General features: G+C 34.7%; 5 protein-coding genes and 3 long non-coding RNA genes across 60 annotated transcripts; 3 read left to right on the top strand and 5 right to left on the bottom strand.

Moving 5' to 3' along the window:
- Positions 1–14,311: 14,311 nt before the first annotated feature.
- LOC18428786 (putative glucuronosyltransferase PGSIP8) lies at positions 14,312–28,740 on the top strand. 2 transcript variants are annotated; one of them, XM_011623058.3, is made up of 6 exons: positions 14,312–14,745; positions 18,289–18,547; positions 20,113–20,314; positions 21,364–21,511; positions 27,798–28,367; positions 28,477–28,740. In XM_011623058.3, exons 1-5 carry the CDS (start codon positions 14,450–14,452, stop codon positions 28,336–28,338), a joined length of 1,446 nt encoding a protein of 481 aa, XP_011621360.2. In that variant the 5' UTR covers positions 14,312–14,449; the 3' UTR covers positions 28,339–28,367; positions 28,477–28,740. The 2 variants fall into 2 exon arrangements, with proteins under 2 accessions (XP_011621360.2, XP_006838147.2); XM_006838084.4 differs by having other exon boundaries at positions 27,798–28,740.
- Positions 28,741–31,787: 3,047 nt separating this feature from the next.
- On the bottom strand, positions 31,788–32,669 carry LOC148778956 (uncharacterized). The gene is made up of 2 exons (XR_016048086.1): positions 32,536–32,669; positions 31,788–31,870 (listed from the first exon to the last, which is right to left on the bottom strand). It is a non-coding gene; the product is annotated as an uncharacterized LOC148778956 (long non-coding RNA).
- A 5,680-nt stretch (positions 32,670–38,349) lies between these two features.
- LOC18428787 (Ribosomal protein L31) lies at positions 38,350–49,897 on the bottom strand. 4 transcript variants are annotated; one of them, XR_016048084.1, is made up of 4 exons: positions 49,538–49,897; positions 48,622–48,743; positions 48,386–48,474; positions 38,350–38,906 (listed from the first exon to the last, which is right to left on the bottom strand). XR_016048084.1 is itself a non-coding variant. In XM_020664002.2 (3 exons), exon 3 carries the CDS (start codon positions 38,845–38,847, stop codon positions 38,641–38,643), a length of 207 nt encoding a protein of 68 aa, XP_020519661.1. In that variant the 5' UTR covers positions 38,848–38,906; positions 48,386–48,474; positions 48,622–48,654; the 3' UTR covers positions 38,350–38,640. The 4 variants fall into 4 exon arrangements, 1 of the variants encoding a protein (XP_020519661.1); XR_016048083.1 differs by having other exon boundaries at positions 48,622–48,722; positions 49,538–49,894; XR_016048085.1 differs by lacking the exon at positions 48,622–48,743 and having other exon boundaries at positions 49,538–49,894.
- Positions 49,898–62,075: 12,178 nt separating this feature from the next.
- LOC18428790 (uncharacterized) lies at positions 62,076–71,087 on the bottom strand. Of its 12 annotated transcripts, none has more exons than XR_016048081.1 (7): positions 70,822–71,087; positions 69,720–70,081; positions 65,130–65,189; positions 64,341–64,416; positions 63,392–63,460; positions 62,644–62,695; positions 62,076–62,537 (listed from the first exon to the last, which is right to left on the bottom strand). XR_016048081.1 is itself a non-coding variant. In XM_020663979.2 (7 exons), exons 2-7 carry the CDS (start codon positions 70,059–70,061, stop codon positions 62,373–62,375), a joined length of 810 nt encoding a protein of 269 aa, XP_020519638.1. In that variant the 5' UTR covers positions 70,062–70,081; positions 70,822–71,087; the 3' UTR covers positions 62,076–62,372. The 12 variants fall into 12 exon arrangements, 8 of the variants coding, with proteins under 8 accessions (XP_020519638.1, XP_088712564.1, XP_020519637.1 ...); XR_016048080.1 differs by having other exon boundaries at positions 70,840–71,087; XR_016048079.1 differs by having other exon boundaries at positions 70,861–71,087.
- Positions 71,088–79,849: 8,762 nt separating this feature from the next.
- On the top strand, positions 79,850–82,036 carry LOC110006790 (QWRF motif-containing protein 7-like). The gene is made up of 3 exons (XM_088856435.1): positions 79,850–79,962; positions 80,515–80,604; positions 81,786–82,036. Exons 1-3 carry the CDS (start codon positions 79,873–79,875, stop codon positions 82,020–82,022), a joined length of 417 nt encoding a protein of 138 aa, XP_088712561.1. The 5' UTR covers positions 79,850–79,872; the 3' UTR covers positions 82,023–82,036.
- A 1,152-nt stretch (positions 82,037–83,188) lies between these two features.
- LOC148778955 (uncharacterized) lies at positions 83,189–83,739 on the top strand. The gene is made up of 2 exons (XR_016048078.1): positions 83,189–83,262; positions 83,357–83,739. It is a non-coding gene; the product is annotated as an uncharacterized LOC148778955 (long non-coding RNA).
- Positions 83,740–86,591: 2,852 nt separating this feature from the next.
- LOC148778954 (uncharacterized) lies at positions 86,592–87,006 on the bottom strand. The gene is made up of 2 exons (XR_016048077.1): positions 86,888–87,006; positions 86,592–86,786 (listed from the first exon to the last, which is right to left on the bottom strand). It is a non-coding gene; the product is annotated as an uncharacterized LOC148778954 (long non-coding RNA).
- Positions 87,007–89,266: 2,260 nt separating this feature from the next.
- MEE44 (Nucleotidyltransferase family protein) lies at positions 89,267–109,832 on the bottom strand. Of its 38 annotated transcripts, none has more exons than XM_088856413.1 (20): positions 108,649–109,832; positions 105,539–106,054; positions 105,263–105,424; positions 103,281–105,143; positions 102,482–102,598; positions 100,543–100,725; positions 100,381–100,443; positions 99,884–99,955; positions 99,509–99,775; positions 96,153–96,272; positions 94,755–94,814; positions 94,423–94,463; positions 94,245–94,322; positions 94,028–94,112; positions 92,196–92,324; positions 91,859–92,015; positions 90,771–90,929; positions 90,421–90,601; positions 90,033–90,151; positions 89,267–89,528 (listed from the first exon to the last, which is right to left on the bottom strand). In XM_088856413.1, the coding sequence occupies exons 1-15, from the start codon at positions 109,519–109,521 to the stop codon at positions 92,280–92,282; spliced, it is 4,545 nt and encodes a 1,514-aa protein (XP_088712539.1). In that variant the 5' UTR covers positions 109,522–109,832; the 3' UTR covers positions 89,267–89,528; positions 90,033–90,151; positions 90,421–90,601; positions 90,771–90,929; positions 91,859–92,015; positions 92,196–92,279. The 38 variants fall into 38 exon arrangements, with proteins under 38 accessions (XP_088712539.1, XP_088712538.1, XP_088712536.1 ...); XM_088856412.1 differs by having other exon boundaries at positions 90,033–90,154; positions 90,775–90,929; XM_088856410.1 differs by having other exon boundaries at positions 90,775–90,929.
- Positions 109,833–123,261: the final 13,429 nt, after the last annotated feature.

The following is a 123,261-nucleotide window of genomic DNA, read 5'->3' as shown; positions in this document are numbered from 1 at the left end:
AAAATTTTTTAACTTTTGTTTTAAATTAATATTATTAATTTAATTTTTTGGATTGATTCTTGCACTGGAGAATTGGGTTGTTATGGCTGGAATAGGCGATCCAGATCAGTCCAACAGGTGACCAATCTGGCATCGTAATCTAGGATTTAAAAGAATGGTTTTATGCCCATCAGTTTTTTAAACATTGTTTGGGGACAATGGGATAGAAGAACTCATTTTGCTTTTATATTGTAGTTTTAGTCAAAAATTCAAAGGCTTGAGAATCAGAATCATCTGAGTTAGCTCGAACTTCGGGACTCTGATTCCAGTGGCTCAAAACCATGAAATCACCCACTGTTGTCTATAACCTGGTGGTTAGTTGTTGAGACTCTAGTAAATCCTGAACCCCATGCCATTTCTATCTTTTTTTCTTCTTTTTTATCAAAAATTATTGTTTCCTTTTTTTCGTGGATCAGTTTTTTAGAAATCCGATATCCAACTCAGGTCGCTAGGTGCTTATGTCGTTACCCGATCGCCTATCAAACTGGTGAAGAGTTTGGCCCAATCAATACTGATCATATCACTCGTCGAACCAGTTAAACTGGATTTGAGAAAGAAAAAAAAAACAACAAATACACATTATAGCTTCCAATACAAATGTCTTAGAACCACTTGCCCCATTGGTCAACCCGATTAAAGCCCAGATCTGACCTTGGCACAGACCGGCCAAGTTATCAGTCGTTGGTATGATCGGTTGATTTGGTCCCGCCAATAACTATGCTTGAAACATTGATTGGAGCAGGAAGAATAAGCATGGGCGGCCATCCAAAGTCCCCTTCTCAATTGGAAAATATAGGGTGTGGATTCCATAAGGTTGCAACCTTATACAATCCAATTAAGGTGCACTTTCAAATTTTATCATAACATATAATTTTGATGTAAAATATTCTTAGGATTATCTCATAAATCTATTTTTATATCTAATTATAAAATTTTAAATTTCAAAAATTGTTAAAATCAAGTAAATCTATAAACATATGAAAATCTTGAAAATGGACGGTGTAGATAATATGTTGTATGCACTATTTTTTAGATTCAAAATATTTTTATTTTTCATAGTCATACATCTCGATGTCGAGATGATCAATCACAACGTTTTTCAATATTAAAATAACCTTTTCCGATGGATTTTTGAGGTGCATCCGTGGTTCTACATTTTAAGGTTACAGCCTTATACAAACTTTTTCGTTAGAAAATATATACAATGAGATCATTCACTTTTGATACAAGAAGGTCACAATCATCATTGACCGTTAGATTTTAAATTAGGCGGTTGAGGATGTGTCATTGATCGAGCACAAGTTTCAAAATAAAATGCCTCAAATATTGTGACACACTTTCATCTATTGGATTTCACATCTAACGACTAAAAATAATTACGATCTCCTTATACCAAAAATAAATGTTCTTAGCCCTCATCATCATTGTTATCTCTTACATGTCCATGTTCTTATGGTTATTGACAGAGAAAGATACTCTATATATATATATATATATATATATATATATATATATATATATATATATATATATATATATATATATATATATATATATATATATATATATGCTTATCAACAATTCCACTTATTAAGGGGATGACTAGGTTAACTATTTATACCCGTAATATTAGTTCCTTTTTTAAAAAAATTTGTATTTTAAGTTAGGGTGCTTTCATTACCTTCCCTTCTGGACTTTCCACGATTCTTCAGTTACCAATCTAAGGTTCACCTTTTCTTCATTTTGGTTTGATGTTTTTGGTAGCTTCTTGTATTTGTGGAAGCTCTTTATTCGATTCGAATCAAGGTGCTCTTAACATTTTTAGGAAGGAAAAGCTTTATATAAGAGGTCAAAATTCATTGTGAAATGGACCAAATGATCTCAACTTACATTAGAAAGTTTGCTTTAAGATTTTATTCCACTCACATATCACCTCAAAAGATATTCGAGAAAGAAAAATATTTTGATATGGCTGTACCCCTATCAAAATAAGAAAAGCCTCACTCCATAACTCCCCGAAAATAATTGTTCTGGCATAGAAAGACCTTCAAATCGATCATTTTCGTATTGACCATTATGGTTATAAGAAAGTTTAGGCTTTAAAGGCCTCAAAATAGTGTAGATTGTAATACATTATCTAGAGCATCTATTTTGCTCTAAAAGTAAGTGTTCACAGATCCGCAAGATCTGTACCAATTTTGTAACTTCAAATTTCATAATCAGGTTTTGAACTTGATTTTAGAGCCATCATGAAGATTTTCAATGCCTAAAGTGCTTTTCAAACATGCATTCAAGGTGCGTCGTTACTTTAATTTCATAAAACCTAGGCCTTATGTAGAAATTGCATCATTTGATAAATGCATTTGTTGATAGTTGGGAACCCTAAACAAATATGGGCATTTTTAATAAGGGAAAAGTTTATATAAGGGTGAAGCCCTTAACAATCAAATAAAGTCGCATCTCAAAAATTCACTAAAAGATGTTGTTTCGATGCTCCACAATCCTCAAATCAATCATCTCGACTTCAAGATATATGGATATGAGAAAAATAGATTTTAAGTCTTGAAAATTGTGCATCATGCAATGCAATTTATAGGCTGTTAATTTTCAAGATTTTCAATTGTTCATAGATCTGCTCAATCTACACTATTTTTAAGCTTTAAATTTTATTATTAGATATAAAAATAAATTATCAGGCCCTCACAAAAGTTTCTAGTATTGAAACAACATTTTTCAACACTATTTAATTGTTTAGGGCCTATGCCTTATACAGACCACACCCTTTTAGTAATTAAACAAACGCTAAATAAATAAAGTACTCCGGATCATTTAGCTGGGTCCCTTAGGTAGGTCAAGTTACTATATTGTCTTTCAAGGTTCCAACCCTAAAAAGGGGTAATTTACATATGTTTTGGGATTTCTTTCAGGAGGCAATGGAAAGAAATCAAATTAAAAAATATATGTCCTATTTGATGATGATTTTATAAAGGGACATGAGTCATGACCCCTTAACTAATATTTGTTTTCGTTGTTAGGAATAATTTATCCTTGAAGCTTGTTCTTTCAGGCCACTTGCTTAGTTGCTTAAACTTGAGGGCTTCTTTTCTTTCTATTTTTTCTTTGTTTGTTTGCTTCCACTTTCCTTATTATGCATTCCAACACGTTCAGCCAGAGTAGCAAAGGCGAAGAAAATAAAGAAGAATATAGGTGAGGCAGAAAACATTTTGCAGTGGACTCGGACCCAACCTGGGACCCGAGGGGTAGGCCCGATCCAGATCTAGGTATGGGTCAAAAAATTAAATCCTGCGGGTCAGGTCCGGTTTCAAATCTTGAACTCGAATACTATTCGGGTGTGGGTTTGGGTTTGATAATATTTTTTGAGTCAAATATATTTAATTACAGTTAAATACATAAATATTTTAATTTTTGGGTCAATTTCGATTAGGTCTGAATCCAGGTCCAGTGAATTTGGGTCAGGATCCGGCTGGACCCGGACCCGAGCCGTTCCACCCCTAGGTCAAAACCAACATAAGAGGGAGACGTCGACTTTTTAGAAAATTTTAAAGAAAAACAAAGCGGCGTATCAAAGAAAGCACATTCTTGGATTGGCCCTCTTGGCTTGGTGGCAAAGGCATAAATAAAGGCTGGATTCCAAGGTTCCGACCCACTGTACCCACCTTACAACAATAGTTACACCTAACATAAATAATATCCATATAAATAAAGGATTGCACATGTGAACATAATTGCCCTTTATTTTTTTAAAATTTTTTGTTTCCACCACAGGGAACAATTTTAAAAAGGGAAAACAATGTCCAAACCATAAAAGGGGTATCATGCACATGTCCATATTTATGCAAATTTTACGTGGACATCCACCATGACTGATTTTTTTTCCTCATTTTTACCCCACGGTTCGATGTTCCAAAAATACGACCATTTTTTCATTTTATTAAAGTATAGAGATGTCTGTAGGGGGCCCCGGTGGTACTGTCATAGTAATTATCATTGTCCTTTTTTGTTTGGTTTAAAGTTAGAAATTTCGGATGGCTTATCATTGTGTTTTTGCGGTCCAATATTTGAAATATCGGACTACTCAACATCCATCCGCCTTCGGCCCCCTTGTGTTTTTGCGGTCCAATATTTGAAATATCGGACTACTCAACATCCATCCGCCTTCGGCCCCCTCCCCCCCCCCCCCCACCCACAAAGAATACGTCCATTCCTACATTTCAAAAAAATTAAAGAGATATAAATTAGAAAATCTATTAGATGTTTAGAACATCAAACCTTGAGGCAAAATTGAAAAAAAATTTAAAAGTTAGCATGCAATGTGGGCCTTTGAGTAAAATTTACATAAATATGGACCTGTGGGCAATACCCTTTTACTTATGGTACGGACGTAATTTTTTCTTTAGAAAACAAAGGGCGTTGCTATTTATACAGTTGCTTTTGCTATTCCCATCCATGTATTTGCCAATGTTTGCCTCGTTAATAGAACGCAGACAGAAAAAAAAGGAATAAATTTTGGTTGACAATGGTTAGAGTTTTAACAATTGTTTCAATTGGATATAAGGTTTCACCTTGAATAAGGGCTTTTTATGGCCTTGTGTTTTTCTCTATAGGGTTTTTCTCTCTCGAGGGTTAGGGTTTTGTGGTTAGAATTTCTAAGATGTGAGAGATAATGAGTTTGTCTCATTTTTTTTTATTTTATAAAATATAGTCCACGTATAAAATACGCTTCTGGATTTATCTCTAAAATTTCAGTTTGATCGTCACACTCATCTAGACACCATGGTGTCTGGCATAAGGACACATCTAGGTCAAAAGGACAAAAGGAAAATCTTATGTCATTTGGTACAAAACTGGTCTATTTGGCTTGAATGGCACATACCCTGGCGTATGGATTTTTTGCCAAAACACTGTATCTTTTGGCATCTGAACTTAAATGGCTTTTTCAATGAACAATTTTGCACTGAGCATTAGACTCGTGTCTAGGATTGGGACGATCCTTGACCATTGAAATCTCTTTATCTTCTGTACAATTTAGAAATAAATTTACTTTAATTTGGTTGAGTTTTGAGGGAATTACAACGTTAGGACTTTCCGGTATAGGTTTTTAGGTTTCCGGTGTCGAACTGATATTTGGGTTAGTCTCCTAGATTTATTTTGTTCCAAGATATCTAGGATGACTAGTTTAGTGGCTTGAACAATGATTTAGGGTGTTCAAAATACAAAAAATGATGTTCTAGGGTCTATTAGATTGTTGTGGTCCTTAGAGTTCAAGAACTTCGAAAAACTTTTGAATTTCAAAATTAGGTATCTACAAAACTATATATATTGAAAATATATGCAATAAGTCTGTTTATTTTTTTTTTAGAAAGAAGTCACGATTATTAATAATAACGGTAGATGTTAGATCGGGTGATAGTAGGTGTGTCATTAACCCGGCACAAAATCCAAAATATTATTTCTTTGAACTATATGACACACTGTATACACACAATCTCCTTCAAAAATCTATCCTACCGATGAATTTTGGATCTAAAATTTTAGAGGCCAATAATCTCAACTATACTAATTGTCATTAAGAGAGAAGTAAAAATACATTTTCAATCTAAAAAAATATACTATTTTAAATAATTTTTTGGACCAATATTCACTGCTCAGTTTAATTTTTCCCATATCATAAGATCTACATTATCTTTAAGCTATAAAATAATGGGTCATCCAAAGTTAGTTTCGTTTCCTTAATCCACCTCAAAAATAGATATTTTTAATGGGACTTCATCTCAATTGCACCTCATTTAAACCTTTCGCACCAGTAGATCCATGAATAAAAAAATAAATAGACAAATAATTCAAGCACTTTATTTGATACACGCGTACACATACATACATAAATGCCTTTTTTATGTGTCATCTAATCAACTATTTTCTCTCTCATCACATCTTATTTTTCTTGTGGTCTCATCCAATCAACTATTTTATCTCTCATCATCTTCTTTTGAAAACGCCGTCACGTCATCTTCTTTTGAAAACGCCGTCACGTCATCTTCTTTTGAAAACGCCGTCACTTTAGACAAAACGACACGGGACCACAATCCATGGTCATGTGATGGCGGCGAGGAACAACGGAAGAAACTAATGGTTTAAAAACCGGATCGGTGACCCGGATCTGGCTTTTCAATCGGCGAATCGGCGAATCATGATCGGCGAATCGGCGATCCGGATCGGCGAATCGGCGGTCCGGATCGAAATCGGGTGAATCGGTCAGAATAAAGCTTTAAAAAAATCCGAAAAAATTATTAAAATTCATTATAAATATTGTTTTTTAGGAATTCAATAAAAAATGAGGGTACTCCATTAAGAATTTTCATGTTTTTGGATGAATATGCGAATATTGATATGTTCTTTCCCTGCATGAACCGCCATTCAACATTTAATTTACATCACACAAAAGGATAAACATAGAATTATCATAGAATAAGTATATCAACATACATGGACTACAATAAAGCATAAAATTAATAACATACGATCTAAAAATAAAATGATAGACGACGTTGTTGTTCTTCTTGGTCATGCTGGTGCCATTGATTGAATTCGTTTGACAATTCATTGATTCGATCTAAAAACGAATCATCGATATTAGCGGGCGTCTGACTATTTTAAATTAACCTGACAGTTCAAAAAGAAAAATAATCACCATATGTAGGGATAATATGTTGCGGTAGTTCATGTAGTCATATTCGTTGTTATTTGTTATTGCAAAATACCTTTTTTGACAATAATATTTTCGTACATATCAATTACAAACATTTAGAATAATACAAAATGCAAGCTCCAAACATGGCTACAACTCAATTATCAAGAACATACATTTTTTGCATTAAAAAATTAATAATAAAAACAATTCTTCAAAGAGCCGGCTAACATCAGTCATTCCAACTAAAAAATCCATGAACAACAGATAAAAAAAATACAGTTTTGTATTGAAAATATAATAACATGCATTTTTTTGCATAAATAATCCATCTACATACAATTTTTTCAACAAAAACTTTAACAATAAAAATTTAAAATATGGTTTAATACCTCATGATAATTAAAACCTTGTCACGATTTTCACATCTTTTCGGAAAATCATCAATTTTCAAAAGAGTCGATCTTGAAAAATAAAAATAAAAAAATTACAGCAAACTCAAACAATAAAAATTAAAAATTGGGTTTAAATGTTTAATACATCATGATAATCAAAACTTTATCACGATTTTCACATCTTTTCGAAAAATCATCATTTTTCAAAAAATTCGATCATGGATAAAAAGAAATAAAAAAAAAAAAGTACAGCAAATTTTCAAAAAATTCGATCATGGATTAAAAAAAAAAATTAACAAATTTTCAAAAAGTTCGATCATGGATTAAAAAAAAAAAATCATAAATTTTCTAAAAATTCGATCATGGATTACAAAAAATTCGATCATGGATTACATAAAATTCGATCATGGATTACATAAAATTCGATCATGGATTACAAAAACATAAAAAAACAAAAAATTCGATCGTGGATTACAAGAATAGAAAAAAACAATTCGATCATGGATTACAAAAAATTCAATCATGGGTTACAAAAAAAAAAAAAACACAAAAAATTCGATCATGGATTACAAGTAAAAAAAAACAAACATTTCGATCATGGATTACAAAAAAGTCGATCATGGATTACAGAAAATTCTATCATGGATTACAAAAAATTCGATCATGGATTACAAAAAATTCGATCATAGATTACAAAAAAGTCGATCATGGATTACAGAAAATTCTATCATGGATTACAAAAAATTCGTTCATGGATTACATAAAATTCGATCATGCATTACAAAAAAAAAAAACAAAAAAAAACAAAAAATTCGATCGTGGATTACAAAAAAAGAAAAAAACAATTACATCATGGATAACAAAAAATTCAATCATAGATTACAAAAAACTCTATCATGGGTTACATAAAAAACAAAAAACAAAAAATTCGATCATGGATTACAAAAAAAAACAAACATTTCGATCATGGATTACAAAACATTCGATCATGGATTACAAAAAATTCTATCATGGGTTACAAAAATAAAAAATAAAAAATAAAATTCGATCATGGATTACAAGAAAAAAAAACAAACATTTTGATCATGGATTACAAAAAATTCGATCATAGATTACAAAAAATTCTATCATGGGCTACACAAAAAAAAAAAAAAATTGTTCTTCACAGAGTCGTTTTACATAAGCGATTTTAACTCAAAAATTCACCTCCAAGTGAATAAATTACATCCAATTGACTATATTTTCTGATAAACAACAATATAAGGAATCAAAAACCTAAATTTTTAACACATTATTTTTAATATATCATGAAAACAAATCAAAAGGCGGAAAAAAAAAAAAAAAACAGGGGAATTTGGTTCCGCAGACATCTCACTGTTCATATCAAATTTCTTGCTGTAATTGACCAGATTACGTAAAATTGAAAATTTTAAATCATACTAGACACAATAAAGATTAAAAACCCTATTTATTGAACTCATTTTGTTCAAAATATGCCGTGAAATAAATCAAATGGCGAAAAAAAAAAAAAACCCAAAGTTCTTACCTGTTTTTGTGAACCGAAGCCTTCAATCTCCAAACAACTCTGTTTTTCTCAACGATTATCACAAATTAGTAACAAAAGCTTTTGATTCACAGCTTTAAGATCAATATGCCTACAAATTTTGAAAGATTCATGCCCTATTTGGCATGAAATTTCAGAAATAGCGGAAACCCTAAACCCCAAATTTTTCTTGATCCAAAAACAACCAATTTTTCCACCATTTAATCCTTGAAAAAGCTGAATAAAGCTGTTTACAGCCTGCAAAACAGATCACATGCCGAAAAAAACAAAAAAAATGATCAAAAAATGACAAATTTGAAAAAATCCGTGAAGAATACTGTGCAACCCGTGTTCTTCACGGACTCGCCGATTCCGCACAGTGAATCGGCGAGTCACTGTGCGGAATCGTCCGGTTCTCTCTAGAACCGGACGATTCCCGGTTTTTGAACCGATCCGGTACCTTTTTCGTGAATTCCGAGTCGAACCGGGCGAGTCCGGTTCGACTCGACGATTTTTAAAACGCTGGAAGAAACAAACATATAACAAGCATTATGCTTACCCCACATCATATGCATCTTTCATTAAGATACGGTTTGGATAGGGGCGGCAACGGATCGGGTCGGGGTCGTGTCCGGCCGGAATCGAATTCACTAGAGTTTGACATGTTTGACCCGATCGAATCCAATTCAAAACTTAAGGTATGTATATATCTAACTGTATTTAAATATTATTTATATATTAGGATATGAAAGGTATTACCAAATCCGGAGCCCGATTTGAATAGTGTGAATTGGATCCGGACTCTAGTAGTATATGGGTCCAACATTTGGACCGGGACCAACTCATTCGGTCCAATTTTTTGACTCATTCCCGGACCCAAAATGGGTCTACCTCTTGGGTCCCAAGTCGGACCCAAGTCCATTGCCACTCCTAATGATTTATTATGTTATAACCTTATTTGTAGAATGAAGATCTATAGATAAAGTGGGAAAAGCATCTGCTCTATTATGGGCGACTATTTAGAAATTTTTAATGAGGTCTATTTTATTTTTTTCTTTTTGGTGGTAACTTTTAAAAATATTAAAGAAAAATTACATAAAAAAATCATTTACTATATCTCAATCGTTCTTAATAATAATAAGATTTATCGTAAAATTAATAAATACTCATGACCATTTTGGATGAAAACAAATTGTCTATTGGGGGTGGGGTAGAGTTTAGTTGGTTGAAAATGACAAAAATATCCTCTTTACGATAATTACGTGGCCATTTGCTAATGTGATCGGTATAAGCAATGTTTTAAAAAAACAAATGATGACAGGGATCGCCTATCCATAAAACCAGTATAGCATAGTGGACGGACGGTTCGGATCAGCAATTTGGCTGAGTGAATTGATCAATAAAAAAAACAAAAATTGACAATACGGTAAAAAATATGAGGTGCGGAGGTATTGGTCAGTTCTATGATAGAACCAACCAGTTTCTAAGAAGAACTAGCTATAACTGTTATATAATAGGAATCAGATCAGTCCTACTGATTCTTGATCTAGATCGAACGGTGTGTAAAACCCCAAGTATAAGTAATTAAAAAAACATTAATCCACCTCTGAGATCTTGAGTAGAAAGGGATTGGAAGACTAGTTATTTCGGCCAAAAAACCCAGAAACTGCTCGACTCTTCCTAGTCTTCTAATTTTGTTAACCTCAATCCAGTCTGATCCATAGCTAGCCCAAGTTAGACCGGGGGAATTGGAATTGATCCCCAGTCAAGTGGGAGCCCAATTCGATTTTTAAAATGTACTGCCTATTAAACTACTTCTAATTATTGAATTAAAATACTAATTGAGATAGCCGTACATGATAGATACTAGGCATTGTGCATATCAACTCATGCAGTGTTGTAGCTGCTATATTGTCGTTAATGTAAATACGTTTTATCCTCCCATTTTGTCTTGCCATTCAATTTAGATTTGAGTCACTGACCGTTTGATATCTCATAGTGTTTGATTTTTAATTTCTATACAAATTATATGAGTATGAAATTTGTTACGTGCATAATTTCATTGGGATGCACTTAAAAAATGTTTTCAAAAAAATAAAATGATCGCACTAAAAATTTAAGAGGTATTTTAATCATTTATTTTATCATGAATATTGTTTTTATATGTTTTTGCAGGTGTGAGTTCACGAGAGGAGTAGATGCCCAAAATTTGGTGTCAAAATGTTTTGAAGAAAAAATAAAAAAAAAACAGTTTAGAGGCGCGACATTGTGATTGGATCCATCTCAACCATCAATTCAAATAAGAAGGTTAGATAAAGGGAAGTATATAACTTTTATACAATAGGAGGAGTATATATATATAGGTGCGGTTTGTATAGATTTGAGGCTCGAAAAAAATCAAAGTAGAGCCCACCTTCAAATAGTGTCGAGAAATGTGGTTTCAATGCCGGATATCTTTGTGATAGCTTTAAAATACATTTTTATATTTAATTATAAATTTTAAAGCTTAAAAAATAGTGTAGATCGAGCAGATCTATTAAAGCTTGAAAATCTTGAAAATTGACTATTAAAAAGTACGTTACAAGATGCCTTATTTCCAAAAATTGAATTCTTTTTTTCTTTTATTTTTTATATCCATGCATCTTGATATCGAGATGATCAATTTGTGGATATTTGAGCATCAAAACAACATCTTCTAGTAAAATTGTTGAGGTGGGCTCTAGTATAATTGTTTGGAGCCTACGCTCTTTATAAACTTTTTCTTATATATATATATATATATATATATATATATATATATCTAAAGATAGAGAGAGTTGTGAAGTGTGGATTTATTTATTTTGTAGTCTATTTTTTTAAAAAAATTACTTTTGTGGGGCAATTTTGTAAATATTACTATAAGACAAATGATATTTTTATCATCTCCAGGAGGAGTAAAATTGAAATTTTAACTAAAAGATAAGGGCATGCTACAAATAAAGTTCCAACACTAACTTCCAAAATGCCATTGTATTTTTGTGAAATTTTCAAGTTTGCTCTTGTTTTATGATAAAGTTACCTATTTAAATAATTTTTTAATAAAAAAATAATCATTGTTATGATAAATACACCCATCATAACCCTTTTTAACTTGAACATTTGTATTTTGAGGGGGTGTTAACTCTAAACAAACCTATATATATTTTTATTAGGTGTGCCTTGATGAGAAGAATACATACGTAAAATTTCAAGTGATTTAGATTCGTAAAAAAAATAAATAAAATTATAACATTATCGGACATCTGTGATCTTCAAATCGACTCAGATTCAATCTGAACGGTTGAACTCATACATTCATATAAACTAGTGGACTAACCCAATTTTTTCTTCAATATATATTTATATATATATGTGCGCATGCGCACGCGTATAAATTTAATCAAGTGATAGTGTTAACCATTGAGAAATCCTCTCGAGAATCATGTAAACTTTTGACCATTGATCAAGAGAGAGACCTACCACCAGTGTCTTGTCAATTTTTGACCATTTATTTTTTATGGTCCCATGGATCACAGTTTACTTCCCTATAACTTTTAACGCCCATTAGTTTTCTTGTTGATTTCATAACGAAAAGGTCGAAGCCACCAAACAGTCCTTAGTTTTCAGAATGAGTAGAATCATAAAATTGGTCTAAATTGTAAAAGGAGAAAGAAAATTTGGAAAAAAAAAAGAGCCTTTTATTATAAAGATGAGCACTAGACCCTTCTTTTGCCAGAGCTTAAATGATGAATTCATGGGGCCAATAAAGGCCTCAACATGGAGTCAAGGTCTTTTTAATTCAATAAAAAAATGAAAGGGGCAAGGTTTTTCAAGGAACAAGTTGTTGAGTTTCAAGCCCTTGACCTTCCTCACACAATGTCTTACCATTGCAGAAATATTTCAATATTCTTGGTTTCCCCATTCTCTAAAAAGTAACAACACATGGAATGCACCAATATTTTTGGTTTCCCCATTCTTTAAAAAGTAAAACCAAATTTGACCCTCACATGAAACATCCAGAAAAATACAAAAAGTTAGGCTTGCATATTTAGGCTTTACAATAAAGCTTTAAGGGCTCGTTTGTCTCTATGTTATTATGGAAAACAAAGACGTTTGCCATTGTTTTTAGCCACAAAACCACATTTTGGATAAACCACAAAACGAAACAAAACGTGGGACCCCCAAATCAAGAAAAAACACATATTCAAACAAAACACTGATTTTACTTTTAACCACGCGCTCGTTGCTCGCGTCAAAACCCATTTGATAATATCTTTTTACAATGTGAACATTTTTTCTTTATGTATTTGTCGCATACCAAATGTGTGTAGCATAATTTTCACATGAAAATATTGTGTACGAAAATATTTTTATACCTACCAAACGTGTCCATAATAGTGTAAACCCACATTATACAAATAAATGATCCAAACATGGGATTTACATAACCCGAGCATTATCTACAAGCTATCCAAACAGTCATTTTTCAATAACGGGGCATAACCAAGATTTACATAACCTGATCCAAACCATGGTTTCCTACCTTAGGGTCCGAACGAGCCCTAAGAGATTTGGATCCTTGATATCCCTCACCAAAACGATCATTGGACTAGGCAGTGTTATGAGAGACTAATTTATGAACTGCCATAGAGAAGGCATAAGGGCACATATGTATTGTTAGGATAACTTAGACTACTGGTTAAGTCCCAATCTTGGTTAGAAACAAATTGAGGACACCGACGTAAATAAAAACTTAAAAATTTAGAATTGTTGTCAAGAATCGAGATTAGACTCGGTAACGTTTCGATTCTGATTCCCAAAATCCAACCCAAATGACTCTAGTGGGTCAAATCAATTCCTTCTTAGGCCAGGTGATAATTCCATCTCTAATAATTTGCTTTTTGGTTCTGATTCCAAGTCGGATCATCAATTTTTGAATTATGCCCCCAACTCGATTAATTAGGATCGGGCACATAAGGGTTTAGTCTAAAGCTAACATCTTATCAAGTGAGAGGCATATTCACTCAGGAATATTCATTTATTATCATTATTATTATTTTTCGAATGTAAAGATTTTTTTATTTTTATATTTTTTTTAACTCAAGACTTTGGCCACTTGGGGCCGTTCTGATATTTCTGCATAATCAATAGGCAATTTGTAATATTCTCTTTCAATATTAAGGCACGCATGCAATAAGGACAATTTAGTTGAGATTACTTTCGAATATATTAGCGAAGCCTATGGTACTTATGTCATTATTATAATAACAAATCGGAGTACTTTCGATATTTAAGCTAGAACACGGGGCAATCTCCTAGTTTCAATGCGATCTAGGGGTAATGTGGTCACTCGAAAGAAAAAGTGGGGTAGTTTAGATATTTAAGAGGGAACCAGGGCCAACGTTTACAGACAGGCGTCGACAGAGTCACATTGAGGGTATCCTCGATATTTCAAGAAACAGATCAGGGTATTTATATGAGTATCTCTCTAACGTAAAACGCTCCTACCTTTAGGGCTGGGCATTTAACCATCATCTATTCAGACAAGCGTTCTCACATCCAAATCCCTCTCTCTCTCTATAAATCTGTCTCCCGTTCTCTCTCTAACTTGGGATCCGTCGGACTCGTTCGCCGGAAAACAAGCAGAGGACTAAGTTCCGGCGATTCTGGGGCTCGAGATCCTTATTTTGGCCTGAAATTTCGTCGGAAAGAATAAAGCTTCCATAAATGCGATATTGAAATCAAGTAATGACAACTTCGGAGAAAAGTGGCTCTGTCTGGAGCCTGTTGCCATGGCGCGTAGGGTTTCGAATGATTCTAGGGTTTTGGATGGTGCTTTTTTGTGTGGCCATTGAGGAAGCGAGTGCAGAGGAGGTGAAGTACAGGAATGCTTATGCTTCGATGATGTATATGGGGACGCCAAGAGACTATGAGTTCTATGTGGCGCTTAGGGTTATGCTGAGGTCTCTGAAACAGCTCGAAGTGGAGGCGGATCTCGTGGTTATAGCGTCTAAAGATGTTCCTTTTCGATGGATCGATGACATGTAAGTGCCTGAACTTTGTGTTTTTTGTCTCTACTCTCGATTCTCTCTCTCGAAATTTGATGTGTTTGTTTTAGGGGTGAAAAGCTAATTTCTTTGCACGTATCTCTCTCTCTATGTTGCGTGAGCGGGTGAGTTCCACCTGTGTATGTACCGTGAGTGCGTGTGCTTTTTTGCAGTAGAGAGAGAAAGAGGGATTCCTGTGACTGCTTTTCCTGAAAGGTCGAAACTCGAAACGAGTCTCTGCACCCTCTCGCCCTTTCTGATTATTTGGATCGAAGCCGAAAGTCGCTTTTACGCGTGCCCCCTTTTCTTTTTTCTCTCTCTCTAGAAATCCGCACTTCCATTTCTCTCTCTGGAAACTGGAAAGGCTGGACCTGGTCTTTTTTTTTTTTGGCACTCTCTCTCTCTAAATTTCGTGTTTCCATTATTATTTGTAACAACATTGTTTTAAAATTTCATAGTTGGGTAGAATTTAGGAAGAGAGAAGCTGCGTTGACCACATGAGGAAAATACTAAAATGCCCTCATAATGAGGATTTCCGTTTCCAATGTCTTTTTTCTCTATTTGCCATGAGAAATTTCTTTTTAATTGTTTTTCTTCTTTGTCCTTGCATGTGTGATGATTACCGAAGTACCCTTAAGCTTTTCTTGGAATCGTCACACAGATACATTCGGTTGGGAGCTTGCTGAATATCTGTATTTGAAGTAGGATTTGTTCTAGATTAGAATGGACATTTTAATTTGCTTCTATTTTTTCTTTAAATCCAGGAAATATTGAACATTATGATATTCGTATACATGAGTAAATATGCAAACATATTGGATTGTTCCATTGTCTTTTGCTTATGTATCAATAAATGTACGCATATACTGTTGTATTCAAATTGCAAAATACTGATAATTGAGATAGAATTGTATTTATTTTGCACATATAAATTCATTCTAGAGTAGATATTATACATGGAAATGATTATATAGGTAGATGGCCCTTAATGATTCTAGTTGTTTGTTTTGCAGAGCCATTTAATACTTGTGATGAAACAGCTCCATCCATTTGACAGTCGCATTCACACTGTTGACATGTCGAATTTGGAAGGAGAACGACCCATTTTATTCTTTTTATTATGGGATATCATCTCACTAGATCAGGGTCCTACATCACATAAAATAAACAAATGAGAATTTCATACTTTTCATAAGAAAAATATGGATCAACTAAAACTTTCCGTGGGAAAATTGCGAAATGGAATAAATTACAAATTTTGACGCAAATATTTGAATATATGTACATTAGGATAGCAAATATTTTTAAAAATGCTATGATTTTCCACTGCAGGGCTAAAAATGGATGATTTTCCACTGCAGGGTGCCCGAGGATCTGGGCGCCCACCTAGGCACTGGGCGTTGGGCTCCAGGCTGGCCGCCTAGCGTTTTTTGACACCTTGTTGATATGGGCCCCACCCAATTTGTGTACCTTGTCCATCACCATGTGCAATTGGTCCAATCCATGTAACAAACTGTGATTGTGTCTGGTCAGTCATTTCCTGGGAACCATGGTGTGTCTGATTACTTGAGGGGGTTTAGAAGTCAAGCTAGACTCATGGTCCCCAGTAAAATAAAGTCAACTTGCAACTTAGTGAACTTCTTCCTTGCATCATTTTTTGGCTTAAAATGTTCAGAAAATATGGAAATACTTATTTGCTAAACAGTTTATATGTGCTTGTTATGAATTAATATGTTGTTAATAAACAGTCGATAACACAAGTCAACATTTCTCAAAAAAAGACAAGAAAAAAAAAGTATATGGTTTCAAACTGTGTCATTACAACTGTTGTGGTGACCTTCGTTATCTCATATTATTTTCTGTGTCCATTACGGTGCTACCTCAGCGTGTAATAGCCTTCGTTTTCTCATGTCAGTTTCTCTAATTAATGGCATAAAAAGATATAGAGCCTTCTTTCAAAATGATAGCTTTTTCTAATAAATAGCAGTTTTTAACAATTAAAATGTATGTTTCATAATAATTTCATAATTGTTGTCGATAAAAGACTCTTTTTGCCTTTTTGATTTTCTCTTTTTTTCCTCACCCCCTCCCTCCTCTTCATTTGTCTTCTTGTGTTCTTCCTTTATTCTCTGTTTTAATGATTGGTAGTGTTATGTAGCACTACCTCATGTCATCGCATTTTTCAAATCTTGGTATATACTTTCGGTTATTATATATTAACATTGAATTGCTACCATCTAAGTAAGTTATCTATCAAAAAACTATTACTAAAGTAACTTGGCGTAATATTTGTAATACATTACTTATGACATTAGTTGTTTAATTTTCTTCTATTACTGAGCACATGAATACTAAGTATTGTATTGGTAGATTAAATCCTACTATGATCCGGTGGAGAGTTGCCGTCTCAAAATGAAAAGAAGCCCACAAATGAAGCTACTTGAAGTCTTGAAACAATCTATGCTTGAACATTGCATTGGTAAAAGAAACTGTAGTTCAATGCTCTCAAAAACTCTCTCAAATATCCTCATGGACCATATCAAATAAATATTCTTAGGAGTTTGGATTTCTGCACAAGCCTCAGAGAGGGGGAATTACGAGTGTTTCATAGAACTTTAACGCATCTCAATGTGATTCCGGGGGCCTAAAAATTCACCTGTTTTGAGCTTTGTGTGAGTTGATGTCTCCCTAAAATAATCAGAAGTGAAAATCATGCAACATTTCATCCAAACTAGCAGCCAACTGGCTTTTGTGAGTTGGTTACATTGGGAACGTTGCCATGCCGAGCGAAACTTCTAGATGGTATTACTGTCTAGTTATAGGGTGTTCTGCTGTAGGACCCACCAACCATCTTTTATTAGTCCTTTAGGCAAACCTGATCAATCCCACTGAAACCTGAGACTCACCCATGCAGCCACCTCCTTGGTTATAAGGTGTTATGAGGTGGGATCCACCTTCTTTTAATCGGTTTGCTCCTTCAACTTGTCATGAGCTTACATCAGCTTATCCTTACCACACTCAATTGCACCATCATCACAACTGTTGCATCATCATATCCATGTGCTCACTTTTAGTTGTTTTCCTTTCTGTTGAACTCGTACCAAATTATTTTCTTCTCATGCAAGATCATAATTCTTTTTCCCAAATGTTGCTTTGGTTGTCATGAAGGAGCTGTTCATTCTTGCTAGCCAAAACCCTCTAAGGTATCCATCTAAAAAGCAGAATCAAAATTTATTGCATTTTAGGTCTCCTAGAGCCTCTTGAATTGTTCTGAGCTTACACTTGGGTTCTAACGCAATGCAAATGAACTTCAGTCTTAGTCATGGATTTCTGTTCTAGTTTACGTCAGCTTTTAAAAGCAGAATACATTTTTATCGGAAACCTTAACTGACATGCTTTAAAATGGTTCCTTTTCAATTCCAACATTTTTTAATCTTTTCAACTCCAACCATTTTTAATCTTTTCAACTCCAACCATTTTTAACTATGTCGTTTTTGATAAGAAAGAGTATTTGGCAATGAATGGTCCTTGAATTTTCAGGAGAGTAGAAGATGGAGCAAAGGTGGTAGTTGTTGAAAATGTTGATAATCCATACAAGTACCAGGCCAACTTCAATTGCCGGTTCATGCTGACCTTGAATAAGTTGTACGCTTGGAGCCTTATTGATTATGACCGTGTTGTCATGTTGGATTCTGACAATCTATTTCTCCAAAAGACCGATGAGCTTTTCCAGTGTGGTCAATTTTGTGCAGTTTTCATCAACCCATGCATCTTCCACACAGGTCTCTTCGTATTACAGGTTTGTGCATTCCTCTTGCATTGAAGAAGTTGAAATGTGTTTTATTACAGCTGTTTGGACTTATACCGAGATAATACTGAGATAACTGCAAGACCAACTTACCAAATGAAGTCCCCTTTTTGGGGCAAACAAACCCACCGTTTTTAGTGCCATAAACTTTGTGAAGAAAAATTATTTGCCATATCATCACGATAAGCAATCAAAACTTCGTTTTACTTTCTAGCATCGTCACATCTCTTTAAGTTTCTTGTCATATTTTGTACTGTTTATTATTATTGTTTTTTTTTTTTAATATAATGTTCACAATTGTATTGATGAAGAAAATAGATTCAGAGTATAGCATGTGTATATGAACATGTATACAAACTCAGGCATGCCTGCTTAGCAGGTGCCCCTTACAGACCCCAAAAAGGGGGAAGAGAGAAAAAACAAAAACAGCTCTATAGTGACACAATTAACAGGGAGAAAAAAGACTGCTAAGTGGCCAAAGGATTGAGGCTAGCACCATCCATTGCTAAGGTGTCAGCAGCAGCATTAGCTTCCCTAAAAACATGCCTCCAGGAAATTCTGATGGATCCAGTAATAAAACAAATTTCATCGAAAATTGGCTCACGTCTCCACAGACAAGGAGCGAACCCTGAAGCCCAGGTGATAACGTTACTAGAGTCTCCTTTAGCCACTAATTCCTGGTTCCAGTTGAAGGCCTTCGAGCAAAGCCTGAGCCTCTGCAAAGTGGAATCCGATGAGCCGATAGGTGAGGAGAAAAAGAGAATAGTGGATCCTGCAGAATTTCTGTAGGGGCCACCAATGCCAGAGGGCCCTGGGTTATTATTGTTCTCTTACGATTATAAAGTGCGTTACTATGTTGTAAGCTGTTGGTTTAATCTACATATATGAGTTTCTTGTTGTAAATGCATCTCGTCTTTACTGGAGGTTGGGAACCTTTGCTAAGTGCTACTAGTAAGAGTCAGGGTGTAGCATCTTTGGTTCCCATTTACTTTTTCTTCATAAGTTTGAGTTTGTTCCTCGTATCCATCTCTAGTGAGAACAATAACTTTTTTGATCTTTCCATGGTAAAACTTGACGAATGGAGAAAAGGTCGTGTATAGTGAACTACCAGAAGAGCAAATTGTACACTTGCTACCCTAGGCAAAACACCCTCTAAGGAGGATTTGTTTGATTCAAAATTTTGGGAATCACTTTAATATCGACAGATGATAATTAAAAAAAAAAAAAAAAAGATTTTGAGTTCTAAACACCTAGATCTGACTGTCAAAAAAATACTGTGAGACTGTCCAAACTTTGTGGTCTAGAAAATTGTCCTAGCTATGTTTTTTCCCAAGATGTTGTGTACATTTTGCTCCTGCAGGAGCATGTAATCCTTTCACAGGAAAAGAAAAAGGAAAAGCTTTTCACTTTGTAAAACCAGACATTGAAATATTTTCTGAAATAACAAAATACACTTCCATTTTTTTTATACAGTTGTTATACCCTATATCAAGTAACTCGTATTTCTTGCCTTTTCTTTCTTTTATCTTTTTTTTTGGTTATTGCCATATATGCAGCCATCAATGGAGGTGTTTAAAGACATGATGCATGAACTGGAGAATGGTCGAAAGAATTCAGATGGTGCAGATCAAGGTTTCCTCGTGAGCTACTTCCCGGACCTGCTTGACCGCCCCATGTTTCATCCACCAGCAAATGGCACCAAACTCAATGGCTACTACCGCCTGCCTTTGGGCTACCAGATGGATGCTTCCTACTACTGTATGTATTTGGATATTGTGATTATTCAATCATTGAGAAGTCATTATTATTCAAAAAGATAATGGGGAAATTGCTCAATTTTTTTAACCAAAAAAAGAAAATACTGCTCAAATTTTATTTTTTCAACTGATAAAAAGACAAACATGCTTAATTTGTCTCATTTAAATTTTGGAAAACACTACCAATTACTTTGATTGAGAAGAACATCCTTTTTGCTTACAAATGCCTAAAGCCTTTAAATTTTCACTTGTTTGGAAGGGACTCTGTCATGTTTCCATGTGCTCTGGTCATTGTTGTCACTATTGCAATCTTTTGGCATTTAGAGCGTAGATAGGAGTGTTTCTAGATACATATGAAGGGACTCCACCGTTGTAATCTATTTCCATTCTCAGTTTTCTAATTTTCTTTCATGGATGATTTTTTTTTTTAGGGCTTTATCCCAATACCCCCGAGAGATGAACTTTTTAACATTCTACCTATATCTTTTGATTGAATTTCAAAACACCCATCAGCAGACACATGATCATGAGTTGGAACAATTGTAAATTAATTTGGGCCTTTTTGGAACTTTGTGGCATCCCCTTCTTGGGGGAACCTGGAACTAAGGATCGATATAAAGAACTCTGTACGACTGAAGTATCTCATTCACAATTTTAAGCTCTTAAGATTGTGTGTTTTTGTCAACAACAAATGGATGGTCCAGAGTCATACTTTTAAGATGAGCTGGCATCCAACAAAGGCACGGTCTTTGGGAAGTCTGTTAATGCTATTGGAGTTGACTGCCCCATCTGTACACAATTTGCCCATACTAGATATTTTGGCAGTTCGCTATGGTCTTTAAATTGAAGAAAGCTTGATGCTTTCTTAACAAAAAAGAATTTCTATTGGCTTTATATTTCTTGTTTATATTAAGAAACTTCAATTTTTTAATTGCGAATAACAATTTTGGATTTTCTGAATCGAGTGGGATACCTGGCAATGGCATTTTATGTTTCCATTCTTTTTGGTCTTGGTTAAGAAATATCTTCTTGTCTTTTGTTCCCTTGCAGATCTGAAACTACGGTGGAGCATACCATGTGGGCCAAATAGTGTAATCACATTCCCAAGTGCACTTTGGTTAAAGCCGTGGTATTGGTGGTCATGGCCTGTACTGCCCTTGGGCCTTGCTTGGCATGAGCAACGCCGCCATACACTAGGGTAATTTCTTTCTTCTCGTTCTTGTTTGTTTCTTTCTAGAATCTTGTTTTATGGAATGGTTGACAGCCACAAGCATCTGTTTTTACTGTCCAGAAGGATATACACCTTAAAAAAATGTATCTTCTCAAGCCAATAGTGGGAATGGTTGTCAGCCACAAACATCTGTTTTTAACTGTCCAGAACGATATTCCTGAACAAAATGTATCTTTCGAAGCCAATAGTTGTTTACCTCAAGTCAGAATGAAAGAATGAAAGGCAAAATGGTTGATGGCTTTCAAATCTTGAGTTCCTCTTGATATTCATCCTATTTTTTGTCCTTAAAGTAAAGCACTCCATACATATCAAATCTTCACATCTCTTTTTTTTTCATTTTCTTTTCCCATTTTTATTCCCTTGATTTTCTTATCCCTTTCTTTATTTAGCATCTCTGTTGTGCCTCTTTTGAGTGGGTCAGTTGGGTTCAAATTAGCTAAGACCTTATAATCAATAATGAATTTGGGGAAATGAATATCTATTGCATTGCACAATGGATGACTTGCCTCATTATATGAATTATAGGTGGGTTAAAGCACCAAATAACCTTTGTCTTGCTTTTTTCTCTTAACCATATTTATGTGTTCATAAAGTACATGTATAACTGTGTACATAGATATGTATACGCATGTATATATGATAAAGGCAACATAATACTTAAGTAGAGAATGAAAGAGCAGCATAGTCCCCTAGAAAATTGATTGTCTATAGGGAAAGGGGCTGTTACATGGAGTCTTCTATATTTATAGGGAAGTCTACATTGCATAGATAACTGGCACATTATTGCTTAGTTTATTGACGAAGTCCTCTCTCATGGATGAAAGAGCCATCAAAACTGAAAGAAAGAAACATTTGCAATAGTTGAACAACTTAGCTATTGTAGGTGGTTTTTAAGCTGAGGTTACAGTAATATAACATGTGTAATTTGTCTGCAAGGATTTTCATCACCTAAAAATATTGATTTTATTGAGACTATGCTGGTTATATAGTCTCGTGAACTTGTGGCATCATGTCAGTTTTACTCGTTAAAAGTTATGACCTTTAACCAATTTGATGTCAAGATGACGTAAACATTATACTTCTTTTTTTGATTTATTTTTAAAAAAAGAAAGAAAAGAAATGGTGAACGCAGATCTGTTCTCTGAGAGATCGAATTTCTTGGGTTTATTTTCCTCCAAGATCATTGACCCTCTCTGTTTTCAAGTTTCTTGTTTGTGTGCTTATATCAAAGCTCTTCCAAAATTCAACCGATTCAGAGAGGTACTCTATGGGTTTCCCCTTGTTTCTCTTATTGAGAACCAATTCCTTCTCAAATCTCATCTTTGCTCTCGGATTTTTGAAGGTTTCTTGCGAGATTTCTCAATTTTGTTTTCACTCTCAAAATTCAAGGATTTCTCGTCAGGTATTCCCTTTTTGCCCTTCAATGTTGAAGATTTCTCTTCCGCTATTCGCCTATTCCCTTTTTGCTCTTTAGTTTTGAAGATTTCCCATCTGATATTTGTTTTCTCAGGTTTCAATTCTTTTAGGTTTCAAAGAATAAGAAGGATTTGTAATATCCACTTCATCTCAGGATTTTTATCTGTTTCTTTTGGTACATTTGTTTTCTTGATTATTGTCTTTTTCTTTCCTGCTTTCTTGTGCATTTGCGATATTGATGAGCATTTCTCTTAATTGTTGGGTTTCAGTCCATGACCTTTTTTTCTCCTTTTTGCTGCAAAATTCTTGACGAGATTTCATTTTCTTGGGTTATTTTCTTTCCTCAAAATTGCATTAAATTCCAAAATTTTATCATTTTATAAAATGGGTAATTTCGGGTTTTTTTTTTTTTTTTTTGGGGTGAGTTAGCGGGGAGAGGGCCCTTACCCTTGGTAGGAATTGAGCCTAGGACACAGCGTTGCAAATTGTCAAGCGCTAACCAATTAATCCCGGGCTCTTTTCCTAATTTTTCGGATTTCTTGCTTTGTATTTTAAGCATGTGTGGGCCTCTTTTAGAAGTCTCATGACATTTCTCCGCCAAATGTTCCCCAATCTTTTGCATGCCCCCAAGAGGCCCTAGTATTTATCAAACTGACTCAATACCCCACACCCACTGTGTATGATTTTCCATATAATATCCAAACTTTTCGTTCCTGAATGGACGATAGATGTTAACCATGTCAGATGAATTGATTGTCGGGACTCGGGAAATGTACCATCACCATACACCATGGGTCTATGGTCTACTTCCCCGTAGTGTATGCCATATATGGTAACAGCATCCTGTTATTTTAGATAATAAATAGTTATACATGTAATTCTATGGTCTTGTATGCATGCATGTATGTGTGCGCATTTGCATGTTTGCATATATCTGTAGATAAGCACTTATATAATTATATATGGTATGTTCCACGTTATATGTTTTATATGTTTATGAAAAGGAAAATTGTTTCATGCCGGGCTGGATCGCATTTTTACAATATGCGGTCCAGAGGTATAAAGCATCCATCTTAAAGATGGATGCAAATAGGTGGTCTATCTAAAAACAAGTGTAACTAACGGTCCAAATGTTTTTTTAATATAATTATTATTTTTAGTTTTCAATTTTTTTGTCTTTTCATAGTCATGATCTCCATGTTAAAGATTATATATTCTCTATAAATTAGAATTAAATTATATTTAAAAAATATATTTATTGCCGAGCCCGCATTTCTACAATATGCGGGCTGGCCGCATAGAAACCATGTCCTTATGAAAATATGCATGTGTATTTATAGATGTGCTTTTTCTAATATATATAATGGAATTGTATACAATGAGACCGTTTACCTTTGGTATAGAAAGGTCACAGTTACTTATCATCATCCGATGTAAAATTTGATTGCTTGGCTGTGTCACAAAGTCCGAGAAAATTTCTTTTGAACTTTGAGCTTGATAAATGAAATAAATGCAGCCGTCCAATTTCACATCCAATGGTCAAGATTAATTTTAACCACCTTGTACCAAAGGTAAATGGTCTCATTATATATATATATATATATATAGAAAAATTCTTCAGGCGAAAATGAACAGTGATTTCGCCTACCATCATCACTATCCAAACTTCATTGCACGGTCACAGTTGTTCGGTAGTGTTTTAATTTTCATTTTTTCTCAACTAATTCAAATTACTTGAAATTTGGAGCGTGTGTACATCTTATTGAGGCGCACTTAATAAAAATTTTAAAAAAAAAATCGAAAAATATAAATTAACCAAAATATCCCCAAAAATTTATGGGGGTATTTTGGTCAATTTATATTTTACAAATTATTTTTTTCATATTTTTATTAGGCGCGCCTCACTAAGATGTACATTCGCTCCAAATTTCTGATCATTCCGATTGGTAAAGAAAAAATGAAAAAAGAAACACTACCGGACAACTAATGACCGCGCGATGAAGTTTGGATGGTGATGAGGGTAGGCGAAATCACTGTTCATTTTCGTCTTTAGGCGTTTTGTAGTATCTTCCACACACACACACACACACATATATATATATATATATATATATATATATATATATATATATATATATATATATATATATATAGGGTGCAGTTTGTATAGAGCCGAGGCTCTAAACAATCAAATTAGAGCCCACCTTCAAATAGTGTCGAGAATTATGGTTTCAATATTGGAAAGTTTGGTGATAGCCTTAAATTATATTTTCATCTTCAGTTATAAAATTTAAAGCTTCCAAAATAATGTAGATCAAGCAGATCTATGAAAATTGGCGGTCCACAAATTCGTTACAAGATGCACTATTTTCAAAACTTGAAATCCATTTTTTTTCATTTCCATGCATCTTGATGTTGAGATGATCAATTTGATGATATTTGGGCATCACAACAACCTCTTCTAGTGAAAGTTTTGAGGTAGGCTGTAATTTGATTGTTTAGAGCCTAGGCTGCATATAAACTTTTACCATATATATATATATATATAGGGAAATGACCTTGTGAAACCCTTCCACATTCATGTATGTAGGACCCCAAAAGATCACCATTAAATTTGGAACAAATATCTAAAAAAGTCAAGTCTCACATCCTTGTGATAACTTTTCTATAGATATGTGCCAAATTTAATGGTGATCTTTTGGGGTCGTCCTACACACATGGATGTGGGAGGGTCTCATAGGATCATTACTCATATATATATATATATATATATATATATATATATATATATATATATATCTAGGGCAATGATTTCATACAACCGTTGTATAGTAATATGATGCAACAATATTAAAAAACCATCTTATGGCCATTTGTTTGATCCAAATTTTGAAATATACACTCTTTTCATTCTAATGAACAATCACAAAAAATGAAAACACAACCTAGAAAGTATTTTTTAGCCCAATTAACATAGACCGTTCATTTTGGTGAGATGCTTAGATCTAGGTCTTAGAAGAATTTTTTCATTTTCAATTTTTTTGGATGGTTTTATTATCATTAGATGAACAATGTTAAAAAAAAAAAAATTGATTTTGAGTTTATAAAGGCTAAGATCTTGGAATTCACAAAATGAATGATCGAGATTCGTTTTTGGAGGGGATTCATTTTGACCATATCTAGGGTTCAAATTTAACTTTTGTTTTTTTTGGGGGGATTGATTATTGAGATGAAAATAGTGTGTGCAAAATTTGAGGTCATACAAATACCACAAACATGGCTTTCTAGAAGTGTTATTGCATTATACTTTGATACAACCGTTGCATTGGATCATTACTCATATATATATATATATATATAGAGAGAGAGAGAGAGAGAGAGAGAGAGGAATGATTTCATGCAACCGTTGTATAATAGTATAATGCAACCATCTTCAAAATCCATGTTAGAGACGTTTGTTTGACACGAATTTTTAAATTTACATTCTTTTCATTCTAAAGAACAATCACAATTTTTTTTTTTTTTGAAAAAACGTCTTAGAAAGTATTTTTCTAGCCCAATTACTATAAGCCGTCATTTTTAGTGAGATGGTTAGATATAGGCGCCAGAAGGAATTCTTTTATTCCCAAAATTTTTGTATAGCATTTTATTATTAGATTAATAATGCTAAAAAAGAAAAAAGTGATTTTGAATTTGTTAAGGCTTAGATTTTGAAATTCACCAAGTGGACAGTCAAGATTCATTGTTGGAGTGTACTAATTTTGACCATATCTAGGGTGCAAATTGAATTTCTTTTTTCGTAAGATTGATTATGAGGATGAAGAGAATGTGTATGCAAAATTTGGGATCATACAAATGCCAGAAACATTGTTTTTTAGATGTGTGGTTGCATTATACTACTTACAACCATTGCATGAGATCATTCTCTCTCTCTCTATATATATATATATATACATGGAAAACTCTTAAAAAACGCCTATAGGCGATTTTGAATAGTGTTTCGCTCTGCTACGAACATGCTATGTTCGTGATGGTTTATTGAACGGAGCCGCAACAGACGATGCGTGGTCCATGGCGGTTTGCACGTGTTTTTTGATCGCCACGGACATGCTAGGTCCATAGGCGTTAGGTAGTAGCTTCCTATATATTTGTGTTGGTCCAAGATGAGGACTTAAAACTTTCCCTTAACTTATCCCAACCCGGGTAAAAAGGGTGGGTTGTGTTAGGTAGGCATTCAACATAAAACTAGTCATGAATCTAGAACATAGGAAATTTACTTATGATGATGTCAAGATCACGTAATGCAGTATTCCTCATAATCCGGTATTCATGTACATGCTTTCACAGAAACACTGTAAAGTCTATGAAACATCCATCTTTCTTATGGTGTGATAGGTTCGGCCTGGGTCCTGTCTCCCAGGTTGACTTATTGAAACTGACACCTTGTCTGTGGTTTGATTAGTCCTGCTTTCAATGGTCTGTCTACTCTCTGCTTCCTTTATACCCGTTTTGGGGTCTTCGCACTGGTGTCTTTTGTTTTGTTTGGCCACGCCTTGTTCCATTTTTTCATTTTGTAGTTATCCGAGGGATTCTTCTTTCTATTTTATAGATTTATTTTTTCGGTATTTTTTTGTTTGCAAGTAAAAAGTCAACATTATAAAGGTGTACATTTTGTTAAACAATGCCTAGGGGTGGTAGGAAATGCCTCAATCCAAACCATCCCCGGTAACAACCATATTGGCTTTTTTGTGTTTGTGGGGTGAGTGTACACGCATGACCGTGCATGCAAGAGAGAGAGAGAGAGCAAATCCATTACTGATAGTATCTACTACAACAGGTATGGAACTGAGGTGCCAGTGGTGCTGATCCAATCTGCCATGTATCTTCTTGCCATGTGGGTATCCCGCCTCGCCCGCCCCACCTTCTCAAAACTATGCTACCGACGCCCTGATAAGAATTTCTCTCTCCTCCATACTGGCCTCAAAACGGCAGCAATGTGGTCAGTTCTGGCCTCCTACATTGTGCCCTTCTTCTTGGCACCACGAACCATTCACCCAGCTCTAGGATGGTCCCTTTACTTGCTTGGCTCTTCCTCTCTCCTCATAGTGGTGGCCAATGCCTTCTTATTACCAGCCTTGGCCTTGCTCACTCCATGGCTTCTTGTCGTGGGAGCTCTTGGCGTGATGGCATTTCCATATTACCCTGATGGGGTGGTGAGGGCTTTGATGGTGTTTGGTTATGGGTGTTTTTGTGCTCCTTTTATTTGGATGTCGCTACTTAGGGTTGTGGCATCAGTGCAGACCTCACTCGACCGCGAGGCCCTGTTCCCGAAGCTTGGCGAGTCAGCACAGACACCGGAGTGCACAAAATTGTACTAAGGCCTTGTCATTTGGGTTGAGCATGAGCGGTATGGAAGTAGATCATTTTGTTGCAGAGAGAGAGAGAGAGCCCTCATCTTTATGAGTTGCATGCCTGTGTGGGTACTGGATTTTCATGTCGATGAGTTGCATGTGCAGGTACAAATGGGGTCTGTATGTGTGGGTGTGTTGGGTGGTGGGAGGGGAGAGAGAGGCTGGTTGTGCTTGTGAGGCTCATGCTTTCTCATGCGGATGAATTGCAGGCGAGAGATGAGGGCCTCAATTTTTTTGCTCAGTATAGGCACGCCATTTTTGAAAATCCAATGAAGTGATTAAAGTCATATTTGGGGATCATTGATGAATATTTGTTGTATAAATCAAATTATTGATCTCTAATGGCCGTTCCCGCAGATTTTCAGATAATGTGTCGAATTATTATGTACCACTGATGAATGATATTTCCATGGAGATTACCATTCTTAAGATGCAACAGATCGCGGTGATTCCCGTACATTAGTGGTAGTCATGAACGCTCTGCTCATTTCTTGGGTACAAGTGATCATAAAATTGACATTATAAGAGACAATGGTATGCCTTAAAAATAAAAAAAAATAAAAAAGTTAAGGGCATTAGCATATATTGAAATAGACACTGGAGATGGTCCTTACGTTATGTTAGAAACACAGTAAGGTAGTAGGGCATCGATTGTGATTGTGTGGGAGTTCAGTGTGCCAGGAGTTAGTGACATGTTGTTGGGGCTCACTTTAACCAGCGACATTCAAGCCGATAATGTGATGGACATGCTGTTTGTGACCTGTTTGTGATACTTCTATATAGGTAGTCCACTATGAGACTGTAGGGGTGACCAGACCCAGACCTAACCCAACCCAACCTGGCTATGTCTGGTGGGGCACAGGTTGTGCAGACTTATGTGTTGTTGGGCCAACCTAACCTGTTTCTTAGTCCTAGCGTTTAGGACAGATGAGATCAAATTGGGGGATGATATCAATTTGGTGTTCTCCATCCAGTAAGTAGTACTAAGAGCATCTTAAATTGCCTTTTCCTTTTTTTCAACATTAAATTAATAAGATTACTTCAAAATCTGTACGGTGAGGAGGATTTACACCAAAAAAAAAATAAATGAAAAGGAAAACATAAACAAAAGCTAAAGAAAAGGGAAGATACAAATCCATAAAAGATACCTCGTATTAATTGTCTAAGGATTGTATTATTTTTGCTATAAAGTCAATCATTTTTACCAATGGATTTGAAATTCAATTGAAGTATGCCATAACATTTGAAAAATTTTATTTCGGACATTGTGCCCAATAAATGATACATCCTATATCACTCGATTTCACATCCAACAATCAATAATATTTGTGACCTCAACATATAAAAAATAAATATAAAAGATAAATAGTTTCATTGTATATATTTCCTTCCAAAACTGGACAGGTTGTGGATGATAGTTGCTAGTTGCATGGGTTATTCCAAAAAGGTAAATATTCGGTTTTCACATTCTAAATTTTATCGCAGCACATAATCTATTTCAATTTTCTGATAATTCAGCTGCACATTGATATATTAGAGCCCTAACATAAAGAAAGGGAAAGAAAAATGAATGAAGAAATTCTGAATTTACTAGTAGCAATTTGTTAGTAAAAACACTTTGAGAAATCAACTTCTGTGAAGATAATACTCAGTTTTGAAAAATCAACTTCTGTGAAGATAATACTCAGTTTTGTCTATAGAATTACTATTACCATCTGAATGCAATTTTTAACTAGATATTATTGTTTGTTGATGGTATAATGAAAATAGTGTGTAAAGATTGAGCTAAAATGTATCTCAACAATCATTTTCTTTTCCTGTCCTTTTATCATGAAATGTGAGGAAGGTTTTCAACTAAATTTAGCCTACGCATTATATTGTGCAGCACTTTTAGAAGGCACCCCAACAATAAGCAATTATTCAATGAAAGGACACGTTTTTTTTTAAGGGATTGTATACTACGAGGTCATTTATCTTTGGTACAAGAAAGGCACAATAATTTGTACTCATTGGATATGAAATCCAATAGATTGAAGTGTATCACTACTTTCAACAAATTTTATTTTGAGCTTTGTGCCCAATCAATATCACATCCTCAACCAACCCATTTCACATCTAACTAATTGTAACCTCCTTGTATCAAGTAAAAGGTCTCATTGCATACATTTCCAAAAACTTAATTGATAATTATTTTTAAAAAAATGGAATTGTAATTTTTTAATGCTTTGATCTTGCGCTCAAAAATTGGACAGTCTTGGTTCAATTTTGAGGCTTTTTTATTTTTTAAGTTTATAGAGAGTGTCATTTGGAATTTTCCTTTTCTGAGGTTAGTCTGTGTTGTTGACTTTGCATTCCTAAATTTCTGTAGCCTAAAATTATTCGTAGATTAGATTTTATGCAAGGGAGTAAATGGACAATATGCTCCCTCTGGAGCATGAAATCTTTTAACACCCTATTCCATGCCTTTCAAGAAGAACAAATCTTTCATGCGGCCTGGACCGCATTTCTACAAAATGTTGTCCGGAGGTATAAAGCATCCATCTTAAAGATGGATGCAAATAAGTAGTCCATCTAAAAATAATTGTAACTAACGATCTAAATACTTTTTTAATATAATTATTACTTATGGTTTTCAATTTTTTTTTTCATATTCATGATCTCCATGTTAATAATTATATATTTTCTTAAAATTAGGATCAAATTATAATTAAAAAATATATTTATTGCCAAACGCCCAATTAATTGGGAAAAAATTATGATGATGATTTATTGCCAAGCCCGCGTTTCTACACATACAGACGTGGCCACATGCTAATTGCGTCCTTCCAAGAAAGCATGGGCCAAAAGAGATTAGTGCATGAGTTTTGGATGTGGAAGCCAAACAAAGGATAGATATGTTTAGCTATCTGTAAAGATCGAAAATGAACTTATGGATATTTATAGGGAAATGTGTAAAATCAGACCATTTATTTTTTTAGATAAGGAGGTCGCAATCATGTTAGATTTGTAACCGGGTGGTTAAGGATGTGTTATTGGTTAGATCTAAACTCCGAAACAAAATTTTTCGAATGTTGTGACACACTTTCATTTATTAAATTTCACATCCAAAGGTTAAAAATAACGGTGACCTTATAAATAAAATAAATACTCGTAGCATACAATCCCTATTTATAAACATACATGGTTTAATATTTTAGATTTTTGATAATTTTTCAATAAATTTCCATATAGAAAGGACTCACTCGATGATATCCCAATAAAACCCTGTAGATCCATCGACATGGAAAACACCAGGATACAAAGCTCTCTATCTTGATGTCATATCATTTTCGTAGAATACGCAACTCACCAGAAAAGATGAAAAAGGTCAATGATTAAAAAAAAAAAAAAGAGGAAAAAAACCTAGAAGTTAAAAGTTCTTCAATGACCTGATCTATATGCATATGGGTGTATTAGTTCCCAAGGGGAACCACATCGGTAGCAAAATTCATACATGCACCTGCCAAAAGTGAAACAAAGGAAAAACCAATAATATTAAAATAACGATCATGGAAATCATAATACAATTTATTAAATAAAAGGGTATGGTTTGTATGACGCTGACGCTCTAAACAATCAAAGTAAGATGCACCTTCAAATAGTATCGATAGATATCATTTTAGCATCGAAAATCTTTATAATGATCTAAAAATCTATTTTCATTTGTAACTCTAAATTTTAAAACTTCAAAAATAGTGTAGATCAAGTAGACCTATGTATACTTGGAAAATTGATGATCTGGATAATACATTACAAAATGCACTATTTCCAAAATTTAAAGTCGGTTTTTTTTTTTACTTCCATGCATCTAAAGGTCAAGATGACTGGATTTGAGGGTTTTTCAGCATCGAAACAATTTTTTCTAGTGAATTTTTTAGGAGCGCCTTAATTTTATTCTTTAGGGCCTCAACCTTATATAAATGTTTTCCTAAAGGAAAACCCCTACAAAAAAAAAAATTATTTATTTATTTTAAAAAATGGAAAAAACAAAAGAGAGAAACACATAAATGTTTTCCTAAAGGAAAACCCCTACAAAAAAAAAAATTATTTATTTATTTTAAAAAATGGAAAAAACAAAAGAGAGAAACACAAAAATGCTTGGTGAAAAAAAGCAAAAATCCATACCTGCAAGTTATATGATCACATCCAGACTTCCTATCCACATAAAACTCAACAGTTAGGGCAAGCTGTCCACTTATTCCTCATTGCAAGCTTAGTGAACAAAATGTCATCACCCTGAATGCCATGGCACCTTGCACTTAGCACAAAACAGCATCTTACTTACAATAAGGGCACTCACACTCCTTTATATTACAATCTTCATCCTCATCAAATTCCATTAGCCCAGAACAGTCCTCAAAGGGGCAATAGTACTTATTTCTCCCCAATATGGTGGCCTCTGAAAACACACCACTCCATCTCTCAAAAACTTCTTTTGGAACAAAGGGCATGCAACTTTCTATCTCTGAAACTCTCTTGTAATTTTGAGGCTATATGCTTAGTTGTGCACTCATTACAGTGGGTGTGAGAGAGCAAGAGGGTTTTGAAAATGTCACTTCTGATCCATGCAAATTTCACAGACCATGGCAGAGTAAGAGGGCTTAGTTTCCTGCTTCCTGCTCTTCGATGGTGGTCTTGGGTTCGGATTTAATTTTGATTTTAGGGTGCGAAAACGGGTTATGTTTGAGGATTTTAATGGGTTCGTTCCAGGCCTAGAGAGAGAAGTTGCAGAGGAGGAGGAGGACGGTTTGCTTTACAGGAGAGGTTATGGTTGGGTTTTGAAGAGACAGGAAGAGGGCTTGCTTCAAAGTGGGGGGGGGGGGGGGGGGTGGGCTTGTTACTAGAGAGAGAGAGAGAGAGAGAGAGAGAGAGAGAGAGAGAGGTGGAGTTTTTATTGGATTGGTTCTTTGTAGAGAGAAGTGGGTGAAGATGAGATGGTTGGGGGGGGGGGGATTATCCACCTCATAAATCTGTGTCGGATTATCGAATCCCAGATTTGGATCGGTCTAAATAGGCGATCTAGAAAAATATTAAACATTTGGTCCTAACCAATTTACGGTCCAAATTGGCAATTCTCAACTCAGATCCCAAGCTTTTTAAAAACTAATATAGAATGTAGGTCGTTTCTCAACTCGGATCCAAATTGGCAATTCTCAACTCAGATCCCAAGCTTTTTAAAAACTGATATAGAATGTAGGTCGTTTCTCAACTCGGAACACTAGTATAGAATATAAGCCTCTTCAAAAAGTACGGATCCATTAAAGGTCAAATTTTTCATAAATATAGATCAAGCAAATTAGAAAACAGAATAATAAAAAAAAAAGAACAATGTTCACTCACGTAAGGGATAAATATTCCCTAACTTGTTTAGGTAAAAACAATATTCATTTTATATTATTATGAATGGAACAAATTTATGAAATCACTCCCTTGTATATGGTGATTTCGCTGTAACATTTTTATTTATATATTATGCATGTTATATTATTAATCCAGAGTTAAGAGGTGGAGACGTGTACCAAAAATAAAAAAGGGTCTTAATTCTATAGAAATTGTAGGATATATTCTTATTTTTAAAGGATGAGAAAGATATAGAGTATGCACCTAATTTTAAAAACATCTATATTACATTACTAAAAAAAAAAAATAGAGATAATCACTTCCTAAAAAAAAAATGCATACAGAGATAAATGTATAGAAAGTGAAAGGGAGAGACCTTACGTAAAGAGAAACATTTCCTAATAATAATGTGTGTAGAGATAGACATGCTCTAATCTATCTTTGTCAAAATTTGAATATATAATCGATTTTCAAAGCTACTAACTCGTTACATATAAATTTTTGAAGTTCTAAGCTATCTTTAATGTTTTCCCAAATTTAGCCTTAAAAATGACATGATTATGAGATTTTTCAAAATTTAGTTTAAAAATCCTATTATTATTGTACATGATTTTTAATGGGATAATATAGGGGAGGCCCATAAGTTTTTTTATAGATTATAACAAATCACCATTGGCATCATTTTCTTGTTTTTTTATTTTATTTTTTTTCCAAATAGCTTCTTCTTGAAGCCTCTATGACACTGAATTCTAGGTCCTTTCTTTCTGTTGACTTGAGGCAAGTCGTAAAAACAAAACGTAAGATAAAAAGAAAGTAAAGTCATCAAAGGAAAGCGGGAAAAAAAAAGAGATTCGTAATGGGAATCTCCTAAAGTAAGATTTTTTTTTTAATATTAATATTTTTTTTTAATCAAAAGAGAAACAAAGGGGAACTAAAACATTTGCGTTAGACACAACATCAACTGTCCAAGCAAGCTCTTGAAATGTGAATTGATCTCTAATGTCTGTTTTACTCAATGGTGAAAACCCAACCCTAGGTAAGCACAATGACTATTAATTTTAAGGAAAAAGTTTATGTACAAGATTGCAACTTTAAAATGTAGAATTCAGATGCACCTCAAAAATCCATTGAAAAAGGTTGTTTTGATTTTGAAAAACATTCTAATTCTTCATCTCAATTTCATATGTATGAATATGTGAAAAAATAAGGATTCATTTCTCGAAAATAGTGCACGTTGCAACACATTATCAAGAGCGTCCATTTCAAGATTTTATATATTTATAGATCTAGTTGATTTGAATTGTTTTTGGAGTTAAAATTTCATAATTAAAAACAAAAATAGATTCTCAAGCCATCCTAAAAAAATTTGACACTAAAATTACGTCTAATAATAAAATTTTGAGGTGCATCTTAATTTTATTTTTTAAGGTTGTTACCTTCTACTTATAATATCATTGAGTTTTAGCTTATTAGTAGGTAAGAGAAGCCACATGTTCAAATTCTTAAAATTTGTCCGAGAACCTACATAAGGTTGACCTACTTTCTCTCTCTCTCTTCTTTTTTTTTCTTAAAAGAAAATAATCTTTTAGTTCGTAGAAACTCCAAATATTAGTTGAGAGTCTAAATATTAAAGGAAAAGAAATATAAGACACCAATAAATTTGACTTGAATTTCTAATTTATATCATCATCATTATTATCCACATTTTATCCCAACTATTTGAGAATTACCCATATTTTGCAATACTTAAATGTGTTCAAACTAACGGCAGTGACATTCTTAATTATGTAAATTAAATTGTATAATGGCATTTCATGTAGCAATGTACATTAAAGAAAGCAAAGGACAAAGCATCTATTAAAGAAAAAGTGTTTGGTGCGTCAACTGACTCTTTGACCTCCCCTGCAAAATTCATTTTTAAGATGGTTTGGCTCTGAAAATTTGGAATTTGTCTTGCCATAGTGAACATAAATCTAAAATATTTATTTTTTTAAAAAATAAAGATCATATATTTCAAATGTATTTTTTCATCAGTCATTTTCAGAATACTAGAGGCACCATTTTTTAAGTCCATGGTAGAGATGTACTGATGCATGCTACATTTCTTGGCAACTCAGTTTCTTTTGGTAAGGTTAGAAAGAGTTTCGGAATTTGATTAAAAAATGCTTCTTTCAGCCCGAAGTTACACGTATCGTTTTATTAAGGGCTATTCCTTGGAGGTACGGAATGGGAGTTGTCAATTGGAGTATCTAACTAGGAAAAGAAAAGAATACAAATTCACCGTTTATCTTTGATATAAAATGGTCACAATTAATCTTAATTATTGGATGTAAAATTAGATGGCTGCATTTATCTCGTTGAGCAAGCTCAAACTTCAAACGAAAACTTTCTCGAGCTTTATGACACACCAGAGCTCACACTTTAAAAGATTGCAATCAGACAGTTGTAAGTAATCGTGACTTTTTTGTATCAAAGGTAAATGATCTCATTGCATACAATTCCATCTAACTAAATGATCCAAATTTTTAGAGATCCATAATCTACACTATGATGATCATGGATATAAATAATAAAATAAAATAAAATTTTAATTTTCTTTTAAATATTTTATGTATCCATTGGAGAAGATTCCTTTGTTGTGAAGGTTCAACTTAAAGAAACGATTGTGAGTCAACAGGCTAATGAGTTTGTTGACTCTACTAGCCCACTGACTCACAAAACACTTCTCCCTAAATAAATGGCCATGACGGTAAATGGCCATGACAGTGATACATGCACGAGATAAAAAAGAAAAGGAAAAAGTTTATATAATGTTGAAGCTCTAACCAATCAATTTAGGGCACACCTCAAAAATATTACTGAAAGAGATTGTTTTGAAGCCCAAAAATCCTTAAATTGATCATCTCGACTTCAAAATAAATGGACATGAAACAAAATAGATTTCAAGTATTAAAAATAATGGATCTTGTGATGTAATTTGGATCGTTAATTTTTAATATTTTCAAGTGTTCATAGACCTGCTCGATCTATAATACTTTTGAAGTTTTAAATTTTATAATTAGAGATAAAATAAATTTTCAAGCCATCATAAAGATTTTCAATATTGAAAGAGCATCTTTCGACATTATTTGAAAGGAAGCTTTCTTTGTTATTGTTTAGAGATTCTGCCCTATACAAACTACACCCAAAAGAAAAAGATCGATAAATATTATAACTAAGGCTGGTTAGCCTATGAAATGAGGTACTAGGCTTTGGAAAATTTCTCTCCTAGATCTTTTAATTAAAAAAAAAGAAGATAAAAGATAAAAATTACAGGGTAAAAAAAGACCACAATTAATTTTCAAAAGGTACTAATGAGGTAACACAAAAGATTAGAAACAACATCCCGAAAACAATGCTAATCTACTAAAAATAAGGGTTTTGTATATAATAAGCCCATTTACCTTTGATAAAAAAGTAGTCACAGTTACTTACAAGCATCTCATGTGAAATTTGATAGCTTGAATGTGTCACAAAGTTCGAAAAAAATTCCTTTTGAAGTTTGAGTTTGATCAATGGAATAAATGCAACCATTCAATTTCACATCCAATAGTCAAAATTAATTGCAACCACCTTATACCAAATGTAAACAATCTCAAGGGGAGAGTGCGGCTTTCTTAAGTTTTGGTTTCTAGACTATTCATTTTAAAAAGGTGCAACATATTTTCATATGTTTTTATTTTTATTAGAAATCAGATTGAGATGTTATTTGAAGGATATAATGTGCCTCATCGGGGCACATTTGTAAAAAAAATAAAAATAAAAATAAATTAACGAAAAATACCTTTGATAGATTAGGCGGAGATGGCAATTGGATCAAGTTGACCATTCGACTCAACCGGTCCTAGCCTAGAACCAAATATTGGAACTAGTGGTTGAGTCTAGGTCCAAATGAGTGGACCTCACCATTTCCAACATGCTCTAAAAGGCCATTCTACTTTTTTTCAAAATATGTTTTTTATATTATTTATAGGATGGTATAGCATCCACTTCATGCATCCAATAGCCCAAAAAGCGCTTTACATTTTATTTTACATGTTACCGGGTTCAGCCTGAAATTTCAGATATAGATGTATTTTTATATGGCACAATAAAATAAAAAGAAACAAAAATATTTAAACAAAATATTTGACCAAAATACCCGTGAAGAGGGTATTTTGGTCAACTTTTTTGTTTCAAGATATTTGTTTTATATTCCCTATTTGGTTCATAAAAATACATCTATAACTTAAATTCCAAATAGATGTTATTTTTAAATAATAATAAATAAAAAAAATTCACCTCTTTTGTGGCACTTGGACGTGGTCATCTCTAATCAAAGCCATTACCATTGGCAGAGTGCTTGTGCACCCTTCCAAATAACGTGGATGGAAGACTTTCCCATTTTTTTACACCTGCATGAAGTTCAGAAGCATAGAAATCCAAAATTTTAGCGGAAAAATAAAATTTAAATACTATGAATTCTTTTAATGCATCAAAGTATTTTGTAAATGATCTGGACCATCCATTATGTTATATCTACCGTGGATGAGGTTCCCTACGATTTCAGAAACTCGTACATTTAACAAACATAGCCATCTTAAAACAAAACTTCAACAAAACAGTTAAAACTGACTTAAGTTTGAGATCTCCTTGTTTACAAAATTCTAGCTTTAAACTGTTTTCTCCTCACCATAACTGTTTTAAATTTCTCACGAAAATATTTTCCGTAAAAGGATATATCACAAGCTGTTAAATCCAGAAAGAACCTCATCTCCACCACATACAGCAATGTTGCCCACTTTAAGGGAAGTCGAGCGATTAATGGTGTCCCCTATTAGAGTTAAGAATTGGGGATTACTATTGTGCAACTCAATCTTCTTTCTGCTCTTCCGTCTTAGATCCGTACCGCTTCTTGAATTTTGCAATTTGGCCCATGCTTTGGGCCATCTGACGCCTTGCCCTCAAGTGGTAGACTTTACCAGTGTTATGTATCTTGGTCATCATAACTTGGATCAGCCTTCCACTTTGTGTGACATATGAAATCCATTGCATCTGTGGATGCAAGCCTTTCTTCATCTCATCGACAATGATGGTGCGCACAAGTAAATCACTTCACTAGACGAGAGAACCTGCCCCTGGTTGAGAGAGAGAGAGAAGCATGCAGTACAAGATTTGGTGAATCTGATGTAAAATTTCGAATAAGAACAGTATAATAATGCTTGCTCAGAGAAAGATGAGAGAGATGATAAAAAAAGAGATTTAGTTCATTACTACCCCATATTTAGGAGATTATAATGAGCAAAGAAAGGTTCCAAATGCTTGTAGAAAATTTCAATGAGGTCCATGCACAGGTACATGTAAGAATAGGGTCAGGCTTTGACCAAATCTTGAGAAAAGATCCACAATGATAGTGTTTTAATCTAGCAATTGCACAAAGTCAACCCAGAAAATGAAAAAACAGAAAGAACAAGGGGTAGGGAGAGGAGGGAGAACCGAATTTTAATTAACGAAACAAGAAAGAGGAACTTTCTTTGCAAACTCTTTTTTTTGGGTAGATCGGTGGGGAATACAACCGTTTTTAGAAATAATTAGCAGTTTTCAAATGCATAAGTGGGAATGAAAACCTAGACCGGTAGCTGGGGCTCAAGTGGTACTACCACCATGACCTCAACCCCATTACCGTCTCTCTTTGCAAACTCATGATTAACAAATAACAATATTGAAAAGCAAAGGTCTCTATGGCCATCCATTTCCAACCTTTCCTAATAGAATTAGCTACAAGGCCTTTCTGGACCCCTTTAGGACATCCCCAATTGTTACACAAGTAATCATGTACAACAAAGAGAACCATGTTGACACATACTTGCCTTCGAGGAAGCTTATTCAATCCAATGAAGGAATCTTCTCAATACTTCCTTTGGTTGTGCTTAGGATTCATAGCGCACAGGCCCCTCTGCCTTTGTCAATTCTTTACCCTCCCAGAAATTTCATTACTACTAGGATCAGTATCTAGTTTTCTACACATTATAACTGTATACTTGCTCCATTTCATTTAGGCATTTAGCTGGTCCATAATGGGAGGAACATTAGAGATTTTCTCATATTTCATTAGCCACAACTGATTCTTGCAACAGTAGATGTAGCCAGAGGATGAAAGCAACAATAGCCAGCATAAGTGCTTCCTCACACTTGATTGTTGGATGTCAGATATTGTTCAACATCATATACTGACATATACCAAATCAGTGATATATGTGTGGGTGCCAGGGAAAAAGAATTCCATGTCAACAGTTCTACTTGAGGGGGAAGGGGGCTCATAATCATCTTAATGGGGATAAGACCCTATTGCCCTCCATCCACATGAATAAAAAGGGAAATTATCAACATAACTATAAGCGATGACTAACATTAACCTTTATATTTTGAAGAGTTGTGAATTCTAGATTTTCCATAATATGATTCATAAGTACAAATCTTATACACAATGGATAAAAGCGAGTAACTCTTAAGAGCTTTTAGGTACATGTATGCTCGCCACAATACTAACTCAAAACTCTTAATGTGAGAGGAAAAGTCCTCATCTCTCATAGATAAAGTTCTCGCTCTCATTCTGTGGAATGGGGCTCATCATCATCTTAATGGGGATAAGACCCTATTGCCCTCCATCCACATAAATAAAAAAGGGAAATTATCAAAATAACTTTAAGCGATGAACAATTTAATATTCTACACATTTGCAACTAGTCCAACTCAAGATTATGTGTTTTAAATGGTTATTTTGAAATTAAATCAAAAGATATGGGTAAGTTGTTAAATTGTCCATCTCTTATGGGTAATTAGATAAATTTCCCAAATAAAAATGTCAATAAAATAGACACGCTCAAAAACACAAAAACAGACACACAAATGGATTTGCTAACCTTCAAACACGAAGGATGATGTACGAAATCCTTCACAATAAATTTTTCGAAACGAATTACATATGTTCCAAACGTATCAGATATAGATTTGAAATACCCTCCCAACTAAAGACAAAATGGTTTAATTTATTTATAGCACATATATACATGGATGGAGTGTCATAAAATGGCTAAACAATATTCCAAGGTATATTTTTTTGTCGAAAAGGCCTCAAGCAAGGGGTTTTATCATGAGCATCAAAAAGCATGACATGTTGTAGTCCCTACAAAAGAATGATGTTAAAATAAAGCAATTCCCTGAAACTCCGACTAAATGTACGGAACAGCCTCAACTTTGATGATTGTGCTTAAGGGAACGTGAGGCTCGCGGTTTCAGTAGTACAATTTATAATGGTTAAGGGTATATCATGAAATGTTCTATAGGACTGTTGTACTTCGACAACTGAACTCTGCAAGGATTAAAAATTAATATCATTTTAGTACAGGTCAGAATCTTGACCCATTTTGTTGACAGGAACTGATGTGATTATAATCAAATGGGCTTCATAAAAGTCCCTTCCTTGGAGTTTGGTGATAATTCTAGCATACTTGAGACTTGATATGGAGCTTTTGAATATTAACTGCCCTCATGTTTCAATAAAAGCCAACCCCAAATAGTTGGGTTAAGGCTCCGACGACGACGATGACGTCACAATACAGTTACAAAACACAAATTCAATGGTGGATATATATGGGTCAAGAAACAAACAGATAGAAGCTTTGAGATTTTGCCCAACATTGTTGTCTTCCCAAGGTCAAATTTATGTGCTCTTATTTTTGGTTGGATGAAATTGTTAGCAATAGTGGCCACAGTTCCTGTAACCTGGCCAGCCTTAATAGGTTGAAAGAAGAGGTTAGCTAATTGGATTGAATGCATAAACTCATGGTTGGGCGCATATCAGCTTAGGAAGCTTTTCCTTTTGCCTAGGTCTGTGGTTTAGATCCCATACTTGCCTCATAGTAAAGAATGAATACCCCAAGTTTCTTCATATCAATGACTAAATAATCATTCTTCGTTTTCTCTAATTTAAAGACTCCGATTTGGCCATGGCCAACATTTTTCTTTCTTGACAATCAACCATCCATGCAATAAACTAAATGCAACGAGCACATCAACTATAACAATGACCCATACAAAGAGTGGACAAAAAATAAACAAAATAAATCTAATGCAAAAGGGATTCTTAGGAAGCGAAAGGGAGTCTCCTAGTAAGAGGACAAAACAATCCCAACGACAGACAAACACCAAATAAAATTTCTCTTTGCCACATGAGCACAACTATCCTCCAAGTTGACAAAAACAAATGCTACAAAATACGTTATTTAGTGGTTGGACACTTTTGATTTGAATTGTATGGCAGCAAAATACTTCTCTTTGTTCAGCAATGCTAAATATATGTCCCTATTTTCCCACAAAATACCTAGGAATAGAAGGTTGTTGGGTGATTTAGGTTCAGACTTCCTCACTTAGATACATCAAAGCCTCAAAAATCCATTGGAGGGCTGATTGCCATTGAAGATTATAAGATTATCCAGAGGTCACAATAGAATAACCAAATGGATCCAAGCAGCAAGGGCTACATGATATTCATAATAGTGTCATTCTGTTAGAATGGGCAAACGTAATAAAGCAAAAGCAAATTTCCAAGCTATTCTTAAAGTAGAAAGAAATTTATTGGAGACAAAGATATGGAGTAAAATGGCTTAAAGAGGGGGACCTCAATAATAAATTTTTTTTTTGGGGTGAATCAATGGGGATTGGGGCCCCTACCTGCTTTCTCATTAATAGGATAGAGAATCAAACACCACAATAATGTTACAAATATGAAGTTGTAGAAATCAAAATAGCACTATTAGAAGCATCAAAGGTATTTAGGAGAACTTTTGAGGGGAAAGGAGGAGTTAAGGAAGCAGCAATACTCTTCTTCAAGAATCTTTACTCCAGAAAACACCACCCCTCCCCCGGGAGGCGATCAACTGCCTTTCCCTTTTAAAAATAAACCTTGACGGAGTTGGTTTATTAGAGACCCAAATGGCTTGGTAGGAATCCTCCATGGTTTTGTGGAAGTGGGCCGGTACAATATGCTGCGCACACCTTTATCTTCTGCAAACCTAATAAGCAGCTAGTAGATGATTAGTGGATCTTCCTCAGGTGTTGGAAGTTTGCCGCCAGGCTCCCCATTAACATGCAAGAAACTACTCCAATGGGTGTGGATGTAGACCCAGAGAGACTTTGAACAGCGGCAAATTGTATAGGATGCAAAGCCATTCTGCTACCATGTATAGAGAAGACATCATCATCTTAGGCCCAAACAGCAAGTTGAGTTCACAGCTAACTCGTTCTACAACAAGATTTCAGTACCTAATCAACAGCTCTCAGTAGCACTCTCAGTAGCACACAGCCTGGAAAATAAAGGCACCAGCTCGTGCACAAGTATTAATCTGGCTGACCGTTCTAGATAACCCACTGATTGTTGATCATCCGCAACATAGCATTCTGCAAATCCCCAACAGATGCAACATGTGCCAGAATCAGGAAGAGTATGTCAGCCATCTCCTCTTGCACTTTAACATGGCTAGAGATGCATGAGAAAATTTCTTGAACCTCTTTGGTCTCATATTGGTGAGACCAGCATCTATTCATATTCTGTTCTCTCCCTCCTCCCGCCGGCTAGTTCTCCACTCATGGTATGGTTTTCCCCACCTATTCTGCTTATTTGACTGTTACTATGGGGACACACTATGGCATCAATTCTACTAGTCCCTTTGAAGGAAGCATAATAGAAGAACCTTCAAAAATGCAGCAGGAATCTCAAGCATCAAGAGAGTATAAAGGCTCACATTTTATCAAGCAGTAATCATCAAAAACGATTTCTGGTTACCTCAAGGGGAGACTTTCTCAATCATTGGGATTCACTAGACCGGTCTCATAAACGAAGAAAGAACCAGATTTTGGTGGTAGTTAGGCAGGAAACCCAAGCCCAGCCGGTGTTTGGGGAGATTTACAAGGACACAATGGTGAAGTATTACTCTTTTTCTAAGAACAGCAGGGTTAACTGACTCGTGAAGCTGAGGCTGTAGGCTTGCTACCAGAAGTTTGTCTTTTAAACCCAAGGTGGACATCAGTAATCTTCAAATATTGCACGGACAAAGAGACAATCTCCTATCCCATGGAGATTTGGCTGATAGTTTTGATGAAATTCTTTGGCAATTCTATAGATATTCAAGTTAGCTTTGTGCATACTTGGAGAGAAGCAAACTAATTCACGAGCTAAAGAGTGAACAAATAGGCAAGAGTTGTTTATGACACATTCCCCTTGATAGGCCAATATTTGTTATTTTTTTGAGTTTTTTTTTTTTTTGAGTAAATTGACTATTGTATTATTAATTTGAGGAAGTACAAGGTATTGGTAGATATGAAAATAGACATTCCCCATTCCTGGGTGCCCCATGCAGAAAACCTTAAGGGTTCAGGAAAGCTGTACACCAATAAGATCACGAAAGAGGAGCGAGAACAGAATTGGCTTGAGTCCTCTAAGCGGGGTTGAGGCTAGCTCCCTCCTTGGCTAGCAAATCTGCATCGGCGTTACCCTCCCTCTGTGTGTATCTCTAAGAGACTTGGAGGGAAGTACATAGGTGATCAATCTTGGCAAAAATGGCATCTAATATCCATTGGATGGGAAAGAATCCAGATGCCCAGGAGATAGTGTTTTGAGAGTCGCCCTCAACCAATAACTGGGTTCTCCAATTTCAATCGAATCTTCTAAGACCCTCATGCAATGCCACGGCTTCTGCGTTGGTGAGTCTGACACTCCAATGGGCATTGCAATGATGACCAAATAAGGCCCTCAGAATTCTTGTAAAGGCCTCAGATGCCGGAGGGGCCTCGGTTGCCAAGGGAGCAACCATCGAAATTGAACTTGATCGTCCCTATTTCCAGCGGTCTCCAAAGGGATGCCCCAGATTTTCTCATGACCCTCAGATAAAATAAGGCCTGCACCTGGAGGTGAACGTCCGAGAAGGAGTAATTGGAGAAGATTTTATGGTTGAGAGCCCAGAAAGTAACGAGGGACCTACATTTCTCTATGAGGGTAGGAATAGAGGCTGTTTCCCCTCTAAACGTCCTACCATTCCTTTCAATCCAGATAACCCATAAGGTAACAGCAATGGAAGCTATCCATAAAAGTTTCCCTGACCCATTCCATGGGGTGCGAAAGTAAGACGAGAATAAGTGCGGAACTGACTGGGAGATTGTGTGCTCTCTGAAGATCTCTCTCTAGAGATTGTTTGCTCTTTGAAAATCTCTTCTAGAGATTGTTTGCTCCTTGAAGATCTATTTCTAACATATGGACAGGGAAGCCAATGGTTCGGCTAACCAACTTTTAATCACTTTTCATAAATGATTTATTATTCATAATTGAAACCCATAAATCCCAAATCAACTTTAATTCCCAAAAAAACAAAGCTGAATTCCCTGACAAATTTTCTTTCAAATTTCCAAATTTCTTACAAATTACCCATAAAATAAGCCCTTTCCAACTGTGTACTCTTGAAGCTACTTAAAAGTGCCCTAAATAACATGAGGTCGCAGGTTCCATTCCTGCCTACTACCCATCAACAAGTCCAAAAAAAATGATACGAGATGATTTCAACAACCAGCATTCCCGAAGCCTTTTGTATAAAGCCCAAACAGTTCCAGTTTTATATTCCAAGCATGTAAGCAAAAAGATTTAAACACTGCAAAATTCTGTCTCTTAAACACTACAATCTATTTGGATAGCTTTTAGAAGAACCCAATATATAACAAATCCCATGATTGGCTCTACTAAGTTGAAAACCAGGTTTTGGCAATTTGCTGTTAAACTTGTTAGCAGTCCATTTCATAAGTTAATGATTGCATATGGTATACGGACAATAAAAATGATTTCTTGGAAATAAGGCATCTACAATATGATAAACAAATTCGAAGGTTCAGATCTTATTTCTTAGAGATCGAATTTGGATACACACACATACACTGTCTCTCTCACACACACTCTCTACTGCACGTCCACACTATTGATTATACAGCAACATTGCACTATCCAACATTATTGCATTGTTTTCTATGTATCACTTCTTCTTTGATTGAAAAATATACAACATTATTGCAATATACAGCACATTGCAATATACAACAATATTGTTTTCAATAGAAAGAGCTTTAAAACTTACTACAGCGTATTATGCTTGTCTTCTACAGCGCCTTATGCAAAGAACATATTAAACATGAAAAAAAAAAAGCCATAAATAAAATATAAAAAAAAGTGGTAAAAGGAACATGGTGCAGATTCTAGAATCATTCGGATCCTATAAAGGAAAAGGTTCTAATACGTGATCAAGATTTCGACCAAGAATGCGGTTCATGACATGGACTTGCACCCTCTTAAAGCATACGAGTAACCACAACCATAATTCTCAAAAGCGGAAGGAAAAAAAAAACAGAATATACAATCAAATTTCAGTGAGCACACCGTGGAAGAAAAGGGACAATCACCATCTTTGAACACTGATTAAATTTCCGAGGTGACAATGTGCCAATAGAGAAGCAGCATTTTAATAGGCAATTCAAATGTAGAGGGAACACAAAACAAAGCAAATAGTACTTATTTTTCAGATTCTTTTATAATTTTTAGTTTAAACCTGTAAAAAATATTTTACTGCAGCTTTTACTAATTTTGCTACCAAAAACTTGGATTCCTTATGAGAATGACAGTGGTTAGGCCATGGGTTCTTGCAACTCAAGCCCAAGGTCATGTAAAAGAGTCAAGAATTGAAAATATAGGAGAAAATCAATGTTTTATTGGTTTTCATTTTCTCTCACTAAAACTATCTTCAAGAACTTGAATTGGCAGAGAAAAACTCAAAACCAGCCGAATGCTGCCAAAATAGCCACACAGTATCTTAATACAAGGTCTTGGTTGGCGCCATACCACAGGAATAATTTTTTTTTTTTTTGAGAAATATGTTGACTTTTTATATATAGTAAAAAACTAGATAGAGCTAGAATTAATAAATATTATCTGCATGAACCATGTACTGCTTATTTTTGTAAATATTAATAATTATTTTGTGCATATTTCTCACCACAATTTAGCAGGAACATATACAATGCTACATAGTATACGCTATTTAAGCTATCTGATGGGAACATCATCGGAAAGTTTGTCTTTCATATTTGCATCAGTTCCATTAATTGCATCAGTTTAACATGAAGACACATTGTTATTTTACATTTATTATATTTAACAAAATATTTAACAAATAACAAAAGGAAAGGAGAAAAAAGAGTTTTTTGCGAGGGTTATGTTTAGAGAATCACATGGTCTTTTTTACCTTTTCTCTTTTCGATCCCCTAGTGATCCTATAGATAAAAGATAAGAGAAACAAAATGTGATGTGCACATACACGACGGCATGATACGCTATTCAAGCTATCTGATGGGAGCATCATCGGAAAGTTTGTCTTTCATAGTTGCATGAGTTTCATTAACATAGAGACATATGTTATTTAATAAGAAGACACACTGTTCTTTGAGTTAAATTGGTATTTGATTGCCTTCAAAAGCCTAAAAACCTCTAGTAAACATTTGCTAAACAAGATATTATCTAAGATGGACTCCACCCTGCACTACGTGCAGATCCCTCTTTTCACTGCATCAGACAGTCCATAATATTTCCCACCCCTGGCTTTAATTGAGTATGGCATGATAGCAAGGAATAATAATTGAGCATGCTATATCATAGATGCAGTGTCCAGAGGCAAGCACAACAAAAATTCCAATCAAACCTTGAATGCATCATACAATAAAACCAGAACAATAGATTTGCATGAATCATACAATAAACCTCAAGGTGTTGCAGGCATCATACAATCAAACAATAACAATCAGATTTCAAACAATCAAACAAGGGCAATTAGATTTGCATGCATAAGCCCATCAACCTCAAGGTGTTTGCAAGCATCATACAATCAAACAAGAATAAATGATTTCATAAAATCAAACAACCATATTATCAAGAATAAAAAACAACTCCAGATTGAGAAAGGATAAAGCGAACAATGGAAAAAACTCAACCAAAAATATCAGTTTTCCAGAGTGAGAATGTCCAAAAAGATCCAAAATATAGAAATCCACAAAAATATATCAACAAAAATGCCACATTAATGCACACTGGCCATACTATCAGATTCAGGGAAATAAATGTCACAAAAAAAAACAAAACAAAAGTTGAAAACCCACAAACATGCGCATTTCCTCTCTCTCTCTCTCTCTCTCTCTCTCTCTCTCTCTCTCGTTAGCTAAAAATCGTGAAGAAGAGAAGGAGCCTGAGACGAATTATTTTCACACACACAAAATAAACACAGGAAAACAAGGGCTCATTCTATCTCTCTCTCTCATCATGGAGATGGAGCTTGAGACGAAGATTCAAGCTCCTAGATGGCCCAAAATCCCTTCTATTCAATCCCTTTCAAGTTTCAACATATATTTTTTAAATTAGGTTGTAAGAATCCATTAGGAGCAAAAACCAGGAAAAACCAACCCCCATTAGCAAGAATGGAAGAAATCTGAAAACAAAAGGTACTAGAGTAAAGAAAATGCAACGGAGAAATACCTGCTGAAATCACGAATGAATCAAGACACCTCTGCTGATATGGAGACCACAAGCCTCAAACCGTAATAATCAACAATAGAGTGCTTTACCTGCAGAGTACATAGTCAATACGATGTGCAAAATAAATATCAGAAAAACACGCTGATAGAGCTACAGACGAGGATGGGAACAATGGCGAAAATGGAAAAAGGGTTAGACATAGGACGAAAGATAGCGATTCAGGGTTAGGGCTTAACCCTCTCTTGCCACTGTGCTACTTCATTCAGCGTAATCCTTCTTCCTTCTTATTGGTTATGTCAGATGTCTTTGACGGGTGGCAACGGACGCAGACCCGGACCTGGAAAATATAGCGTGGGACCTAGACCCGATAAAAATTCAAAATATATTTAATTATATTTAAATATATTTCATACGACGCGAAAAATATTACTTTACCCAAAACCCGACCGGCCAAGTACAATTTTTGGATCCATATAGTGTTGAGAAAAGTTTGAATACCTTATTATAACACCTTAGGATGCATCCTCATCAATCTTCTAATAAATTAGCTGGTTGAGATGTTGATCTAAACTTTAAAAAAGTAATTCATTTTCGGCATTTCCTTTGTTTTCTTTTATTTTTTCTTTAGTTCCCACCATTTCTCTTTCTACAAACCATTTCCCTACAAAAATTTCGCATATGGAGTTCTCTCTCTTTACCCTCTCGTCCCTGTCTAATTTTTCATCTTGTGCTTGCTATTTTCACCATCGTCCTTCCCTCTCCCTCTCTGATAGGTACCCTATGCAAAAAGGAATGCCCAAAAAATGCTTGCTATGCCATGAAGAAAGTAGGGTGGAGGTTTTTGGATATATAACATAGTATATATGGAAAAAATTGTGCCTCAATTTCTACAAATTTTTCTATTAATCCGGAAAATGACTCTAAAGTTTTTCCTAAATAGATGAAATATGAACAATTTGAATCAATTATTAGATTGTTTGGTTCTGATTTGAAAGAGAAAATTAAAGAATGGCAGATGGGTGATTTAGGGTTCAATAACATTAAGTCTATATGCAAAAACCTCACTGAAATTGTTTTCTTTTTGTTTGAAATGGGCATCATGGTGGATCTACAAAGGATTGTCATGCTAAAACCAATTGGATGCATCCTTACCTGAAGATGATGCTCAAGAAATTTTGATGAAGGTTTTGAGAATCAATAACTTACAACTCAAGCTTATGACTCACTCCCTATAACCCCTAATTGAACTTCTTTTCCTCTTCTTTCTCTACTCAACCCAACTCTCCCCTATTTGTTTCTCTTAATTCCTCTTTCTCCCGTTGCTCCAAAGCCTCCAGTCTAAACTTCTCCTCCTCTTCTCTCTCTACTCATCCCAACTCTCTCCTTTTTCTCTCTCTAAATTCCTGAACATCTCTTTTTCTTCTCTCTTAATCCAACTGTCATCACTTTCTCTCTCTAACTTCCTCTTCCTCCTGTCTAGTCTCCAAGCCTAGTGTGGCAAAGGGAGGTAAGCAAAATTGGCTACCAGCGATCACCTATTTTATCATTTTCTTTACTACGCGATCAGGACCGTCGAAATGTATGGACGGTGTATATTAGTTAAACTGTATCTTTACCAGTGTTCGTAAAATCAAACAGGAACGGTTAACCGGACATGGGCCTTGAAGTGGTTTAACCAGCCTAAGTGACAAACCTGTCGGTTCGACCGCTCTAACCGGGCAAGTCCCGAGCGATCAAAAAAGTATTGAAAAAAATAATAATAATAAACTATGGAAAGCATATAAAGAATTATTAAAACAAAACACATTCAAATGAAGTTGAAAATTAATGAAAAAAATGGATTTTAACGCATTTTATATTTTACAAAGGCTATTTTTAAAATTTTCTAAAAAAGATTGCAAAATATAAAAGTGCGTATTAATGACCAAAACAATTTTAGTCTTTATCATAATGTAAAGTATATTTAAAAATGCATTACAAATCAAATTCCTTATTTTTGGAAATTTATATACATTTTTTGAATTTTTTTTTTTAAAAATACCTGTTGATCATCCTAACTGCCCAAAACTGGAACAGGCCACTGGCCGGTTCCGATAGTGTGTTCAAGATTTTGACCTAGACCCGACCCGCCATGTACAATTTTTGGACCAATACTTGGACCTGGATCGAGTCTACCCCTAAGTCCTGGTGCTCCTGACTTCTTAGCAATGAGGGGAACTTAAAAAATATGTATTTTAAATTATGTTAACTTTTTCCACTAATTTTAGAAAATAAACTATGCTATAAAATTTATGGACACAATTTCTATGAGTCCATGTAGAAATGAGTCACCTCTTAAAAATCTATTTTTGAGATGCATTTCTTAGCCTAATTTTGAAGGACATGTAATCTCTAACATGGAAATCATGAATATGAAAAAATAAATAAAATTTGAAAATTAAAATAAATAATTCTATTAAGAAAACATTTGGACCGTTAGTTTCAATTGTTTTTAGATGGACCACCTATTTGCGTCCATCTTTAAGATGAATGCTTTATAACTCGAGGACCAGAAATGTAGAAATGCGATCCCCACCGCATGAAACAATTTTCTAAAATTTATTAATAGAAAAAGTTTATATAAGGTTGACACTTAAAATATAAAACTAAATGTAGAATTAAGGTGTACCTTTAAAATCCTTTGAAAAAGTTTATTTTGATGTTGAAAAAATATCTAATTGATCATCTCAACATCAAGTTTATAGCTATGGACAAAAAACAAGAGATTTCAAATCCTAAAAATAGTACATCTTGCTGCACATTATTTGGACCATCTATTTTCAAGATTTTCACGTGTGTGTAGGTATGCATGATTTGAAACATTTTTTTAGTTTAAAATTTTATAATTAGATATAAAAATAGATTCTTGCACCAACTTAAAAATTTTCGATAACAAAATTGTATCTCATGACCGTTTGGAGATGCACTTTACTTTGATAGTTTAAGATTGCAATCTTATATAACCCACATCCTTTACTAATTCATTTTCCCATTTGTATTTTGTATGTATAATTTTGTAATATGAAATTTACATACTTTGTAATTTTGTATAGCCTAGTTTAGGAAAAAAATGGTTATGTTTGGCATAAGGAATGGAAGAACTAAGTCCAGAACTTTAGCTCAAATGTGTATGCACGATTTGGGACTAGGGGTGGCAATGGACCCGATCAGACTCGGGACCCAACGGGTAGACCATACCTTAGGTTCGTGTATGGGTCCAAATTTTGGATCCGAAAAAGTCAAGTCCGGGTCTAAAACTTGGACATGAATACCATTCGGGTTTGAATTCAGGTTCAACCCTAATGGGGACATGCAAAACCAGGATTTGGGGCCTCAAAATGCATCCAAATAGCCTAGCTTGTCATAGATCTTGCATATGTTAAAACAATTTTTGCATATCTAAGGGCCCAAACTACCCATTCAATTCTAAGATTATTTCTTTAAACCAAACAGAAGCAACTACATCCCCATGCTTTCCTAAATTTAGTTATACAAAATCTATGTAAACTTCATACTATAGAACTATACAAAAAATAAACATGAGAAAATGAATGAATAAATCTTATAGTATTGTATTTATGACCTAAGGTTAATGGAAGATGTTACATAATTTGATAGACAAAGTTTCTAAGTGCCCCACGGCACTGAGAAATCAGGAGGTCCGAAAAAATCTATTTTCTATAATATATATTTCTTGCAAAATAGATTTTCTAGAAAATAAAGTTTCAATTGTTAACCATCTAGATGCACCCTTCCATAAACTTAGATGCAATGGCCCTTCAAACTGATTGCAAATTGCACCTAAAATAGTGGTGAAAAGATCATCAAGCATAACCCTACTCAACTTAGTGAATCTAAGCTCCATGAATATGAGACTAGGGGTGGGAAATGGGTTTGACCTGTTACTCAACCGGTTGGCCCGACCAGGTCTAGGTCTAGACCTAGATAATGGACTCGGTAGGTCCGGTCTAGATCCGTTGAACTTTGACCGGTCTAGGGTCAAGTACAAGTCCGGCTCGGTTCCTATCGGATCGAGTCTAGGGCAAGGTCAACCTAACCCAACCCAATATATATAAGTATAGGATATATATAAATTAGGGAAAATTACAAAAGCCACCCCAAAATATACTTTTCACTCAACTTACCCCGTTCTAACTTTTCTCTCTCATCTTTTTCCCTTCAACGAGTTATCTTTGCAAAAACCCCTCCAACCAAAAAAAAAGTCAAAAAGAATCGAAAATACCCATTTATCTTCATACCCCTTCTCTACGCCTTCTGTGTTAATTTTTTTTCACCCGAACGCTTTGCTTTTCCCCCTCCTTCTCCCTCACGGCCCCAGCTCCTCTCCATCTCTCGCTTTCTCTCTGCGGCCCGAGCCCCCTCCTCTCACGCTTTCTCTCTCCGGCCCGAGCCCCCTCTTCTCACACTCGCTCTTGTGAGTTGAAGCTCTCTCCTTCTCTCTCTTCGAAGGAACGCCCAAACTAAGGCCCGAGCTCTCTCCGTCACTCTCTACGAAAGATATCATTGGGCTCTCAAAATCTCTGTCCCAGCCCAAACCCGATAGCTATATTTCGATTTTTACTTTACCCCAAATCAGCCCCATCTAAAGTAAATTTTTATTTATTTTATTTCATATAAAACATAATATATTTATTTAATAAAATCGCTCGAATATGTTGTTGGGTTATTGTTTTTTGAAATTTGTTGTATTTGATTTGGCATTGACAATGAATCTGTTGTATTTAATTGGCATTGAGTTATTTGATTTAACATTGACAATGAGTCTTATGTATTTGATTTGGGATTGACAATCTGTTGAATTTGATTTGGCATTGACAATGAATTTGTTGTTCTTCAAAATTTGTTTTATTTAATAAAATCGCTTGAATATGTTGTCGGGTTATTGTTCTTCGAAATTTTGTATCTGATTTGGCAGTGACAATGAATGCTTTGGTCTTCCATTGTTGGGGGCGTGCCAACTTGCTCTTTTACTATGCCTTCTCTTTTATCGTTGCACTTATTGCTTTCTCTCCTTGCATTTGGGTTTTCTTTGGTGTACTTGCATGTGAGTCTCTTTTATTGTTGCACTTGTCTCTCTACCATCCCTTGCATTTGGGTTTTCTTTGGTGTACTTTGTACATGAGTCTCTTTTACTATTGCACTTGTAGCCCTCTCTACCATCCTTACATTTGGGCTTTCCCTGGTGTACTTGCATGTGAGTTCTTAGTTGCCTTAGGTTCCATTATTTTTAGTAAAATTGGGAGCTTAGGATACTTCTTTGATTTTTTGGGATTGGTTGTTTGATTTTTTGGGATTGGTTGTTCCGAAGTATTATTTGTCACAAAATAGACTCCCATATGCAATATTGCTCAAACTTGAACAACAATCATGCTCTTGACAATTTTTAATGAAACTACGATATGAGTTTGAGTATGTGCGAGCTGATTGGCAGAGGAGACTCGTTTAAAGTGAGGATTAGGGTGAGATAGGATGAAGTTGACACTGAGAGTGATGATTAGGGTGAGATAGCTATTGTATAATGACTAGATGAGATACTAATTGGACTTTATTTCTGTTCAATTCTACCATTTTATAATTCTAATTGTATGCACATTGTGGAGTTAATTATATGTAAGTTCTCAAAAAAAAAAAATTGCATGCACATTGTGTAAAAATGCAAAAAGTGTTGAAAGCGAACTTACTAGAAGAGAACATGTGAATGAATTTACTGTTGTTCTTTGGAAATGGGTTTTAGATTATTTGACAATGATCGTCTATTAACTGAAGAATTGCTTGTGTGAACACCTATGCTCAATTATTTCCACGAAGCAATTCCTTTGCATCACAATTGCTTTTATTTCCTACTGCCATTGCAACAATTTTGATTTTAACTCATTTGCTTCACAATTGTGTTTATCTATATTGTTAGATTGAACTGTAGCTTAGAGATGGTATTGCTTATCTACAAGAACTTTAGGATTGGGTTTTAAATGCATTGGAATCATTTCTTAGCAGTATATGTTTATATCCATAAAGTCATTAGTGTTGTATTCAGGTAATCATTGGGTTTGTTTATTTGTGGGGTGTAAATTATTACAAATCTTGTGCAGGACAAAAGCAATTGAGTCATAGAAGATTGATTTATTGTATTTGTGGTGGAGAACTCCAATCAAATATCGATGGGACTTTGGATTATATTGGTGGTGATGCATGTACATTATGATTGAAAGTAGAATTAGGTTAGATGACCTACGAAAATACGTAGCAGAGCGTTTCTCGCTAGACATACACTTGATATCATTGAGGCATTTTGTCCCGAAATATAGAAGATTTATTGTGAATTTATTCATTGACAATGACATTGAGAGGATGTTGAATGCACATGAAGGCGAAAATAATATCTTGGTTTATGTATTTGATGGGAGTGAACAAAGGGTTGGAAGTACTTCACGTAACCCTAGGGCAATCGAAGAGGTCAGACCCCCTCCAATCCTCTAATGTTTTGGTCTCTAGTTTCGAACAAAACAATGCACCAAGCTTACTTAGTTCATGGGAGCATGCACTTACCGATATAGACCAACAATTTGAATCTATGGATGACTTCCGAGAAGCCCTTAGCAAATTTGCTATAGCACACCATTTCACTTACCGTCTTATTAAAAATGAGGGGTATCGTATAAGGGCGAAATGCAAGGGTGATGGATGCAAATGGGAGATATATGCTTCGAAGTTTGGCAGGACGAATGTCTTTAACATCAAAACATGGAAAAAATAGCACTTATGTAATATTGGGACAAGCAATGATGTACAGAGAAGAGCATCAAAAAAATTTATTACATCATTAATCACTGATAAATTAAGTGACACTGCGCAGTACAAGGCTAAAGAAATCATGAATGATTTGTCTTGAGATTATGGGTTAGAAATACCTTATTGCAAAGCTTGACGAGGGAAAGAAACGGTCATCAAAGACATACATAGTTTGTAAGATGAGGCATACAACCAGTTACCCGCATATGTAAACCGAGTGATGGAGAATAATCCTGGTAGTTATGCGACAGGACAAGTATGGCAAGATGGCAGATTTCGTCGAATGTTCTTAAGCTTTATGGCTCAATATGTGGCTTCAAAAGTAGATGTCGTCCACTAATATTTCTCGATGGGACATCACTGAAGGCACGATACCTTGGAACTTTACTTGCTGCCAATTCACTTGATGGGGAAGAACAAATGTTTCCTCTTGCATTAATTATTGTGGATGCCGAAAGTATCGACAACTAGTTGTGGTTTATAGAATCTCTAAATATTGTTATTAGGACAGATCGTGAAATCACTTTTTTGTCTGATAGACACCCTAGCCTAGTTGATATTGTCTGTCAAGTTTTTTAAAATGCTCATCATGCCTTCTGTGAGCGTCATTTAACGGAGAATTTCAAGAAGGAAGTAAAAGATGTACCTAATGATATTAAGAAGGCAGTTGTAAAATACTGTCAAAGCAGGTAGAGCATACATGCCACAAGAGTATTTTGACAATATGAGTGAAATTAAGTCAATTTCGAAGGTCACATTCAAGTGGTTCGTGAAAGCATCACCAAACCATTGGGCCACATCACTCTTCAGGGGTAAAGGATATAATCAAGTAACAACCAATGTGGCTGAGTCATATAACAAGTGGATTCTAGAAGCACGTGACATGCCAATTCTCAAGTGCGTTGACTTGATTAGAAGACAAATCATGAAACTAATGGCCACCTGCAGCTTTGAAGCTGAAACTTGGACCACAACACTTACCCCGCACGCACAAAAAGAACTAATAAATATCATAAAGCAATCTCTTTCTGTTGCGGTCACTATGTCAAGTGGAGCAATGTTTGAAACCAGGGGTGATTGCATGAATTATAAGGTAAATATAATTGCACGAGAATGTAAATGTCGGGGTTGGCAAATTACGGGCTTACCTTGCAAACATACTTGTAAAGCCCTTCAATGGATGAATAGGGATCCCTTCGACTATTGTGAAGATTATTTCACGGTTGCAAAGTTTCGTGAAACATATTCCGAATCTATCGTGCCAGTTATCTTGATTGATATATCTGGGCGTATGTGTGGACAACTTTCTCTAGATGTAATAAGAGTACTTCCACCTCACCCATGATAGCCCCTTGCCCGACCTAAAAAAAAAGGCATCGAGTCCTAAAAAGAAACGCATCGAGTCACAGGACGTATCAATGCGACCTATTCACTGTAGTAGGTACAAAGGAACTGGTCACAATATGGCAACATGTAAAACACTCACTTGAAGGCATTTTTTTTAATTAGTAAATATATTGAATATGCCATTTTTCTCTCTCTTTTTTAGTTATCTTCTTTGTTCAGTACAAATATTGTAAAGCACCCACTTGTGGGAAATTTTGAGTAGCCACTTTCTCTCCCTTTTTCTAGTTATCTTCTTTGTTTTGTCAGTACATATATTTTTGTCAGTACATATATTGGGTATATCACTTTTCTCTCTCTCTTTTATTGGATATGCTACTGTTCTCTTTTTTTTAATTGGATTGGATATGCCAATGTTCTATCTATTTTCTTATTGGATATGCTATTTGTGATTAACTTTTTATGCCAATTATGAAAATATAATTAGCAATGCAAGACCCAGAACAACGAAGAGCACATGGGAGCCATCCACTTTATCAGGTGAAAGGCATGAGGTACGATGGTCTATTTGTTTTAGTTAATGGTTTACATTAGTTAGGTATTTCTCATGTGACTAACTATTATAATTTCTTGTTAATTTTCATTTTAGGAGATAAACATACTTCGTATTGATGAATCAACTCAAGCCTTAACAAAATGGAAGCTCGATCAATGACAGGTACCTCTAATTCATTAGACTGTGTTGAGCCCATTAATGGATATTGGGGTCTCACATATTGATTGCAACCTAGTGAGGGCATTTATAGGGAAATGGTGCAAGGACACGAATACTGTACATTTAAGCATCGGTGAAATGGGTCCAACCTAATATGATGTATGGTAGATATTATTGATACATGTGATGGGTGAGCCTGTAACCGTCATCAGGCCTGAAAACTATATTTCTTTTGTCAAGGAGTATCTAAGAGATTGCCCTAAAGATGTCACCCCGGTGTGTCTAAATCATACATGATTGAGGAGTAGATTTAGTCAACTATCAAAAAAACGCACCAAATTATAACTCACGCAACGCACATGAGCATATCTCATTTATTTAGTTGGAACAACTATATTTGCCGACTCATCTAAAGGATCGACACTTTCAATATATCTGTAATTGTTTCGAGATTTTGATAAGGCATGGAAGTATGCATGGGGTGCTGCGACTCTTGCTTTCTTATATTGTTCATTGTCCAAGGTCGCAGGTGGGGAAAATAATCATTTTAGTGGGTAAGCGACCTTACTACAGGTATTTCTCACTATTTCTATTATATATATTTACAATCTTACAAATTCTGTGGCTACCAACTTTTTTTCTTTTCTTACAGTGTTGAATCTATGATCATGTTCGAGCTCTAGCTACCAAGCCTGCATTGGTCATCAACCTAGAGATGCTTAAGGCTTGCATGTGGAAGAAACAAGCATGTCACAAAAACATCTCATTTGATAATATCTCCTTCAATATGGTTAGTGATAGGCTTGTGTGCATATAATGTAGTAGATAATATCTCGTTCAATATAGATAATTTATTAAGAATATCTTTCCTTGTTGTTAATATCTCATGCTGTTTTGTAGGTGACCTGGCAACCGTATGAAGAGTCGCAGGAAATTGCAGAGTACGTCATGTGTCAATCATATCTCATTAGTTTCGACATTGCAGAGTATTACATGCCTAATCGCGTATTGCGACAATTTGAGAAGATGCAAGGTGTTCCTGTTACGCCACCCAAGTGGGATAGGAGGGAGAAGGTCGGTGTATACCCCATAAATTGGACTGTAGAATTGGGTAAGCAGATAAAAGATTGGAAACAACGATAACGTAACGTTGTTAAGGCAGCCTTAGATAAATCTGGTGGAGTACCTACAGAAGAGTACATGGCCTGGTACAATATGTTTATGCAAGGAAAAACACCATTTTGCCCCCCATAGCAGTCGCAATCCCATGTACAGCCTTCCGCAAGCCAATCGCATGTACAGCCATCCGTAGGCCAATCCCAAGATAATAGATTGGTATAATATTTATTATATGTATTTTTTTATTTTATCGTTTTAATATATCTTAAAATTATGAAATATATATCTAATGATCAATTTTGTTTGTTTTAACTATCTACTTGTAGTGACATATCTGTATAGAGTTGCTACAAGCTGCACTTAATAATGATGTATTAACCGGGGAATCCAGAGGTTATGTACAGGCGGCTCATGATCTGCTACTGAATAACACTTCTGTGGAGAGAGGTGTCGAGGATGATGACGGAAAAGATGATGATGATAGAGAAGAGGATGATGAAGAAGAAGATGACGATGAAGGAGGAGATGATGGAGAAGAGGATGATGATGAGGAGGAGATGATAGAGAACAAGTTGATGATGCTGGAGGAGATGATGGTGATAGTGAGCATGACGATGATAGAAGAACAAAGCAAAAAGCTTATCACTTTCAAGCGTCAGTGTTGCAAGAGGAATCGAGGTGGAATTTACGATAGAGAAATTGACTTTTTTTTTTTTTTTTTTGTCTTGGATATGTATATTTGAAACAAATATTAAGTAAAAAAATATGGTTGATATTGATCATCATTCATATGTATGTTTTGGATTTGATCGGTATGCTTGAAACAGATGTTAGGTAAATGATATGGTTGGTTATATTTTGATATTGAGCTTGATATGTATTTTTTTATTTTATATGAATGTTTGAAACAAATGTTCAATGAAGGGTATGTTACATAAATGAGAGATCTCTTGAATGAATGATTGAAGTTGCACTTTGACGAGGGGCATGCATCTCTTGGTTGGCATAACCAGCGAATATAGCGATGTAATCTTGAAAGGAAATGCAAAATACCAAAAAGTAGTTTGGCAAATACAATTACCATTCCAATAGGAAAATATCATAAGCCCATATTAATAAAGGTCAACCATGTGGTATTACATGATTTTTTCATGACTCATGACCCATTATTACAATGGATATCACTGAGAAGACTAGGGCACCATTACTAAACGCTCTGGTAGTGCAACTACACGCTTCGGCAGTGCAACTATACGCTCCATCAGTTAGCTTCTGCACTGAAGTCTCTAAAGCTGAAGCGATCCGGCAATGGAGGATTGCGCTCCGGCAGTAAAGACACTCGCTCCGACAGTACCAATGTACGCTCCGACAATGCTTTGACTGATCCACAGCACTCCGGCATTATGATAGCACACTCCAGCAGTGAAAGTATACACACCGGCAATGAAGCCTCTGGAGCCACAATGCTCCGGCAATGGAGAACAACGCTCCGGCATTAAAGACATGCGCTCCAACAGTGTTGTCTTCCTCACACGCTCCGACATATCGATACCTCACTCCGGCAGTGCTACTACACGCTCCAGCAATCCGCTCCGACAATGAAGCCTCTGGAACCACAACGATCCGAAAATGGAGGATTGCGCTCCGACAGTCCGAATCCATGCTTCGGCAGTCACAATGTGAGGCTCCGACAGTGCTTTGTGTGACCCGCATGGCTCCGGCATACTGAGAACTGCGCTCTGCTACTACATGCTCCGACAATGAAGCCTTTGGAGCCACAGCGCTCTGGCGATAAAGGAGTGGCTCCGGCATTCTAAATGAGCGGTACAACAGTACCAGTGTGTGCTCTGGTAATCGTTTGTCTGACCCACAACGCTCCGACAATCTGAGAAACGCACTCCGGCAATGAAAATCCGTGCTCCAACAATTCGCTTCGGCAATGAAGTCTCTAGAGCCACAACTCTCCGACAATGAAGTCTCTAGAGCCACAATGCTCTGCCAATGAAGTCTCTAGAGCCACAACGCTCTAGTAATGTAACACCTTGCTCCAGTAGTACTTCTTGACATTCCACTCCGACAGTAATATACTTCACTCCGGCACTATACTTGAGATCGCGAATTGATTTGGTTTGTACAGGAAAGGTATTTCCTTCCAAAAATTAAGAACTTTTTACCTTTGGGGGCTTTTACGAGCAAAGGTCGTTTGGGGAAAAAAAGTGTGAGAAAAAATTGGATGGAGATAAGTTCTATAAATAGTTCATTTTAAGGTGTATTTTGTAATTTTCTCTATAAATTAATATTTGTTACAAATTTTCATTTCAAGACCCAAACCTGGTCGGATTGAGTCTGGTTAGACGTCGTCGGGTTGGGTCTGAGTTAACAACCCCACTGTAGGAGGAGGGGGGCCGAGAGAGATAGAGAGAGAGTGTGTGTTTTAGGTAAGCAGGGCTTCAGCTTCGTGAAGGAAAATTGATGGGGAAAAAGACTTTAGTGAAGACATGAAAATACATTTATCTGATTTCCCATTTTGGCCTCAAAATAGAGAAAACGATTTTTTGTCTAAAAAAAACACAAATTCCATCCTAGATCACCGTCATAATAGCCTAGATCTTGGACCCAAATACCAAAAACAAACAATTTCACTACAATACCATTTCCTACAAATTTTTTTCCCAAAGAACCAAAGGTGTATGTTAGATGTCATATTTATTTCCATTGAGTTTTTGGATATTTCAAGTACGTTGTACCCTATTCTTCCAAAAAAGCTACATCTCATCAAGAAGCTATTGTTTGGCGTTCTCGTCCACCAGATTTTATCTGGTTTACTTTAACTCATGATCTACCACAGGTTCCCTACTTTAGGGTTGTAAAGTAAAGAGTTGTAAGCTTTCTATTTTTAGTTATTAATGGAAAACCGGTAAAAAGCTTTCTCCCCTACTAACTTACCCAAAAAAAAAAAAAAGTACATTGTACCTAATAAAATTATGGGATATGCCCCTAATTGTATTAGTGAGAGGCATGCATTAGGGTTCTAAATGGGGGCAAGCTTGGACCAAGCCATCCCTGGCCCTAGTCAATATAGTGCCAGCATAAGGCCCACCAAGCCCAAACATGGATGAAGAGGCCTTGGCCCAAGCTTGGCCCTAAACATTTAGGGAGAGGCTGAGGCAGCCCGGTCCAAATACAATAAAAATAAAAAGAAAGAAAAAAAAAAAAAAAGGCAAGCCATGCCAGCCCTGTTGTGGACCTAGCCCACACCCAACCTAGCCCTCTCCTCAAGCCATAATGGCCCAACAGTCATGCGACATTTTGCAGCCCAAGCCTTATTTTTTTTTGGGCCGAGCCTACGGGCCAGGCCAACCAACCCTCTATCAGCCCTAGCTTGTATATTATTATCTTCTTTCTCCGATGAGAGATGAGTTGAGACACTTGCCTCAATGTACACACACGCTCTCTCTCTCAATGTGGGCTTAAAATGATCAATATTTCTACAATTTTTTCTCATTGTGATCTCTCTTGTGAGACGAGATACTTGTCTCAAGTTCTCTCTTTATGTAGGGCTTCAAACGATCAAGATCTCCCTCAAGGATTCATAGAAAGACAGAGAGGATCCCCCCTCACATATTCATTAGAAAGAGAGGGGGTCCCATAAAACTCCGAGCCTAAGGTAATAAGCAATAATATACAACAAAGGTTTGCCACATCTCATCATGAATCCTAAACAGCGGAACCCAATTAATTGGGATAAAACTTAGATGATGATGATGATGATTCAACAAAAAAATTCTCAAATGAGGAAAAGAGTAGGGGATGGGGAACTCTCATAAGACTCCTTTCAAATGCATTTCAAATGCATCTGGGCTCTGCATCTCAATTACCAATTCACATTTGAGAGATCCCAACTGTCGATCCATAAACCACCGGCCTTTTTATAGCATATGTTGCATGGCATGGTTCCTTTCAATCATGGGAGAAATCATCAAATCTCGCACAAAATTCATCATCACCTAAGAAATCTAGGTCCTTAGGAGGCCCTCTCCTGAGCTTTTCTTGGAGTTCCAAACTCTTTGGAAGAACGAGCTCAACTTCACATCCTGAAGATGCAAAATATCTATGCAACACCATCTACTTCCACAAGACCCACATTCATATAATTAACATTAGTTATCAAATACAGATCTAAATTATCATCCAATCTCTTTAACAAATGTAGGAAGAATACAGTACATACCATTGCAGCATAGGCATCCACTCGATCCTTTCTATTGGACTTGTTTACCCCCCTGAAAACAAGGACTAAATAGTCAACATCATGATAACAACGATGATGATGAATGTGTGGCAGCCAAGCAATACAGATTACCAGACATTGATTACCAAACTATGAATTTCAGGCGAAACACAACAATAGAGAGAGAGAGAGATTCTACCCATTTGAGTGATGTATGTTAACAAAAGATGTCAATAGTCAGTATAAAGTAATTTAGTAACAAGCTAAGAGCCAATGTACTTATCATTTCTGGAACATGGGACGAACTTAAGACAACACAGACGGTAAGGACTGGCCAAAGTAAATTGCAAGAGATAGGAAAGAAGTTTCCAGAGAATGAAATCTGTGGAGAAATGCAAATTCATCCATGACTTGCTTAATTTAGAAATATGCTAATGTCTTTCGCATCCTCATCAGCAAAGCCTTATCCCAATTATTAAATAATTCCAATAAATATCCTATAAATGCTCTTATCAGAGCTTTTTTCTCAACTATTTGGGATCGGCTAAGGACTCATAGAAAGTTTTGGCAAAATTTTACGTTGGCTGCTACCTAACACAACCCACCTCTTTTTTCAGAGCTTGGGACGGGTTAAGGGAAAGTTTAAGGACCTCACCCTTCTTAGACCAATATATATTCTATAAATCTAAACCGTTAAGCTTTTTTAAACAAGGGAGAACAACATAATCTAATTACAAACAGTTATTACATATCAATCATCAAATCCAGAGCCTCCTGTGATGTCCCATGTTCATCTTGCAAATATACTCTCCAACCCCTGTGAACAAAGAGATAAAGTTATAACACATTTTCTGAACTAGTAGAGAGGCTACTAGCCGATAAAAGCACCAAAGGTGAATTTAACAAACATGGATACACAAACTCATAGATAAAAAACATGCAAGCATCTTCTGTTCTCATAAAATTCGTTCCCCTGATTGCATAACAAATAGAAATTGCACCTTCCAAAATAAAGATTCAAAGTTTTAAAACAAGGATAGGTTGCTTCCCACATTTGTTTATGACCTCATACACTACCAAACTTCACAAGCATTTAAAATTGTATGCCAAAAACCAGGATCAGGAGTAGAGCCAGAATTCAAATAGACTAATGTGTAGAGCTAAAACTCTTCTTTTCCATAAATTTGGGTAAAATAATAGCCAACAGCTTTTCAGGCCCTCTACGTAGAGGTTTGTAATATGGTCTTCCACATGTAGATGGCGACATCATCCATAGTGATCTGAAAGTGACATTTCTTAATAAAATCCTCATGTTGTTACGAACCCAGGACAATTCACCGTTTAAGTAAAAAGATCGTCACTGATTTAAAATAAGAATCTCAAGGAAGTATTTAATCCAAGTTATATAACGCAGTAGTAACCAACTTAGATTTTTTTTAAAAAAAAAACCATGGTTTCTCCTACAAAAGCTTGGAACGTAAACCACACAAAGAAACAATATAAACCAACATATCAAAAATCGGGAGAGTGAGGCCAAAGTGGCGCGCTAAAAATTGATTCAAAATGAGTAATTATCCTCTCTTGGCATGGAACAAGCATGAATGCTTCGCGGCATTATTCATATTACTTATGAAAGTTAAATAACAACCATTTGAGAGAACAAAAATTACTTCTTACGAATGAGGAAAGAAGATCACCTCTCTGCAGCCTGAATAGCAAGCCTTCCAACAATGCTACGAATTTTATTTGATTCTGATGTCTCCTTTCCATTTCCTGATATTGGAATCCCAATTATAAGCTCATCTGCCTCCTGAAATTTCTTCAAGCAGGAGGCAATAAAGGATCCATTGATCTCAGCACATTGCCAATACCACAAAACACTAAAACAACTTGCATGATCTTTTTGGCAAAGGACACATAAAGGTTGCCGACATTGTTAGACGAATGAAAGCGAGTCGTAATTCAAAGGCTACCCAAATGCGTGTGTGCCAGGGTAAGCTTGACTTATCCTTTACTTTGATAACTAGAGTAGAGTCAAGTTTTTCACATATGTTTACCACTATTCAATAATCCCTTGTCTATTTTGCATGTCATTTTTGTCTGTTACCAACAAATTAACTAAAAATCATATTACAAACTAAGCAATGAAAAAACGGAAACCGGTCTATTACAACATGAAGTAACCCACTGGGTAATGGTAAAGATAATCCATTGGGAGTCACTGTCCAGTGAAAGGATGGACAGTGAAACTATTACTTTAGTGGAATCAAGTGTTGACTTAAAATACCTCTATAATGTGTCACGACATAGAAATCATTTATAGATTAACCATTTATAGATTAACTTTATCGTGTTTGCAAACTTGTGTTGGCTCCCTCTTTCATGAAATACCACAGTTTCTTTCTATTGTGTGACATTAATTTTCATTGTCCACCATAAATAAACAACTGGAAATCGCAATCACAGTTATTCCAAAATATAAGAACCTCTTGTGCTGCAATCTCAAGAAGACGAGACTCCAGCTTGTGCCCGCGAAGCTCCAAAACCTGAAAAGTTCTAGCAAAGTCTAAAAGTCAGTCTCTAATGAAAAAAGATGAAGACTCGATACTACAAATTAAAGAAAGCAGCTTCCTAAACCAAGGAAAAGAACAAGCCCCTCCAAAAAGAATACACTGCAAGAACAAGTGAGGGTTATGGAATAGAAAAAACTACGATTGCACTTGAAAGACGAATGACTTTCCAAGTAGAAACATTAATACAGAGGGCCTAATAATGAGAATGAAGCATATCTATTTAGGAAAATATACTATGATCCAGTAAATTATGGAAAACCAGTCTAATGAGTTATCACGCCCCTGTAGTGATTCAAAAAGCGGACCGCCCAGCGCTTAGGGGTCCAGAAGGCCTGGGCGCATCACCCAGGCCTAGGCAGCCAATCTGAGCGGTCGATCCCCCGCCTAGGCAATATGGAACCCCTAGGCAGGCGCCCAGGGCCTGCGCCCCACCCATGGGCGGAAAAACCATTCGGTGAGGGTATTTTTTGTCTTTTTGTTTTGTTTTTAACGGCAAAAAATTAGGGTTTTACATTCATTTGAAACCTAAAACTTGTTGAAGCCAAATTTAGAGAGAGAAAACCCCCAAAAAAACTAGATTGTGGTGAATTTTTTAGAATCGAAGGGTCACTCAAAGTTAACAAAAATTGATCAAAACATCACCCATTGGTATTATATTTACTTTTTGATGTTTTGCAAAGTTATTAGGGTTTTTTTAGAAGATTTTGAGTATTTAGAAGTATCTTTGAGGTGAAAATTTGAAGATTGAGCAATCAAATTCAAAATAAGTGATTTTTTTTTATTGCTTTAGTAATTTGATATGGAATATGAACCGACTTATGGATTATGGCTATGCTTATGGAGTGTGTGCTAAATGCTAAATAATATGTAGTATAATTTGAATTATGTACTGCAATACATATAACTGATACTGACATAACTGCAGAATGCCAGAATCCTTATTTGGATTCAACTGGGCCGCCCAGGTTCTGGGTGACCTGGACCCCCAGGCCGCCCAAGACCTGCCAAGCTCTTTTTGAAACTATGCGCCCCACTATAATGATGGACAGCAACGGTGAGGAAATGAATCCCAACGATAGGTTCTACTCTCTCTGCTTCATCCACAATTTGAATAGACCGTGATGACCCAGACAAGTAGAGTTTTTCCACAGGCTATTGGACAATAGCATATCTACGTTTAATAAAGTCCACACCAGTCATGCTGGACTCATCCTAAAAGGCATGTGGAATACTAGAATGGTGTAACAATGTCTTCGAGAGCTCATTTTATTAGGAAAAATTATTCTTTTTTTTTTCTTTTGCATTATATAGCTAAGATAATGGAGAACAAAGTTCCATCGAAATTAAAGACAGTGGTGCAAATATCCCAACTTTTCCTTAACTCATGAATCCTACATTTCATTGCACATACAAATAATACATTGTCATTCCCCATAAGCTAATAGTGCCTCTGCATACATTCCTTGTCCTGAAATAATATCATTGGACATATCAAAATGAATGTTATATTGCTATTCTTTTCGTGGAATCTGTTGTGATTTCTCATCCTGCATTATTGTGTTAGACCAATTATTAACATGAGTTGTCCTTGGGCCAAATCTCTTTATGCAATTCTCTTCCCTTGTGAAGCTTACAGTATGCAATGGTTCATCAGAATATGAGATGATTGATGACAAGCTTGGGATTCTGCATTTATTTTTTTGGGTAGTGTTAGCATGAGGCGCTCTAACGCAACACCATAAAGCCCTCCTTATACCATCTTTATGATGAATTAAGAGCCCCAAAACTTATTCTAAACCTGGTAAATTCATTCCCACCCTAGAAAAATGGATTTGGAGCATCCTTTAAAAAAAAAGAATTTGGAGCTCCTAAAATGGTGCAAATCTGACTGATCTAGGGGCTTTTGACATGGACGGTCTAAATCACATGTTGAGATGGCAATCAAGACGAGCATTTTTTGGCTTCCAAATCCATTTTATTTAAGGATTTGGGTCAACAGGAATGGATTTGCAGATTTTGAAGTCCTCAATGATCCAAAGTATAGAGATATGAGGGGGTGCCATACTATCTGGGTGAGGCAGAGGCCTCACCAGTTACTTTTCCAACTTTTATGCCTCTCATATCCTTGAAGACATACTGCCTAGTACATTCTTGAACTACTTTTTCAACTTTTACTGAGTTCATATGTCTTCAAGTTTCGATAACATGGATATTCACAACACCTTGACCAATACAAATTGGATTGCTTTCGACCTGAATTTCATCAGGAGTTAGGCATCATGGATGGTTTTCTTAAACTTCCACATATACCCAGAGAACAAAAAAGTGTTGACTTATTCATTGCGGCTATGAACAAAAAAGTCTTCTAATTTTTCGATACTCTTTTTTTTTTTTTTTTAATCTGTTTACTTTTATTTTGCGAAGGATCTTTCTGGTACTCTTTTGCTATTATATTAGTTGTCCTGGAACACATGCTTGATCTGATATCTGTTGTGCATGTTCCCATATATGTTCCCATATATGTTTTGGACGGTTCCTTAGTTGAGTATTTTTATAGTTAAAAATTGCACTTGAGTATTATTCATCAGAGAGAGGATATGATGTTATTCCATTATCTAAATTTGAAATTAAGAGTTTCCATGTACAAAGGATGACCGGGGAAGATGCATTCACATAGTTGGGGGTACAAAGTCTTCTCATGTGGACCATATTTAACTGTTAATTATGAAATTCTGTCTAGAATAGTTCTCTATACATGAGGAGTCCTGTTCTACATTTAAGAGCACTTACAGTATGGCTATGAGGATGACCTTGGTTTCATTTGTGGTTATTATTCTTTTGATCTGTCACAATAATATGATTTTTATGTTACATATGTTCCTAAAATCTATAAGAATAAGGAAAGAAACTTGTTATTTTGACCACTGGATGCATTTTTCGGACGTGTAATTAATTCAGGGGTGTCTTGCCTGGTCAAAATCGGAAAATTTCAAAGCTGGTCTCTTACCCCTTTAGACATATAGGTGTTCAAAGTTGTAACAATCAAACAAATAAATAACAACTATTTTATCAGTGTTGTTCTTGTGCAGTTTGTCAAGAGCATTCATGGTAGGACGGTTAGCATAATGTACCAACAGTAATCCTTCATATTTGAAATGTATGATCAAAATCAAACTTATGGAAAAATGAAAGTTCACATATGGTTCAACAAATTCAAGGTAATCTCAAAATGCACTCTTGCCAAAATTTAAATGTGGATGTAGCCAAAAGAAAATTGCTAATCTGGAACCTTTTTTCTGATGGAATAAATGTGGAATTTTTTAACATAAGTTGTATTAGGCACACACTTCAGAAGAAATTTCCTTAAATTCTTCCAGCTTTAGAGCATAAGAAACCTAATATTGAATGGGAAATTCATCAATAGAGGATAACAACGTACCTAGGTGAAAAGGTCCCCATTAACATGAAAGCAATGAGATACTTTGCAAAAAGATGAGGTAAATGCTCGAGCTGCAAATTTTCATCTTTAGAAAAGTAAGCTTTATACACTATATCTATAGTGTGCAATTAATTGATCATCTCCACCACTTGAAAGTAAGAGGGAGATGACACGATACTGCAAACATAGTGTATAGCATATGATCTAATATTACGCAGTGTCTATTTCCCTTTGTATCTTCCTAGTAGCATACTACAATGGAGGGTACACCTCTTATCCATTTTCAATTGGATTCACTTCATCATAGTTTTTGCAAAAAAAATAACATGAAGATGACCAACCAAATTCAGGAATGATTAGACATAGGTAAAGGCATATATTTAGCAACCAATGAAATAAGTGTGTGCTGGATCAACAGGAACATTAGTTTGGTATTAAATAGTATCCCAATTCTAGGCATACAACAATCCTGCACAAGCTCTTCCTATTTCTTCGTACTAATAAACACACCTTAGTTGCTTTGGAGATCATATACTCTGAATTTTGGTTCACTGCATCTCTGGTTTCTGAACTGGTTCCTTTGTTACTTACAGGTTTGCAGCCATTGATGAATGTTTACAACAAAATTTAATTTTTTAACATAGTTCTCAACCTTTTCTTGCATTTTGGATGTTTTGCAAGCCTATTCACATCCAATGCAATCTATGCTAAACCCCAATTCAAGAAAAAACGAGGGTAAGAAACCAAAATTTCAAATTAGACAGGAAAAATAAACAGCTTGTCAGTCCAAAATCAAAATGGATGCAAGGAAGAATCAGATGCAATAACACAAATAAGCCAAAAAATTCCAAATGTCAAGCAATACAGCAATTTCAAACACAAGAAAGAACCCCCAATTCAATTCAAAGCTCAATGTTCTTTTTAACAAACAGTGAATAGAACCACTCATTGATTTAAACGAAAGGTAAGGTAATTCACCCACTCAGAAACCCCCACAATCAAAATGAAGCAAGAAGTGATTATAAATAACTCCCAATTAAGAGGAAAGAGAGAGAGATTCTTACAGTGAGAGGGCGAGGAACAAAGCCTTTGCTCACTGCCACGCCAGTTCTTGAGCCGCCAATGTCAACACCCAAGCTGAACCCACCTCTAAAATTAGGGTTTCTCCTCTTCTTAGTGGCATTTGGGAGCAACTCCTCATCTACAATTTTTACTCCAAATCTATCAGCCCCGACCTTTGCTTCATTAACTGGTAAATCACCATTAGAGACCCTAAAAAGTGATAGAACTGAAACCCCAAATTTTGGGGCAAAAACATGGATTTCTTTCAGGGTTTTGTGAGGACGAGGGAATGATAAAACAGTAAAGCTTCTACCAATAGGTTGGTGTATCATCACACACTGCATCTTCTTGCCTTTCTTCCTCTCTGTTGAGAGAGAAGGAGTGGGTAATCAGATTTTCAAATCAATCGGTAACAAGAATTTCTAATTATGTGAAGATTATGAAAACTACCGAGAATTGATTTATATTTTATTAGGTGTGCTTTGTATCATAGTTAGCAAATCGCTGTTTAGTTTTAAACAGTGACTTTTTGAAAAGGTCGGGAAAAAGTCGCGTAGTTTTCTTAAAAACGTCCGGCCAAAAAATCGCATCTTTTTTTACCTATAATTTTTTTTTAAAGATTTTTTTTTTCTCCCTGTTTTGTGCACTGCAGCCATTGCTACTTTAATGCTTTTGAAAAAAACAATGATTTCAAAAATAAAACCTAAAATATAAATTTTTATCCCCACTATGTTCTTCAAAGCCACAGTTGCAGATTGAAGGTATAAATTTTTTTTTCCTTTTTTAAAAAAAAACTTAAACAAATAGATGAAGATTTCAGCGTTATTATGGAAAATCATTATGTAAATGAAATACTGTTATAGCAAATCATTTTGTAAAGTAAATCATTGTGTAAAGAAAATCATATACATACAGATTTATGTGATTATTTGTGATAATTGTTTTTATGGAAATGCTGTTTATGGTACAAATTAGAGCTCAAAACATAGTATTTTACTGATGAATGAGAAGTAGAGAGTGTGACTACAGTACAAAGTATTCAATATTTTGTTTTTGATAATGTGATAACAAAGATAAACAATATAGTGTAAAATGTAAATTTACAGGAGCAAGCAATTGTACATATAGGATTACTCCCCAAACCTAATCCTTCAGCTCTGCTTGCTGTTTCCCCAATAAAATGAAAAAACCCTCCTCCTTTTCTCTCTCTAAAAATCAGTTAAGGCCCCTTGACAAATCAGTATAGTTAGGGCTTTCTCTCAAACAACATCCCAAATCAGAGAGAAAATCCCTCTTCAAACCATCCCAAATCAGCATCTTCTTTTTCTCTTTCTAAAAATCAGTTAGGGCCTCTTACATTAGGGTTTGTGAAGCCCATGATCTCTTCCTTCTTCTCTCTCTATAACCTAGCTATGAGCCCAGCCCTATTTTCATCTCTTCCTTCTTCCTGCTTCTCTCGCTAAACCGTAACATTCTTCTTTCTCTCTTTCTTCTTCCTCCTCTCTCGAAACCGTAAACACAGTTGTGAATACCAAATTTTTACGGGCCTCTTTTAAATTCATATTACTTCAACGAAAGTTATGGTGGACCATAGTCGCCATGCTATAGTTAAATCCTTGTAATGAGAAAACAAAAAATTGTGTATTTTTTTTTGTATCGGCAAAGTAAGTGTGATGTTTCAGTATTTAATGAATAAATTTATATAGTATAGTTAAAATATTCAATAAATAAATTTATATAGTATATTTGTTTTTTATATGTAATGGCTAGATTTATATGTTTTTAGTATATACTAGTTAATTATATATTTAATATTGGATGAATGCATTAGAGCCATGAGGCATTTAAATTAATTGACTAAATTATAGTAGTCTAGTAAAGTTTTTATAGATGATTTAGTTATTGATGGCTTTAACATAATTTTTATTTTTTAAAATTTCAAATTTTCTAATATTATAAATTTATTTGATTTTTTTACTCTGATTTTTTTTAGCCTAATATGATATATTAAAGATAGCATTTTTGCCGATCCGTTTTTTTTTACCTGATTTTTTTATTCAACTTTTTAAAATAAAAACGATTTGTTTTCGATTTTATGGTGAGCCGATTTATTGATAGTCCCCAACTTGCTAACTATGGTTTGTATAGAGTCGAGGCTCTAAACAACTAGAGCCCACCTTAATATAGTGTCGAGATATATAGTTTTAATACTGAAAATATTTGTGATAGCCTTAAAATATGTTTCATCTTCAATTATAAAATTTAAAGCTTCAAAAATAGGGTAGATCGAGTAGATCTATAAAAACTTGAAAATCTTTAAAATCGACGGTCCAAAAATGCGTTGCAAGATGCATTATTTCTAAAATTTGAAATTCTTTTTTTTTTTTCTCATGTCCATGTATCTTGATGTAGAGATGATCAATTTGAGAATATTTGGGCATCAAAATGACCTCTTTTAGTGAAATTTTTTATGTGGGCTCTAATTTGATTATTTAGAGCCTCGGCTCTATAAACGTTTTTCTATTTTATTTGATTTTAAACTTTTAAAGGATGAAGTTTGCATAAGCTTTATAAAAAAATAAAGGGAAAGCATTTTCAACAAAGAAAATATCCATGATGGCTCTAAAATCAATTTTCTACATCGACAATAAATTTAAAACTCAAAAAGTGGTACAAATCTTGATAACATGTGAACACTTATTTTTAGGGGGAAATGTACGGTCTACAAAATATTTGTTACAATATATACTATTTATAGATCTTGCAATCCTAATTCTTTTGCACGACCATAATATTATAAGCTGAGATGATCAATGTAAAAGTTTTTCAATAATTGAATTGCAACTTTCGATGAGTTATAAGGTGAGGCTTTATCTATTTTGACAGGGATGCAAATCAATCAAAACATTTTCTTTTTTTAAATACCTGTCAAAAGATGAGTGAATGGAATAGTTGAAAAAGTGTAGATCGTTAAATTTCCAAAAAATAGTGTATTTTACTATAGGAAATGTTTATATAAGTTTGTAATATTATTTGTAAAAATAAATTGCAATCATTCTACATCATCCACTTTATTTTGGCGGTGTAAATTGAACATTATCTTAAAAGACATGCTATGTATTGATATTGTCTTCAAAAAAATATCAAATCTATATCATCCAAATAAAATAAATAGTATAGAGTATCGAAACCTCATGCAACCTTGTATAAACCGCTTCCATTTCTAAAAAAATTAATGACATATACCAACTTTCCATAATATGCCACTTCAAAGTAAATTGTGCAACAAAAAAGATGAAGAAGGGATGAGAACTCAGATAAAAGAATTGAAAAAAAAGAGGTTAATTAGGCCATCTCTATATCAAAAAGAGATTGAGGCGTTAAGGAGGGAGAGGTTGAGGGGTTAGGAAAAGCTCCCCAGGCCTTGAGAGGAGAGAGAGTAAGAGAGAGCGGAGAGAGAAAAAGCAATAAGAGATAATAAAGAGGCAGCGAGAGACGAGGATTGGATAATCTTTAATTAACACGCCTTACTAAATACAATTAGAATAAATTAAAAAAGATAGTCAAAACGGTTTTGTGGCTTCCCAAACGAATTAATAGAGGGAAAGAGAAATAAACTAATAAAAGAGGGAAAGAACTCATTCTTCATTTTCTTCTTTTTTTTTCCCTTCGTTTTTTTTTAGATTTCAAATCATCTCTTCCTCTTCCTCTCCATCTAATGCTTTACTTGGTTGATATTTAAGACTTTTTTTCTTTTTCTCCAATACTGAGAGAGAAGGGGAGGTAAAGAGTGTGTGTTTGATTTACTGAGATTAGTTGCCCAACAAATTAGCAATTTTTATCTTCGGGGTTTTTGTCCCAACTTAATCGAAATCTTTAAAAGAAACGGCCAATTCCACAATTTATTTGCTGTAAATTCAATATAGTGGTCTCCAAAATAACTTCATTTTATAAATCAACCGTGCTTCGAAGAGAGAGGAGAGAGACTAAAGAAGAGAATGGAGAAAAAAGGGCAATATTAGGAGAATTGAGACTGTCAGGAATATCGTGACATAGGACACTAGGAATTTTCGGTTCTTTTGTTTTTTATTTGTGCTAAATCTACACCATCCACATACATACGGAATAACACATTAACAAAAACCTAACCCTAGAATATCGTGACATAGGACACTAGGAATTCTCGGTTCTTTTTTTTTTTATTTGTGCTAAATCTACACCATCCACATACATACGGAATAACACTATTAACAAAAACATAACCCTAGAGAAGGGAAGAAGAAGCCTTGATCCCAATAACTTTAAGAAACTTGTCCTAATAAACAAACCTAGTTGCTGACCTGCAGGAAAATACTGAACTCGCCCTTACTCAACATCCAATACGTCCTCTCCCCTCAACAACTTTTTGGATTACAACTTTGACCTCAAAACCAGATTTTATAGCGAAAACCACCAAGTTAAAAAATCATGTGTAAGGATAAAAATGCCCCTTTGAAAACATACATCATGGAGTCACATTCTCAGCAGGCGCTAAATCACCAAAAGACAGTTTGACACGTATTCTTGCCTGACTGAAACCCAAATCATACAATACCGGTCCGTCGCAAAACCAATGTCGGACTAGAAATGACCTAATAGGAAAACTTACTGGATTGGCGCACAAAAGTGTCAAACCTACCGGTGCCGGTTTGGCATCTAGAATTGCCCAACCGGTCACAAGTATTGCCGGACCGCATTACAAATTTTTTATTGATTTTTAGCGATCTGAAGTGGGATCAAGTTTGGGAGGTTTGATGGCGGGATTTGGCGCTGGTTTGGAGAGAGAGAGAGAAAGCTATGTTAGGGTTGGGCCTGGTATGGAGAGAGAGAGAGCTATGTTAGGGTTGGAAAGAAAGAGAAGCTATGTTAGTTAGGGTTGGGAAGAAGAGAGTAGGGTTTCGAGGGCATTAGGGATAAGAGAGAGGGCATGGACCTCTATACAAAACACAGTATTAGAGTTTATTGAGTGATCTAAAAAGCATTTTGGGAGGAAGTTGGTATGTTAAGTTACAATTTGGGGGTATGTAATTTTTCCTTTCAATTCTAGCTTTTTGCTTTTTGGGAAAAGTCCTTGTGATTGATTAGTCACAGCCTATTTTTTAAATCATTAGTGGTTTTTTAATTTGTTAGGTAAAAATAGAAGCATAGACTTTAGTTGGGGTACAACTAGTATTACCACCACGACCCCAACCCCAACCCCATTCTCAGTCCCTTTCAATTCTTTACACTTTGGGCTTGCATGACAGGTTAGGTTGTAAACATTGTTAGCAAAATCAAGTGATCTAACCGCTAATCGCTTGATTAGATCGGAACTATCCAGTGGTCGATTCCGGTTTTAGGCAGTTTTGGTGATCGACTGGTATTTAAAATATATATATATATATATATATATATTCAATATGGGCCGTTGGGCTCATATGTTCATATGAGCTAGTGGGCTAATCTCATATTTTCCCATATATATATATATTTCCAAAAATAAAGAATTTGGTTTGTAATGCATTTTTTAACATTCTTTATATTATGGTAAAGATTAAAAATTGTTTGTGTCATTAATACTCATTTTAATTCAAAAATCGATTCGTTAAAATCTATTTTTCATTAATTTTCAACTTCATTTGAATGTGTTTTGTTTTAATCATTCTTTATATGTTTTTTATATTTTGGTAGATTTTTTTTGTATCTTTTTTACTTGTTCAACACTTTTTTGCTGGGACATGTTCAGTTAGAATAGTTGAATCGGCTGGTTTACCGATTAGGCTGGCTAAACCGCTTTTGGGCCCATGTCTGGTTAAGTACTCCTGTTTGATTTTACGAACACTGGTAGTAAGATTCATTGTATGAAGTTTGACCCCAAAAAAATCAATTTACACCAAAAAAAGGCATTCAAGCAACTTAATCCTTTTTTTATGTACTATAATTTTTTATCTTAGAGAAATTTACTTATCAAAATTGAATAATAGTTGAAATTGGTCTTCGACGTCGTGGGTGGAGGTCTTCCCAAACATGCTCTCCATGTCTTATAACCAAAAACACACACTCAAAAGAAATTAATTTTTCATTTCCTAAACTGCCCTCATCTCAAGAAAAAAGGTCCAAAATACTCTTAATGTTTCTAAAAGCAAAATTATAAAATTTCAATTTAGGTTTGGCACCTATAGTTTCATTGTCAACCCGATTTCAGCGAAATTATGCTGCCAAAAACATTTGAACTAACCAAAAACTTCAGTTAACGGCACATAAGCAAATGTAAAAGTCAACCTTTTAATTATAAAAATCAATAAAAATGAAAACAAAAGTCAAAAATTTTAAAAATTGCAAGAAGGGCATATTCGTAATCCCCAAAATGATATAATGATACAACTAAGACTCCCCTTTGCTACATGCATTGTACATTTAGCAAAAATGGCCGGAAAACTCACTCCAATTGAAACCAATCGCCTGAACGTCACCAGAAAACCACTATCCCCACATTTCCCAAGGTCCCGAAGTGTGACGTCGGCCCCCGCCACGCCAGAAATACTGCCCCACTTGCCGGATTATGCCAAGACTTCCGGGCACCGCTCTTTGTCTACAAGCAAAATTAGACAAAAGCCCAATAGTGAGAATAGAATTCCCCATATAAATTTGCCCTCTCCGAACGTCGCCGGGAAAAAACCAGTGGCCTACAAGTTGGGTCCATTTTCTAGTGGGCCGACGAAGATAGAGAAAGCAAGGTCGGTTTCCAGGGCCTCTGCATGGGCTTTGTCTCCTGGTAGATCGCCAGAAAGTTGGAATTCTAGGCGGTCAAAGTCGTGTTCTGGCGGGAGAAACGCTAATTCGGGTGAGTCGAAGGGAAAACCGGGTCGGATTGCCCGAGTTTTGAGTCTTTTCCGGCCGAAAAAGGGAGGGTTAGTAAGAGATGGGGATATGCATACGCTAACGTGCATGCACACCAGGTTGCTTCAATGGAGATATGTGAATGCAAGAGCTGAGGCTTCCATGAAAAAAAGAAAGCACATCGCTGAGGCAAGTCAATAACTATTAATTTGAAATTTTCATGCTTCTTTTTCTTAAAAATGGAATCCAGTGCGCCAAAACTCGCCTCGGCTAGGGGACTCGTGCCCAAGCGGAGACGAGTTACTCGGCTGAGGCCAGCACAGGACCATTTGGCCTTAAAAAATTTTAGAAAAAGAAAATTTTGAAAAATAAAAAATTTGTAATAACAAAAAATTGAAACATGAAACAACTTTAAAAATTTAAGACAAGCTTTAAAAATGCAGAGAAGAAGTGGATTTAGAAAATACATTTTAAAAAATTTAGAAAAATAAAAATAATGATTATGGCAAAAATGCTCAATTATCTCTGCCAAATACATCTAAATCACATACAAAAAGATCACAAAACAATTCAACATTTAAAAAAAAATTAGAAATTTTTTTAGAACTTTTTTATATCCCCGAGTTGTACACCCAACTCAATAAAACTGAGCCTTGCCCTACTTGGCCGAGTCCAAGCAGACTCGGGTAAGTCACAGCACACAACTTGAAACGTAAATATTACATCCTTTAAAACTTGGATTTTTTTTTTCTCTTTTGGAAATTTTGTTGTTGTTTGAAGACATGAGATATCATAGTATAATCTAAGAAGAATGAACAAACTATAATCAATGGGATCATTGGGTTCATCCAAATGATGGACCCGAGATTGAAGTCACATACTGTAATGTTGGTAATGTTGGCGGGTCCCCCTCACTCCATCTAGCATTTTATTTGATGGTGATCATTGAGATTATAATTAATAGTATTCTGATTTCTAGCCCAAATAGTTGGGATGAGGTTCGGGTGATGATGACTATGATTTCTAATATCTATTTATGTTAGGGGTGGCAACGGCTCGGGTCGGGTCCGAACTCGATTGAACTCGACCTCTATATATATATATATATATATATATATATATATATATATATATATATATATATATGGAAGATATTACAAAACGCCTATAGGTGAAAAGAAACAGTGATTTCGTCTACTCTCATCACTATACAAAGTTCATCGCACGGTCACGATTGTCTGATAGTGTTTTATTTTTTATTTTTTTATACAAATCTGAATGATCTAAAATTTGGAGTGTGTGTTCATCAAAAATAGACGAATCTACAAAAAAATATCAAAAAAATATTTTATATGAAAAACATTGACCAAAAATACTCTCGAAAAGTTTCGGAGGTATTTTGGTCAACTAATTTTTTGTGAATTATTTTTTTATATATTTTTATTAAGTGCGCCTCACTAAGATGTACACAAGCTGTAAAGTTTAGATTATTCTGATTTATAAATAAAAAATAAAAAATAAAATACTACTGGACAAACATGACTGTACCATGAACTTTAGACGGTAATGAGGGTAGGCGAAATCACTGTTCATTTTTTCCTATAGGCATTGAGAAGAGTTTTCATTTATGGAATATATATATATATATAACATTGTTGTGCGCCCATACACGAATGGCCCAGATTAAATCTGGGCCATTCTGTGACCGATCTAACGCTCACGAATGTCCGATAGTGTTTGAATTTTAATATTTTTTTTATAAATCTAAATCACTTGAAATTTTAGACGTGTGTTCTTCTTATCAAGGCATACCTAATAAAAATATAAAACAAATTTGTGAAAACAAAAATGACCAAAATATCCCTGAAGCTTTTCGGGGGTATTTTGATCAATTTATTTCATGTAAATAATTTTTTTGCTATTTTTATAGATTTGCCTATTTTTTAATAACGCACGCCTAAAATTTCAAGTAATTTGAATTTGTAGAAAAAAATTAAAATTCAAACACTATCAGACATCCGTGATCGTCAAATCGCCCCATATTCAATCTAGGCCGTAGGCGTTTATTGTAGCAGTACGCCACTGGGGGCACATGATCTTTTCCCTATATATATATATATATATATAAAGGAAAATATATAATGAGACCATTTACTTGTTGCACAAGACATAATTAATCTTGACCATTGGATGTAAAATTGAGGGGCTGCATTTATTTCATTGACTAAGCTTAAAGTTTAATAGATTTTTTCTTGAACTTTGTGACACACCTAAGCTATCAATTTCACATCGGATGGTAGTAAGTAATAGTATACAATGAGACCATTACATTAAGTACAGGGAGGTCACAATTACTTACAACCATCCGATGTGAAATCTAATAGCTTATGTGTGTCACAAAGTTAAAAAAAAATTCTTTTGAACTTTGAGCTTAGTCAATGAAGGTACCCAATTTCACTTCCAATGGTCAAGATTAATTTTGACCATCATGTATCAAAGGTAAATGGTCTCATTATATACTTTTCCATTATTTAAATGTTATAACTAACTATATATAGTTATATTTATTTAAATATAATTAAAATATTATATATTAAATATTAATTATATTCAGGTTGGGTCTACATAGACTCGGACCTGTACGCGGACCCAACCTCTTAGGTCCAATTTTTGGACCCATACCCGGTCGGGTCCTAGGTCCATTGCCACCCCTAATTTCTGTTTTATTAAACATGATTTTTCCCTTTTACTAAACATGATTTTTCTCTGACTTTTGCTTTGTCTTCATTGCAGAAGCAGATCTTCAATGTGTGGATACGCATTTTGAATATGCGAAAGTCGGTGACAGAGTAGAAAATGGAGATGCAAATGTTGCTGAATGAGATTAAACTAATTAATGTTCTCAAATATCAAGTAAATTCAAATGATATTTTTTTTTTTTAATTTCAGCTTTTCTACTTAAATTACAGAATTTTCAGTGACTTTTCATTTTCTACAAATAAAAAAAGGGATTGTATACAATAACATCATTTACCTTTGGTACATGCAGATCACAATTACTTATAACCATCTGATATGAAATCGGATAGCTTGGATGCATTGCAAAATTCAAAAAAACTCCTTGAACGATGAGCTTGGTCAATACATTGAATGCAGCCACTAATTTCACATCCAATAGTTAATATTAATTGTAAACACCATGTACTAAAGATTAATGGTTTCATTGTAATTTTTTTGATTTGTTTTTTAAATTTTTTTTTTTCCAAGTAGATTAGGCAGCTTAAGGCATGGGAGAAAATGGAACGAAGATATTTTGAGGCTATTGCTAAAACGACCAGACTTTTTCAAGCATTGACAACCAGAGTCTACCTAATTGAAGGTGCAAAGGTACCCTCTCCCCTCTACCTCTACTCTCTTTCAATAATATAGCCTAAAATATCTAGAAAAATTTACACAAAATCCTATTCTATTTATGAAATTTTAAGACAACCCTGTATATTCATATTTTTTACAAGTACCACTTTTTGAGAGCACAAAGTATATTTTGAATTTACATATTTTCTATACATATAATTAAGCTCAAACTTGGTGTTTTCATACTTTCACCATCTCATACCTATAAAAAAATATTTAAAAATAATTCAAAAATAAATTATCAAAATAACTATACAACATTCATAGGTATTTAAGTAATTTGAAAAACTGTAAATTATTTTTAAAATATTTTTTATAAGTTTGTAATATTAATATCAAATTTGAGTTAAGCATGATATATAGATAAAAAGATAAAACTAAATTACACTTTATGCCTTAAAAAATATAACTTTAATTTTAAATATGTATATGAGAATGATTTCAAATTCTAAAAATAAAAACAAGATTTTTCTCTAAATTTTCCAAATACCTAAAAGCAAACTGCTTAATCAACTTATGTTGCAGGTGGATGCTAATTCCTTGGCTCAAACAATGAGAATCTCTCTAGGTGTCATGGAGGGAATTCAAGACACAATTGCTAGGTTTTTCAAGCAGGTATATTTCTCTATGTCAACTATGCTATGATCCAATTAACTATGGACAACGATGATCATGAAGGACTATGGTATTTCATAGTATTTTGTGTAGGGGTGGAAACAAGTCGGGTGGACATGGACCTAATTCGATCGATCCAAAAATTAAAATATCTATGTATTTAACTAAATGTAGATATATTTTATATATTGGGACTAAAAAATATTATCGGGCCCGGGCCCGACCCCGACACCTACCCGGACATAGATCCAAATAATGTTCATGTCCAAGATTTGGACCCAGACCAACCCGCCGGGTCCAATTAACCAGACCCAAATCAGATCTACTCCTCATGTCCTGGTCCATTGCACCCTAATATTGTGTTGTTGCATTCTTATTTTTCCAATGTAACACTGATATGCATGTTTTTTTCTGGTCAATACATCAAATCACATTACTTTTGTCTCACACATTAGAACTGTAAATGCTTTTTTATAATTTTATTTTAAAATCTTATTAATAAAATACTTAATACCATCTAAAATCTCATCTCCGCTTTTTTAGAATGTACAGACACTAATATTTAGGTCAAACTCTGATAAACATGCTCTACCTACATAAAAATAGCTTTCTTTTATAACTTGGAGAGGACAGATGTTAATTGAAAACCCATGAGCAAGTTATAAGTTTTGAATGACCAAATTACTGTTAAATTAGATAATGAATAAGAAAATTTTCCATAACTCAGAACCACATACAAAAGCTGAAAGGGATATAAAAAAGGTATTGTCTACAAAGACACTACCTAGAGGTCCCAACTATTCACACTCCATTCGATTTCAAAACGGGTGGTTGTAAGAATGTCATTGATTAGACGCTGAGTTTTAAGAAAAAAAAAAGTCTCAGACTTTGTGACTCACCCAAACCATCCAATTTGACATCTAATGAGTAGAAATAGTTGTGACCTCCTTATACAAAAAGTAAATAGTATATGTAGACAATCCCTATAAAAAAAAAAGCTAATATTGGGGAAGTTCAAAATTCAATGTATTACTGTTTTTGTTTTATCATAAATAATTATACAAAAAATTTAGGGGCATCGTCAAGCTCAAATATTGAACCAAATTTCTTGAACTTGAATTTTAAAGAATCAATGTTACTTAAAATGAAATTTACTTATGATAACATTTTGATTGAGGCAGGCAGAGAAGATGAGTTGCATGATGCTTGAGCTTGTGCAAACAATAAGGCAAGAAGAAGCAGCCATGGAAGAACTTATGCAGCTTGTAGCTACACTAGCTTCATTGGAGGTGGGACTTTTAATCATTTTTTACAAGTTGTGTCGGGAATATTTCTTAATAAATATGACCAAACGAGGTGTTAATATGAATTTTTTAAGCTTTATTAACACAAAGCTTCCTTATGAGAAATTACAATGATATAATTACAATATCCATCTTTCATGAACAGACAATTAGGAATCGTGTTTGGGCTTGAGTGGTTAGTTGTTTACGATTGTAACACTACATCATAAGTTAGATTTCAACAGCCCCTTAAATAAATAAATCAATATATGGGATTATCTACAGAGAGAGACCGTTTATCTTTAGACACGATTTGTATCAGTCCAAGTAGAAATGAGTCACCTCTTAAAAAACCTATTTTTGAGACGGATTTTTTTGACTTAATTTTTAAGGACATGCAATCTCTAACTTGGAGATCATTAATATAAATAAATAATTTTTAAAAATTAGAAATAATAATTTTATTAAGAAAGCATTTGGACTGTTAGTTTCAATTGTTTTTAGATGGACCACATGTTTGCATGCATCTTTGAGATGGATGCTTTATACCTCAGGGACCACATATGTAGAAATGCGGTCCCCTAAACAATTTTCGTTTATCTTTGGTTCAAGGAGATCACAATCATTCTCACTCATTAGATATCAAATTGGATGGCTTAGGATGAATCACGATACCCAAGTTTTTTTTGTTTTTAGAACTTCATGTCTATTAAATGACACTTTTACAACCACCCATTTTGAAATTTAAGGGCCAAAAATTATTGTGACATCCATCTACAAAAGATAAATAATTGCAACCACCCATCTTGTAATGCATTTTTTGACCATCAATTTATAAGAATTTCAAGTTTTCATCTATCTGCTCAATCTACACTATTTTTTAAGCTTAAAATTTATAATTAGAAATGAAAATATATATTTTAAGGCTATCACAAAGATTTACAGTATTAAAACCATATTTCTCGACACTATTTGAAGGTGCGCTCTACTTTGATTGTTTAGAACCTCGGCTCTATACAAACCGCACCCTATATGCAAGATGCATTATTTTTTAAACTTAAAATCCATTTTTTTCACATTTATATATCTCAAGGTTGAGATGATTGATTTGAGGGTTTTTAGACATAAAAAACGACCTCTACTAGTGAATTTTTAAGGTACATTTTAATTTGATTGTTTATGGTCTCAACCTTATATAAACTTTTCCTTACCTAGCAGTTATTAATTTATTATATATCTCATATTTCCAGTGCATATGAACTTTCTGGAAATCACAAAAGCATGCATATAAGAGGGTTTCCCCAAACATACAGTGAACCCCAACAAGAGTAAAGTAGCCATAAATGGATAGATGGAGTGCCATGGTCCTTTTACCGTAAGACTGAGGATTCAGCATAAAAATCATTTTGCTCAACAGAAAATTACAGGTTCGTTTCCAATATCGATGAACTAACACTATATATGAACAGGTTGAGGAGAGAAGCCTTAGAGTCCATCACATTCAAGCCTCAAAAGAGAGAGAAAATGCAGCTCAGCGACGTAATTTCGACCTTTTCTGGTTACAGTTGCCTGAAAATCTAAGTTTCTGGCGAAAAGTAACGTTTTCTTGATGAGCACCCCATGATATAGGGATATGACAGTAGAGCCTTTGTGGATGCAAAATTGCATAATAGGAATTGATAATGGGAAAGAGATTGTATTGATAATGAAAATGTTATGAGCACAAACACCCTAAGCTGTCATATGTAAAATAAACAGTTTGGGTGTGTTATTTTTCTGTATAAAATGCTCCAAAGTTTTTAGCGAGCTTCAAGCATGGTTAATAATACTTCCCCAACCATCCGTTCCATATTCATCCAGAGTGATTGTCATTTTTGTACCAAGAGCAACAATTTTATCCAATGCTTTTCCATTGTATAATGTTTGAATGCGAAATGAAGTCGATGGACTCTAACCTAGCAATCCAACAAGACCACATAAGGTTACAACCTTGTCTTTCGTTATATAAATGGCACTGTATACAATGCAACCATTTACTTTTTCATTTACCTTTGATGCAACACGTTTATTTATAACCTTCCGATATGAAATCTAATAGCTTGGGTGTGTTACAAAGTTCGAAAAAATTTATTTTAAAGTTTGAGCTTAGTCAATAGAATAAATGCAGCCACCCCATTTTACATACAATGATAAAAATTACATGTGACCATCTTGAACCAAAGGTAAATGGTCTCCTTGCTTTTCCTATATAAATTTTGTGATGTTCCTCACTCATTATTTTCTTTTAAAATGTAAGACTTTGTTGGTTTCTCAAGTTTGAGAATCCTTTTCAAACAGTCTGCCAATGTTTTCGGCTGACTAATAAGTCTCACTAGTGTCTCAAAAGCAAATCAAGTTGGGCAAGTCATTTCTTTGTTATATGGCTAATAAGTAAGAGTGAGAGAGTGTGTCCCTAGATTTTCTACTATATGCGGTTGGCCTAGGCCAGGCAAGGCCCGGCCCAGAAGATTTCACCCCTGAAACTCCAAGCCCTAGTCTTATAGTCGGCCCAGGTCTGGGTCCTATTTAGGTAAGAAACCACCTATGTATTCCTTTGACATTTATGAACCACCACCCAAATGATTACTCGGGCGTTTAGGTATCATCCCATTTAGGACTGTAGAGGAATTGGTGCTTATTGAAAATTTATGTTGCCTATCAAATGCTGGAAGACACTTCTAATTGATCGATGGTGCTTATTGCAGTGATTTTGTAATTCTTGTTGATGTAAGTTGTTGACCTATCAAGTGCTCGTGGATGTTTTTGAATGATCATTGGTAGTTTTAGGTAAATTTCACTTCTAGAGCTAGATTGAGAGAGTGGGGAGGGATGGAAACCGGTTGGGTCTACCCGTGGACCTGATGGATCGACCAGGTCGGGTACGGGTTTGGACCCGATAGGTCAGTTCAGGTCCTAGTTTAAGTCCAGTTTGGATCCTATTGAGATGGGTCGGGATCAACCCCTGACCCAACCCAACTTGACCCAGTATATATAAGTATAATATACATATAAATCTATATAACTATATACATAAAACAACTTTTGTAATTTTTAAACCTAGACCCAGATTCGACCATCCAGGTCCCAATGACTTGGGACTCTACCCAGGTCTAGGTCTAACTTAGGCATGGTCGGGTTAGTCTGGCTTAAGGTCAACCCAAACCCTACCCTACCCTACCGTACCCATATACAGCCCCAAGAATGTGGATAAAAAAGCTTTTGAGTTTAGATAAAGAGCTACATCAATATGGTATTCATTTTGGTCATTTATAATTTGGAAGGCGTCATGATAGCCTTTTCTCCATTGACCAAGTTCCTTGCAATATCTCCATTGCCAAAGTACTGAAGCAGCTTGGAGAGAAGTCACTTGCCATGGCTCGAGGTTTCTTGATGAATGCTCTTGGTAGAACCTGGGTACGGTCTACATAATGCAAGAAGTTTCACACTTCAGCGTGGATTTAGTTTACCTCGCTTGCTTCAATTGTTGTATGAGCTCATTGTGGATGAAATGTGCATAGTTTTTTGTTTGGCTTGGGCTTCTATGCTCTATGGACTTTGACATGTTGCTTGATACTTTTCAATCTTAATTTTGAGGCTGGAGGTAGGAGTCACTTGATACTTTTTTTTTCATTTTGGGGACGTCAAAACAAGATGATCCCCTTCCCATGTTACTAGCGACACATAGGAGCATCAACACAAAGTGTCGGAAATGTCGAATTTGAGCTTTCAACTATTAAAACCTGTACATCATCCGGAAGGGGTTGAAGGTCAGATTCGAAGTGATATCAACAGCATTCCAACTAAAACAGTTGATAACCGAGACCCCTCTCATAAGAGAGAGAGAGAGAGAGAGAGAGCCTTACTCATAATTTACCCCCTTCTATTTAAGAACATTTTTGTGTCCTGCAAAACAAATGAAGCCTTATGCCGAAACACGTCGCATACAATCTTTCACTCTTTAAATATCCACCACTGCGACACCAAGTGCAAATTCTCACTCCAAAGAATTATGAACTTTCTTCATTATACATAACAAGGGGGGAGAGAAAGAAATGTCATTCATAACATATAACAGGGTGGATATATATATATATATATATATATATATATATATATATATATGAAAAAAGATCCTGTCAACCCACGGATTGATAGCTATAGTGTCAACCAATGGCTCACATTGAATTTAAACCGATTTAATGATCACGACCTCATTTCGTGTTTGAATTTTTATTTTTTTTCTACAAATCCAAATCACTTGAAATTTAGAAAGTTTATTCTTCAAAAATAAAAGAATCTAATAAAAATATAAAAATAATAATTCGTAAAATATAAATTAACCAAAATACCTCCAAACCATTTCGAAAGTATTTTAATCAACATATATTTTACGAATTATTTTTTTTATATTTTTATTAAGTGCACCTTAATGAAAAAAATACATACTTAAAATTTCAAATGATTTGAATTTTTAAAAAATAAATAAAAATTCAAATACGAAATGAGATTGTAACCGTAAGATCCGCTCAGATTGAATCTAAACCATTAGCTGACACTGTAACAATCAACCCGTGAGCTGACAGAATCGATGCTTTATATATATATATATATATATATATATATAAAGAGAGAGAGAGAGAGAGAGAGAGAGAGAAGGCTTGGTCATTTTGGCCGGAAAATTTTGCTAGCCATTAGCATCTTCATCATGAGCATGTTGATCTCAGAGAAACATGGACAGTAACATCCCATTTCGGTCTCCAGGCACCCTTTGAGAAACCTCAAAATCAAGGTTTTGAACCAAGTTAGCATGCATGACAATCGTCATCCCCTTTGAAATCTTCATCATTATTACTCGTAATACTGCAAATTTTTACACTAACACAATCACATATTTTCTCCATCACTATTATCTACATACACTTTAAAATAATGAGAAAAGATATGAAGACTTATAGCCTCACAAAAAATATGGCCCTTAATATAGTAGAATGACGGACTAAAATTCATGCCGCCGATCCCATTTAGTTGGTAAAAGACTTTGACGATGATGTTGATTGTTACGCATGTACCCACAAATTTTTAAACTACCATTGTTATTTCCTTCTATTCCAATTTGACTTCCTATGAGATTGCTGCCACCATTCAAAACCAATAAAACAAATAGAACGGAAAAAGTGAAATAAATGTTCCAATAAAAATCCGTATCTTTCCCTCAATATCAACACCACAAGGAAGACAAGAGTACACATTGATTAGAAACTGCTCCAAAGAATTTGTAAACTAGTGGAAACTACAAGCCCCAATTAAACATTTTAAACATCTAAAATAGAGCTACATAAAGGAAGAAAATGCTTGCAACGATGAATACATGAAATAAAATGCTATCTTTGTATCTAACATTATAACTTAATAATAACGCTCTCTTTGTATCTAAAACCGAATAAAATTGATCAAACATTCACCATTTTCGATCAACAAGAAAACAATACAATAAAAACAACAGTGATCCTTGCATCATGGAATCGAAAATCAAAATAGAGAACCATTAAATTTATCATCCACACCATAATTTACAGTTACGGATTACCCTTTCTTTTTTCTAACTATAAAATAGGTAATCCTAACTCAACTCTAAAAAGAACTAGAAAGAGAGAGGGGGAGCTCTGAAATCACATACACACATCATATCAAGTGTTCACCAAAATGGAAACTTTAGACAAGTCAAAAGAGTTCAACTCTTTACATAGAAAAGGAACAAAAAAACATATCGACCTAGTTAAACAAAATTCCATGAATGCTCTAAGAAATCAACATTCACCACGAGAGAGATGGATTACTTATAATTGTCCAAAAAGAGAAACAAAGAGCTTCTTACTCCAGATGCTCAAAGGAACCTAGAAATCTCAAGAGAGAGGGAATCCTTATTCCCCAATGTTCCAAAGAGAGAGATGCAAGACAACATAACCCAAAATGAAAAGCAATAACTACAAAAGAATATCAGAGAAGAAATTAAACTTCCTTACCAGTTCTGTGGAATTCAAATCGGGAAACAAAAATGATTCCGATTTTTCAATTTAAAGACTTCAGGGAACTTTACACATATAAATATGAACATTTTCATATGAATAAAAATAGCAAAAATTAGTTTTTTATTTACAAAAACAAGTCCACACATTATTAACAAAAGTATTTAATCGTTCTCTCCTTTTCAGGCAGCTAAAACTCTGATGTTTTCTCTTATGTGTTGCAAATCATGGATTTTAAAGAGAAGGCCCAAGGCACACAACATCAAATGACAAAAAGAGTCCATGAGCCAAAAGGGGAAATTCCAAGGGAAAAATGGAAGAAAGCTTGGTAAATGAAATGTGAGCTTCTTCCAGAGTAAAACCACTAGCTTGAGGGAAGAAAGTTGCGGGCCCATGAGCATGTTGGCTAATTCCATGGCCTCCATTCATACTCTTAAGCCCAAAACCTTCAAATACAACAGCTCAACTCAAACCCTAAAAGGAGAGAGAGAGAGAGAGAGAGAGAGAGAGAGAGAGAGAGAGATTTAGGTGGCTCGAATGATATTTGGACTTTGAAACTTGGAGAGAGAGCAGGAATAATGAAAGAGAGAATGCTTTCATAGAAAATTTAAGAGAGAGCAGGAGAAGAGTAAACTAGTGGGTTTTGGATTGGGCAGGGAAGGTAGAAGGGCAGATTTGGAAATAGGAAAGTAACATGTTGGAAGAGTTAACCGGTGAAAGTTTGGCTCATCTTGAGAATGGAATAGGATCAGATAATCAGGCTAAAATCACCCAAGCCTATATATATATATATATATATATATATATATATATATAGAGAGAGAGAGAGAGAGAGAGAGAGAGAGAGAAAGAGAGAGTGGGGGGGGGAGAGGGGGAGGGGGAGAGAGAAAGAGGGGTGGAGAGATAGGGGAGGAAAGAGTGATGGGAGATTGACGTCAATGGAGAGAGATAGGGGAGGAAAGAGTGATGGGAGACTGACAACGTCAATGCACCCAAAGAAGCACAAGCACTTGTGCTTGATGGAGAAAAGATCAAAGAAGATATCCGACTAGGCCATCAGATGAAATTCTAGTCATTGTAATTGCAATTATCACAAATCATATGAACGTAAGGGGATATCCACCCTAAAATGTCCAACTAGTGTTGAAGGCAACAACCCCAAAAACAATGCGAGAAAGAATGTCATGAATTCATCATACACTTGACAAACACTGCCCTAAATGTTTTCTCTAATTGTAGAACACACTTACCAAAACTGCTACCAATTCTGTCTCACACATGAATATGATACAGTTATTTCTCTAACTCAAAAGGTTGTTCTCAAAGATACGATCATGGATTAAATAAGCATTGAACAGGTAATCAAATACTCACATATTAGGTATTTCTGCCACTGTGAATGCATTTAACAAGCTGACTGTACATCATCTTCTCTGACAATGCAAACTGGTTTCCATGATTACAACTTTCCAAAACAAGAAATAAACTTAGGTCTCAGTAAGTGACGGATACTGGCCCTGCAAAATTCTGCAGGTTCCTGGGAGATTTTCAATATTTTGGTTTTCCTCAAAGTTACCTGAAAAATAATGTTGAAGATTAGAAGAGAAAGTAAGATTTACAAAACCAAAAAACACAGAACAGAAGAGAAAGAAAAAATAGAATATCCCCACAATTTTTTAAGTTTCTAGAAAATTTCATTTGCAATAATTCATTTTCTCCTCAGTTCTTTTTCTTGTCTTGGCAAGTGACAATACCCTCATATAAAATGATGTGCATATCAAATTTCGCTAAGGAGAACCAAAGAGACATATACAACTAAGTAAGTAGGAGAGAAGAAACCCTCAATTTAAGGAATTTAGATTTTTTCCAAATAACTTGTGATATTTGGAGATACCTAGAAATTGGCGATAATTGCCATTATTTAGATGACTAAAGCCAATCTGAGCAATAAGCGATTAACAGCTAAGGGAGAGATGATTTTAGCAGGGAATGCAAAGGACATACACAAACACGAGACATTAGAGACGTGTCATTGTATATTTGGGTCTATATAACTGATACTACACCATGGTGCCCATACCTGTGAGGGTAGCCATCTCCAACTCGGAACCAACATCATACTCATTGTCGCATAGGTCTATTTTCCTTAGCACTCCAAATGCAGGTTGTTTCCAGAAAGTCATAACTTTATATGTACAACTGCTAAAAAAGAAACTTGATGTCAAAACTTTACTTTAAAATGAAGGTGTATTGTAGCCTCATGGGATAAGGTGTCCTACTGGAGAATGGCTGAAGATTAACTGTAGCCAGGCGAATGTTATTATGGTCCCATACCAGTTAATCTCCAGCCATCTGTCAGTTGAAATGGACAGTGCATACAGCCTGCAAGTGCCATATGCGATTATCCATTGGAATAAAGCATATGTTTCCTTAAATGAATATCGTTTGATCGTACAGTATTTCATTACCTTTAGCAACTAACACTGGAGTTCGTCCTTTAGGGTTTCCTAACCACAGCAACCTTGAGAATCTTCTTGAACATTGACCATGAGTAATGTAGCACAAAAATGCTCCCCACCTCTCCTCAGTCCCTTCATTATATGATGCAAACTACTGCACAGAAGTGAATGCCCATCCATTCTCCTCCAACTTTAACACTCAAAACAGTGGAAGCAGAACAGCGTTAACTCAAAATCACAAAAGAAGATATAAGAAGAAAAGAACACGATAGACAAGAAAAAAAGAAGTTTATGCCCCATTGTTCTTCCATTTTGCTTCTGTTTTGATAGGGAGAGCTAGGAATTGGAACGTGAGAGACCTGCCTGATAATCCCTGAGGAGATAGGTTTTTGGTTGATTTCTTCAGCCCAATCAGTTTCTCTCAGATGGTTGGACAATCAATCAGTTTCTTCTTCCCAATCATTTCCTCCCAGAAGGGATCCACTCCTTTCAAAGTAGTGCTTTTGAGCTTGAAACACCTAAAAGTTGCAAAGCCCTGCTAATAATTAATAACCGTATCTTAAAAATCAGTTTGGGTATCCGTTCACCTACTCACTGTTCCAGACTCGATTTTTCTATGAGCAAAACAAAACATAGCACATAAAAATAAAATTAACATTCGTTTCTTCGTTTGATTATGGAGGCCTGTGACTCAAACATTGACTTTTAGGCTGTATAAATATTGTCTTGCCTAAACAGATGGGAAAAAATAAACAAAACAAGAAAAACAGAAATCAACATTGAATTATAAACGGGAGGTAACAAACTGTATCTCAAGCTTTAGAGCCACCATATCTCAAGCTTTAGAGCAACCGTTTCTCAAGCTTTAAAGCAATATAGTGCTTATACTGTGACAGTGTCTAAACCTCAGTCTTGTCCTTTCGCCTTAGGGTTGGACACAAAATGATCGTATTAAATAGATCAAACACCCCCCACCCCCCTTGCCCTATCTCTCTCTCTCAATGACACAAATGAAGGAAATTGTGCTTTATAAACCTAGCTCGATTGAACTACGTGTGATATCAATTTGCGAGTCCACATATACAACAGAGCTCTGGCATTCCACGCTGGAAATTCAGATGACTAAGAGCTGTGAGAATATTTTTCCCATTAACTAAAGAGGAATCTATATTATAATCCATTGGGCTAAGGACTTTGAAGAATTAGCCCATGACCTTCAACATCCATTGGAAATTTGGAATGATGGACCATGATGCACAGAGTTGGAACAGAGTGTATCAAGACAATTGATAACCCCAATAGTGGATCCCAGTCTCCCTCCATCAGAATGACCCAATAGACTATGATTTTTTCCATATTCTTTATCTAACTGAAATGGACCTTTCGGCACTACTACTCATGATTTGCGGTTGCCAAGAAAATCAACTGAAAGCAAAGCCCCTTTTACCTTGATCTGACCATAGCTCCCATGTGATTTGTCCTTCCTAAAATTGGCCTATGCGGGGAATAATCTTCGAAAGAATTCTGCATGATTTTCCATCACTTACATCTGCAGATAAGCAAACGATCTCCTCTTCCAAAATGGAGTAAGCATCTGCAAATGCCTGCAAGATAAAGTACTTAATCCAATGGATAACAAACTGAAATTTTGAGAAAAGTACACTATAATCCAGTACTGGAAAAAATAGTCCATTCGGTCATCAACCTCCATTAAAATAATGGACACTGAAAATAATGGACACTGACAGGAAGATAGTGAGACCAAAAGAAGACGGCATGATCACCTCAAGGTGGGTCCACATTCCCTCTGACACAGTCCATGGCCCCATTTGACAGTGATGACCCAAACTCGAGCCCGTTACAGTATATTAACCATAAATTCGAAGTAGAGAACTTAGGTTCAGGAAGGAAACCTATTTTATATGAATTTCGAATTTTTCAACAAATTCGCCAGTGCCTTGGTGTGTTATTGCAGCAATTTAAACTAGGCAGAATTTTCAAATGAAGAAACAGAAATGAGGCAAATAAGTATAAGGGGGGGAAAAGTGAGATTTCCACAAACTATATATATATATATATATATATATATATAGGAAAAAACTCATGTACGCCCATGGGCTTACCATAGAGAATGCGCCTAACGGCCTAGATTGAATCTGGGCCGATTTGACGCTCACAGATGTTCAATGGTGTTTGAATTTTAATTTTTTTTTTACAAATCGGATTGACCTGAAATTTTTTTTTAGTGTGTTCATCAAAAATAGGAAAATCTACCAAAAATATCAAAAAAATATTTTACATAAAAAACATTGACCAAAATACCCATGAAATGTTTTGGGGGGTATTTTAGTCAATTTTTTCATGTAAAATATTTTTTTTGATATTTTTAGTGGATTCTCTTATTTTTGATGAACACACAAAAAACAAATTTTCGGTCAATCCGAGCTGTAGAAAAAAAATTAAAATTCAAACACTATCAGGCATCCATGAGCGTCAGATCGTATTCTCTACGGTAAGCCCGTCAGCGCACCGTAGCATCTTCCACATATATATATATATATATATATATATATATATATATATATATATATATATATATATATATATATATATATATATATATATATATATATATATATAACACTACGCAACGCCTATAGGCGAAAATAAACAGTAATTTCGTTCATTTTTGCCTATGCTCATCACCGTCCAAAGTTCATCCCACGGTCACAATTGTCCAATAGTGTTTCATTTTTTTTTTCTACAAATCAAAATAATCTGAAATTTGGAACCTGTGTTCATCAAAAATAGGCGAATCTAATAAAAATATAAAAAAAACAATTCGTAAAATATAAATTGACCAAAATACCCCTGAAATTTTATGGGGGTATTTTGGTCAATTTATATTTTACGAAATATTTTTTTCATATTTTTATTAGGTGCACCTCACTAAGATGTACACACGCTCCAAATTTCAAATCATTCCGATTTATAGAGATAAATAAATAAAAATGAAACACTACCAGACAATCGTGACCGTGCGATGAACTTTAGACGGTGATAAGTATAGGCGAAATCACTGTTCATTTCGCCTATAGCCGTTGGGAAGACTATTTCGATATATATATATATATATATATATAAACACACACACACACTAGAATTACAAATTCATGAAAAATTGATTCCACACATTGTCAAAGGCATTTAATTATGTTCATGAAAATCAATGGTAACTTGGTGGCTAGAGTTCCACATTTTAGGCCATATTAGTTAAAAAAAAATCTTCTCTTTATCAGAAAGCCAGGTTCAAACCCAAAATTGACCAAAAGTCAAGCCCAATAATGAAGATATTGACACCAAACTTGACAGATAGGTCTTGGAGATACAAAAATTAAAGAAAAAGGTTTAGGCACCAGGTGCTCCAAACCCTAGTTTGGAAAAATTTACATTGCAGAATTGTAATTCTTGTCAGCCAATTGTTATTTTACAATTTATTGATGTGCAACCATTAGTTCTATATACTACGGATGAAGCCATGACCTAAGCACTTTTCAGCAAGTTGGACAAAAGGATCACAAGTAGAGTCTAACAAGACGAGGGATTATACGCAAACCTTAATACATTGAAGTATGCGAAAGCAGTTCCTCCCTATGTTATTTGTCGGATAAAGAGGATCATCAATGTGCAAAGGATCAATGCTGCAAAGTCCAAGCCGAAAAAAAAAAATATGTAGAGAGACCAACTAAACAAGTAAGTGAAAGTCCTTCAATATTACCTAGGACCTCCTTCTCTACTCTAAACGAGAAGGGAACAAAGTTCTTCAACATTACCTAGGACCTCTTTCTCTACTCAAATAAACTCCACTTCCTTGGATTGAAATACGCATTTGTCGTGGATCAAACACACTTCTAGAAAAACATCATGAAACAAAAAAATAATGAGAAATGATGTCTTCTAAAGTTCAATAGAAACCATACAAATCACACCATTGAATATTTGTCATCTTACCCAAAGAAGTAAAGGAAATCCATCAGAAAGCTCCCTAAGTTCTGCACACATCAAGGAAAGTTACCAGTATGAAAGAAAATCAATCAGTGTGAAAGAAAATCAACATTTGGATGCAAAGAAATCAGAAATACCACATGCTGAACTCCTCTTAAAAAGTCAATCTGAGACAAGCAGACTCACTTGAGCAGACAAGATACAAGAGAGACAGTAGTTCCAACGCAAACATGATGAAATAGTTTCAACTTTTTGAAGCAAATGAATAACATGTTCACATTCATTCAGAAGAAGAATCGTCTATATTCATTTGCTTGTTAAAATGTCGCCATATATACCTGATTTAGCAACCGACCTAAATGATGCTCATGCTGAAGGAACCGTATAATCAGTAACACCTGCAAAATGGATTCGAACAAGAGCAAGCACAGTCAGATTCAAAATCTGTGACAACTTCAAGGTACATACTACATATAAAAATCATAACCACACAGATGCAAACAAGATAAAGAATAGACATCAGTCATCAATATTTGTATGAACATGCATGGAGCATATGCTTCAAAGCTATTACACTTTCAAGTTTCATCCTAAAAAAAGGTCCCAAAATGAGAAAGCTGCAATAAACAAGAAAGCAAAATTGAAAGTGTCAAAATGAGAGAGTCACAAAAGAAGGATTGATAGAAAACATTCACCACTAGAAACACCAAATTTTTGTGGCAATCGGGTTTTGCCAAAGGCAACATATACATACATTAACAACTTTAGTAGTTTGAGCACTACAATCACGATAGAAATGACTAAGTTTACTTGCATTTGTTTCTGATCTCATAGGCATGTTCCATGAAGCTGGTTTTTTTGTTGAGTTTCCTTATATACATGACAAAAACACTAGAAATATACTCCATAGACAATGAGGTAATTATTCGTGATGTTGATTATTGCCGGATTTTACTTAGCTTGTGATGTCGATTACTGCCAGATTTGAGTCTCTTACAACCTGGAGCATAACATATTTACCATATCTTTCTCTTATTCTAAAAATTGAGCATGACAGTTCTTTAGTTGATAGTTGATACTGCACACAGTGAATGATACAGAAGCAAATATGCACATGCCTTATTTTGTTGATTTATATCAAATGTGAACTTTTCAGATATTGATAAGAAAGATGTGCTGTTCCTTTTTTTTTTTTTTGTGTGGTTCAGACTTCCCTACATTTCATATTTCCTGTATGTGTTTCTGTATTTTAGATTTCTATTACGTGTTGGTGTAGCACCTTGGGGATTCATTTTCTTTGCTTGGTCTGTCTTGTCGATGTGACTCGACAAGATCAAGTCAGATTCAACCAGGTTTATGCCAAATATATTGTCGCCGAAGAAGAATATTCACATCCAAGTATTACGTGACATAATAAAATTGATTTTTCATCTACGCAGAATGAGAACATTTGATTAGAAAACAAAACAAAATATTGACAAAGGGGAGTGTTGGAAACACCCATAGAAACCATATAAAAACCCAACTTTACAAGTCACAACTCAAGAAGCCAGTACAATTAAAATATTCAAAGAGGGGAAAGTTAGCCACTAAAGTACGGGTAGCTTCAGTTTTGACTGTATCTGTGGGTGTTCATTTGGTTTTCTTGGGTTTTCCAACAATTCCCTTCATAATATATGCTGCAGATGCAAGATTCAATATCTAGAGAGCATATAAAGAGAAGGAACAAAAATTACCAAGCAATATGAACTTAGGCCACCTGAGTAGGAGTGATCTAAGCTACGGCATGCCAAGAACTGCTTCAGTACCATAGCAAGAGGTATCGCTGCAGGAAACTGCCCAGTGAGCTCTCTAACCTGTCAAACAAAAAGTAAAGTTACAGATATCCTTAAAAATTTATCCAATGCTATTCCATTATCAATAATCAACCAAAACAAACCTAGTATGTCTCCAAAGCCAACAATGGAGGAAGCGACCTCAGAATGAACAAAGAAGGCATGAAAAGACCTATTTTAAACCACCTTAATTTATTCTCACCTTTCTGAACAAGAAAACATTATTGAGTGTCCGACACTTGGGAATGAAACACCATCTCCAAAATATGGAGGGACATGTCTCATCAAGTCCCACACGACTCAGTAGAACATGGATGCTAGACTTATTTTTAAGGGGCCATGGCAACATAAGCTTTTGAAAAACAAAACTAAAGGAAGCTATGCGCTTATGCAGACTTGCAACTCACAGAACACCAATTCACGGTATTCAGCGTATCCATCCCACATATCAAATAGACAAATATAACTTATTTTAGAATACAACAAATTACAAGCATGGATATCAGTACTTAAGAACCTAAAACTAGCCCAAACAATAAGTGAATTCACACATATAAGCTCACATAAATGCTAGAACTCAAATAACTTAGAAGCCAAAAAGAAACTTGCCCATTTTTAAGCTCAAGCCTGGTTGATTCAAGACAAAATGGAAACTGTGTTTGTGTGGGTTTATTCATACACACACATACATACATACACACATACATACATACAAGTATATACATATACATATACATATGTGGATCTCGTATTGGTGCACCAAGGCTCGCTTTTGTTACTATGCGGGCCCTGAGATCAGCACCATCCATAGGATTGGATAGTGCCGATCGGACCCAAAACTGCAGGCACGAGGAATAAGGAACAAGAGGCCCCAGTTGCCTCTTTTTACTCTCTCATCTGCTTTCATTTTTTAACACAATCTCTCTCTCCCTGTGCTAGTCTTTCTAATCAAATAGAAGAAATGTGACATGATGGTGCATCACCATTTATCTCCACTAACCCATTGCTTAATGCACTCCACTTTTCTTCTCCACCATGCGTAGACCACAAAACAATCCACACCTAAAAAGTCCAAGGAAAAGCCCTAATTCAACGGAATGAAGAAATCACCCACCATGTTCATAATGGCTCCAACACTGATGCCCTAGAACTCTTTACCAAACTTTGTCAAATTCAGCTCAAAATTCAACTTCTACTAACGTTTTAAGGCCAGTGCAGTGCAAAGTTGGGTTTTCTTCATATGGGGAAACAAATTCATTTCGCCCTTATAAAACTTGGTTTTGAAGCAAATATCTGTAGTGGAAGCTCAATGGTAGATATATGCGGTAAATGCAGATAACTCTCTGATGAAACATGGATTTGATAGAATCCAACAAAGAAACAGTTAATGTGGTAGTATAGATAAATGGTCCATTCCTGAAGTTATTCAGCTTTGTTTGGAGAGATACAGTATGGTTCTTGTGTATCTCATCCAGTACAATTTGATGATTTTTACATTCAAGGACCTTTTTGGAATCAAGAGGTGAAACAAGAGGGGAATATGTAGTAGAGAAAGAAACTTGTTATGTTTTGTGTTTTTTTTTTTTTTTCTTTGGTTTTTTGCTCCTTTATTGAGGCGTTTGCAGGTTCTCTCTCTCCATTAGAGAAAGGTGGGGTATGGGTGTTGGGTTTGGTATGACAGAGAGAGGTAATGTTGTTGAAAAAATGGAGAGAGACAGAGGATGGTGCTTGAAGAAAATTGGGGGAACCTGTTCCTTTGTTCGCCAGTAACCCACCGGTCATGTTGTTTTTTTTAAATGCATTCTAAAACAAGCACCATCCCTTCAAGTGGACATTGCCTATAGTGGAGCCTGCAATTATTGGGGTCAACATGAATGCAAACTTGCACACATGCGCATGTGCTCGCACACATATTATGCGCTAAATGTGGGTTCCAATGGGTATCGTGTCAGATTTTAAAGCAGTCCTATTTCAATATGTTTATTGATGGGATACCTCTATTTAAAACTATTTCTTATCATAAAATACACCTTCCTTCCCAAACTGCACCTTCAATTTTTTTTATAATCTCCTTCCCAAACTACATCCTTACCCCTATTCGCAAAACCGGCCAGGCCAACCCGGACCCAGTCAGGTTACTCGAACCGGCCACTGGCCGTGGCCCAATCGGCTTGAACACCCTAACTTAAAAAAAAAAAATCTAAAAACTATAACAATTAACATAGACTAAAATAAAAATTTGTTTGTAACACATTTTTAAATGTCTTCTATTGTTTTGGAAAAGATTGGGAAGCATTTTGACCGTAAATACTTCTTTTTACATTTTCCCATCTTTTTTGGATTATTTCTAAAGTATCCGTGGGCAACAAATTGATTTTGCAAAATCTATTTTTTCACTAGTTTTTTAATCTCATTTGGATGTATTTTGTTTAATTACTTTTAAACATACTTTCCATAATTTTGGCGATCTTTTGAGGTTTTTTTTAAGATTTTTTACCTTTTTTAGGCCGGTTGGGACCTGCCCAATTAGGGCCGGTTACCCGGACCAGTTCCGGGTTACTTGGACCCGGCCATGGCAGGGTTCCGAGGCCGGTTCATGCAATCGAACATTGATCCTTATTACCCCATTACTGGTATCTCATCATACAAATTAGTCTAATTTAAATTAAGATCTTATATTTTCATTTCTTATTTGAAATAAAATTAGAACTTAGATTTTAAACAAACTCTATTTTAATATTTATTTTAGGAATACCTCTATTTCAACCTATTATCACAAAATAACCCTTTCTATTTAAAAACTATTTCCATTCAAAACTAGCCCACTTTTGCATTTTCCATCATCTTAAAAATAGAAAATTTAGTCTAATTTATCTTATCTTTTGTATGTTAATATAAAAAATAAAGTTCAAACTTAAATATGAATATGTCTTTCAATAGAACAATTTAGATAACAGAAAAATTTCCTCACACCACAGCCGTACTGCAGCCCCGGCCACATGTATTGTCCTTTTTGAAACAAATGGTCTGTCAGATTTCCTGAAAAAAAATGTCTTAGAAAAGGAGAACCTCTCTCCCCCTCTCCAATGCTTGTGCATCACAAGAGCTGCTTGCTACAGTGTAAGTGGGGGCGCACACACACACAACATGCACGGACTCATACAAGCACACACACACATGCACACACGCACATACACATGTACACACGTATACAGTGGCATAACACATTAGCAAAGAGTTTGACTTTGGTATCATACCAATTCAGTAGTTTGAAGCCCTGTATGTGATGATGACTCAAAACTGATGTCCACTCGAACTGATTTCCTATCTCCAGCGTCCCCAGGTCTATTTTCTGTACAATTTGGCACAGAACACTCTGAACCAGATTTGTAAACATCAGCAGCCATGCCATGATCATCAGTTAGTTGATGTGTTCCATCTTTTGAGGAATGCAACAGACAATTACTTGTGTTATCATTGTCAAGGTCACGAGGAACTTCAGCCACAAGCATGATAATGGGAATCTGAAAGCACGATCCCAACAAAGATTGAGTGGCAATTCTTCAAATGGAGATGGAAACATAAAGTTACAAGAAAATGACTACAGCAATTGGGGATGAAAATGACATTACAGCAGTGTTTTCCACGACTTTAAGAGAATCACTTTTAACCCATTCTTGGTTGGCCAGGTAACGTGCTGCATGCTGTGGGGAAGGGGGGAGAGAGAGAGAGAGAGAGAGAGAGAGAGATGAGTTAATACAAGCAAAAGATCAATAGGATATAAAAACGCAACCTACCAACATAAGATATAGCAACAGAATAAGATACAAAAGCATCCACACCTAACTCTACAGAGCTGTAGCACAAACTTTTTAGAGCCGGAATTTTTCTCTGATAGACATCTCCCATGCTATTAGGGCCTTCTATAGCTAGGTTTCTATATATGGAACGTTTAATAACTGGAGAGATCTCAGAGGAAATGGTGAAGTGGAAAGCATACTACTACATCATCCTTATTAAGAGAATGTCAATAGCAAAATCCTTGTTACTTTTAAGATGATAGCAAAAATTAAATACAAAATTTAACAATGACAAAAACCCAATTTCCCAAAAAGAAAATGTTGTGTACCTGAAGACAAGTTTCCTTTATACCATTACGACCCTCCAGAATCCCAGCTTCTTTAATGGGTTCCTAGTAAATAGCAACAATGTAAATCTTCCATGCTATCAACAGAAAGCCAGCATAAATTAAAGAAGAATTGAAAGGATATTCTCATCATGCAATATTTACCAAATTCCGAACTGGAGGGAGACAAACAACAAGATCAACATCACTTGTGGGAAGAGCTAAACCAGTTGCATTGGAACCAAAGATCTTTGTCCTGGAACGAGGCCAGAGAACCTGGAGAGAATGCGCAACCCTATTGACAGCCCAATTGATGAATGGCTTCTTTACCTGATTTTCTGCGGCAACCTGAAATTTGTAGAAGAATGAAGAAACAGCCTCACTAAGTGAGAAACAAAAAAGTAGAAAAAATGATCCATTTAGATACTCAAGAACCTGATATTGAACTTTTTTTTTAATTATAAGTAAATGTTATTAATTGCTATTAATTTTATTACTCAATCACTATTGCAGCTTTTATCATTGAGTTGTCCTTTTCAAAAAAAAAAAAAGGGTTATAACCTTTAAACAAATCATTTGATCTTATCCTTTTTTTAAACCCAAAAAAAAAAAAAAAAATCAAACATGATAACTTATATCTAAATGAGTGCATTATTTACTCATAAGTCATAACGCAATAACGTACATTATTGGTTAAAACATTAAAGGCTGTGGTTATCCTATTTGGCAAGGCCGCAGCTCAAAACCCCACAAGAGAATGCACTTTCCACTGGAACTGCATTTTGCCACCAGATTTGAGGTGCAGCTTTATAAAGCTACAGCCTATAAAACAAATTCCCAACAATAAATTTAGCTTCCTTTTTTGCTTCCAGTGCTGGAACTTCATTTTCCCACAAGATTTTGGAGCATGGCTTTATAAAGCCACGGCCCTACAAAAACTTTCCAAACATTAAAGTTCAATCCGCCTTACACTTCAGAAATTCCGATTTTCTATAAATTTCGATTTTCTATAATGATCAATATATTGTGATAGAATTGCAAAAACATTTGAATATTTATCAAACATTTTAGAGAATCTGCTATCAAAAAGAAAAAAATTGTCAGTGTACTAATTTAACACTTCATCCACGCACCTTTTAATTGTTGCATACATTTCATATATGGGAATATGTCAAAAGCCTTCAAAGGAGCAATTATTGATTTTAACCCTCCAGAAAAACTAATATGTGCAATTTAATTTGTAAAAAAGGCTTTTTTTTTTTTTGTGGAAGGGCAAAAGTGGAGATTGCCTCTGCATCATGCTTGCTACGTAGATGCATTGTTCAAAATTACAACAAAGTGCATGAGATAAGTATTAAATTTGTAGATATTTTATGGCTGTCTAACATATTAATCTTTTGTTAGTTTCTTGATAAAATAAATACAAAAATATACAAAGAAGATTCTATAAGCCAACAGGCTGATACTTACAGTAATAGCTAGAGGATTTGTTAGGGCTGAAACTTTACATATCTTGGGTTTAATACACAAGCAATTTAAAAATAAAATAGATTTTGAGTTCTTGGAGGCCAAGATACTCCATCCACCAAATAGGTGGCCTGCATTGATTGAAAATGGCAGACTAAATTTCCCCCTTTTTTTGAAAAAAAAAAAAAAAAGTGTTGCCTAGATGAGATATATATGTGTTCATCACTTGGGTCCAACAGTAACCTACTTTCTAAAGTAGGTAGCTTATGGCCCAAAGCAGCACGCTTGTATAATATTAATATTTTTACATAAAATACAGATTTTACCAGAACAAAAGCATAAGTCAGTGAAAATCATTTTGCTGAGTCAACAGATAATTACCAAGAATTAGGGGTCAATTGAGGAACATTCAAGAAGATGGATGCATATTGCAAAATCACTATTTCCATAACAACATAGAGGAAAAGAATGTCTTTCTTCTTCCAATAGAACAAGTACAGTACATGTTACAACAAATTAGGGAAAGAAAGGAATGAACAAGTGTGTGCAAATGTAACCAGTGGACAAGTTAAATCCCAAGAGAACCAAGTATTGACGGCATAAGCTTTAAAATAAAGTAATCTAACATAATCCTTACCTGCTTGCAGAAGGATTCAATTTCTTCATGAAGAAGACCATGCATCTTCGAGAGAGACGCCTTAAGACTAGGAGAGTTCAATAATTTTGGAGACTGCAGAGGAAATGCAACATCCGGCTGAACATAACAAAATATTCGTCAAGCTAGGCATGCTTATCATATCGATAATCCCAAAAGTAATCATCACTAGTTCCTCAGTAGCTTCAAGAATCAAAAAGTTCTCAATTCCCAAAATAATTCATTAATTTTTTTCAAAATTTCTCAAAAGATTAGGCAAGATATCCAGCAATTCTATTTAAGTTCAAAATTTGAAAATATATTTTTTGAGCAAATTTTTCATGGATAGACCTGATAATTCAACAGCACTGACGGATTCACAGACCCCACCAGAAACCATCCATTTGTTGGACAGTGTGGACCGCCCATACAATGGCAACAAGAACTATAGTTTTAAGAACTCAAACTTAATAGTGTTTTCTGTGCAATTGATCACAAGGTGAATCAAGAGCTGTTTGCAGAACTACAGTTCCTGTATATCCTCCTAACATGGTTTTTGGGGTGTTCATCAATTCTGTAGAAATGGACAGCCTAATTCATAGTTTTTCACTTTTTCCTAATTTCTTAAATCATATGAAGTCTACAATTGTGTACATTTTTGTTTTAATGAAATTTTATGAAAAAAAATAAGCTAAATATTTAACCTAGAGAAAAAAATTAAACCTAGCCAAAAAATTAAGTTAATCATTGAAGTTGTTCTTGAGTTTCTATTTTGACCTATGAGTCGACATATCAAACTTACATGTTCGTGATCAAGAGCTAGTTGAGAGATACTGAACAGGTGATCTTGCAAAGCTCCGGCTAGAGGTTGAATCATAGATGTGCCTGCAAGGCATTTACTCCTCCAAGAGGGCCACACAACCTCAGCATTATCTATACGTAGGTGAGATTTCTCTGAATGAGCTTCATCACTGTACCAACTCCGCATACCCCAATGCCTTGGGCTTGAACTGCCTGACCTCACTGTTGGGATCCCTCTCTGTTTCCTAGATTCATCAACAGGAGATGGTGGAGGAGGTCGTGGGGCCCGTGGAACACAAAGCACGACGGGTGATGGCGGCCTTTTGATACGTGATGGTTCCTTCATAGTTCGAGGTATACATGGGCTTTTTCGGTCATGATTGAACATAAACTCTGACCTTGATCCCTTCCTAGAAGGATTGGGAATAACAATAGGCCTCAAAATATGGCATGGAAGCAAATCCCCAGTTATTCCCTCTACAACACTAACAGGAGAGTTGGTCAAAGAGCTTGAGAGTTTCTCCTCTGATGGAACTTCTTGTGCTGTTGAAGAAGCTTGAAGAACCTTCCCATTAGTTTCATTTCCTGGCATGACATAACCAAGGCTAGGGGCCATAGGATCAAATGGAGAACAAAAAGACCCAGCAGGAGGAGAAGAGAGGCCGCCAGTTCCGTAAGAACCAGATAAACCGGGCACACCAACTATGTCATCTATGGCTCTATTAAGCTCTGCTTCATGCCAAGCCCATGAACTGTCCTCAGAGCTCATAGAAGGGGGTCGTGAAAAGCCAGTGCCAATATGGTCAGCTGTGTTCCAATACATAACACCACCACCAAAAAACTGGTTATAATCTCTAGCAGATATTGGAAGAAACTCAGATTCTTCTTCTGATACCCAATAGTTTTCATTCACGTCTACCTGGTCTTGTGCATGTTTTTTATCATGGTGGTCTTGGGTCGCCCCAAAGTACTTCCTCTCATCCTCGTTCTTCACCCCATCGAGTTGATGCCCATGCATGGTGAAGGTTGGGCAGAATGAAGAGTTTAGCCCAGGAATAAACCCAGGATCAAAATTATATGCAAAAGATGACGCCAAACTATTCATGCTTCTCACCATTGGTGGCCAATCAAAACTCATTGGCAAAGCACAGGAAGACAAGACTCTACTCCGACCACCTTCATTTGAAGCATTCCTCGCTGAATTTCTAGTGGGAAGTTGATGGGGTTTAAGCCAACTGCGACCGACATCTAAATGCAACCAATCTGTGTCTGGTGGGAGACGTGCATTCCGAGGTGGCAAACGAAGATGGGTCACGCTAGGCCACTCATACGATGTGGACCCAATTGAATGAGTGAAACTGTGATGGTTGTTATTCTCGGCTTCTGTCTTCTCAGGCTGTGCAGTTTCACCACTTGGCATCACAGATTGATATGGGTCTAGAGAGTTAGAAACACATGCTGGTGATAAACTGGAAACTATGCATCCTGACTTATGAGATGCAAGCCCTTCCTCACCTGGGGCAACTAAACCTTCTGGAACCTTGGCCACTCTTCCATTTGGATTAAGCAAGGACCCAAAACTAGAAATATCTCCCTGAACATCTCTAATTTCAGTCACTGAGGAGTGGTCAAGAACCAAATCATTATTTAAGGTACTAGGCTCTAAAATCTTCTCTTGTTTTTCTTGAGAGAAACAATTGGATCCTTCAGAGAACTTCCCATTACTCACGGTGTGCACCTCGTTACCATCATTTTTATCTGAATTTTTTGAACTTGACTTTTTCTTCTTGCTCTTAAGCCTTCCCTTTCTTCTCTTCTTGCAGATGGCATCGACACCCGGATCAACCAACTTCTTGATGGGTTCCTACAGGAGAGAACAAGCACTACATAAGAGACATACATATAATGCTATTGTAAAAGTTAACAGTAAAAATTTGTATACAAAATAAAATAAGATTGCAAAAGTTAGGGATCAAAACTAACCATGCTCATTTCTTCGACCACTGTCTTGTGGCATAGATGATCCTCCAGATTTCCAGAGCCAATCATGCTATTGGTCTCATGAGTCCCCACTGAGAGAGCATTCTGCATGTTCCCATTGTTTGAACTATTTTCCTCCCTATCAACAGATCTGCACTCATGACCCTAGAGATAATCCCATAAGAAAATTAGAACAAGTTTTTTTTTTTTTTTTTCTCTCTTTTTATACATCTTCAGCAAAAAAAAAAGCTTTTCAGGTAACCCAATAGAACAAAAAACCTTGCATCGACCGTGTTGAAGATGATCATCCTCCGCCGCCTTCACTTCCACATGCATGCTTCTCCTGTTGCGACCTTTTCCCTTTTTCTCTTTCTGATAGACAGTGCTATTGCTACTCTTCCCTTTGCATTTATTTGCTGAGGCCTTGTGGTTGTCATCTCCCAAAAGATCAATTCTAATACAATCAGTTGAGAGCTTCATGAGGACTTCACGAACTCTCCTCAAAATATAGTCTGAGACACTATGAACAGAACCTAATGTGCTAAAGAAGAGTTTCTCTTCGTCAGGAATTTTGTTCTCATAAGCAAAACCAGAAACTGAAAGCTTCTCAAGAAGAAGCAATCCATTGGAAAGTTTGGCCAGGGATGAAGCCATTTTGGAGGCGGAAATGGGGTGGATGCTCGAGAAAAATTCTGTATTGAAATGGCTATTTTTCAACTGTGGCGTAGTACTGACTGTACAGAATTGTGTATCAACTTCTAAAACAGTGTGCTTCCCATTAACAATCTCCTTTGCCTGAAAATATACGTATAAGGAAACAATTATAATGGCTTTGTACCATAAAATCAAAATTCATCATGTCTATACATGTGTTTCTGCATCCAAGAAAAAATTTCCAATAATCATTAAATAAGTCCTAAAATGTGTATTCAAACAAACTAAATGCATCAGTTTGGGGAATACACACCTGAAACCAACGGTATAGAGCGATACATATCATTATATCAACACCTAAGCTGCAGGTTCAATTTCAAACCTGCCACATGAAATTTTTCTTTTTCCCTAAAGCATGGACTAATAAACAGTGTTATCAAGACCAGACCTGACCGGCCAAACCGCCAAACAGCCCCATGGCCAGAATATTATAGAACAGGTCAAAACCGGTGGTCTGACCTGCCAGTTGTGCCATTTCTACGTGCCTTCTCTGTCTCAAAATATGGACTTATTTGCATATAGCTTTGGCCAGATCTCTTGCTACTTCTCTACTTTCACTTTTCAAACAGCACACCTGCCATATTTGCAACATGATGCGCAAGTTTTAGCCAAAAAATATGACACTCCATGAAAGCCTTCCTAGTTTATCTCTCTAATATATTAGTTGTGACCCAATATTTTTATATTTTCTTGAATTTCGGACCGATTCCCCAATTTTTAACCCAGATCATGGCCCCATGGAAACCCAATCGGGTTTCTCTTTCTACTTTCCTTTTCCAACCCCTGTTTTTCAATTCTCTAGTATAATTTGGCCTAACTTTTTGCCTTCTCTTTTTGTTATTCTTTGTCACTCTCTCAAGAACACATTTTATTAGATTAAAGTCTTAAGCATACTTTTGAGATCAAAAACCTTGATTTTCTGTAAGAATTATTAGTCCGTGATCATCAGAGTTGCAAAATCCAAAACCTAGTTTCCTCCTAATCCAGATGTCTTGCTCATTTTTCTCTTCTTTGTGACTTTTTAATCAATTCTCTAACTTCTGACAAGTGCCACAGGTTTCAGCCAGACTAGTCCCTTCACCAGTTCAACAGCCGGTCTTGTCGTGATAATACCACTCAAAACCAGCGCAGACACCCATTCTCAAGAAGAGAGAAAATGAAAGAGGCACAGTGTTTCTGTTACCAGGCATTCAGCTATTAAATTTCCAACCCAGTCAAAAGTCCACATTTGTAACAAAATGACTCGAATTTGGCCATTTTCTACAAAAAGCAGCTCAAGCATATGCATCTAGTTCTGAAAAGGAAAAATGCATAACAAGGAAGGTGCCAAATTCCACGGGATTAACACACTGCTTCGTTACATAAACCCAGCTCAACAAACAACAAACATTATACTTCTACAGAGAAAATAAACAGGGAAATAAATTTAAAAAGAAAACATTACACATTATATATTTCAGCAAATAAATAAACTAACAAAATAAACAAATATTGCTTTAAAAAAATATACAACATCCCCCCTCCAAAAAGAAACAAAAAAAATCTTGAGAGGGAATGAGGGCCACAGTCTCTCTATTAAATTCTCTTTCCTAACCCTTTGACCTGCTATCTAGCTTTTTTTATTTTCCTTTTTCTTTTTTAATTTTAACTTTACTGTCTTCTTTGTGCTTTCTTGTCCAAAACATTTGGTTTTTGCCCTTCAAGAAACTTAACCATCTTAACAGAGTTGTGTCTAAGCCAATCCCATATGGGGGCTGAGTGCTCTAGCAATTGAGTATCATGGCCACTATTTGGTGTATCTAAAAATAGTGAAATGGTTGTATTTTTGGGGATCAAGGATGCAGGAGTTGGCCCAAGGGGAGAGGATTAGGAATATGGTGATCCCATGGGCATTGCTTCGACCAGTTTTTTAGGATACATGGCCATTGACTTGGTCAAGGACTGGTATCCTATGGCCTTTACAGGTCCACCATTGCTTCAACCCAGGACAGTTCAGGTTGCTCCAGTGGAGCATGTTATCAAACTGAATTTTGATGTTCATGGAGTAATCCGAACTGACAGGTATGGTAATATTTTTATACATGAAGAAGTTAGGAAGCTTGAAATCTATGAACCCACTAGGATATCCAATTCTACACTCGAAGAGACTTGTAGTATAAAATGGATTGTCTGATGTCATAAGATGGGACCGTAAAGAGTCCTTTATTTTGTGGAGGGTTGCTGATATTTGGTGAGATCTTTTCCATTTGTGACACTAAGGATTTAAGCTTGTGCCCATTCTAAGGGGAGCTAACTAGGAGGCCGATACCCTTGCTAATCATGGTGTCCTTCTAGAATCATTCTATGTGGACACATCTTCAGTGTTGAATTCCTGAGATGTTATCTTGACATCTATTGTCCTTTGTTCTATATTTTTAAGCTTCTTCTCATTCTAGTAATAAAAAATTTCATTGATGATCAAAGATTCAAAAATAATAAGAACCATCTTAACAGTAAACTATCAAAAAATTTAGAAAAAAGAGAGAAAAATCCAAAAGCTCCAAGCATAAACGGATTCCCAGAATTTTCTTTTTCTTTTGATAAATCAAAGATCCCAGTCTCCCAACTTTGGTCATCGATAAAAAATAACTGAATAACTTTAACTAAAGTCAAATTTAAATTAAATTTTGAATTACCAGGCGTTTAGCGCATTTGCTGGAAACCAGATCAAAAACCCGCTTCTTAACGCTAAAATCCAATCCTTTCCACCAATCCGCACACCCTTTAACCCTCCAAAACGCATTGTTTGTGGAACCAGCGCCAAATCCCCGTTTTTCCTTCGCCCCTTTCTTCCTGGCCTTCTCTGTCCATGAAGCCCTCAAAGCCAATTCCACTCCATTTGCCACAAATGACCCTAAGCTGTAATACCCCTTTGCCTTTAACCACCCCAATTCCTCCCATCTCGACCCCCCATTTTCCTTACCAGTCAAAAAACCACCATTTGATAGCTTATCCATGACGATGGAAAAATCATCCACATTCGCAACAAACTCTTCGGAAACTGTAACTGAATCAATCCCATAAGAGAGAAACTTCCCTTCTTCACCAATCGCATGAGAGAGAATTTTCTTCTCTGAGCCATTTGGATGAAAGAGAAATTTTCCATCTGAGCTCCCCTCGCCTGAACTGAATAGCAGGAGGCTCTTTTGAATTTGGGTCTCAGAGGTGTCAGCTACGTAGGCCCTACTCAAAAGGCCATGAGATCTTCGGAAACAGAGGGTTGGAAGGATTGAAGAAGGGCTTGAAGGGAGGTCAGAAAGGATGATGAAGAAGCCATGAGAGGTGAATTGCAGATAGTGAAGCATTTGAAGAAGGATTTGGGTCCATTGATGGTCAACAATTGTTAGGGCTGCTTGCCTTTGAGCTACAGTTAGGGTTTTGAACCAGCTAAGAATTGGGGTTCGGATATTAGTACTACCTCTGACATTAGGGTTAGGGCTTGAGGGGATAGAGGAGTGGTACAGGGCAATGTGATCAGCCAAGCAGTCTATGAGCTGTTTGGAATCCATGGAATTAGGGCTTTCATAAACTGGTCAGGGTCTCAGTTTTTTAAGAAATTGAAACAATGTGGGCTTAAAACCAGTCTCCATTTGTTGTTGCAGGAGCTGGACGCGAGGACACTGGGAAGAGAGAGAAAAAAATTGGTGCATTCTTTATAAAAGTTAGAGAGAGAGTATAATATGTGGGAGCGCGAGAACGGTGGCCCATTCACATTTCATTTGGTTCGACGCGCGTAAGTTTAGAGAGAGAGAGAGAGGAAGTTTACATGCGGTGAAAAAAGTTAGAGAGAGAAAGAGGGGGAGAAGCGGCTTAACATTTGATTGATGATTTATTTGGTGGTGAGTTAGGGGGTTGATAACAGCATTCAGTCGAATGAAATTATTCCAATATTAAAAAAAATTATTCCAACATTTACAATTTACTCCAACATTTACAATTTATTCCAACATTTACAATTTATTCCAACATTTACAATTTATTCCAATATTAAAAAAAAATTTATGTAAATATTTAATATATATTTTATTATTGCGTAAATATCTAATACTTTCATTTATTATATTTATGTCTGTTTTTCAAACTTCACAACAATTTATTAAAAAAAATGAAATTATCTATTTTCGGTTTTTCAAAAACTAAAATTTTAAAATTTTTATTTTTTAAAAAACCAAAATTTTAATAATTTTAGTTTTTCAAAAACCAAAATTTTAATTAATTTTTAGTTTTCAAAAACTAAATTTATTTTTCTGAACTTCATAACAATTTATTTTCAAAAATATCATATTTTCGATTTTTCATAAACCGTAAACTCGTATTCTACAATCTAGTACCTTCAATATTTCTATTTGGATTAAACACGATATTCGGTTTTTTAAAAACCAAAAAACTTCTATTTTCGGTTTTCAAAAACCAAAAATCTAATGTTTTGAGCTTTTCAAAAACAGAAAACCCGTATTCTACATTCCAGTAACTTTATGTGTTATGTTTGAATTATACTTGAGTTTCGGTTTTTCTATTTTCGATTTTTGAAAAACCAAAATTCTAAGGTTTTCTATTTTTCGAAAACCGAAATCCTTACATTCCAATAACTTTATTTTGTTACTTTTATGCATGTTTTCTCTAATAAATGACTTTGTATTATGAAACTTTTTCAGCTCATGAAGTTTTCAATTTTGTCTGCAAAAAATGTGGAATTTTGTATACAGTTTGGAAACGTCATCAACCACAACAATTGATTGGCTGCAGGCAATATTTGTCTATAAACTGCTGTACAAAACGGGCTTATTAGCTGTGGAAGCAAAATGCATATTCGTGGCATTGATATAAAATCAAAAAACTTTCTTCTGTTTCATAATTTACCTGATGTTGCATTCCTCAATGTTACTTGTTTTTCTGGCAACTTATAAATCATGTACACTTGTATGGGATTTTAATTTGCTAATGGAGCTTTCGGTTAGAATTAAAAGGATGCTGCAAATATATGGTGTGAGAGAGGTAAGAGAGAGACAAATAGTGAGAGTTGTGAGAGGTAAGAGAGAGACAAATAAAATTACAGAAGAGAGAGGAGCCCCAAAAGTTCGTGGCAAGAGAACATCAGGGTTCAAAGCAGTTAAACCGATGGAGCCCAATTGCGGTTTTTCAAAAACCGAAGTCAAACCTATTGGGTCACAGAGTGATGCAATAAAAAATTTACTGACAAATACCACCGAGCAAATATTAACCGCATTTTAAAGAGTTAAATAAAAACGAGAAAGGAATTACTAAAAGAAATAATAAAACATGTGGATACGAGTATTCCAGCACGGCTCCACAAGCATAAGAGGAAGAAAAAAAAAACAACAAGAGGGGGTCTCTTTCTCTTTCTCTATTTACGCTCAGAAGAGAAAAAAGTCCGCAATTTTTTATTCAATGTCAAAAACCCTTCTTTACAATGCAGGGCAACCTTCTTTTAGACCCATATGATTTCTTGTTCTTTTTTTATAATTGCGCTCAAAGAAATCACGTCCTTCATATGCAAATCAATTATCTTCACAATATTCAATGAACCTTCCCTTTCATTGAGATAAACCCGTTGAGATCAGTTATCTTCAAAATATCCAATGAACCTTCCTTTCCATTGAAATAAACCCAAAACTCTAAAAAATGGCACTCTAAAAAAAAAATACAAATATCCTACCAAGGAAGACTTATCCAAATAAAACGAACGACCTAAAAAAAAATAAAATCTAAACGGACTCATTAAAAAATAAATAAGATTCTAAAAATAAAATTAAAATTTTGAGCAACCGAATATTGATCTGTGTCATTCTCCATTGGTTAGAAAAAACTCCTCCTCGAGCTTGAAATTGTGCTGAGATGAAATATGTATTGATCCTACCACTTTATTCAATCCGAATGTTGTAAACACGATCTTGGAATCTATGGGTTACTGCACTGATCAAATAATAACGATCGTATATGAAAAATAATGAGCCCTCGATAAAAGGGATATTATATGCCGATTTTTTAGCCCCATAAACTTGCTGAAATTGATCAAACTGGACTTCAGGGCACGCCACGTATGCATATTTTTCTCCGTATTCGATATTCTCTGGAATAATAGAATCTAAACCCTCCTCATTAGTCACTGAAGCATATATTAACCCAGTCTCCTAAGCCTCTTTCATAAATTTAGCCATTGAGAGTAAATTTACACTCTCCACTGGTTTAATCTTAAGCATAATTTATTTTTTCATGGGAATTAACACAATTTTATTACTATCTTTCCAAATAGTATCTATGTTGCTCCTCCCATTGTGTAGAACTCTACGATCATATTGCCATGGTCTACCTAATAATAAATGACAAGCATCCATGACAATCGCATCACACCATACATCATCAAAACATTTCTTTTTAATAGAAAGAAAAAAACATAGCATCTACTTTTTTCTCGTACCTCATTGCCCTTTTTGAACTAAATAAGCTTGTATGGTTGGGGATGCTTCTCGGTGCCAAGCTTGAGCTTTGTGACCACATCTTATGATATTACATTTTCACAACTCCCACTGTCAATAATAAGATTGCACACCTTGCGTCAAGTGGTATATACTGTGTGAAAAATATTGGTCGTCAACCAATCCTCATGGGTTTCTTACTTAGGACCATCATACTCATCAACATCATCTAGGTTCTCATCAGCATCATCTAGGTTCTCATCAACAATCATGAGTTGTTTGTTTTTACTAGGACGGCTATTCGGCTTCTTATAGTCTCCAGCCTTGTGATCCGCCTCCTCGCACTTGAAACAACAGAGAGTTGAGTTGCTGCCCCTAAACTCTAGCACGTGGATCAGCAATATTTGGGTGATTCATAAGTGCTACAGCCACATCTCTACGATCCCCAGATGGTGCGTCTTCAAGCCTAGCACTATGAACTTAAAATTGGCATGTTCGAAGACCTGAATCTCATCGCGTCGTTGTATTAGCTGTGCTCATGGACTATTGTTTCTCTACTATTAAAGCTCGTTGGTAGGCTTCTAATACAATCCGTAGAGAGATAAACTTAGGACATCCTGAATTGATTGGTACAATCCCACGAGATATTGAGTAACCTGTTACTCTTCAATCTCAGTCAAGCTGTTATGTGCAACTAGTCAATAGAACTCCTTAGTATAATCATCAACGAACTGCCCCCCCTTGACGAAGGGTATGAAGTTGTTGAAACATCGTTTGGGTACAATTCAAGGGCAATAATTGCTCCCTTAATTTTTTCTTCATCTTTTCCCAATTAGAGAAATTTAAATTTTCTTGTCTTTCCTGAGTCTTTTTCAATCGTTCCCACCATGTTGATGCACGACCCTTAAGCTTAATAGGCACGAGCTTAACTTTCCTATCATTGGGCACCTCTTTGCAATTGAAGATGCGCCCGATAGAATCAATCCAATCAATAAATTATTTCGCTTGCAATCGTTGTACAAACTCTAGTAGATCAACTTTAATGACTAGATCCCAATATCTCTTATCCCAAATATGGGACTCCTAACGTGGTGCGTACGCATGGAATGGGTTCTCGAAAACAACTTCCGACTCATTACCGTCATCATAGTGTGTTAAGGCGGTATTTTGCGCGAAGCCCTGGGTCAGATCGTCTACTTGCTTTATCAAATTTCCGAACTCTATTTCATGGAGGTCCTGCTCTTTCTAGATCGGCTCATTCTCGGTACCTTGTTGTCAAAGAAATCCACGAACCATGATGTCTTGCAAATAGCACGCGATCGCACAATAATCTAGGCTCTGATACCACCTGACGTAGTAAAAACTTTTCTGACGAACACTACCCGTCAAATACTAACTGCGTTTTTTAGAGAGAGATAAAAATAATAAGGGAATTACAAAAAAAAAAAAAAACAAAACGTGCAGATATGAGTATTCCTTCACATGCCCACAAGCATACACAATAAGGGGTCTCTTTCTCTTTCTCTCTCTACGCTCAAAAGAGTAAAACCTCTACAATTTTCATTCAACGTCAAAAACTCTTATTTACAATGTAAAACAACCTTCTTTTATACCTATACGATTTATTGTTCTTTTTAGATAAATATCCTCAAAGAGATCATGTCCTTCATATGCAAATTAATTATCTTCACAATATTCAACGAACATACCCTTCCATTGAGATCAATTATCTTCAAAATATTCAATGAAACTTCCCTTGCATTGAGATAAATCCAAAACTCTATCTACTAAAAAGAAAGCGTCGCACTAAAAAAAGGATAAAAAGATCCTACCAAAGAAGACTATCCAAATAAAACGAATGTCCTAAAAAAAACTAACTTTGAACAAACTCATTAAAAAAAATTAAGACTAAAAATTAAAATAAAATTAAAAATTTGAGCAACTAAATCTTGGTATGCCTCACATATGTGCAATAACAAAAAGCTTTCGATATTCTAGTAATAACAGAAAATAAAACATATATTTATGTAATTTTCCCAAAAAAAATATGGATTGGTGACCTAGAACGCCCACTGGGAATAGTGTTTTCGATTGACAGATCAACGGTCCAATTAGTGGATTGGATCGGCATGATTCATCAAATTTTTAAATTTTAGGGAAATTATGTTCCTTAATTTTTTGACTTATTATAACAAAAACCCTATACTTTCATAAAGATACTAATTCCACAGTACTTAAAATGCCTAATGACCAAGAGAGGTATAATGGTACTTAAAATACCACTATGACTACAAGAAAGTATCACACTACATAAAAGACCACCTTCAGTAATAAAATTGCATTAGAAACCATTTATTTCAACTCTCTTGATTGGCTCCTAACTCGTTTAGAGATTGAGAAATAGAAGGAGAGAATAGCAAATGAATACGAGATTTGAGAGAGAGGGAGAGAGAAAGAGAGGAGGCTAATGAAGAGAGAGAGAGAGAGAATGAGGCTAAAGAAGAGAGAGGTGGGGTTAGAGAGAGTGATGGATGGGAAGAAAGGGTTTTGGAAAGGAGGAAAACATGAGAAGACTAGAGAAAAAAGCATAAATGTTAGTTTAGAAACATTAATAATATGCACGTGCATTGCACGTGATATTTAATATTAATCATTGAAACATATTTATCATTAAAAAATATTTCCAATAAAACATGGCCTTAGAGATCATTAGATTTATCCTCACAATTGAATAACTTTATGAAATAACTATACTTTTTCTTAAAACCATGCAAGAAATAAATAATTCAAATATACTATTTATGATAAAATACGATTATAGGGAGACCAAACAAATTGAATGCTATTTTAAATAAAGGAATCAAGATTAATATAGGGAAATGAAAAATAGTGGGAGAAAGCTAGAGGAGATGGGATCAAAATTAAAAATTTAAAAAAATTAAAATTACTCAAGTGTCTCCCAACAAAAAAAAAAAACTTTTATGTACTTCATCATATACTTGTTGCTAAAAATATAATATGGAAAATTATAGAATGAGTCCATTTACTTTTGGTACAAGATGGTCACATTAATCTAGACCATTGGATGTGAAATTAGGTGGCTGCAATTATTCCATTGACCAAGCTCAAACTTCAAAATAAATTTTTTCAAACTTTGTGACACATTCAAGTTATCAAATTTCACATCGGATGATTGTAGTAATTGTATCACCTTGTATAAAAGGTAAATAGTCTCATTGTATACAATCAATCCTATATAATATTTTAGTTACAAAAGCAATTTAATGTTCAAATAGTTATAAAAAATAAAAAATAAGAATACAATTAAAATACTTATAAAGGGAAATTTTGATATAAAAACAAATCGATGCATCATTTTAACACAATAATAAAAATAAAAAATAATTGTTTTTCTTTAACATTCATGTTCAATGAGCTTTACCTAATAAAATAAAAGTAACTTATAAAAAAATAAATATAAACATTACTACTAATACAAATACCAAAAGAGACATAATCCGCTTAACTATCTGGACCCTAATTTGAAGATCATGAATTCAAACTGAAATCGACCTTCTAAAATCAATCCTCTGAAATTGACCATATGAAAATCGATCTAAAACCAAATTGTCTCTAAAATTAGAAGGACATTCGATTGTAGAGAGAGAAAAAGATATATTTTAATGATACGAAGAAAGACTAAGACCTAATTTGCAAGTCTTTTTCGATAGAAAAAATTACTGAATATACAAAAATATGAAGATTTCAGTCTTTATTCTAATTTAAGGCACTCTGTTGTTCTATAATTTATATTTATTCTAATTTAAAGCATTATGTTGTTCTATATTTAGATTTATATGTATGAAGTAAAGCCAAAATACTTCCTTATTTCTTGCTATATTTTATCTTTTTTATTTTCAATATCATTCACTAAATTATTTTTACTTGTATTAGTAAATCTATTATTTTCTTATAAATGATGCAAAAAAAAATAAAAAAAATAAAAGAATTATCCTTTTTTAGTATTATTATAGAAAATTGAAAAATAAAGATGCAAAAAAAGGAAAAAAAAGATAAACAATGAATGATGAATGAATTATCTTTTCCTTTTTTTGCATTTACCAATATAAGTATTAATTTTGTACCTTTTATTTTTTATAGTAAAATATTATTAACTTATATAATTTGCATCTATTGTTATTGTTTTACCTTATATAAGTATTATGTTATTGACCTATACAATTCACGTTTTTTTTTAAGGATTTGATCTTAAATAATTTGCATCTTTTGTTGATTGTTTTATCCTATATAAGTATTATGTTATTGACCCATATAATTCACGTTTTTACTTAATAATTTTTCTTTTTATCTAAGCATTTGATTTCTATTATTTTATGACCTACTATAAATTATTTTTAATTATCTTAGTAATATATTATATACCTATAAGTAAATATTATTATAAAAAATTACGAAAAAAGAAGAAGCTATAACATGTCTCATACACTATAAAACAGGATTATTATTCTATTTATAACTTGCATTTATGGCTAATAATTATTTGCATCTCTCTATAAAGAGTGTACAATGAGAAACATTTCATGGCCAAAGAGATGGCATATTAAGATAAAAATCCAAAATCTAAAAAATTACGATAGAGTAAGATGGACCGCAAAAAAATAGGGAAAAAAAATCTAAAAAATATCAAAGCATTTAAGATAGAGAGATAGATGGAGGGTACATGGAAATGGGGAGAAACATATCATAGAGAGAGAGTATGTTGAGAAAGAAAATAAAAACCTAAAAAACAGAAAGCATTTAATAATATAGAAAGATATAAATTATTATTTATATTAATAAATATATTATTTACTTATAGTAAGTGTTAAAAGAAATCAGATAAAGAATTATCTTTTCTTTTTTTCTTTTTTGTATACAAAAATTATTCTTGATAGCAAATTGAATGCAAAACAAAGTTTTAATTAAAAACTAAATAGAAGCCATTGGTTTCCTTGTGGATAGCCTTCATATGTAATGAACAAAGTAAAGTTCTAATTAAGATTATTCAGAAAATCAATTTATAGAAAATGGCAAAAGAATTGAAACAGAGACTCGCCATTGTCAATCACATATCTTGGTGGTCTAGTGTATTTATCAGTCATGTATTTGAGAGATTTTCTAATGCCCCAATGAACTATGCAAAGCCACATAAGTACCGCCTGCGAGAATATAGAAAGAAATTCAAGATATGTAAGCTTAGTAACATGCGAAGAATACATGCACATCCAAGTATATGCATCAACATTAGAGAGAGATTTACCCTCTCTCGAATTGCATCTTCGTCCCACTTAGCTACGAAGACACAATCACATGAGTTAAACTAGTAATATGCACGTGCGTTCCACGTGATATTTAATATAAATCACTTAAACATGTTTATCATTGAAAAATATTTTTTTAAAAAATGGTTTTAGAGATAATTGAATTTATCCTCACTATTGAATAACTTTATGAAATAATTATGATTTTTAAAAAATAAATAATTCAGTATATAAAATACGATTATATGGAGACAAACAAAAATTAAAATGCTATTTTAAATAGAATAAAAATTGATATAGTACAAAGGAAAAGTAGTGAGAGAAAGCTAGAGGAGATGTGATAAAAATTCATAATTAGAAAATAAAAATTGCTCAAGTATCTCCCAAAAAAAGAATTAAATTTTATATATACTTCATCACATCTTTTTTACTAGAAATTTAATATTGTAGTTACAAAAGCAATTTAATATTCAAATAGTCATAAAAGATTTAAAATAGATATATAAAGGAAAAAATTGAGATGAAAATAAATCGATACATCATTTAACATAAGAATCAAAAAGAAAAATAACTACTTTTCTACAAGAAAGATAACTAATTTTCTACTTCTCAATAGAGAGACCAAAATATATATAATCCATTTGAAAAATAGCAAGAGAAAGTTAAAAGAAAGAGTAATATAAATAAATAAGTTATATGTAATAAAATAAAATGATTCAATAAAATAAATAATAATAATAATGATGGTAATAACAACAACATCAATAACTTTAACTATAATTGTTGTTGATGTTGTTGTTATTATTATTATCATTGCTCATAAGAATAATAATATTATAGAGATATATAGATAGTGAGTGAGCTCACACCACTTATTTGCTGTAATTAAAAATACTATATTATAACTTGAAAAATATACTATATATATAGATAAAGATGAATAACATACCTTCTATCTTTTATTTAGAAAAATATTTCTAACAAAAAAACAGTTAGAGAGAGTGCTAGGATAGCTAGAGACAGGGAGAGCTTCATCATAAGTTTGGGTGTGACATGCTTTTGGGTGGGAGCACGTGGGTTTTAGGTTTTTAAGTGAGATATGATAAGAGTGGTTGTTCCAAAAGATAGCTCTAGGAAGGGAGAGATGGGGTGAGAGATTTTTAAAGAGGGAGTTCTGAATAAGAGATTAGAGATTTACTAGAGAGAAAAGTTTATCTTAAAGAGAGATAGGGAGGGAAATATTGAAAGAGATATTTAAGGAGGGAGATGGGAGAAAAAAAAAATTCCTAAAGAGAGATTGGGAGGAAGATATTGACGGAGAGATTTAAGGAGGGAGATGGGAGAGAAAATGTTTTTCCTAAAGAGAGATATGGAGGGAGATATTGAGGGAGACATTTAAGAAGAGAGATATGAGTGACAAAGGAGAGAAGTTATATAAAATATCTAATAAATGAGTTGTGGTTCAGATTGACATTAATTACTTGTTACATAGTGGAAGAGAGAAAGGATGAAAGATGAGAGAAACTTGGGAGGTAGAGAGACATGAATGGCTTGTTACATGGTAGGAGATAGAATGTGGGAGGAAGAGAGTAAATTAAATAGACAAGGGAGAGAAAAGTGGAAGGTAGAGAGAGTAAATTAAATAGAAAGAGAGAGATGGAGAAACATCATATTAAAAAATGAGTTACATAAAAACTAAAAAAAGAGTTACTTATATTTATGTCTTTTTATGCATGTAGGAGGAATAGAGTTATATAAAAACATTACACTAAAAAAAGAGTTATCTATATTTATGTCTACATTAAAAAATAGTTACATATAATGGCTTTTTATGCATGTAGGAAGAAGAGCGAGAGTAAATGAGGGAGGGAGATGGAGAAAAGAGTAAACTAAAAGAAATTAAAATAGAGACGGTTAATATGGGGAGAGGAGAAAAGAGAGAGATTAATACGGGGGAGAGAAGAGAGAGAGATTAATATAAGGGAGGAAAAGAGAAAAGAGAGAGATTAATACGGGGGAGAGAGGAGAGAGAGATTAATATAGGGGAGAAAAAGAGAAAAGAGAGAGATTAATACAGGGGAGAGAAGAGAGAGATTAACATAGGGGAAAAGAGAAGAGAGAGAAACATGGGGGACTTGGAGTTATTAAGAAATAGAGAAAGAAGATTGATGATTAAAGAAAGAGAGAGAATGAAATGAGATGATATATATGGGCATGTTAAAGATATGGGGGACAGAGTGCATGAGATGATATGTATGGGCATGAGAGAGATGTGGGTAATAGAGAGTTATTAATATCGTGGGATACGTACTAAAAAATAAGCTGGATAGTCATATTGCTTAATATATAATAGATAATATATAATAGATAGATAACGGTTGTTTTATAACAGTTATTACTATCTAGTATCATAATGGCATTTTAAGTACGATGATACTTCTTATGGTCATCATGATATGTACCGTGATACCGTGATATCTTTAAATATTAAGATCATCACGGTATTTAAAATACCGTGATGCGTTCATGATCATACGCCTACCATGAAGGTTAATTTGGTCAAAAGAATATGAAAAGTGGAAAAATACTATGAACGAGGTTTAGAAAATTATAGGTTTTTTTCTCTAATAAGTAAAAAATTAAGGTATTCTCTTGATAATTTCCCTAAATTGTATTAAAAACTGTGATAAATATTATTTTGTGTGATTCCAAAAAAATTCGATAAAATTATGTAAATATTGCATGTTATTTCTCTATTTTAATATATGTTGACTATTACATTCATATTCCATGAAAAACAAAGTATATAATCATCATGAATATAGATATATAGTCTAAAATGAAACATACAACTATAAAGTTGGAACCTAATAATAAATAAAAAAATGACGTTGCTTTTCATCTTGATCATGTTATCCCCATTCATTGAATTGTTGAGACAATTCAATGATTCAATGAATTGCTTCATGTTCAATCCTTCGAGGCAACCCCATTACTAGTACCTAGCTAATTGTACCCGAATATCGCAGGGTTGGTGAATTCTTGTACTGCTAGCTTGAAATATAATAATAGTGATTTTTAAAATTAGATTAGTTAGAAATTTTATATAGTGATAATTGACAATTTAATATTTTTAAAAATGAATTATACACCTAGACTCTATTATAGCAACTCACAAATAAAAATTATCTAAATAAATTTTATCTACACACAAATAAAAAATTAAGTAAAATCAATATAGATTAGAAATTTCAGGAAAAAAAAGATAAACCTTGTAAATAAAGTTCACAACTTTTCATATTATAATGTAAAAAGGGCACATTTTACTTCAAATAAAAATTTATAAATAACAACCAAGCCATAAAAATGTGATGATTATTACAAAATATTATTAACATTAATCCTTCCTAACGGCACATACATGAAAACTTCCAAAATAATAAGTAATTTATTAATATTTTTTTATAAAATAGCATGTATTAAGAAACCCTAAACTTGGTCGTATTTTGAGTTAGATATATACAATAATATGTACGGATCTAGTAAAGTAGATAAATAGACAAATTTAGCAAATTTCATTTGCACCAAATTTTACAAAAATTGGTTCAATATTCAATGAGAAATCCATGTTTAGGCGGATTTCTAGAAACTCAAGATATATAATAAATTTTGCACAAATAAATCATAGCAAAAAAAAGTTATGGGATTCTATACTATGAAGTCGTCTAGTTTTGACACAAAGATGTCACAATCATTTTTAGGCATTGGTGTGAAGTTCGACGATTTAAAGTATGTTACAACATTTGATAAATTTTATTTTGAAATTTGGGCCCAATTAATAACATATCCCCTACTACCCAATTTCACATCTACAGTTAGTGATGACTGTGATATCCTTGTATCAAAAGTAAATAGTTTTATTTAATATATTTTCTCTACATTTTCGAAAAATATAAAATTAGAAATATATTTACCTCATGTAGAATATATCTAAATGCTTATAGATGCAATTCCCTTCTTCAATTTCAAGAAAACCCCAATTGTTTTTCTACATATTTCACTATTTAAATAATATTGATGTATGGGAACTTAAAACTTTTGTAGGTAGGTCGACGTAAATCTGTTATTTAATGACATAAATTTGAATGAGCTTCATATAGAAGGATTGATTAAATACCATATAATATCGGATTTCTAAGAATATGGTATGGTATGGTAGGGTTGCATCCCTATCAAAACAAGAAAAGCCTCATCTCATAACTTATCAAAAATTACAATTCAAACATTGAAAAACCTTTACAGCAATCATCTTAGCTTGAACATTATGGTTGTGAAAAAAAATGAAAAATATTTCAAACTCTAAAAATAGTGTATACTATAATAAATTATCTAGACCGTCACAAATAAGCTTTTATATATCCGCAAGATTTGTACAATTTTTTAAGTTTCAAAATTTATTTATCGGTGTTGGAATTTGATTTTAGATCCATCATGGAGATTGCCAAAAGTGATTTTAGGACGATAATTTGAGGTGAGGTTTATTTTGATTTAATAATGCATGGGCCTTATAGAAACTTCATATATATATTTATGGAATCATTTACGCAGTGCATATGGGCGAAAATGAACAACATTTTTGCCCATAGGTTCATCACCGTCCGAAAAATTGGACGGCATGCGTTTTTTGATTGCTACAGACTTAGCATGTCCATGGTGGTCAAAAAATCATGTAGATATGTTTAATAAACCATAATGGACATAGCAAGTTCATGGCGGTAGCAATACACTGTAGCATTTTTCGCCTATAGGTGTTTGTTAGGTTTTTCCTATATATATGCTTTCTCTCTCCGTTCACTATAAGAAAATTTTGAAAAGGCAGTTCAAGGTGAATCGCTTGATTTTAGGTGAGAATTGACTTCAATACCCACAGGTCTAAGCCAAATTGTCCAGTTCCGATTTAGCTCAGCAATTTTTAAATCCTTGCTATCAAATGTTATTTTAGGAATTTTAAAAGGAAAATAAGTTTAGAGCGATTTGTAATGAATTGATTTTAATGTTTAGAACTTTGGACATAAAAAAATATATCATTTAAAAGGTAAAGATTCATGACTAAGGGCAAAATGATCAAGGTTAAAATTTCACTCAATATTAAAACGTATGTTTTTTAATATTTATTTCTCTCGAGCAACTTTCATAAATTTTTCCTAAGTGTCATTGCTCAGGACTGAGTAACCTAAACAAACAAGAGCATTTTAATATTTTGAACTAGAAGTACAGTTTCACAAGTGGTTCAAATTACAAAAATGTTAAATTTGTTTCCCATATGCAGTAGGCCAAAAAACCTCTCTACATATTTTATTTTACCATGTGTCTAGGAACTTTTTTCACTCCAATAATTTCATTTTTCATGGGAAAAAGTTTATATAATTCGTAGAGGTGATATGCACTTCAAACCCCCATTGGACAATGTTGTTTCAACGAAAACCTTCAA

Source organism: Amborella trichopoda, chromosome 13 (genome assembly GCF_054954075.1).
Source record: "Amborella trichopoda isolate Santa Cruz 75 chromosome 13, AtrichopodaSantaCruz75HAP2 v2.0, whole genome shotgun sequence".
NCBI lineage: Eukaryota > Viridiplantae > Streptophyta > Magnoliopsida > Amborellales > Amborellaceae > Amborella > Amborella trichopoda.
The sequence above is the reverse complement of the archived record's forward strand: the minus strand, read 5'-3'. Positions and strand labels throughout refer to the sequence as shown.

Excerpts from the sequence above, each read along its gene's own strand:
- LOC18428787 (XM_020664002.2), bottom strand. The coding sequence starts at position 38,847 with ATGAAGAAAGGCTTGCATCCACAGATGCAATGGATTTCATATGTCACA.
- MEE44 (XM_088856403.1), bottom strand. The coding sequence starts at position 109,521 with ATGGATTCCAAACAGCTCATAGACTGCTTGGCTGATCACATTGCCCTG. Across the intron at positions 100,726-102,481 it reads TTGAATCCTTCTGCAAGCAG|GTTGCCGCAGAAAATCAGGT; the intron begins GTAAGGATTATG and ends TACAAATTTCAG. Across the intron at positions 94,464-94,754 it reads TAGGTCGGTTGCTAAATCAG|AACTTAGGGAGCTTTCTGAT; the intron begins GTATATATGGCG and ends TGATGTGTGCAG.
- LOC110006790 (XM_088856435.1), top strand. The coding sequence starts at position 79,873 with ATGGAACGAAGATATTTTGAGGCTATTGCTAAAACGACCAGACTTTTT. Across the intron at positions 79,963-80,514 it reads ACCTAATTGAAGGTGCAAAG|GTGGATGCTAATTCCTTGGC; the intron begins GTACCCTCTCCC and ends CTTATGTTGCAG. Across the intron at positions 80,605-81,785 it reads TTGCTAGGTTTTTCAAGCAG|GCAGAGAAGATGAGTTGCAT; the intron begins GTATATTTCTCT and ends TGATTGAGGCAG.
- LOC18428786 (XM_011623058.3), top strand. The coding sequence starts at position 14,450 with ATGACAACTTCGGAGAAAAGTGGCTCTGTCTGGAGCCTGTTGCCATGG. Across the intron at positions 20,315-21,363 it reads GATGGATGCTTCCTACTACT|ATCTGAAACTACGGTGGAGC; the intron begins GTATGTATTTGG and ends GTTCCCTTGCAG. Across the intron at positions 21,512-27,797 it reads CAACGCCGCCATACACTAGG|GTATGGAACTGAGGTGCCAG; the intron begins GTAATTTCTTTC and ends CTACTACAACAG.
- LOC18428790 (XM_020663979.2), bottom strand. The coding sequence starts at position 70,061 with ATGCAGTGTGTGATGATACACCAACCTATTGGTAGAAGCTTTACTGTT. Across the intron at positions 62,696-63,391 it reads CTGGATTTGATGATTGATAT|GGGGGTAAACAAGTCCAATA; the intron begins GTAATAACTGTT and ends CCTTGTTTTCAG. Across the intron at positions 62,538-62,643 it reads TGGATGCCTATGCTGCAATG|ATGGTGTTGCATAGATATTT; the intron begins GTATGTACTGTA and ends TTGTGGAAGTAG.